Consider the following 144,179-nt stretch of genomic DNA (forward strand, 5'->3'; position numbering starts at 1 on the left):
AATGTGAAAAGTGTTTGATAATGTTGATGGAAGAACGAGGACAGGAAGTGAACCCGTAGGGGTTAGTGGTGAGTCCTCTTAAGGCCCCGTCACACATAGCGATTTACCAACGATCACGACCAGCGATACGACCTGGCCGTGATCGTTGGTAAGTCGCTGTGTGGTCGCTGGGGAGCTGTCACACAGTCAGCTCTCTCCAGCGACCAACGATCAGGGGAACGACTTCGGCATCGTTGAAACTGTCTTCAACGATGCCGAAGTCCCCCTGCAGCACCCGGGTAACCAGGGTAAACATCGGGTTACTAAGCGCAGGGCCGCGCTTAGTAACCCGATGTTTACCCTGGTTACCAGTAAAGACATCGCTGGATCGGTGTCACACACACCGATTCAGCGATGTCAGCGGGACCTCAACAACCAAAAAACGGCCCAGGCCATTCCGACACGACCAGCGATCTCGCAGCAGGGGCCTGGTTGCTGCTACGTGTCACACATAGCGAGATCGCTACTGAGGTCGCTGTTGCGTCACAAAACTTGTGACTCAGCAGCGATCTCGCTAGCGATCTCGCTATGTGAGACGGGGCCTTTAGGAGCCAGATAGAGATAGCTCAGTGATTTCAAACTGAAGGTAAATGTTATGTTCTATACTGTGTATAGTAGTTGAAAAGGCAGTAGGCCCGGGCTGAAAGGGGCGGTCCTGTAAAGAAAGGAGAGGCAGTAGGTCTGGAGCTGTTAGGACAGGCGGTCCTGCAGATTTAAAGAAGGGGAATGAAGTTAATTGCCTTATAGTGTGTTATAAGAAGGTCTTTAGTGGATTCAGAGTGTACATCCTTAAAGGCAACGTTGAATTAATGTCTAAAAATTTTTGCACTTAGTAGAATACCCGGTTGGGTAAAGAGAGTTATTTATAGAAAAGTTATTTAAAAGTATTTAACCATGTTTGTAACGTTCAAGTGTCCTCACCTCCCATAAAGGGAAGCTCTGTTCAAGTATACTTATTGTTATTGCACTCAACAAAATTGTATGTCTTTTTGCTAACCTGTATTGTTGTTTTCTTCCCAGTCCAGGAGTACTGGATTTAACCGGGGGGGAGTGCAGCGCCCCAGAGTCCTGGTCGTTGCAGTACTGTGGCTCCGCCACTAAGGGGAGCTATGGTACGTCCGATGGCACTGAAGGAGTTCATCTGACCAGGTATCACAGACACCAATACATTTCACAGTCGGGCCTCCAGGGGGAGCTAAGGGTTCTATTCATTAGGCCACTCCCCACCATTGTGGGTAAACTGGGGGTCAGGCAGGAAGTTAGAGCAGAAAGCTGACTGGGTTGGAACCAGGCAACACCTTGTGGCAGAGGGTGTTGTGGGAGAAGATTCGGTAGGGTCCCTGTCAGGGGTGGGATCCTGACAGAGGCCTGGCTACAAGAAGGAATGTAACGGGACCGTGCTGTCATGAATCCCCAATGGCTAGGGATAGCACAGGATGAGCAAAGTATAATAAATATCGGACGAGCTCTAGGGTGATGGAACCTGGGCTGACCGCTGCCCTACGCCTGACAAACGCAACTAGAGATAGCCAGGGAGCGTGCCTACGTTGGTTCTAGACGCCACGCACCAGTCTAAGAGCTAACTAGTACTGCAGAGAAAACAAAGACCTCACTTGCCTCCAGAGGAATTAACCCCAAAGATATAGTTGCCCCCCACATGTATTGACGGTGAAATGAGAGGAAGGCACACACATAGAGATGATGTATATAGCTTTAGCAAATAGAGGCCCGCTGAAAACTAGAAAGCAGAATGACACAAAAGGGGACTGAGCGGTCAGCAAAAAACCCTAATCAAAAAAACCATCCTGAGATTACAAGAACCCATGTGCCAACTCATGGCACATGGGGAGAACCTCAGTCCACTAGAGCAACCAGCTAACAAAGAGACATTCTAAGCAAGCTGGACAAAAAACCAAACAACTGAAAATCAGCACTTAGCTTATCCTGAAAGATCTGGGAGCAGGTAGGCAGGAACCAAACAGAGCACATCTGAACACATTGATAGCCGGCAAGGGAAATGACAGAGAGGCCAGGTAAAATAGGAAACTCCCAGCCTCTGATGGACAGATGGAAACCAAAGGCCGCAACCCACCAAAGTCACCCAGTACCAGCAGTAACCACCAGAGGGAGCCCGCAAACAGAATCCACAACAGTACCCCCCCCTTGAGGAGGGGTCACCGAACCCTCACGAGAACCCCCAGGGCGATCAGGGTGAGCTCTATGGAAGGCGCGGACCAAATCAGTCGCATGAACATCGGAGGCGACCACCCAGGAATTGTCCTCCTGACCATAACCCTTCCACTTAACCAAATACTGGAGTTTGTGTCTGGAAACACGAGAATCCAAGATCTTTTCAACAACATACTCCAATTCTCCCTCCACCAGCACCGGAGCAGGAGGCTCGACCGAAGGAACAACAGGCACCTCATACCTCCGCAACAACGACCGATGGAACACATTATGAATAGCGAACGATGCTGGAAGATCCAAACGGAAAGATACAGGGTTAAGAATCTCCGAGATCCTATAAGGACCGATGAACCGAGGCTTGAACTTAGGAGAAGAGACCTTCATAGGGACAAAACGAGAAGACAACCACACCAAGTCCCCAACAAGAAGTCGGGGACCCACGCGGCGACGGCGATTAGCAAACTGCTGAGTCTTCTCCTGAGATAACTTCAAATTGTCCACCACCTGATTCCAAATGTGATGTAGCCTGTCCACCACCACGTCCACTCCAGGACAATCCGAAGAGGAAAAACGAGGATGAAACCCCGAATTACAAAAAAAAGGAGAGACCAACGTGGCCGAACTAGCCCGATTATTAAGAGCAAATTCGGCCAGTGGCAAAAAAGCAACCCAGTCATCCTGATCAGCAGAAACAAAACACCTCAAATAAGTTTCCAAGGTCTGATTAGTTCGCTCCGTCTGGCCATTCGTCTGAGGATGGAATGCAGACGAGAAAGACAAATCAATGCCCATCTTGGCACAAAACGTCCGCCAAAATCTAGACACAAACTGGGATCCCCTGTCAGAAACGATATTCTCCGGAATCCCATGCAAACGAACCACGTTCTGAAAAAACAAAGGAACCAACTCAGAGGAGGAGGGCAACTTAGGCAAGGGCACCAAATGAACCATCTTAGAAAAGCGGTCACACACAACCCAGATAACGGATATTTTCTGTGAAACCGGGAGATCAGAAAATAAAATTCATGGAAATGTGCGTCCAAGGCCTCTTCGGGATGGGCAAGGATAACAACAACCCACTAGCCCGTGAACAGCAAGGCTTAGCTCGAGCACACACTTCACAAGACTGCACAAAGGTACGCACATCCCTAGACAAGGAAGGCCACCAAAAAGACCTGGCCACCAAGTCTCTTGTACCAAATATTCCAGGATGACCAGCCAACACAGAAGAATGGACCTCGGAGATGACTCTACTGGTCCAATCATCCGGAACAAACAGTCTTTCTGGTGGACATCGATCCGGTTTATCCACCTGAAACTCCTGCAATGCGCGTCGCAAGTCTGGGGATACGGCGGACAATATTACCCCATCCCTAAGGATACCAGCAGGCCCAGTGTCTCCAGGAGAGTCAGGCACAAAACTCCTGGAAAGAGCATCTGCCTTCACATTCTTTGAACCTGGCAGGTATGAAACCACGAAATTGAAACGAGAAAAAAATAACGACCAACGAGCCTGTCTAGGATTCAAACGCCTGGCAGACTCAAGGTAAGTGAGATTCTTGTGATCAGTCAAGACCACCACGCGATGTTTAGCACCCTCAAGCCAATGACGCCACTCCTCAAATGCCCACTTCATGGTCAAAAGCTCCCGATTACCCACATCATAATTGCGCTCGGCGGGCGAGAATTTTCTAGAGAAGAAAGCACATGGCTTCATCACCGAGCCATTAGAACTTCTCTGTGACAAAACCGCCCCCGCTCCAATCTCGGAAGCATCAACCTCCACCTGGAAAGGAAGTGAAACATCTGGTTGACACAACACAGGAGCAGAAGAAAACCGGCGCTTAAGTTCCCGAAAGGCCTCCACGGCCGCAGGAGACCAATCAGCAACATCAGCACCCTTTTTAGTCAAATCAGTCAAAGGTTTAACAATACTGGAAAAATTAGCAATGAACCGACGATAAAAATTAGCAAACCCCAAGAACTTCTGAAGGCTCTTAACAGATGTAGGTTGTGTCCAGTCACAAATAGCCTGAACCTTAACGGGATCCATCTCAATAGTAGAAGGAGAAAAAATGTACCCCAAAAAAGAAATCTTCTGGACTCCGAAGAGACACTTTGAGCCCTTCACAAACAGAGAATTGGCCCGCAAAACTTGAAACACCTTCCTGACCTGTAGAACATGAGACTCCCAGTCATCAGAAAACACCAAAATATCATCCAAATACACAATCATAAACTTATCCAGATATTTACAGATAATATTGTGCATAAAGGACTGAAAGACTGACGGAGCATTGGAGAGTCCAAAAGGCATTACCAAATACTCAAAATGGCCCTCAGGCGTTTTCCACTCATCACCCTGTTTTATCCGCACCAGATTATACGCACCACGAAGATCTATTTTAGTGAACCACCTAGCCCCCTTAATGCGAGCAAACAAATCAGTAAATAATGGCAATGGATACTGGTATTTGACTGTAATCTTATTCAGAAGGCGATAATCTATACAAGGCCTCAGGGAACCATCTTTTTTTGCCACGAAAAAAAAAACCTGCTCCCAGAGGGGACGAAGATGGACGAATATGTCCCTTTTCCAAGGACTCCTTAATATAATTCCGCATAGCAGTATGCTCTGGCAGTGACAGATTAAATAAACGACCCTTAGGGAACTTACTGCCAGGAATCAATTCTATAGCACAGTCACACTCTCTATGGGGAGGGAGCGAATTGAGCTTAGGCTCCTCAAAAACATCCCTATAATCCGACAAAAACGCGGGGATCTCCGAAGGAGTAGATGAAGCTATAGAAATCGGAGGTGCATCATCATGAACCCCGTGACATCCCCAGCTTAGCACAGACATTGTTTTCCAGTCCAGGACAGGATTATGAGTTTGTAACCATGGCAGACCAAGCACTAGTACATCATGTAAATTATACAGTACAAGGAAGCGAATCATCTCCTGATGAACGGGAGTCATGCGCATGGTCACTTGTGTCAAATACTGCGGTTTATTCATAGCCAATGGTGTAGAATCAATTCCTTTCAGAGGAATAGGAACTTCCAGAGGCTCTAGACTAAAACCGCAGCGTTTAGCAAATGACCAATCCATAAGACTCAGGGCAGCGCCTGAATCCACATAGGCATCGACGGAAATGGAAGACAGTGAAAAAATCAGAGTCACAGACAAAATGAACTTAGACTGCAGAGTGTTGTGAAATTGGATTCTGGGCTCCCCCGGTGGCCACTTGTGGAATTTAACTTGTGTGCATCATCCCCTCTGTTCACCTGCTCCTATCAGGATGTGGGAGTCGCTATATAACCTTGCTCCTCTGTCAGTTTCATGCCGGTTCAATGTAATCAGTAGCCTTTCTGTGCATGTTCCTGCTACTAGACAACTCCCAGCTAAGTTGGACTTTTGTCCTTGTGTGTTTTTGCATTTTGTTCCTGTTCACAGCTGCTGTTTCGTTACTGTGTCTGGAAAGCTCTTGTGAGCGGAAATTGCCACTCTGGTGTTATGAGTTAATGCTAGAGTCTTAAAGTAATTTCTGGATGGTGTTTTGATAGGTTTTTCTGCTGACCATGAAAGTGCCCTTTCTGTCTTCATGCTATCCAGTAAGCGGACCTCGATTTTGCTAAACCTATTTTCATACTACGTTTGTCATTTCATCTAAAATCACCGCCAATATATGTGGGGGCCTCTGTCTGCCTTTTGGGAAAATTTCTCTAGAGGTGAGCCAGGACTGTCTTTTCCTCTGCTAGGATTAGGTAGTTCTCCGGCTGGCGCTGGGCATCTAGGGATAAAAAAACGTAGGCATGCTACCCGGCCACTTCTAGTTGTGCGGCAGGTTTAGTTCATGGTCAGTATAGTTTCCATCTTCCAAGAGCTAGTTCTCATATATGCTGGGCTATGTTCTCTCGCCATTGAGAATCATGACAGTTTGACCGGCCCAAAAAAGGGTTAAATTACTGGCTGAGAAAGGAGAGAAAAAAGAAGTCTGCTACAATTTTTTTTTTTTTTTTTTCCCTCTAGTTCTGAGTGTGCTCTTTATTGAATCACTTGCTAGTCTGCCTATACTGCAGCCTTCCTCTCTTCCTCTCCTTCTAATCCTTGAATGGCTCTGTGTTCACCTGTTTCAAATGGATCTTCAGAGTGTAGCTACAGGTTTGAATAATCTCGCCACAAAGGTACAAAATTTGCAAGATTTTGTTGTTCATGCACCTATGTCTGAGCCTAGAATTCCTTTGCCTGAATTCTTCTCGGGGAATAGATCTCACTTTCAAAATTTTAAAAATAATTGCAAATTGTTTTTGTCCCTGAAGTCTCGCTCTGCCGGAGACCCTGCACAGCAGGTCAGGATTGTAATTTCCTTGCTCCGGGGCGACCCTCAAGACTGGGCTTTTGCATTGGCACCAGGGGATCCTGCGTTGCTCAATGTGGATGCGTTTTTTCTGGCCTTGGGGTTGCTTTATGAGGAACCTCATTTAGAGCTTCAGGCGGAAAAGGCCTTGATGTCCTTGTCTCAGGGGCAAGATGAAGCTGAAATATACTGCCAAAAATTCCGCAAATGGTCTGTGCTTACTCAGTGGAATGAGTGCGCCCTGGCGGCGATTTTCAGAGAAGGTCTCTCTGATGCCATTAAGGATGTTATGGTGGGGTTCCCTGTGCCTGCGAGTCTGAATGAGTCCATGACGATGGCTATTCAGATCGATAGGCGTCTGCGGGAGCGCAAACCTGTGCACCATTTGGCGGTGTCTACTGAGAAAACGCCAGAAAATATGCAATGTGATAGAATTCTGTCCAGAAGCGAGCGGCAGAATTTTAGACGAAAAAATGGGTTGTGCTTCTATTGTGGTGATTCAACTCATGTTATATCAGCATGCTTTAAGCGTACTAAGAAGCCTGACAAGTCTGTTTCAATTAGCACTTTACAGTCTAAGTTTATTCTATCTGTGACCCTGATTTGTTCTTTGTCATCTATTACCGCGGACGCCTATGTCGACTCTGGCGCTGCTTTGAGTCTTATGGATTGGTCCTTTGCCAAACGCTGTGGGTATGATTTGGAGCCATTGGAGGCTCCTATACCTCTGAAAGGGATTGACTCCACCCCATTGGCTAGTAATAAACCACAATACTGGACACAAGTGACTATGCGTGTTAATCCGGATCACCAGGAGGTTATTCGCTTTCTGGTGCTGTATAATCTACATGATGTTTTGGTGCTGGGATTGCCATGGCTGCAATCTCATAACCCAGTCCTCGACTGGAGAGCTATGTCTGTGTTAAGCTGGGGATGTAAAGGAACTCATGGGGACGTACCTTTGGTTTCCATTTCATCATCTATTCCCTATGAGATTCCTGAATTCTTGTCTGACTTTCGTGACGTTTTTGAAGAACCCAAGGTTGGTTCACTACCTCCGCACCGGGAGTGCGATTGTGCCATAGACTTGATCCCGGGTAGTAAATACCCTAAGGGTCGTTTATTTAATCTGTCTGTGCCTGAACACGCTGCTATGCGAGAATATATAAAGGAGTCCTTGGAAAAGGGACATATTCGTCCTTCGTCATCTCCCTTAGGAGCCGGTTTTTTCTTTGTGTCTAAGAAAGACGGCTCTTTGAGGCCGTGTATTGATTATCGACTTTTGAATAAAATCACGGTTAAATATCAATATCCGTTACCACTGCTTACTGATTTGTTTGCTCGTATAAAGGGGGCCAAGTGGTTCTCTAAGATTGATCTCCGTGGGGCGTATAATTTGGTGCGAATCAAGCAGGGGGATGAGTGGAAAACCGCATTTAATACGCCCGAGGGCCATTTTGAGTATTTGGTGATGCCTTTTGGTCTTTCAAACGCCCCTTCAGTCTTCCAGTCCTTTATGCATGACATTTTCCGCGATTATTTGGATAAATTTATGATTGTGTATCTGGATGATATTCTGATTTTTTCGGATGACTGGGACTCTCATGTCCAGCAGGTCAGGAGGGTTTTTCAGGTTTTGCGGTCTAATTCCTTGTGTGTGAAGGGTTCTAAGTGTGTTTTTGGGGTTCAGAAGATTTCCTTCTTGGGATACATTTTTTCCCCCTCTTCCATCGAGATGGATCCTGTCAAGGTTCAGGCTATTGGTGATTGGACGCAACCCTCTTCTCTTAAGAGTCTTCAGAAATTTTTGGGCTTTGCTAACTTTTATCGTCGATTTATTGCTGGTTTTTCTGATGTTGTAAAACCATTGACTGATTTGACTAAGAAGGGTGCTGATGTTGCTGATTGGTCCCCTGATGCTGTGGAGGCCTTTCGGGAGCTCAAGCGCCGCTTTTCTTCCGCCCCAGTGTTGCGTCAGCCTGATGTTGCTCTTCCTTTTCAGGTTGAGGTCGACGCTTCTGAAATCGGAGCTGGGGCAGTGTTGTCGCAGAGAAGTTCCGACTGCTCCGTGATGAGACCTTGTGCTTTTTTTTCCCGTAAATTTTCGCCCGCCGAGCGGAATTATGATATTGGGAATCGGGAGCTTTTGGCCATGAAGTGGGCTTTTGAGGAGTGGCGTCACTGGCTTGAGGGGGCCAGACATCAGGTGGTGGTATTGACTGACCACAAAAATTTAATTTACCTTGAGTCTGCCAGGCGCCTGAATCCTAGACAAGCGCGCTGGTCGTTGTTTTTCTCTCGGTTTGATTTTGTGGTGTCTTACCTACCGGGTTCTAAGAATGTTAAGGCGGATGCCCTTTCTAGGAGTTTTGAGCCTGACTCCCCTGGTAATTCTGAGCCCACAGGTATCCTTAAAGATGGAGTGATATTGTCTGCCGTTTCTCCAGACCTGCGGCGGGCCTTGCAGGAGTTTCAGGCGGATAGACCTGATCGTTGCCCACCTGGTAGACTGTTTGTTCCTGATGATTGGACCAGTAGAGTCATCTCTGAGGTTCATTCTTCTGCGTTGGCAGGTCATCCTGGAATCTTTGGTACCAGGGATTTGGTGGCAAGGTCCTTCTGGTGGCCTTCCCTGTCACGAGATGTGCGAGGCTTTGTGCAGTCTTGTGACGTTTGTGCTCGGGCCAAGCCTTGTTGTTCTCGGGCTAGTGGATTGTTGTTACCCTTGCCTATCCCGAAGAGGCCTTGGACGCACATCTCGATGGATTTTATTTCGGATCTGCCTGTTTCTCAGAAGATGTCTGTCATCTGGGTGGTGTGTGACCGTTTCTCTAAGATGGTCCATCTGGTTCCCTTGCCTAAGTTGCCTTCTTCTTCCGAGTTGGTTCCTCTGTTTTTTCAAAATGTTGTTCGTTTGCATGGTATTCCGGAGAATATCGTTTCTGACAGAGGGACCCAATTCGTGTCTAGATTTTGGCGGGCATTCTGTGCTAGGATGGGCATAGATTTGTCTTTCTCGTCTGCTTTCCATCCTCAGACTAATGGCCAGACCGAGCGGACTAATCAGACCTTGGAGACATATTTGAGGTGTTTTGTGTCTGCGGATCAGGATGATTGGGTTGCTTTTTTGCCTTTGGCGGAGTTCGCCCTCAATAATCGGGCCAGCTCTGCCACCTTGGTGTCCCCGTTTTTCTGTAATTCGGGGTTTCATCCTCGATTTTCCTCCGGTCAAGTGGAATCTTCGGATTGTCCTGGAGTGGATGCTGTGGTGGAGAGGTTGCATCAGATTTGGGGGCAGGTGGTGGACAATTTGAAGTTGTCCCAGGAGAAGACTCAGCTTTTTGCCAACCGCCGTCGTCGTGTTGGTCCTCGGCTTTGTGTTGGGGACTTGGTGTGGTTGTCTTCTCGTTTTGTCCCTATGAGGGTTTCTTCTCCTAAGTTTAAGCCTCGGTTCATCGGCCCGTACAAGATATTGGAGATTCTTAACCCTGTGTCCTTCCGTTTGGACCTCCCTGCATCCTTTTCTATTCATAATGTTTTTCATCGGTCATTGTTGCGCAGGTATGAGGTACCAGCTGTGCCTTCCGTTGAGCCTCCTGCTCCGGTGTTGGTTGAGGGTGAGTTGGAGTACGTTGTGGAAAAGATCTTGGACTCTCGTGTTTCCAGACGGAAACTCCAGTATCTGGTCAAATGGAAGGGATACGGTCAGGAGGATAATTCTTGGGTCACTGCCTCTGATGTTCATGCCTCCGATCTTGTCCGTGCCTTTCATAGGGCTCATCCTGATCGCCCTGGTGGTTCTGGTGAGGGTTCGGTGCCCCCTCCTTGAGGGGGGGGTACTGTTGTGAAATTGGATTCTGGGCTCCCCCGGTGGCCACTTGTGGAATTTAACTTGTGTGCATCATCCCCTCTGTTCACCTGCTCCTATCAGGATGTGGGAGTCGCTATATAACCTTGCTCCTCTGTCAGTTTCATGCCGGTTCAATGTAATCAGTAGCCTTTCTGTGCATGTTCCTGCTACTAGACAACTCCCAGCTAAGTTGGACTTTTGTCCTTGTGTGTTTTTGCATTTTGTTCCTGTTCACAGCTGCTGTTTCGTTACTGTGTCTGGAAAGCTCTTGTGAGCGGAAATTGCCACTCTGGTGTTATGAGTTAATGCTAGAGTCTTAAAGTAATTTCTGGATGGTGTTTTGATAGGTTTTTCTGCTGACCATGAAAGTGCCCTTTCTGTCTTCATGCTATCCAGTAAGCGGACCTCGATTTTGCTAAACCTATTTTCATACTACGTTTGTCATTTCATCTAAAATCACCGCCAATATATGTGGGGGCCTCTGTCTGCCTTTTGGGAAAATTTCTCTAGAGGTGAGCCAGGACTGTCTTTTCCTCTGCTAGGATTAGGTAGTTCTCCGGCTGGCGCTGGGCATCTAGGGATAAAAAAACGTAGGCATGCTACCCGGCCACTTCTAGTTGTGCGGCAGGTTTAGTTCATGGTCAGTATAGTTTCCATCTTCCAAGAGCTAGTTCTCATATATGCTGGGCTATGTTCTCTCGCCATTGAGAATCATGACAGCAGAGTATCAATGGCAAAAGATTTATCAACCCTTTTTGTGCGTTTAGAGCATGCTGATATAACATGAGCTGAATCACCACAATAAAAACACAAACCATTTTTCCGCCTATAATTTTGCCGTTCACTTCTGGACTGAATTCTATCACATTGCATAGTCTCAGGTGCCTGTTCAGAAGACACCGCCAACTGGTGCACGGGTTTGCGCTCCCGTAAACACCGATCAATCTGAATGGCCATAGCCATAGACTCATTCAGACCTGTAGGCGCAGGGAACCCCACCATAATATCCTTAATGGCCTCAGAAAGACCATTTCTGAAGTTTGCAGCCAGGGCGCACTCATTCCACTGAGTAAGCACCGACCATTTCCGAAATTTCTGACAATATATTTCCGCTTCATCATGCCCCTGAGAGAGGGCTAATAAAGCCTTTTCAGCCTGAATCTCTAGGTTAGGTTCCTCATAGAGCAATCCCAATGCCAGAAAAAACGCATCCACACTGAGCAATGCAGGATCCCCTGGTGCCAATGCAAATGCCCAATTCTGAGGGTCGCCCCGCAGGAAAGATATAACAATCTTGACCTGTTGAGCAGGGTCTCCAGAGGAGCGAGATTTCAAAGAGAGAAACAATTTACAATTGTTCCTGAAATTCAGGAAGGTAGATCTATCTCCAGAAAAGAACTCTGGAATAGGAATTCTAGGTTCAGACATGGGAGTGTGAACAACGAAATCCTGTATGTTTTGAACCTTTGCTGCGAGATTACTCAGGCTGGAAGCCAAACTCTGGACATCCATGATAAACAGCTAAGATCAGAGCCATTCAAGGGTTAAGAGGAGGTAAGAAGCAGCTAGACAGCAATTAAGGGCTAGGCAGCAAAACTCTGAAGGAAAAAAAAAAAAAAAAAATTTTCCTTGAACACTTCTTATTCTCCTGCTTCAGCCCAAACAATTAACACTTTGTGGGCCGGCTATACTGTCATGAATCCCCAATGGCTAGGGATAGCACAGGATGAGCAAAGTATAATAAATATCGGACGAGCTCTAGGGTGATGGAACCTGGGCTGACCGCTGCCCTACGCCTGACAAACGCAACTAGAGATAGCCAGGGAGCGTGCCTACGTTGGTTCTAGACGCCACGCACCAGCCTAAGAGCTAACTAGTACTGCAGAGAAAACAAAGACCTCACTTGCCTCCAGAGGAATTAACCCCAAAGATATAGTTGCCCCCCACATGTATTGACGGTGAAATGAGAGGAAGGCACACACATAGAGATGATGTATATAGCTTTAGCAAATAGAGGCCCGCTGAAAACTAGAAAGCAGAATGACACAAAAGGGGACTGAGCGGTCAGCAAAAAACCCTAATCAAAAAAACCATCCTGAGATTACAAGAACCCATGTGCCAACTCATGGCACATGGGGAGAACCTCAGTCCACTAGAGCAACCAGCTAACAAAGACATTCTAAGCAAGCTGGACCAAAAACCAAACAACTGAAAATCAGCACTTAGCTTATCCTGAAAGATCTGGGAGCAGGTAGGCAGGAACCAAACAGAGCACATCTGAACACATTGATAGCCGGCAAGGGAAATGACAGAGAGGCCAGGTAAAATAGGAAACACCCAGCCTCTGATGGACAGATGGAAACCAAAGGCCGCAACCCACCAAAGTCACCCAGTACCAGCAGTAACCACCAGAGGGAGCCCGCAAACAGAATCCACAACACCGTGCCTGCTCAGCATAGCGGCGGTGCCCAAGGAAGGATTAGAAGCGAGATAGATTGTGCTGAGTGAGAAACGAGATCAAAGCAAGAAGGAGAATACCAGTAGGAGTCGTGCTGTGAGACCGAGGCAACATCCTACTGAGGCGCACAACCGGCGGCCGGAACGCCGAGGGAGTATTACAATATTCAGCTTCAGGCAATACTCTAAACCATATATGTAAATATAACCATGAGCCACACAATACACTTGTCGCTGAGGGTAAAAAACCCTCCCTGGACACCTCAAGCGGGTCCAATGCAAAGGACAACTCCAAATAAATATAAAGCAAAAAACAAGGAGTAAATGAGTCCAAATCATAATTTAAAACCAAAATTTACCTTTATTGAACCATTATCAAATAACACAAAGTTAAAATACAGTTATCATTGTCATATCCAATATACAATAAAGCAAAGGAATTAGGGGGGAGACTCGAAGGTAGCCGGGTCAGGTGCACACCACAAAATGCATCCCAAACATGAGTACTGGTGCAACTAGTGAAAGTAATGCATAGATAAGCTGGGACACTATAATAGGCAGTGTATAATACACAGTATCCTCTGCTCCTATAAAGCGCTAGGTCCACAGCCCATAATCATGGCATATAAATGGTGGAATTTGCACACTTACCCATTATAGAATTCAGAGGGGAGTAGTCTGCACTTCACCCGGCGGCCCCGGACGCGCGTTTCGCGGAATGGCTTTCTCAACAGGGTTAACCCTTTACTCTGTCTCCTGTGCTTATAAATGCCACACACCGGAAGTGTGATCGGCAAACGGCGCATGCGCAGTGGCATCCCATATCAGCAGCACCTGTGGGCCGTCATTGCAGGGCGCACAGGGGGTGGAAATCCACCATATGACGTCATGTACTGTGCATCCCGCAAATACCAACGGCTGCCAGGGGAAGCCGATCATAAGGGTGTCCACCGCGCATGCGCACATACCAGCGGCCATTTTTAAGAAGCCCAATAAGTGCGGCCATGTTCATAAGGGCATAAAAGAAAAAGGAAAAATAGGGGAAAATAGAAGAAATGGAATGGAAGCCAAGGAAAACCTACTATAAAATAAAAAGGGGGCTGTGCAGTTAAGTGGCGGACAGTGTCAGTTAAAGTGACCTCTATCATAAACATAAAAAAATATACTTCAACGGTATAACGATACCAAAAAGTTAATAATTGCTACAAAGTGACATAGTGCTATGTTATAAATACTATAAACACATGTAAAAATACAGAGAGATTCTTTTTATATAAAAGGGAAATATAAGTGGGAATATAAAGGGCCATAAGGGCCACATACATCACACCTATTATTATATTATAATACATAATATTATAAGGTGCTATTAAGAAGGAAGCAGGCGATAGGTTATTCCAGAAATCTTCGAAGTTCCATATAAGACCATCCAACAACATGGCCGACATCTATTGTAAATTATAGGGCTCGTGGTCGTCGTATGTAGTGATAACAATAACACTAAAAAACACACAAAAGACAAAAGAACAAGTTAAAAAGAGAACGGGGACAAAAACATACATAAATCTGAAGTGGGAACCCATGCCCCACTGGAAACCGGAAGAAACCCCCGCACAGAACGGACGCACTAGTGGTGGAGGAGGGCGATCTCCCTAATAAACCTCATAGGAAGGGAGCAAAACTCAATTGTTCATTCAGTCCTTTCGGGGCCATGGTGTCAAGGGTGATGATCCACTTGCACTCACGTTGTGCCAGGATCTTAGCCATATTACCACCCCTGATGCCCCCATGGACCCTATCAATCCCTCTAACCCTAAGGCCAGTGGGATCCGATCCGTGATGTAAACGAAAATGTCTCGGAAGAGTTTTAAGGCCAGATATATCCAAGGCTTCCTTTCCCGCTGCTATGTCCCATACATGTTCGCGTGTCCTAACTTTCAATTCTCTAGACGTGAGACCAATGTAAATAAGGGAGCAGGGGCATGTCGCGTAATATATCACATAGGTGGTATTGCATGATATAAACTCACGTATCTTAAATTCCCTGCTCCCATTAGATGTTTTAAAGGTCCCACATCTCAAGATGTTAGGACACGCGACACATGAACCGCAGGGAAAACAGCCCTGTCTCGGGCCTCTTGTACCAAATGGACACCTGGTTTGAGCCACATAGTGACTGTTCACCAGGTTGTCTCTCAAATTTCTCCCCCTGCGTTGTGTCATCAAGGGACATTGAGTGAGCTGGGAAGCCAAGATGTTATCTGTAAGTAGAATAGGCCAATGTCTATTCAAACTATCACGGATCAGATTCCACCGGCAATTTGACGTTGAGATAAACCTGACCTCAGAATCTTGAATGGGCCTGTTAGATTTGGATTGGCACAGTAGGTCCTCCCTGCGCGCAGCCCTAGCTCTTCTATATCCTGCCCTGATGCAACGACGACTGTACCCCCGGGCTTGAAAACGTTCAGTGAGAATGGTAGACTGCCTCTCGAAGCGGGCCTCTGTCGAGCATACCCGCCTATTCCTCAAGAATTGCCCAACTGGGATGGCTTTAATAACTGAATAGTTGTGTGCCGAGGAGGCATGCAATAAAGCATTAACAGATGTCTCTTTTCTGTATAGATCTGTCTCAACAGAACCATCCTCGGCTACACACAAAGTGATATCCAAAAAATTAATTTTACTCCTGTGCCAAACATATGTGAATTTCAAATTAAAATTGTTGTCATTGAGTTCCTGCATAAATCTGGTTAGGCTGGCTTCGCCACCGTTCCAAATCATAAGAACGTCATCAATGTAGCGAAACCAGCCCACCACCGGGTCCGCGGCATGTGCCCCGTCGCCCTGAAAAATGTGTCGTTCCCAAAAACCCAAAAATAAATTTGCATAGGACGGGGCACATGCCGCGCCCATTGCAGTACCTTGTGTCTGCAAATAAAATTTATCCTTAAATACAAAAAAATTATGAGTTAAAACAAACTCCAACAATTCCAAAAGAAACTCCAAAAAGTGGCCATCCCAGTTGGTATTCTCAAGGAAGAAGCGGGCAGCCCTCAGGCCATCTTCATGTCTGATAGATGTATATAAAGACTCAATGTCAATGGTGACTAGAAGCATGCCCGCCTCCAGAGACAGTCCCTCCACCCTTCTCAATACGTCAGTAGTGTCTCTGACATAGGAGGGCAAAGTCTCTACCAGTGTCTTTAAGTAGAAATCTATAAATTTACATACGTTTTCACATAGCCCCCCTATGCCAGAGACAATAGGACGGCCCGGTGGATTAACAGCGTCCTTGTGTACCTTGGGCAGGACATAGAAAGTGGCAACCCTAGGGAATTTGGGCAACAGACCGTCAAGTATCTCCCTTATTTATATTGGTCTCACGTCTAGAGAATTGAAAGTTAGGACACGCGAACATGTACGGGACATAGCAGCGGGAAAGGAAGCCTTGGATATATCTGGCCTTAAAACTCTTCCGAGACATTTTCGTTTACATCACGGATCGGATCCCACTGGCCTTAGGGTTAGAGGGATTGATAGGGTCCATGGGGGCATCAGGGGTGGTAATATGGCTAAGATCCTGGCACAACGTGAGTGCGTGGATCATCACCCTTGACACCATGGCCCCGAAAGGACTGAATGAACAATTGAGTTTTGCTCCCTTCCTATGAGGTTTATTAGGGAGATCGCCCTCCTCCACCACTAGTGCGTCCGTTCTGTGCGGGGGTTTCTTCCTGTTTCCAGTGGGGCATGGGTTCCCACTTCAGATTTATGTATGTTTTTGTCCCCGTTCTCTTTTTAACTTGTTCTTTTGTCTTTTGTGTGTTTTTTAGTGTTATTGTTATCACTACATACGACGACCACGAGCCCTATAATTTACAATAGATGTCGGCCATGTTGTTGGATGGTCTTATATGGAACTTCGAAGATTTCTGGAATAACCTATCGCCTGCTTCCTTCTTAATAGCACCTTATAATATTATGTATTATAATATAATAATAGGTGTGATGTATGTGGCCCTTATGGCCCTTTATATTCCCACTTATATTTCCCTTTTATATAAAAAGAATCTCTCTGTATTTTTACATGTGTTTATAGTATTTATAACATAGCACTATGTCACTTTGTAGCAATTATTAACTTTTTGGTATCGTTATACCGTTGAAGTATATTTTTTTATGTTTATGATAGAGGTCACTTTAACTGACACTGTCCGCCACTTAACTGCACAGCCCCCTTTTTATTTTATAGTAGGTTTTCCTTGGCTTCCATTCCATTTCTTCTATTTTCCCCTATTTTTCCTTTTTCTTTTATGCCCTTATGAACATGGCCGCACTTATTGGGCTTCTTAAAAATGGCCGCTGGTATGTGCGCATGCGCGGTGGACACCCTTATGATCGGCTTCCCCTGGCAGCCGTCGGTATTTGCGGGATGCACAGTACATGACGTCATATGGCGGATTTCCGCCCCCTGTGCGCCCTGCAATGACGGCCCACAGGTGCTGCTGATATGGGATGCCACTGCGCATGCGCCGTTTGCCGATCACACTTCCGGTGTGTGGCATTTATAAGCACAGGAGACAGAGTAAAGGGTTAACCCTGTTGAGAAAGCCATTCCGCGAAACGCGCGTCCGGGGCCGCCGGGTGAAGTGCAGACTACTCCCCTCTGAATTCTATAATGGGTAAGTGTGCAAATTCCACCATTTATATGCCATGATTATGGGCTGTGGACCTAGCGCTTTATAGGAGCAGAGGATACTGTGTATTATACACTGCCTATTATAGTGTCCCAGCTTATCTATGCATTACTTTCACTAGTTGCACCAGTACTCATGTTTGGGATGCATTTTGTGGTGTGCACCTGACCCGGCTACCTTCGAGTCTCCCCCCTAATTCCTTTGCTTTATTGTATATTGGATATGACAATGATAACTGTATTTTAACTTTGTGTTATTTGATAATGGTTCAATAAAGGTAAATTTTGGTTTTAAATTATGATTTGGACTCATTTACTCCTTGTTTTTTGCTTAATACTCTAAACCAACGGCAGGACAGTCAGTCTAAGGCGGGCTGTCTCACCCATATCACCTATGTAGTCTTGGGGGGCAACTTGTGGAGAGGGGCGACTCTAGGGTCCCGGAAGAGCTCCGAGCCTACCCGTCATACGGGTGCCGTCCTAACCGTAACATCAGGGAGGGACGGAGGATTAGCAGAACATCATCTAATCGAGTTGTGAGGGAACTTAAGAAACAGACACAACAGTTGTGGGGACTTTCCGTAAGCATAGCAGGGAAGGACTACAACACATAGCACTAGAAGGAAGGCACAGATTTCCACCTGTTAAGAGAACTCTGGAAGTGCCATTGGACCGGCCGGACTTGCGCAGCCTGGTGAACCGTATTCCGGATTGAGGACCCAGAGATCTTCAGTAAAGAGGTAAAGAGACTGCAACCTGGTGTCCTCGTTATTTACTGCACCGCACCACCACCTCCACTACGACCATCCATATCTATTATTCACTGTACGCCCCTCGGCAGGGTCACGGACCGGGCCTAGCCACCGTGACAACCCCAGAGCAGAGACTCAGAGGCCCGGTACCGGGTACCCCTCGGCCCTGCGGCAGTGGGGGCGTTACATTAACAATGGTCTTTTTCCAGCACCGAACAATGTAAAGTGCTAACGAATATGTATGCCCTATCTAACTATTTGTGAACAGACATATATGCCGGCAATGGACAACTGAACGCTGAGCTGGGACAACGAACTGGACGTGGTGGCTGACTGTTGTGTCTGTGGAACTGCAGGTTGTGGACAGGAGGCCTCAGCGCCAGCAGAGTGGGAAGGACGTAACACAGGGGAAGAGCCAGTGGTTTCACCGTCAGATACAGATGTTGTACCCAGGTGTTCCGACCACCTACTGGGTGCTGCGTATATGAGCAGTATATGGTGTCTGCGAACAGAGGTATTATGTTGAATTTCCCTTTATAAAGGGATGTGTGGGTAATATTTTTGAACTAGCAGCATATATAGAGCATGTTTCATTACTCATATTACTATTCTGTGTAAGGCTGAAACCTGAAGAATTGTGTGGAGCAAATTAATGCTTTTATGTTCCAAAATGTCCAAGTCCACAACTAAAAATCAATATGAGGCTACCAGATAGATGCTTAAAGAGATTGTGAGAAGGACAACACAATAAAAAAAAATAGTAATAGAATATATAGAGACTAAGAGCAGAAATGTGACAATGTACAAAGGATTCCAAAAATTACCCCAAGGGGTCTGTATCATACAAGCTGAAAGACGCCATGATGAGGACCACACAATATATTTTGCAGTTATTACAAGACATAGAGATAGAGAGTACAAGTTTCACCATTGCACAATGTACAAAGGTTTCCAAAAATTAAAAAACATAACCCACATGCGGTATACATAGATGACCACTAAGTACTTGTGCAGAAGCAGGAGGAGTAGGAAGTGATTTCTTGAAGAAAATGGTTTTGGATAGTAAGGGATGGATGTTAAGACAACTTCCAAAAAAGAACATTTGGCCTGCATTTACATTACGTTGCTGTCATCCGCAGGGCTTACAAAGTTGGAGGAAATTCAGCCTTTCTTCAATTTTAGAAGAGTCAGCCTGTCTGCATTTTCTGTTGACAGCCGTGTGCGCCGAACAGTTATGATTGCACCTGCCGAACTAAAAACTCGCTCAGACAACACACTTGTGGCAATGCTTGGCAGCACCTCCAGGGCGTACAAGGAGAGGTCAGGCCAAGTGTGCAGCTTGGACAACCAATAGTTAAAGGGCACTGTGGAATCAGGAAGGATGCTGGTATGGTCACTTAAGTAGTCCTTCACCATCTTGCTCAACTTCTTCCTCTTCATCATACTTACACCCACAAATAGCCCTTGCTGATGTGACTGTTTCATGAAAATGGCCCAGTTGGTGGACATTTCCCTCCTAAGTTGCACCTGGTGTGCGTGGCTCTCCCCTGTAATTCTTGTGGGTGAAAAGAGCCGGTACCTCTACCAACAGCGTTGTCTGAGGGTAATCTTTTCAGCAAGTCTTCCTCAATGGCCCTCTGGCATGCATGCATAGAAATTAGCACATCTGCCTCTGACATGAGAGAGGGAAATTTCTCCTTGTACCATGGGTCAAGAAAGGTGCACAGCCAGTATTTCATGGTGGACAAAATGTGTTTCATGCAAGGGTCTTGGCCAAGGCATCTGGACGTGAACTCTGCCATGTGTGGCAGACTACAAAGAGTCAAACGTTCAGTGTCCCCACCAGGATGAACACTAACCATCCTCTTCTCCTCACGACACATCGCTTTCTCCTCCTCTTCAGCTTATCCATGCTGGACAGGCATGAAACTGGAATTGGAAGTCCCCTCTGTAGTGCAGACCAAAAACTCCTGTTCCTCCTCCTCTTTCTCCTCCTCCTGTTCCTCGTCATCACACAATGTGGCCGGAAAACATTGTGTGAGGATGGGCTGTGTGGTATCAGCCACTGTAAAATCTGCTCCATAGCCACCTGCTCAGCATTCAAAGTTTCCACAATTCTGCAGCAAATATTTTAATAGACAGAGTAGCGGGATGGTTATAGCATCATCAGCACTCACCATCTTGCTGCAGAACTCAAAGATTTGAAGAACCTCACATATGTCAGCAATCAACACCCACTTGGCAGTTGTTATGTGTGGGGGCTGAGTGTTACTTTGATGGGCATTGAGAAGCTGGAATTCAGACACTGTCCTCTGCTGCTCACTAAGCCTTGCCAACATATGAAAGGTCAAATTCCAGCATGTGGGCAGGTCACAAATCAGTCGGTGACGAGGCAAATTAAAGTGCTGCTGCAGCGCAGCCAGACTGACAAAAGCACGAGGTGACTTTTGGAAATGTGCGCAGACACGGCGTACCTTGGCAAGTACTGTAGGCCTGGCAAGTCAGGGTATGTTTTTAAAAACTGCTGTACTACCAAGTTCAGCACGAGGGCCATGCATGGAATGTCGCCACCAAGTCGCCACCAAGTTACCCCCATTATCGCACACAACCAGACCTTGTTGGAGGTTTGACGGGGAGAGCCACTGATTGGTCTGTTATTTTATCACTTTCAACAGCTTGGCTGCATTGTGAGCTTTATCACCTAAACACATGAGCCTCAGCATAGCGTGCTGCCACTTCACCAAGGCAGTACTGCAGACCTCCCAGTTGAGGCGTGATGGGGAGGCTAGTTCCATTGAGGATGAGGAGAAGGAGGAGAGACATGAACAGGAATACAATGAGATGGAAAAAACCCTGATGGAAGTTGGGCCCGCTCTTCTAGGTGTGGGTAAGATGTGTGATGTCCCAGTATCTGACTCTGTCCCAGACTCCACCAGGTTCACCCAGTGTGCCATCAGGGAAATGTAGCATCCCTGTCCACAAGAACTTGTCCACGTGTCTGTGGTTAGGTGGACCTTCCCTGTGACTGTGTTGGCCAGAGCACAGCTGATATTGGGTAACGTGCTTATGCAATGTGTGGATGGCACACCAGGAAAAATAGTGGCGACTGGGAAGTACCGTGGAGCTGCCACCGAAGACGCAGTTCCCACAAGCCGAAACGGCAAAATTTCCAGGGCTAGTAATCTGGCAATGTGGGTGTTTGGCATTTGGGCCTGTGGGTGGGTGGATATTTCTGCTTCCTATGAAACTTCTGGGGTACGGACAACTGAACGGTGCACTGGGACAACGAACTGGACGTGGTTGCTGACGGTTGTGTCTGTGCAACCGCAGGGTGTGGGCAGGAGGCCTCAGTGCCTGCTTCATGGACAGCAGACTGGGAAGGCCTTAACACATGGGAAGGAGCAGTGGTTTCACCCTCAGACACAGATTTTGTACCCAGGCATTCCACCCACCTACTGGGGTGCTTGACTGCCATGTGCTTCTGCATTCTGATTGTGCTCAGAGTGGCCGTGTTCTTGCCTCTTCTTAGCTTGGTTTGACAGATGCTGCGAATTACAGTTGTTTTGTGTAAAGGAATTTCAGAAAAAAACTGCCATAGAGGGGAACAAAGCACCTTTGGCCTATTATTTAGCTGAGTGGGGGGGCTGTGTGGAACAGTTGACTGATGTTGGATCATTGGCCTCATTATCGACCACGTTGTCTTCCAATTCATCAATCTAATCCTCCTTCTGAGTTGCGATTTTAGGCTGACCTAATGGCAACAGCGTGTCATGATTATCCTCCACCTCTTCAGACATGAATTGACCTTCCCCAATGTGGCTTTCTCCTGGCTGTGGGTACTCAAATGTTTGGACATTACTGCACTCTACCTCCTCATGACCCTCTTTAATTGTGCATGTTGAGAGGCCTGAATAATTACAAGGGAACATAAAGAATTCCTCAGAGTGGCCAGTGTTGGGGTCATATGTCTCCTGGGACTCTTGGTGGTGGGAGGAAGGAGGACCAGGTTGAGGATTCAGGGGCCCAGCTTCGTGGCTACTGAGACTGGACAGTGTAGAAGACTTCGTGGTGCTGCTTGTCAACACACTGGAGCCTTTGTCTGCCATCCAACCCACAACATCCTTAAACTTGTCTGGGCTCAACAGTGGTGTAGCGCAATGACCAAATTTTGACAGGAAGGTAGAATGAGATACAGTCACCTTCTGATCTGTCACATGGCATTGACGTGCACCTCCACATCCCTTAACGTCACCCTTTCTCATATTGAATGCGTTATGAAAAAAAAAAATTCCTGTTTTTTTTCCACAAGTAACCTCACAGAGGTGTTGTGCACAAATTCCCTGTATCTAGAAATGTGTGGCTATTTTTTTCAGATATAAGCTTTTTTTCACACACGGCAACAGCAGACTCATGCAAATTACAGGTAAATACTCATGTTTGAGTATATCAGCCAGTCGCACAACTGCTAGATAAAGATACGTTATTTATTAAACAATAGAAAATTTGTCTTTTTTTATATCGCCTTTCTGACACACAGTAACAGCAGACTCAGGAAAATTACAAGTAAATAGTCACGTTTGTGTATCTCAGCAGGGCTTGCGCCAGTCGCACAGCTGATAGATAAAGATACACTATTTATTAATCCAATAGAAAATTCTAATTTCTTTTAGATCGCTTTTATGACACACGTAGATTAAGGAAAATTATTACCAATGGTAAATTATGACATTTGTGTATCTCTGCAGGGTTTGCGATAGTCTCACAACTGCTAGATAAAGATATGCTATTTATTTAACTAATATAATTTTTTCATATATCGCCTTTATGAGGCACGCCAACAGCAGACTCAGGGAAATTACTGGTAAATAGTGATGTTTCCGTAGCACAGCAGGCTTTGTGTCAGTCGCACAACTGCTAGATAAATATTAGCTATTTCAGCAATAGGCGAGGAATATTATTTAGCAATTAGCTTTTAAAAAGGATTTTACTATGTGCTGGCACTGATGAATATTTAGCTGTAAAAAAATATATATATACATATGCTGCTATGCAGGAATATTATGTAGCTCCAAAAAAATTGGTTTAGTGTATGCTGGTACTACCTAATAGTATTTGCCTCTAAAAAGAGCTGCTTTGTATATTATAGTAGTGGATGGAAGCCTGCCTATCTCACCCTAATCCCACAGTCTGTTCCTAATCCTAAAATATACAACACAATGCAAAATAGCAGAGATCTCCAGCTTGTACTTGCAGTGATGATAACACCCAGGTGCCTGTCTTTCACTCTCCCTCGTATTAAATCTCTCCATATGCTTTCTCCACCTAACAGAGAACTAATATTCACTCTCATGAGTTCTTAAAAGAGCTTTTTTTGTAATCACAAACTCTCCCTATACGCTGCTTTCACTCTCCCTACGCTCACACTACACTCTCCCTACGCTGTTTCCGGCTGTAATGTGCGCAAGATGGCGCCGGCAGCCATTAAATATCCGCTGTGATGCTGTAAGGCCAGCCAATCACAGTAATGCCACACCAAAGATGGCGCCGGCAGCCATTAAATATCCCCTGTGATGCTGTAAGGCCAGCCAATCACAGTAATGCCACACCAAGATGGCGCCGGCAGCCATTAAATATCCCCTGTGATGCTGTAAGACCAGCCAATCACAGTAGTGCCACATCAAAGATGGTGCCGGCAGCCATTAAATATCCCCTGTGATGCTGTAAGGCCAGCCAATCACAGTAGTGCCACACCAAAGATGGCGCCGGCAGCCATTAAATATCCCCTATGATGCTGTAAGGCCAGCCAATCACAGTAATGCCACACCAAAGATGGCGCCGGCCGCCATTAAATATCCCCTGTGATGCTGTAAGACCAGCCAATCACAGTAGTGCCACACCAAAGATGGCGCCGGCAGCCATTAAATATCCCCTGTTATGCTGTAAGGCCAGCCAATCACAGTAATGCCGCACCAAAGATGGCGCCGGCAGCCATTAAATATCCCCTGTGATGCTGTAAGACCAGCCAATCACAGTAATGCCACACCAAAGATGGCGCCGGCAGCCATTAAATATCCCCTGTGATGCTGTAAGGCCAGCCAATCACAGTAGTGCCACACCAAAGATGGCGCCGGCAGCCATTAAATATCCCCTGTGATGCTGTAAGGCCAGCCAATCACAGTAATGCCACACCAAAGATGGCGCCGGCAGCCATTAAATATCCCCTGTGATGCTGTAAGGCCAGCCAATCACAGTAATGCCACACCAAAGATGGCACCGGCAGCCATTAAATATCCCCTGTGATGCTGTAAGGCCAGCCAATCACAGTAATGCCACACCAAAGATGGCGCCGGCAGCCATTAAATATCCCCTGTGATGCTGTAAGGCCAGCCAATCACAGTAATGCCACACCAAAGATGGCGCCGGCCGCCATTAAATATCCCCTGTGATGCTGTAAGACCAGCCAATCACAGTAGTGCCACACCAAAGATGGCGCCGGCAGCCATTAAATATCCCCTGTTATGCTGTAAGGCCAGCCAATCACAGTAATGCCGCACCAAAGATGGCGCCGGCAGCCATTAAATATCCCCTGTGATGCTGTAAGACCAGCCAATCACAGTAATGCCACACCAAAGATGGCGCCGGCAGCCATTAAATATCCCCTGTGATGCTGTAAGGCCAGCCAATCACAGTAGTGCCACACCAAAGATGGCGCCGGCAGCCATTAAATATCCCCTGTGATGCTGTAAGGCCAGCCAATCACAGTAATGCCACACCAAAGATGGCGCCGGCAGCCATTAAATATCCCCTGTGATGCTGTAAGGCCAGCCAATCACAGTAATGCCACACCAAAGATGGCACCGGCAGCCATTAAATATCCCCTGTGATGCTGTAAGGCCAGCCAATCACAGTAATGCCACACCAAAGATGGCGCCGGCAGCCATTAAATATCCCCTGTGAGGCTGTAAGGCCAGCCAATCACAGTAGTGCCACACCAAAGATGGCGCCAGCGTTACTGTGAATGGCAAGCAAGCCCAACATGTTCATTGGCTGCAAATAAAGCGCCAAACATGCTGGGTGGGTCAGTTGAATATACTGAGGCGAATACCTAATTACTCACCGAGTAACGAATAGCCAAAATACTCTACTGTTCGTGGGAGTAATGACTATTGCCGAATGTATTTGCTCATCACTAATGACTACATCAAGAATGATGTACAGCATTAGATTAACATCATATCACTTTAGACCACCACAGTTATTACAAGAATACCATTTACATTATTTTATATTATAATTAAAGGAAATGTGTCATCAAAACTTATTTTTCCCAACAATATAAAAAATGTAAAGTATTAGTATTGAATTATTAAAAAAACAAACAAACAACATTTTTAACTGGTCTAAAATATGAAAAATAATTTTAAAAGTTTTGATATTTTCCACTCTTAACCACTAGGGGGAGTAGGTGCAGAAATTTATCATGAAAACCTAGTGTAGTGCTAGATTGCTTTACCACTGCAGTAAATGTGGGCGGGGTCTGCTCACGTGTGTGACGTCACTTCTCTCATCCCCTTCGGGGCATTTGCATAAGGATAAGGGAGAATGAAGTTTAGGATGACAGTGCATAGACATTACTGGTGGGATTAGATACATGGAGCGCATGACACAGGATGGGATTATATAACTGGACTGTATCACGTGCTGGGATTAGATGCACAAATGATATAATTACCTGGGATTAGATACGCAGACTGTATCATGTGCTGAAAATAGAAATACAGATTAGCGGAGTGTATCATGCAATGTGAGTAGATTCATGGCTCAGCAAGGTGTATCAGACATGATGTGATTAGATGCAGGGCTCAGCAGAGCGTTTCATATAAAATGGGATTAGATACAAAGATCAGTGGAATGTATCACACATGATGGGATTAGATACAAATATCAGTGGAGTGTATCACACATGATGGGATTAGATACAGGGCTCAGCAGAGTGTGTCACATGATGGGATTAGATGCACAGTTCAGTGGAATGTATCACACACGATGGGATTAGATACAAAGATCAGTGGAGTGTATCACACATGATTGGATTAGATGCAGGGCTCAGCAGTGTATCACATGATGGGATTAGATACACAGTTCAGTGGAATGTATCACACACGATGGGATTAGATACAAAGATCAGTGGAGTGTATCACACATGATGGGATTAGATACAAAGATCAGTGGAGTGTATCACACATGATGGGATTAGATGCAGGGCTCAGCAGAGTGTATCACATAATGGGATTAGATACACAATGGAGTGTATCAGACATGATGTGATTAGATGCAGGGCTCAGCAGAGCGTATCACATAATGGGATTAGATACAAAGATCAGTGGAATGTATCACACATGATGGGATTAGATACAAAGATCAGTGGAGTGTATCACACATGATGGGATTAGATACAGGGCTCAGCAGAGTGTGTCACATGATGGGATTAGATGCACAGTTCAGTGGAATGTATCACACACGATGGGATTAGATACAAAGATCAGTGGAGTGTATCACACATGATGGGATTAGATACAAAGATCAGTGGAGTGTATCACATGATGGGATTAGATACACAGATCAGTGGAATGTATCACACATGATGGGATTAGATACAAAGATCAGTGGAGTGTATCACACATGATGGGATTAGATACAGGGCTCAGCAGAGTGTATCACATGATGGGATTAGATACACAGATCAGTGGAATGTATCACACACAATGGGATTAGATACAAAGATCAGTGGAGTGTATCACACATGATAGGATTCGATGCAAAGATCAGTGGAGTGTATCACATGATGGGATTAGATACACAGATCAGTGGAATGTATCACACATGATGGGATTAGATACAAAGATCAGTGGAGTGTATCACACATGATGGGATTAGATACAGGGCTCAGCAGAGTGTATCACATGATGGGATTAGATACACAGTTCAGTGGAATGTGATACACAGTTCAGTGGAATGTATCACACATGATGGGATTAGATGCAAAGATCAGTGGAGTGAATCACACATGATGGGATTAGATACAGGGCTCAACAGAGTGTATCACATGATGGGATTGGATACACAGTTCAGTGGAATGTATCATACATGATGGGATTAGATACAAAGATCAGTGGAGTGTATCACACATGATGGGATTAGATACAAAGATCAGTGGAGTGTATCACATGATAGGATTAGATGCAGGGCTCAGCAGAGTGTATCACATGATGGGATTAGATACACAGATCAGTGGAGTGTATCACACATGGTGAGATTAGATTCTGACATGGAAATATGTATTCCAAGCAAAACATGATCTGGAATAAAAGTAAATTTCCTTAGAATAAAAGTAACAATTAAAGAGATAAAGATATAAAAGTGTTACACGGGACCCCTAGGAATATGCGAGAGGGGTCTACACTGTTACAGAAGGCAGAATTCTAGTTTACAGACGTTGGTTTTCTGCGCTTGATCTAAGCTAAGAACGTTGCACATCAGCAATAATTAAATATTGTAAATATAAACAATACGAAGATTTCAAGGATCTTTGTCTCCAAAGACTCGGAGGCGGCTGAGAAAACATCTTATCTATGAAACAATAACAGAAGATTCTCACAACATCTCTGCCACCAAAGGCAAAGCCGCCTGATGTAAAGCTGCTACATAGCGTCATCTCACCGGGAGTATCACCGACACATGGGCAAATCATGGATTCATTGTTTTCTTTATCAATGCGCAAAGTGTATCCCTCAGGTCGGGATTAGATACAGGCACAGTTTAGCGTATCCATTAGGATGGGATTAGATACAGAACTCCGAGGAGTGGAACAGGCTGCTACAGAGGTGGTGACTGAGTTCTCCTTCAATGGAAGTCTTCAAACAGAGGCTGGACAGACATCTGCATGAGATGGTTGACACGAGGACCCTGGAGGTTCCATCCAAATCTAACATTCTAGGATTCTAAGATTCTATGAGAGTGACACAATTTATTTTGTATAATACAAATTATTGATTATATCATTCATGGATTATAATTAATAAAACAAAAATAATAATCCCCACACATTCCCTATAACAGGAGCAGTGTATAAAATATAAAGTGTTGATTTTTAATGATCCTTAGTTTTATTCCTAAATCTCCAGGAATAATAGATATGATCCTATAACCGCCCAGGACCAGCATAGATATCATTATCAGCCTTCTCTCTTCCAGAAGCAGCGCCACACTGATCCACAGGTTGCCGGTGATATTACAGCTCAACCACATTCACTTCAATGTACCTGAACAGTAGTACCTGACTCTCCCTGAGGACAGGGGTGGCGCTGTTTCAGGGATAAAGCTAGCCTCGTTTATCTAATCCTATTCATATTTCTAATTCTACCTTCCAATATGTTGTATATTTTGTACACTAAACTAGGCAGGATAATTGTATCCAAATGGCAATTTTTAAATGTATTTTTTTTCTACTAATTTAATGCACTGAGTCGGGGAAGGGTGGTGGGGACCCAAGACGTCTTTGTGCCCAGTAATCTGCAAATGTGTTAAGAACTGTGTGAAACAAAAGGACAACTATAGGGGGCAGTTACCATATCCATTTATTGTCTTTGTTCTTTTGTTGTTTATAGTAAATTGTATTCTGATACTAAAGAGAAAACACAACAAATAGTGAATAATAAGCAGATTCTACTGATAATGTCATTAATGTAGCAGTACCCCCATAGTGAACTAACAACAGAAACAACCATGTATAGTACATAACCTCCAGGAGGCAAATGTATTAACAAGAGGTGAATTATAGTAGTTATATTCATGTACATAGGGGCAGTATTATAGTAGTTATATTCTTGTACCTAGGGGGCAGTATTATAGTAGTTATATTCTTGTACATAGGGGAAGTATTATAGTAGTTATATTCTTGTACCTAGGGGCAGTATTATAGTAGTTATATTCTTGTACATAGGGGAAGTATTATAGTAGTTATATTCTTGTACATAGGAGGCAGTATTATAGTAGTTATATTCTTGTACATAGGAGCAGTATTATAGTAGTTATATTCTTGTACATAGGGGCAGTATTATAGTAGTTATATTATTGTATATAGGGGCAGTATTATAGTAGTTATATTCTTGTACCTAGGGGCAGTATTATAGTAGTTATATTCTTGTACATAGGGGAAGTATTATAGTAGTTATATTCTTGTACATAGGAGCAGTATTATAGTAGTTATATTCTTGTACATAGGGGCAGTATTATAGTAGTTATATTCTTGTACATAGGAGCAGTATTATAGTAGTTATATTCTTGTACATTGGGGCAGTATTATAGTAGTTATATTCTTGTACATAGGAGCAGTATTATAGTAGTTATATTCTTGTACATTGGGGCAGTATTATAGTAGTTATATTCTTGTACATAGGGTAAGTATTATAGTAGTTATATTCTTGTACATAGGAGCAGTATTATAGTAGTTATATTCTTGTACATAGGGGCAGTATTATAGTAGTTATATTATTGTACATAGGAGCAGTATTATAGTAGTTATATTCTTGTACATAGGAGCAGTATTATAGTAGTTACATTCTTGTACATAGGAGCAGTATTATAGTAGTTATATTCTTGTACATAGGAGCAGTATTATAGTAGTTATATTCTTGTACATAGGGGCAGTATTATAGTAGATATATTCTTGTACATAGGAGCAGTATTATAGTAGTTATATTCTAGTATATAGGAGCAGTATTATAGTAGTTATATTCTTGTATATAGGGGCAGTATTATAGTAGTTATATTCCTCTACATAGGAGTTAAGCCCCCGTCTCACATAGCGAGATCGCTAGCGAGATCGCTGCTGAGTCACTAGTTTTGTGACGCAACAGCGACCTCAGTAGCGATCTCGCTATGTGTGACACGTACCAGCGATCAGGCCCCTGCTGCGAGATCGCTGGTCGTGTCGGAATGGCCTGGACCTTTTTTTGGTCGTTGAGGCCCCGCTGACATCGCTGAATCGGTGTGTGTGACACCGATCCAGCGATGTCTTCACTGGTAACCAGGGTAAACATCGGGTTACTAAGCGCAGGGCCGCGCTTAGTAACCCGATGTTTACCCTGGTTACCAAAAAAACAAACAGTACATACTCGCCTTCTGATGTCCGTCAGGTCCCTTGCCGTCTGCTTCCTGCTCTGAGTGCCGGCCGTACAGTGAGAAGTGAGAGCACAGCAGTGACGTCACCGCTGCGCTCTGCTCTCACTGTACGGCGGCTCAGTCAGAGCAGGAAGCAGACGGCAAGGGACCTGACGGACATCAGAAGGCGAGTATGTACTGTTTGTTTTTTTGGTAACCAGGGTAAACATCGGGTTACTAAGCGCGGCCCTGCGCTTAGTAACCCGATGTTTACCCTGGTTACCCGGGTGCTGCAGGGGGACTTCGGCATCGTTGAAGACAGTTTCAACGATGCCGAAGTCGTTCCCCTGATCGTTGGTCGCTGGGGAGAGCTGTCTGTGTGACAGCTCCCCAGCGACCACACAGCGACTTACCAACGATCACGGCCAGGTCGTATCGCTGGTCGTGATCGTTGGTAAATCGCTATGTGAGACGGGGCCTTTAGGATTAGTTCCATTTACTCCTGTGCTTTTGTCCCATCCTGTAGTCAAATACTTTATCTGAGATCTTTGATTTACTTTGCCTTGCTATCTTGTTGCCCCTATCTTGTCCCTTGCCCCCTGCTGACTATGTAGAGAGCTGTCATTGTGCTGTATGTTTGCTGCATGCCTGCAGTCTCACCCAGTCACTCCCAGCTTCTCTTCCTCCCACCCACAGTCTTTTACTAGGTATTCATTCTGGTGAGAGGAGGAGGACGAGCCTGGGGCAGCAGCGAGCGTCAGTCAGTCCATGCTTCTCCTCTAGACTTTGTATCCAGGGTTCAGGGACACTTTCCTGGGAAGACATGTAGTCTGCTGAAGTTTCAGAAGAGAGTTAAGAACCCTGACGTGGATCTTTCTTGGGTAAGTCTGTGGCTTGTGTGTATGTGAGGGTCTCTGATACGATTTGGTTGGCGGTGGTGGCTCTCGTTACGGAATGTATTGGATTTTTCTCAGCTCCTTTAAGAATGCACAGAGTTTAGGTGTGTATTAGATGTGTAATTGTTGTGGGACTACAAGTCCCATCGTGTTATTCTACTTCTCGGTGAGGTGTTAATGTTACATTTCTGACTTACAAGAAATGCAGAACATATCCGGCTCTCGACACATCTTGTCTCATTAATATTTCATATTTCAGAAATCCTTAAAAGCAGAAAAAATTACCTTTAAAGACAAGTAAAATCCATTAAAATTCAGTAATGAAGCAAAATAAATGGCGCCTCACTGTCCACTTTAAACCGCTATCCTGATGTATCTAAGATGAATAATATATATATATATATATATATATATATATATATATATATATATATATATATATATACTGTATATATATATATATATCTGTGAAGTGGACGTTCCCATAATTATAGCTTGTAATTTGATGTGGACGGTATTTTTTAATGTGCCAACCCCACTCTCATCCTGTACAAAGCAAATAATACGGCACATACCGATATACAAACTGCAAAAGGCTAAATCCTCCCATAGGAAAAGGTTATAAATCAGCAGAGGGACAAGTGTAAGCTAGACGTGCCCCCCAGACTGGGGCTATCCTGTCCTAAAAAGTCCAAATCAGAAATGTAATAAAAAAAGAAAAGGCGAATAAACACCGCTGTCAACAATACACATCAGCAATTTCTGTGATTGCTGAGGGGGTCCGACCACTGGAAGCTTTACCGATCACATGAACGAAAGTCCTAATTCCCCTTTGTGAAATGGTGCAGTAGTGAGCATGCACGACCATAGCTCCATTTACTACCTATAGTAGTGGTGGTTACACGTGCTCAATACAGCTCCATTCACACAGAGTCTTGGGTGTGCTGTCCTCAGGGCAAGTGCGAGTCAAACATTTATCAGCTTTTTTGTAGATAGGTGACATACAGTATATACACCTCTGATTCCAATGCATTATTTTTATATATATTCTGGAACAGTTACTGCCAGCTTTGCAATAACTAAAGGAACTACTAGCTCCCAGCACAAATCATTTATACAGGGAAAATTGGGTGCCCATTACAGGTAACATATGGCTTCAGGGGTGCGGTTTACAGAGCAAGAGGAGCAGAGCTATTAAATTTTAGATATTTAATCCAGAAAGATAGGCAGTGCTTTTTTTTTTTTAAATAAGGAAAGATGATTCAAAATGGGAAAAAAACAATGCAGCATATACAATCACATAGAGTAAAAGGGATGGCAAAAGAAAACTACTAAACCTGATGTCACAAAAATGACTCCGAGCTTAGCTGAGGGAGGTACTCCTTAGGAAAATGGTTGGAAATACAGCAAGTTATAGCTTCCAGGACTGGCAAAATTTTAGAGATTTATGACATCCCTAACTTTCAGTATTTCTTTGCCCCTGGAGGTACCAGGCAGTAGATATTGTCATCATGTTTCTTTTGCTATTTTACCTTTCTATAGAGATGAAACATGGCCTGGATAGCATCATCTATCAGAATGATGTTAAGTTGGAGGGGTTAGAATGGTCTTTCAGTGATGTGAGTGAATATGTTATGTTCGTCCCTTCACTATGATGCTGAAAATATTTTTCCACTAAATATCGGATTGATGCGAATCCCAATTTTCTTTACTGTTCACTAGGTATAAAAGGTCTTCAAAAAATCATTGGAACACAGGAAGCCCCTGTACTACTCCACATCGAATAAACAAATCCCAGTCTGGGTGGCTGGTTACCAGAGTAGATCTCTAGTTTTAATTACTTGGCCTCTGCAGGAAATCCCCACTTCAATGAAGGTTTATGTGTAAACTTTCTCACTTCCCCAGTTATAATTAGCTTCCTACTTCCACTGTTATAATTAATCCCATATGTTTAATGTGAAGTCCTACTTCAATGGAGGTTGAAGTGTAAGCTTCTTCTCACTTCCCCAGCTATAATTAATCCCATATGTTTAATGTGATTGCGATATGTCACCTCTCTGGAGATCTCTTCATGGATTTTAATTTTTCCCTATCACAGCATGCATTCGCAGAAGTTTAAAATGTGTATTATCCAGCTTAGTTGCCAGAACTTTATCAGTCAGTTTTTGTATTGATCCTTTTAATCAATGATCACAGTTGCCGCTTCCCGTCACAGTACAAAAGTATAGCTTCCTGCTGGTTCAGTTATTTCCCGCAATTTTGTAGCTGCGTGACAGCTAATAGATATAAGAAAAATTCAGAAATTTTAGAAAATGTAAAAATGAAAAGCTTTTGGGTCTGGGTGACTTTGGATGTACGCCTTCATAAACCTTAAAATAAAATGGAATGCAAGCTGAAAGGTGATGTGTAGAACCAGTTGCAGACAGAACAGACTGACTTTTTCCTAGAAGTAAAAAAAAATATATTGACACGCAATAATTTTTTTTTTTTAGTACACTTTTTTTTAGCAGCATTAGGGTACCGCTATGGGTACGATGTACATGCCTAGTCAGGCTAATTTATTAATTGAGAACATTTTCCATTCTTCCACAGCTGGAAGCAGGCATGGTGCGCTGGAGAAATTACAATGATGATATACAATTATTGTAAGAGATGTTGGCACCCAAATTGAAGGAATTTACATATAAGATGTATATATTCAATCTTCACACTTTTAACAGGTTCAAACATGTGACCCTAAAATCCGGTCTCTCTGGTAATCCTCTGCATAATTTTGCCATTTTACAAACAGTCACGTGATTACGTCAACTCCTTAATTTCTTTAGTCATCAGTGGTAAAGACTACCAGCCCCTTACAGAATACATGGCCAGTGGATGGAATAATAATGAATCATGTAACTAAAGTACCACCTTTTCCTGGCTCTTTAGATGGAGTGGTTTTGGCTTTTCCCATGATCACGTGACAGTCGGATGAAACGGAAGAATGGTTCAGTAGATTACCATAGTGACCCTCTATAAGTGGTAGACTGAAATTGTACTTTTTAAACTGGAAAATAAAAGTTGTGAGATAATTTTTAACGTGAATGGTAAGGTGCCATTTATTTTGCATCTCGGTTGTGTATTATTCGGCTTTGTTGCCAGTGTTGTTTTTTAATTATTGTTTTTATGCTTTTCTAGACTATTGAGATATTAATAATGTGGACATCTCAAAAGCCGGAGATTTTACTTTTGCATGTACTGATAATTAGTATCCAGATACATTTTCATTAATGCACAATGTACTTTATAACAAACAGCTTCTAAAAGGGAGCTATTATTCTCTTAGGCTATGTGCCCACGTTCAGGAAAGTGTGCAGAATTTTCCTGAGCAAATCCGGACTACTTTCACAGGAAATCCGCACGTGTGTTTTTCTCGTTTTTTTCGCGTTTTTTTTTTTGGCAGATTTTTTGCGTTTTTCCCGGAGCTTCCCAATGCAATATTATACAGGGAAATCCGTGAAAAATCTGCAAAATTAATGAACATGCTGCATTCTTTTCCACGATGCGGTTTTATAGTGCAAAAAAACACATCATGTGCACAAAAATTGCGGAATGCATTAAAAATATTAGGATGCTTAATGTAAGTGTTTTTTAAAAGCGTTTTCTGCAAAATAAAGCGCGAACAATCCGCAACGTGTGCACATAGCCTTAAGGTAGGCTGTATCTGACTGATGTGGCTTGCCGAGACTTGTAGTCGCTTTGCAAATGTATATCCTTTTCCTATGTGTTGGTAGAACAGAGGATCTAGCCATTTGCTTTCCGTAAATTGGTATGTGCTGTTTTGTTTGCAATGGATGAAGAGATCAGCATGGGTTCGGCACATTAAGGAGAAATTGTACTGAAGACTCTTCGCACAATCTTTGCTGAACTATATTATGAGCCAAGATGGAAGTTGCCTGGGAATTTGCATTCTTTTTGGACCTACTTTTAGTCTACTGTGACTTGTCTCCAGGGTATGAGAATATATGGACACTATGTATCAGTAATATTGGGGCACTCTGTAGGACATTGTTCTGAGTTTAGTGTGTGGCAGCATCATGCACTCCACCAAATGGCAGTATTTCCTGGGCATTGTATAGTGGTATAATTCATCTATAAAATGTATTTATTTTACTCTCTCATATAACGTCATTAATTCCACAGTACTTCAGAGACATCATCATCACTGTCCCCATTGGAGCTCACAATCTAGATTCCCTATCATGTCTATCGAGTATTAGAGGAACCCGGAGGAAACCCACTGGGAGAACATACAAACTCCTGGCAGATGTCATCCTTGGTGGGATTTGAATCCCAGAGATGCAAGGCTGCAGTGCTAATCGCATGTGTTATGTGGAGATTGTATAGCAGTGTATAGTTGTACTATATTTACACAGTATCACAGTATTATATTGGCATTGTATAACGGTATTATGTACAGTATCACAGTGTATTGTGAAAATTGTACAGTGGCAATAACTTTTAGTATACAAAATTGCAGTTTTTCTTGTGGGCAATATATAGTGTCATTATTTATGTATATTATGGCAGTATTTCAGTAGACACTGTATTATTTATCCAGTATAGGCCAGGACAGAGCCTTGGGGTACCCCACTTGAAACACTTTTCCAACTGGATGTACAGCCATTTATTACCAATCTTTGAGTACAATCACTGAGCCAGTTATTAATCCTCCTAACCGTAGCCTTGTCAATCCCATACTTAGTAATTTTTTCAATAAGGATAGTATGAGATACTTTGTCAAATGCTTTGCTTAAGTCAAGATCAACTATGTCTACTGCATTTCCCTGATCCACCCAGTCAGTGATTCCATCATAGAAGGAAATTAGTTTAATCTGGCATGACTTGTTTGCTACAAACCCATGCTAGTTCTGGTTAATTACTCTATTCTTATCCAAGTACTTACATACAGGCTGTTTAACCCCTTCATGACCTTGGGATTTTCTTTTTTCCGTGTTCGTTTTTCACTCCCCTCCTTCCCAGAGCCATAACTTTTTTATTTTTCCGTCAATATGGCCATGTGAGGGCTTATTTTTTGCGGGACGAGTTCTACTTTTCAACGACATCATTGGTTTTAGCATGTCGTGTACTAGAAAACGTTTGGCTTTTTTGCTAGGTTCACTAAATGCTATAACAGACCTGCCATTATGATTCTCCAGGTTATTACGAGTTCATAGACACCTAACATGACTAGGTTATTTTTTATCTAAGTGGTGGAAAAAAATTCCAAACTTTGCTAAAAAAAAAAAAATTGCGCCATTTTCCGATACCCATAGCGTCTCCATTTTTCGTGATCTCGGGTCAGTTGAGGGCTTATTTTTTGCGTGCCGAGCTGGCGTTTTTAATGATGCCACTTTGGTGCAGATACGTTCTTTTGATCGCCCGTTATTGAATTTTAATGCAATGTCGTGGCGACCAAAAAAAAGTAATTCTGGCGTTTCGAATTTTTTTCTCGCTACGCTGTTTAGTGATCAGGTTAATGCTTTTTTTTTATTGATAGATCGGGCGATTCTGAACGCGGCAATACCAAATATGTGTAAGTTTCACTTTTTTCTAATTGATTTATTTTGAATGGGGCGAAAGGGGGGTGATTTAAACTTTTAGATTTTTTTTTATTTTTTTTCACATTTTTTGTAACTTTTTTTTAAACTTTTGCCATGCTTTAATAGCCTCCATGGGAGGCTAGAAGCAGGCACAACACGATCGTCTCTGCTACATAGCAGCGATCATCAGATTGCTGTTATGCAGCAGAAATGCAGGTGTGCTATGAGCGCCGACCACAGGGTGGCGGTCACAGCTACCGGGGATCAGTAACCATAGAGGTCTCAAGGACCTCTATGGTTACTATTCTGAAGCATCGCTGACCCCCGATCATGTGACGGGGGTCAGCGATGCGCTCATTTACGGCAGCCCGGCCGGAAGCGCCGGTTAAATGCCGCTGTGAGCGTTTGACAGCGGCATTTAACTAGTTAATAGCGGCGGGTGAATCGCGATTTCACCCTCCGCTATTGCGGGCACATGTCAGCTGTTCAAAACAGCTGACATGTCCCGGCTTTAATGCGGGCTCACCGCGGAGCCCTGCATCAAAGCAGGGGAGCTGACATCGGACGTACTATCCCGTCCGAGGTCAGAAAGGGGTTAATAATTTGTTCAAAGATCTTTCCTGGTATAGAAGTAAGGCTCACTGGTCTGTAATTTGCTGGCTCCATCTTCTTTCCTTTTTTGAAGATAGGGATAATATTTGTCCTTCTCGAATCTTCTGGGACTTCTCCTGTTCTCCATGAATTTTCAAAGATTCTGGCTAGTGGTTCTGCAATTTCCTCTGCTAACTCTTTCAGCACCCTATGATGTAATTCATATGTATCAAGAGATTTACATTTATGTAAATTAGCTAAGTGTTCCCTCACCATCTTTCTTGTCCTGCCCGGAGTTATTGTAGTGTCCTCCTTATTACAGCTGCAGGACACGTCACAGATCCGGTGCCCTGTATGTAACCTTTATACATAGAAACCTAATATTGTGCAACCAGCACCTGACATCAGACTGGTGGTCGGCTTCCATCTCTGTACACCCTGACTGAAAAAGAAAGGAAAATAGATGTTACTATGACCAGTGACCTACCCTGGGATGCGCTGTATGGGGGAGGGCACCGCTATTGTTTTCATTGAGGAACATGAACAAATAGATACCAGTAAAATCCCATTACTTGTGATTCTGATGAGGTGGAAAACATAACAGGGACTTGTCCTGGGGCTCCTGTTTGGGACAATATGGGATGAATGGTGGGAGATTAGCATGGTGGCTGTGCAAACCTGCAAGACAAGGACCAGACACAAAGGGGGCAGTGTACAAAATAAATGCACCTGTGTCTACAGTATTGAACTGTCACCCTGCTATTGTAAGTGCGGCAAGGGCTGGGATCCAAGGAAGCCGGACATTACATACATGGGCATCTATTTATTATCTATCTATCTATTATCTATGTATCATTTATCTATCTAGCTACAGTGGCATGTAAAAGTTTAGGCACCCCTGGTCAAAATTACTATTAGATAAGACAGTTGAAAGTTGAAGATGAAATAATCTCTAAAAGGCCTAACACTAAAATGTAAAGATTACACATCTCCTTTGTATTTTAGGCAAAAAAAAGTAAGGTGTGTGTGTATATATATATATATATATATACCGGTATATGTATATATATATATATATATATATATATATATATATATATATATATATATATATATATATATATACACAGTAGAGACCAAAAGTTTGGACACACCTTCCCATTTAAAGATTTTTCTGTACTTTCATGGCTATGAAAACTGTACATTCACACTGAAGGCATCAAAACTATGAATTAACACATGTGGAATTATATACTTAACAAAAGTGTGAAACAACTGAAAATATGTCTTATATTCTAGGTTCTTCACAGTAGCCACCTTTTGCTTTGATGACTGCTTTGCACACTCTTGGCATTCTCTTGATGAGCTTCAAGAGGTAGTCACCGGGAATGGTCTTCCAACAATCTTGAAGGAGTTCCCAGAGATGCTTAGCACTTGTTGGGCCTTTTGCCTTCACTCTGCGGTCCAGCTCACCCCAAACCATCTCGATTGGGTTCAGGTCTGGTGACTGTGGAGGCCAGGTCATCTGGCGTAGCACCCCATCACTCTCCTTCTTGGTCAAATAGCCCTAACACAGCCTGGAGGTGTGCTTGGGGTCACTGTCCTGTTGAAAAATAAATGATGGTCCAACTAAACGCAAACCGGATGGAATAGCATGCCGCTGCAAGATGCTGTAGTAGCCATGCTGATTCAATATGCCTTCAATTTTGAATAAATCCCCAACAGTGTCACCAGCAAAGCCCCCCCACACCATCACACCTCCTCCTCCATGCTTCACGGTGGGAACCAGGCATGTAGAGTCCATCCGTTCACCTTTTCTGCGTCGCACAAAGACACGGTGGTTGGAACCAAAGATCTCAAATTTGGACTCATCAGACCACAGCACAGATTTCCACTGGTCTAATGTCCATTCCTTGTGTTCTTTAGCCCAAACAAGTCTCTTCTGCTTGTTGCCTGTCCTTAGCAGTGGTTTTCTAGCAGCTATTTTACCATGAAGGCCTGCTGCACAAAGTCTCCTCTTAACAGTTGTTGTAGAGATGTGTCTGCTGCTAGAACTCTATGTAGCATTGACCTGGTCTATAATCTGAGCTGCTGTTAACCTGCGATTTCTGAGGCTGGTGACTCGGATAAACTTATCCTCAGAAGCAGAGGTGACTCTTGGTCTTCCTTTCCTGGGGCGGTCCTCATGTGAGCCAGTTTCTTTGTAGCGCTTGATGGTTTTTGCCACTGCACTTGGGGACACTTTCAAAGTTTTCCCAATTTTTCGGACTGACTGACCTTCATTTCTTAAAGTAATGATGGCCACTCGTTTTTCTTTACTTAGCTGCTTTCTTCTCGCCATAATACAAATTCTAACAGTCTATTCAGTAGGACTATCAGCTGTGTATCCACCAGACTTCTGCTCAACACAACTAATGGTCCAACACCATTTATAAGGCAAGAAATCCCACTTACTAAACCTGACAGGGCACACCTGTGAAGTGAAAACCATTCCCGGTGACTACCTCTTGAAGCTGATCAAGAGAATGCCAAGAGTGTGCAAAGCAGTCATCAAAGCAAAAGGTGGCTACTTTGAAGAATCTAGAATATAAGACATATTTTCAGTTGTTTCACACTTTTTTGTTAAGTATATAATTCCACATGTGTTAATTCATAGTTTTGATGCCTTCAGTGTGAATGTACAATTTTCATAGTCATGAAAATACAGAAAAATCTTTAACTGAGAAGGTGTGTACAAACTTTTGGTCTGTACTGTACTGTATATATAATTATTATTATACTAGATGGTGGCCCGATTCTAACGCATCAGGTATTATAGAATATGTATGTATATAGCAGCCACATAGTATATAGCACAGGCCACGTAGTATATAGGAGCCATGTAGTATATAGCAGACAAATACTATGTGGCCTGTGCTATATACTATGTGGCTGCTATATACATACATACATACATATTGCAGAATACTCGATGCGTTAATATAGGCCACGCAGTATATAACAGTGGCCACGCAGTTTATAACACAGCCCAAACAGTATATAACACAGCCCACGTACTATATAACACAGCCCACGCAGTATATAGCAGCCACGCAGTATATAACACAGGCGACGTAGTATATAACACAGGCCACGCAGTATATAACACAAAGCACATGGTATATAGCACAGCCCACGCAGTATAACACTGCCCATGTAGTATATAGCACAGCCCACGCAGTATATAACACTGCCCATGTAGTATATAGCAGCCATGTAGTATATAACACTGCCCATGCAGTATATAGCAGCCATGTAGAATATAACACTGCCCATGTAGTATATAGCAGCCATGTAGTATATAACATTGCCCATGTAGTATATAGCAGCCACGCAGTATATAACGCAGCCCACGCAGTATGTAGCAGTGTGGGCATCATATCCCTGTAAAAAAAAAGTAATTAAAATAAAAAATTGTTATATACTCACCCCTTTGATCCAGCGAAGCTCCGACAATGCACTCGCGTCTGCCGCCATCTTCCATTCCCAGGATGCATTGCGAAATTACCTAGATGACTTAGCGGTCTCGCGAGACCGCTAAGTCTTCTGGGTAATTTCACAATGCATCTCTGGGAACGGAAGATGGCGGCAGGCGCGAGCGCATCGTCGGACGACGGAGGGTGAGAATAGCAGGTTTTTTGTTTTTTTATTATTTTTAACATGACATATTTTTACTATTGATGCTGCATAGGCAGCATCAATAGTAAATAGTTGGGGACACACAGGGTTAATAGCAGCGGTAACGGAGTGCATTACACCGCGGCCTGTTACCGCTGCCATTAACCCTGTGTGAGCGGTGACTGGAGGGGAGTATGGAGCGGGCGGCGGGCACTGACTGTAGGGGAGGGAGTAATCAGACTGTGCCCATCACTGATTGGTCGCGGCAGCCATGACAGGCAGCTGCCGAGACCAATCAGCAACGCGTGATTTCCATTACGGAAGTTGAGGACAGAAGGAAGGAAGTACCCATTAGACAATTATATATATATATAGATATATTATAAATGTATATTATATATATTATTACATATATACTGCTCCAAAAATAAAGGGAACACTTAAACAACAGAATATAACTCCAAGTAAACCAAACTGTCCACTTAGGAAGCAACACTGACAATCAATTTCACATGCTGTTGTGCAAATGGAATAGACAACAGATGGAAATTATTGGCAATTATCAAGACACCCTCAATAAAGGAGTGGTTCTGCAGGTGGGGACCACAGACCACATCTCAGTACCAATGCTTTCTGGCTGATGTTTTGGTCACTTTTGAATGTTGGTTGTGCTTTCACACTCGTGGTAGCATAATACGGACTCTACAACCCACACAAGTGGCTCAGGTAGTGCAGCTCATCCAGGATGGCACATCAATGCGAGCTGTGGCAAGAAGGTTTGCTGTGTCTGTCAGCATAGTGTCAAGAGGCTGGAGGCGCTACCAGGAGACAGGCCAGTACACCAGGAGACATGGAGGGGGCCGTAGGAGGGCAACAACCCAGCAGCAGGACCGCTACCTCAGTCTTTGTGCAAGGAAGAACAGGAGGAGCACTGCCAGAGCCCTGCAAAATGATAAGAATAGAACTACTATAATGCTGCTCCTATATACAAGAATATAACTACTATAATACTGCTCATATATACAAGAATATAGCTACTATAATACTGCTCATATATACAAGAATATAACTACTATAATACTGCCCCTATGTACAAGAATATAACTACTATAATACTGCTCCTATGTACAAGAATATAACTACTATAATACCGCTCCTATATACAAGAATATAACTACTATAATACTGCCCCTATGTACAAGAATATAACTACTATAATACCGCCCCTATGTACAAGAATATATCTACTATAATACTGCCCCTATGTACAAGAATATAACTACTATAATACTGCCCCTACGTACAAGAATATAACTACTATAATACTGTCCCCTATGTACAAGAATATAACTACTATAATACTGCTCCTATGTACAAGAATATAACTACTATAATACTGCTCCTATGTACAAGAATATAACTACTATAATACTGCCCCCTATGTACAAGAATATAACTACTATAATACTGCTCCTATGTACAAGAATATAACTACTATAATACTGCCCCTATGTACAAGAATATAACTACTATAATACTGCCCCTATGTACAAGAATATAACTACTATAATACTGCCCCCTATGTACAAGAATATAACTACTATAATACTGCTCCTATGTACAAGAATATAACTACTATAATACTGCCCCCTATATACAAGAATATAACTAGTATAATACTGCCCCCTATGTACAAGAATATAACTACTATAATACTGCTCCTATGTACAAGAATATAACTACTATAATACTGCCCCCTATGTACAAGAATATAACTACTATAATACTGCTCCTATGTACAAGAATATAACTATTATAATACTGCCCCATGTACAAGAATATAACTACTATAATACTGCCCCTATGTACAAGAATATAACTACTATAATACTGCCCCCTATGTACAAGAATATAACTACTATAATACTGCTCCTATGTACAAGAATATAACTACTATAATACTGCCCCTATGTACAAGAATATAACTACTATAATACTGCCCCTATGTACAAGAATATAACTACTATAATACTGCTCCTATGTACAAGAATATAACTACTATAATACTGCCCCTATGTACAAGAATATAACTACTATAATACTGCCCCCTATGTATAAGAATATAACTACTAAAATACTGCTCCTATGTACAAGAATATAACTACTATAATACTGCCCCTATGTACAAGAATATAACTACTATAATACTGCTCCTATGTACAAGAATATAACTACTATAATACTGCCCCTATGTACAAGAATATAACTACTATAATACTGCTCCTATGTACAAGAATATAACTACTATAATACTGCCCCTATGTACAAGAATATAACTACTATAATACTGCTCCTATGTACAAGAATATAACTAGTATAATACTGCACTGAACTATGTTGACCTGAATGTATGGACAATTCTTGTAGCTAATCATTTTTCTCTGTGTATAATTGGTAAATCCAGTGTATTATATATATATTTTGTTAGTTATTACAGTTGGGATCTTTTTCCTCCTGCTGTATATAGTGACAGTGGAGGGAGTATTTGTGTATTTGCAGTGAGGTCCTTTGTGTTGGTGGCAGACATTTGCCTTTGATGTATTTCTTTTTTGGATCTATAGTTCAGTGTGTAATAGGGTGACATACTGTGAATTCCTCAATAATGTGATGTAACCTTATCTGCTGTTTCCGGTTATACACAGGTATTTAGGGAGAGATTGGACAGTGAATCTCCAAGTTCTGAACTTTAGTTATTTTCTACTCGTGCAAACAAACAACATAATAAAAAGAAATTCCTTTTGGGCCTCTGCATAGTCTTATTATACCTACCCTTCTAAATAGGGAAGAAGGTTTTACTTAGTTTTTGTACAAATCATGAAATGTCTATTACTGCTTCCTGCCTCCTCTCTCACAGCATACAGCCACACAGACACAGAGTGAGATACTGCAGCATCATCCCCCTCCTCCCCCTACACGGCATGCAGCTGCACAGACACAGAGTGAGATACTGCAGCATCATCCCCCTCCTCCCCCTACATGGCATGCAGCTGCATAGACACAGAGTGAGATACTGCAGCAGCATCCCCCCTCCCACAACATGCAGCTGCACAGACACTGAGTGAGATACTGCAGCAGCATCCCCCCTCTCACAACATGCAGCTGCACAGACACAGAGTGAGATACTGCAGCAGCATCCCCCCTCCACAACATGCAGCTGCACAGACACACAGTGAGATACTGCAACAGCATCCCCCCTCCCACAACATGCAGTTGCACAGAAACACAGTAAGATACTGCAACAGCATCCCCCCCTCCCACAACATGGTGCACAGACACCCAGTAAGTTACTGCAGCAGCATCCCCCTTCCACAACATGCAGCTGCACAGACAAAGAGTGAGATACTGCAGCATCATCCCCCTCCCACAACATGCAGCTGCACAGACACAGAGTGAGAAACTGCAGCAGCATCCCCCTTCCACAACATGCAGCTGCACAGACACAGAGTGAGATACTGCAGCAGCATCCCCCTCCCACAACATGCAGTTGCACAGAAACACAGTAAGATACTGCAACAGCATCCCCCCTCCCACAACATGGTGCACAGACACCCAGTAAGTTACTGCAGCAGCATCCCCCTTCCACAACATGCAGCTGCACAAAGAGTGAGATACTGCAGCATCATCCCCCTCCCACAACATGCAGCTGCACAGACACAGAGTGAGATACTGCGGCAGCATCCCCCCTCCCACAACATGCAGCTGCACAGACACACAGTAAGATACTGCAGCAGCAGCATCCCCCATCCCACAACATGCAGTTGCACAGACACACAGTAAGATACTGCAGCAGCATCCCCCCTCTCTCACAAGATGCAGCTGCACAGACACACAGTAAGATACTGCAGCAGCATTCCCCTCCAACAACATGCAGCTGCACAGACACACAGTAAGATACTGCAGGAGCATCCCCCCTCTCTCACAACATGCAGCTGCACAGACACACAGTAAGATACTGCAGCAGCATTCCCCTCCAACATGCAGCTGCACAGACACACAGTAAGACACTGCAGCAGCATCCCCCCTCTCTCACAACATGCAGCTGCACAGACACACAGTATGATACTGCAGCAGCATTCCCCCACAACATGCAGCTGCACAGACACACAGTAAGATACTGCAGCAGCATTCCCCCTCCCACAACATGCAGTTGCACAGACACACAGTAAGATACTGCAGCAGCACCCCCCCTCTCTCACAACATGCAGCTGCACAGACACACAGTAAGACACTGCAGCAGCATTCCCCTCCAACAACATGCAGCTGCACAGACACACAGTAAGATACTGCAGCAGCATCCCCCATCCCACAACATGCAGCTGCACAGACACACAGTAAGATACTGCAGCAGCATCCCCCCCACAACATGCAGCTGCACAGACACACAGTGAGATACTGCAGCAGCATTCCCCCTCCCACAACATGCAGCTGCACAGACACATACATTAAGATACTGCAGCAGCATCCCCCCCACAACATGCAGCTGCACAGACACACAGTGAGATACTGCAGCAGCATCCCCCCCACAACATGCAGCTGCACAGACACATACATTAAGATACTGCAGCAGCATCCCCCCCTCCCACATGTAGCTGCACAGACACACAGTGAGATACTGCAGCAGCACCCCCCCACAACATGCAGCTGCACAGACACATATAGTAAGATACTGCAGCAGCACCCCCCTCCTCCCTCTTTATTGTCTAATATTTACTGATGCATTCTTGATGGATTTTTTTTGGTGGCTGAGGACATTTTAGGAGATTGCAGAGAACTTTTTGGCAGGGAAAATGGAGCAATAAGGAAGTGGAGGAAGACGTCCCTATTCTTTCTGGAGATACATCACCATGGTTCATACATTATATTTACACCTGTTTCTATAGGGAGCCCCCCTTGTCCTTGAACATTATAAAGTAGGGGCTTATTTTGGGCTCTGGTATGCAGACACCTGCTTTTGCAGTCGTACATTTTGGGTCTCTGGGAGCGATCCACAACGTTCTTCATTCACTTGGGTCGGTGCCACGTATCCCGCAGACCATGATACACCCAGCTCTGTATCTAATGAGTGAGATGAGTGGTTGTGATCTGTGATTCACCCTCCCGGAATGTGCAGCCGAAATAATCAAGGCCGCTTGTGTGGGAATCTGACTTTCTGCTCGGATTAGCTGGAATTAGTGTCTTTGGAGTATTGTGTACATGTTGCTACTTTTCTGTATATTTTATTTTGCGCCGTCACTCGCCCAATAATATCTGGACACATCTGTGGTCTGGAGGAATTCTTGTACTGCACCGACCTACAAATAATGACTAATATTGGCAAATATTCCAGTGACATTGTGTTTTATACTTCATTTCCATCCAGAGCTGCATTCAAACTTCTGCTGTTTTCCTGTTAACACCCAGGTTGTTTCTCCCTGATGGCTTTGAATACTAGTGTAGGAGATATAAGGATTTAAGGAAGCAATTAAGGGTATAGAAAAAAATGGGGGAGGGGAACAAGCAAATTCTGGAGACGTTATTTCTCCATCATGACCCGTGTGATGCAACATGGTCGATGTCCCAACCAACCCCCCACGTGTGTTTTATAGATCAGGCGCCCAGCGGTGGGAGTAGTAGTCAGGATGTTCTGCGCTCTTACAAAGTGGAAACAGATTTAACATGATATAAAAGGAAATTACAGGAGGTCACTACATTCACGCAGCTTCTTACCATTGATTTACTGGGGTCTTCTGAGAAACAAATAAAAGGGGCGCTGTTATACACGAGTCACTACTCCGGGCTGTGCTCCCTTCACTGATCCATTAAACTCCTTCCTAGGCCTATATGGAGCGCCCCCACACCGCCGCAGGGCCTAGGGGTACCCGGAGCCGGGCCTCTGAGTCTCAGTCCTGGGGTTGTCACGGTGGCTAGACCCGGTCCGTGGCCCTGTCTGTCAGTGGGGGATGTCCGGTGCAATAAGTGGTGTTGTAACGGTGCAGTTGTGGGGTGCAGGTTGCGATAAATAACGAGGACACCAGGTTGCAGTCTCTTTACCTCTTTACTGAAGATCTCTGGGTCCTCAATCCAGAATACGGCTCACCAGGCTGCGCAAGTCCGGCCGGTCCAATGGCACTTCCAGAGTTCTCTTCACAGGTGGAAATCTGTGCCTTCCCCCTAGCGCTATGTGTTGTAGTCCTTCCCTGCTATGCTTACGGAAAGTACCCCACAACTGTTGTGTCTGTTTCTGATGTTCCCTCACAAGTCGACTAGATGATGTTCTGCTAATCCTCCGTCCCTCCCTGAGGTTCGGGTAGGAACGGCACCCATTTGACGGGTAGGCCTGGAGTTCTTCCGGGACCCTAGAGTCGCCCCTCTCCCACAATTGCCTCCCAAGACTTCATAGGTGATTTGAGTTAGACAGCCCGCCTGAGACTGACTGTCCTGCCGCTGTTTGGAGTATTGCTTGAAGCTGAATGTTATTCTACTCCCTCGGCGTTCCGGCCACCGGTAGTGCGCCTCAGTAGGATGTTGCTTCGGTCTTACAGCACGACTCCTACTGGTATTTCTCCTTTGCGTGATCTCGTTCCTCACTCAGCACAATCTATCTCTCTTCTAATCCTTTCTTGGGCACCGCCGCTACCCGGAGCAGGCACGGTCCCGTTACGTTCGTTCTCGTTGCCAAGCCTCTGCCAGGATCCCACCCCTGCCTATCTGTGGTCTCAAGGACCTCTGCTACCTATCTATGATCACCAGGGCCTCTGCAACCTGTGGTCTCCAGGGCCTCTGCTACCTTTCTGCAGTTTCCAGGACCTCTGCTACGTATCTATGATCTTCAGGATCTCTGCTCCATTTGTGGTCTCCAGGACCTCTGCTGCAACTGTAGTCTCCAGGACCTCTGCTCCATGTCAGTGGTTTCCAGGACCTCTGCTCCCTGTCTGTGGTCTCCAGGACATCTGCTCCCTGTCTGTTGTCTCCAGGACCTCTGCTCCCTGTCTGTGGTCTCCAGGACCTCTGCTCCCTGTCTGTGGTCTCAGGACCTCTGCTACCTATCTGTTATCTCCAGGACCTCTGCTATCTGTTTGTGGTCTCTAGGACCTCTGCTACCTATCTGTGGTCTCTAGGATCTCTGCTACCTCTCTACAGTCTCCAGGATATCTGCTACCTATCTGTGGTCTCCAGGACCTCTGCTACCTATTTAGGGTCTCCAGGACCTCTGCTACCTATCTGTGATCTCCAGGACCTCTACCCTGTTTGTGATCTCCAGGACCTCTGCTCTGTTTGAGGTTTCCAGGACTTCTGCTCCATCTGTAGTATCCAGGACCTCTGCTCCCTTCTGCGGTCTCCAGGACCTCTGTTCCCTGTCAGTGGTTTCCATCACCTTTGCTACCTGTCTGCTGTCTCCAGGACCTCGGCTACCTATCTGCGGTCTCCAGGACCTCTGCTACTTTTCTGCAGTCTACAGGGCTTCTGCTATCTGTCTGCAGTTTCCAGAACCACTGCTATCTGTCTGTGGTCTCTAGGGCCTCTGCTATCTGTCTGCTGTCTCCAGGACCTCTGCTCTTTGTTTGTTTTCTCCAGGACCTCTGCTCCCTATCTGTGGTCTCCAGGACTTCTGCTCACTGTCTGTGGTCTCCAGGACCTCTGTTACCTATCTGTGGTCTCCAGGACATCTGCTACCTGTCTGCGGTCTCCAGGACCTCTGCTACCTATTTGTGGTCTCCAGGATCTCTGTTCCCTGTCAGTGGTTTCCAGGACCTCTGCTATCTGTCTGCAGTCTCCAGGACCTCTGCTCCCTGTCTATGGTCTCCAGGACATCTGCTACCTGTCTGCGGTCTCCAGGACCTCTGCTACCTATTTGTGGTCTCCAGGATCTCTGTTCCCTGTCAGTGGTTTCCAGGACCTCTGCCACCTGTCTGCTGTCTCCAGGACCTCTGCTCTTTGTCTGTATTCTCCAGGGTCTCTGTTACCTGTCTGTGATCTCCAGTGCCTCTGCTACCTATTTGCGATCTCCAGGACCTCTGCTCCCTAACTGCAGTCTCCAGGACCTCTGCTCCCTGTCTGTGGGCTCCAGGACATCTGCTCCCTGTCTGTGGTCTCCAGGACCTCTGCTCCCTATCTGTGGTCTCCTGGACATCTGCTATCTGTGGTCTCCAGGACCTCTGCTACCTATCTGTGGTCTCTAGGACCTCTGCTACCTGTCCACAGTCTCCAGGACCTCTGCTCCCGGTCTGTGGTCTCCAGGACCTCGGCTACTTATCTGTAGTCCTCAGGACCTCTTCTACCTATCTGCGGTCTCCAGGACCTCTGCTACCTATCTGTGGTATCCAGGACCTCTGCTTCCTGTCTGTGGTCTCCAGGACCTCTGCTACCTATCTGTGGTCTCCCTCCAGGACCTCTGCTCCCTATCTGTGGTCTCCATGACCTCTGCTACCTGTCTGAAGTCTCCAGGACCTCTGCTCCCTGTCTGTGGTCTCCACGACATCTGCTCCCTGTCTGTGGTCTCCAGGACATCTGCTCCCTGTCTGTGGTCTCCAGGACCTCTGCTCCCTGTCTGTGGTCTCCAGAACCTCTGCTACCTATCTGTGATCTCCAGGACCTCTGCCCCGTTTGTGGTCTCCAGGACCTCTGCTCCCTGTCTGTGGTCTTGAGGACCTCTGCTACCTATCTGTGGTCTCTAGGACATCTGCTACCTGTCTACAGTCTCCAGGACATCTGCTACCTATCTGTGGTTTTCAGGACCTCTGCTACCTATCTGTGATCTCCAGGACCTCTGCCCCGTTTGTGATCTCCAAGACCTCTGCTCTGTTTGAGGTCTCTGCTCCATCTGTAGTCTCCAGGACCTCTGTTCCCTGTCAGTGGTTTCCAGGACCTTTGCTACCTGTCTGCTGTCTCCAAGACCTCTGCTACCTATCTGCGGTCTCCAGGACCTCTGCTACTTTTCTGCAGTCTACAGGGCATCTGCTATCTGTCTGCAGTTTCCAGAACCACTGCTACCTGTCTGTGGTCTCTAGAGCCTCTACCACCTGTCTGCTGTCTCCAGGACCTCTGCTCTTTGTCTGTTTTCTCCAGGGTCTCTGTTACCTGTCTGTGATCTCCAGTGCCTCTGCTACCTATTTGCGATCTCCAGGACCTCTGCTCCCTAACTGCAATCTCCAAGACCTCTGCTCCCTGTCTGTGGGCTCCAGGACATCTGCTCCCTGTCTGTAGTCTCCAGGACATCTGCTCCCTGTCTGTGGACTCCAGGACCTCTGCTCCCTATCTGTGGTCTCCAGGACCTCTGCTAACTATCTGTGGACTCCAGGACCTCTGCTCCCTGTCTGTGGTCTCCAGGACCTCTGCTCCCTGTCTGTGGTCTCCAGGACATCTGCTCCCTGTCTGTTGTCTCCAGGACCTTTGCTCCCTGTCTGCTGTCTTCAGTACCTCTGCTACCTATCTGCGGTCTCCAGGACCTCTGCTACCTCTCAGCTGTCTTCAGTACCTCTGCTACCTATCTGCGGTCTCCAGGACCTCCTCTACCTGTTTCCCACATGCCTAAACTGCCTGCTGCACCCACTGACCCCCGTGGCCCGTGTGCCCACCCGAACCTTTGGCTTTGAGGATCCACCTTACCTAGTAAGCCTAACAGGCCCTCCAAAGATTGATCAGTGCCCTATGCTTTTTTACTCCTTATATTCACTTGGCAAACTAAGGCTGGGCCCCCTCTGCCAAGGGCCCTATAGAAACCACATGAGCTGATTCAATGATTCTCTATATTTTCCAAGAGTCCTAGTTTTACAGGACTGACGCTAACAAAGAGTGGGATTAATGCAAAGTAATTCTATGAATCCTCATGGGCATGCCTGAGAAGAGCAGGGGCGGGGTTTAAAATGTGTCCCATTTTGGAGTAGAAATGCTCGTTTGTGACCAACCTCTTTGTAGTTCTTAGTTATCATAATTAATTAATTTGTTTTATTGCTACTAATGAGCTAATAACGATGTAGATATGAGTGTGTGGCCCTTTAATAGTCAACGACCCATAAAAGTATAGCAACTCCGATCCCTGCAAATCTCTTATCCTTCATCTCAGTGACATCAGGGAGCTGTATCCTGATCGCCCACAGCTGCGTTTCTCCCATCTCCCGCCCACATCTCAGCCTCAGTCGTATCGATAAGAGCCCCATTTACGTACCGCACCCACCCGTCTCCGCACCGCACACCTGTCATCCCGCAGGATAATGGACCTGTGAGAACATCAGCCGGTGATCACCTCCAGCGCACATGGGAAATTGGACTAATTATATCATTATCACCCTGCAGCTGTGATATAATGGGTTTATGAAAGGTAATTTGGAAATTGAGGACAATTTAAAGGAAAATTCCTCTTTAAAATAACGTAACATTTCCACTTTAAATAAAGAAACAATGTGACCTGTAATTCAGGGTCGTCCTGGTCACCTAATATAGGGGGCAGCTGCTAATTTGGAATTTCATGTCACTTTTGTAAGGCACAAAGTTAAAATTAGCCCCCTGGACTCAACTGCAGCACTTCTTAAAGTCCCTTTAAGGCATCATTCAACTTTTCCCAGCCCCTGAATGGAAAGGCCAGATACTGAGCTACCACTGGCTCCTCTACGGCTGCATTACCGTGCAATTCATAAGTCTCTTTTCTCTCCTAATAGTTTGTTACAATGTATCGGTGCAGGTAAAATGTATCAGTCTGGAGTCTAAACTGTTCACATTACTGGGGATCATCTGCACTGGATACAATTGTAACAATCCCTCAGTTCTGGGAAATGGAGGCTGCCAGCCTCTGAATGGACACAAGAATATTCCCACTCACTGACCACAACATTTTCGATATGCAATAACACATTCCCTTTAAGAAGCGGCTCTGTCCCCGTAGATCCCTGATCTCATGGCGCTTTACTCCGGCTGTGTGTTCAGGATATTATTACTCTTCATACATTCCTGAGTACAAGTAACGGCATGTAAAATGCTGCGATAACATCTCCTGCTGACGGCCTCCAAAACTCTTCTGTCTAATCCAAACTCGTTTTGTGTATACAGCTCTTATGCAGAGCTATGTGTCTCCATGGTAACAGACTAAAAAGAAACCTGCTGTGTGTAGTCAGACCCTGAAGTCAGGTCACATTCTACTTCTTCTCTCATACCTTCTTCCTTCCTAAATATTACATTTACAAGATCTCTGCTTGCCGACAGGCAATAGAAACTTCCACAGGCTAAAAACCCTTCCAGATCTTGTCCATCTGACTTTCGTTACAGTGTATCAGCGCTGTCTCATGTGATGGGTCGTGCTGCTGGGTCAGCTCAGGACGTGATCAGGGCCGGTGTCTCTATGTGCACATGTCAGGATTTTGTCAGGATTTTGTCAGGCTTTTTCCTCAGGTTTTGTAGCCAAAACCAGGAGAGGAACAATTAGAGGAAAAGTATAATAGAAACATATGCACCAATTCTGCATTTATCACCCACTCCTGGTTTTGACTACAAAACCTGAGGAAAAAGCCTGACAAAATCCTGACAAAATCCTGACGTGTGCACATCATGTGCAGTGATACAATGTAACAATGAATGAATGCTGATTGTTGCTGGATTACAGGGATTCTGTACTGATGTTATAGGCTGAGAAGGATCAAGTTCTGTAGGTAATTTTCCAGTTCTGGTAAAGAAATGTCAGTGACCGGAGGAGCAAACACGCGTCAGAGTCTGTCAGTGAGGGGTGTGGATGAGGCCGCGGGGACGACTATGGGCCACTGACGGATCACTGTCTCCATAAGAAACGGAATTTACTAGAAAACCAACTGAGCGAATGTTCTATGTATATCCATCTGTCTATCTAAGTATCTGTCTATTATGCATTAGTGATGAGCGAATATACTCGTTACTTGAGATTTCTCGAGCATGTTCGGGGGTCCTCCGAGTATTTTTTAGTGCTCGGAGATTTACTTTTTCTTGCCGCAGCTGAATGATTTACATCTGTTAGCCAGCATAAGTACATGTGGGGGTTGCCTGGTTTCTAAATGATTATGAACTTGGTTTTTTTTTTGCATTATTTGAGGTCTGCAAGCAATTCAGTTTTTTGTTATTTTGACTATTTCTCATTTTCAGAAAATAAATACAAATTTTATTACTTGGAACTTTCAGAGATGTTGTCAGAAGTTTATAGAATAAAAGAACAATTTACATTGTACTCAAAAATATAAAGAGAGAAATCAGACAAACTGAACATTTTGCAGTGGCCTCTTAATTTTTGCCAGAGCTGTCCATCTATCTCTCTATCTATTATCTATTGTCTATTATCTGTCTATCTATCAATCTATCTAAGATAGCCACGCCGTTCAGGCATTAAAGTCCACTTTTTCTTCAGTTTTTTGTGCTGTTTTCCTTTTTTTGATTCTATCTATCTATCTATCTATCTATCTATCTATCTATCTATCATCTATCTAATATCTCTCTCTATCTATTATCTATCTACTGTCTATTATCTATCTATCTATCTATCTATCTACCTTCTATCTATCTATCTATCTATTATCTATCTATTATCTATCTCTATCTATGTATCTATCTATTTATTATTTATCTATTATCTGTCTATCTATCTATCTCTCTATCTATTATCTATCTATCTATCTATCTATCTATCTATCTATCTACCTTCTATCTATCTATCTATCTATTATCTATCTATCTATCTATTATCTATCTATTATCTATCTATCTATCTATCATCTATCTATTATCTATCTATCTCTCTATCTCTATCTATCTATCTATCTATCTATTATCTATCTCTCTATCTATGTATCTATCTATTTATTATTTATCTATTATCTGTCTATCTATCTATCTATCTCTCTATCTATCTATCTATCTATCTATCTATCTATCTATCTATCTATCTATCTATCATCTATCTATTATCTATCTCTCTCTATCTCTATCTATCTATCTATCTATCTATCTATCTATCTATCTATCTATCTATTATCTATCTCTCTATCTATGTATCTATCTATCTATTTATTATTTATCTATTATCTGTCTATCTATCTAGCTATCTGTCTATCTATCTATCTATCTATCTATCTATCTTGCATGGCGCTTGCTGTTTGCAGTGACTCTTTGGGGAATATTGGGGCAGTTCCCCAGACCTTTGTGCTTCTTATGTTCCTCCTTTCCTGGGTGTTCCTGGATACTTCTCGCCATTCTGTTCTATTCTTCTAGTAGTGTTCTATGCTCCTCCTGAATGAACAGATCAGTAGCAGCGGTGGTGAATGGTGAGAAGTCAGAACATGGCCGCGCTGTTTCCCACTAGTAATACTATAGTTATATATCAGGTGTCTCTTCCTCTTCTCTGTTGGGATCTCATTATGAGAACGTAGTCCTTTTGGTCAGAGCAGACAGGTGACCATAGAAAGATAATAAATAGGAAATAATAACCTAATACTAACAAACGTAAGAGCAATAATAATATTAATAATAATGATATAAGTGCTGGAGTGACTAAGATCACAAGGGTCTCAGCTCCTGGCCATGGGGAGTGACACGACAGATCCACAGGACTATATTGGTGGAAGAATATAACAAGAAGCATGAACCTGACACCGGCCTGTAACTGAGAAAACATATAAAATGGAGAAAGCGCATTGTAGGGAGCACGTGGAGTGCAAAGTGGAGTAAAGATATCCAGATCAGGTTCTGTCCTTAAAAAACACTGCAGAAAAAAGCAAGTTTTTCTGGTTTGAGGAAGTAAATTCCACAGAATGGGTGCAACATGAGAGAAGTCCTGAACCCATATAGTAAGAGGGGATGATGCTGAGAGTTGTAGGTCAATGGCAGAGAGAAGAGCATGAGCGGCATGGTGGATGGAGAGAAGAGCACAGATGTGTGATAGTGCAGCGTTGTGGAGGCTGTAGAATATGACAGTAGATATGTAAGAAATTGCTGTCCAGTGAAATGAGCGAGTGAGATCGGAGGTGTAAGTGAGAGACCTTGTCATCCCCGAGTCTCCAGCAGAAGGGAAAAGTCTATTAAAGTAACAAGTAACAAGTAAGTAACATGTAAAGTAACAAGAATTGCTGAACATGAGTGTCACATGTGTAACTCGCCCGCATTCTCCACCACGTGTAATGGAAAACATGACTGAAGACGTCTCTGGTTTTGCCACCAGATCATTGCTGCCGTTCTATTGAAATTGTACATGGCTGTGTGTCTTTTATTCTTTTCGGTAGTGTGGGTCGCTAGTCGGTCTATGGTTCTGTGGTGCTCTGTATGGCGCCACATTACAGAGGTTTGATTCCCCGTATGGCGGCATCTATCTATATCTCAAGACCGTGAATCATTTTATTTCCAGTGTCCACGTGTTCTTTCTTAATATTTGCACCATATGTCGTCTGACATCTCATATATCACTCACAGTCAAATGGAAATAAGTAGATTTCTCTGTTCCGGTCACAAAAGAAAACATGTAGCGCAGAATGGAGTTATCTCTGGTAAATTTGCTCTGCGCGCAGCAGTCAGTCTTTATGTATCGTACCTGGGTGTAGTGTGAGCCAACGCCGCTCCTGTATACTCTGCTCTATATAATGTTTACTTTCTCATTGATCGTGAAGGAGATACAAGCGGAGATGAGAACCTGGGAATGAGCATAAAGCCGCACTATAGGGCCACAATACAGAACCCAGGCACCTCTGTGAGCCGACATTGTACTGACACTTTTACAAAAATCAGGACATGGCACGCTGCTCCTGAGCATGACTATAGAAGAATCATAAAGCTGCACACAGAGTGTCTACAGGTCACTAACACCAGAATGAAAGGGCGTTGGGTACTACACGAGAAGCACAAGTGTATCAACACCCAGATACTCCAACATCAAGAGCCTCTCTACTACATAAACAGTCAAACTGCGACTGCACCAGCAGAATAGTGAGTGCAGCTCTGGAGTATAATACAGGATGTAACTCAGGATCAGTAATGTAATGTATGTACACAGTGACTGCACCAGTAGAATAGTGAGTGCAGCTCTGGAGTATAATACAGGAGGTAACTCAGGATCAGTAATGTAATGTATGTACACAGTGACTGCACCAGCAGAATAGTGAGTGCAGCTCTGGAATATAATACAGTATGTAACTCAGGATCAGTAATGTAATCTATGTACACAGTGACTGCGCCAGCAGAATAGTGAGTGCAGCTCTGGAGTATAATACAGGATGTAACTCAGGATCAGTAATGTAATGTATGTACACAGTGACTGCACCAGCAGAATAGTGAGTGCAGCTCTGGGGTATAATACAGTATGTAACTCAGGATCAGTAATGTAATATATGTACACAGTGACTGCACCAGCAGAATAGTGAGTGCAGCTCTGGGGTATAATACAGGAGGTAACTCAGGATCAGTAATGTAATGTATGTACACAGTGACTGCACCAGCAGAATAGTGAGTGCAGGTCTGGGGTATAATACAGGATGTAACTCAGGATCAGTAATGTAATGTATGTACACAGTGACTGCACCAGCAGAATAGTGAGTGCAGCTCTGGGGTATAATACAGGATGTAACTCAGGATCAGTAATGTAATGTATGTACACAGTGACTGCACCAGCAGAATAGTGAGTGCAGCTCTGGGGTATAATACAGGAGGTAACTCAGGATCAGTAATGTAATGTATGTACACAGTGACTGCACCAGCAGAATAGTGAGTGCAGCTCTGGGGTATAATACAGGATGTAACTCAGGATCAGTAATGTATGTACACAGTGACTGCACCAGCAGAATAGTGAGTGCAGCTCTGGAGTATAATACAGGATGTAACTCAGGATCAGTAATGTAATCTATGTACACAGTGACTGCGCCAGCAGAATAGTGAGTGCAGCTCTGGAGTATAATACAGGAGGTAACTCAGGATCAGTAATGTAATGTATGTACACAGTGACTGCACCAGCAGAATAGTGAGTGCAGCTCTGGACTATAATACAGGATGTAACTCAGGATCAGTAATGTAATGTATGTACACAGTGACTACACCAGCAGAATAGTGAGTGCAGCTCTGGACTATAATACAGGATGTAACTCAGGATCAGTAATGTAATGTATGTACACAGTGACTGCACCAGCATACATACTGTATTAGATCAAAGTTATACAAAATGGACGATTTTGACCAAAATGATGGTTTATTAATGGGTTTTTAAATGACAAATAATCAAGTGTTGATTGACTTTAGAAAGATGAACATTTGAAGTCATAAAAAAATTGATTTGACGCGTTTGAAGTTTTTGTATGACTATTGTCAGTAGTATAATGTGTGTTGTGATTATTCCAGCACATCTTTTCATTCCTGTACGCTGTGAGCGCTGAGTCGCCCTACCTTCCTATATTGTCAGTTATACATAGATCTCCATACACATTTCTATCCATTGACTATAAAGTTGTTTTCCTTTATTTAGCATCACAGTCACTGTATCAATGAGAATAAAAAAAGTGTAACCATTATTCTTAATGTGTTGTATACTGGACTTTCCATAGACTATTTGTATTTTTGTTGTTCTGAACCCGATGATTACACTTTTTGTTTGCTGTACATAAAATATGTGAGGCTTCATCTCTAGATACATTGTTCAGTTTCATCGGATCTGTGTACGGTGAGGTCGGGCAAACCAATATTCGTACAAATGACCAATGACTGTTCCTTGTTCTGTCTCATGTCGTGTGTATTGGGGACATAAATCAGGATCAGCGCTGGATATGAGACGAAATATATCTACAATACGAAGCCTCGGTTGTGTATGATGGTGACACGGACTTCATGTATCTATTCTTGGAATGACCACAATAACTCTATGCTCTTACTTATGTAACAAAGCCTATATTTAACGTGTTTGTTACTTTTGTGTCCTCCTCGTGGCGCTGGCGCCGCTCTGTTTGTTGTTCCGTCGCTCGATCGTTGAGTCTTCTGTCAATGGAACAATGATGAATTCTCTGAGGACAAGACCCCGGGCATTGAGGTGACAATATTCAGGTTGCTCCGGACAAGTGACCTCATTATATTTTTAGATTTTTATCTCTTAACCGCCTTGTCCTGTTTTTTTAGCTATGAGCCTTGGACATTAGCCAACTATTGGAAACTAGTAAAGTTGGTCCAAGACCTTTTCGTTTAACCCTTTAGATGCCATGGTCTAACCCAACCATTGCACCTAAGGGTATGCTTACACTACAAGTATTTTTTGAGTGGTCCCTGCTCTGAAAAACGGCTGAAAAAATGTTCAGAAAATGCTGCAAAGAATCTTCCTATTCATTTCTGTGTAATATCGACTCGCTGTTCACATGCCCCGTCCTTAGAGACTCTTTTAACCATGTGAGTTTTCCAAAGATGTGAAGCAGATCAAAGAACTGACGTGACCATTCTTCAGAACTTTTCCACTATGGAGCCTCTCCATGCTTTAGGCTACTTTCCCACGATGATATTTTGGTGAGTTTTTGATGTTGCAGTTTTTATGCACTGATTAAGTAAAATAGATTACTTGCGTTTACAGAGTGTAAAAAAAAACTCACCAGAAACTAATTGTGGGAACATAGCCTTACAATAGAAGTCAATGGGGAGGCAAATAATGACTTCCAGAAGTGGCCACAAAATAGCACTCATGTTTTATCTGTTGCTTAAAAGACTTTAAAAAATGCTATCACACTATGATAGAGGTGTGTGCAGCTGATGATGAGTGCAGCTCACAGAGCATTACGGCAGGACTATCTATGTGCAGGGTTACTACCACCGAATAGAAACCACGGTGTTCTCATTCACTGAGAGCAATCATGTAACTCGATCGATAATGATGAAGAACTGAAATGTAAACTTTTTATGTAGAATTTAATTCTGTCTAAATAAATTGAGAAAATCCCTTCAAGTGTAATTAAGGGGACAGTTACTTACTGCACACTTAATATATGGGAAGGATAACTTTAGGTAGAGATCATTTAACGCTATTATGTGCTAGGGCGTGAATACTTTTTCATTGGCTATATAACTATTCTGAATATAATAAATGAGGTGTTTCCTTGTACTGGGGACAGTTTGCAGGTCGGTGACCGCTGGAGACCCCGTGGGAACAGACTCATTTTTCTCCTCCCGGACAATATTTGTGTTTGCTGCTCTTATCGTGAGTCATGAGCACTCAGCCGTACCGTAAAATGGCGATGTAAAGAATCTCCCGCCTTATCAGCCAACCTAATCCTCACCAGAAATAGATGGCGTGTTAAAATGTCCGCCCGCCCAATCCGCTGCGTCCTTTGTATGGTTTTCTGCGCTGATTGATAGTGAAGTCCATTTGCTTTAAGCTGATCGATCGCTTGTCAGCAATGCAAACACCCGGACAATGTGCAAGAAAAAAGCCTTAATGAGGGCGGCACAGCGACAGCGAGAGTCAATATTCCGGCACGTAAACCGCTAGCTCCGTCTGGTGTCAAGAGGCATACAGAACAGGCAATGGTCCCTGGGAAAAAAAGTATGCAAATTAGCTCTTGTCCATTATTAAACTGTCTTTAGCGCCACCTATTGGATGTAGCTATCTACAATTTAATGTCTGTTTTCCCAAAATAGTGGTCCCATTAAAAAAGCACTCCTCCCCACTCCTTGTCCTCCTTCCTCTCCTCCTTGCTCTCCTCCTTGTACTCCTTCCTCTCTTCCTTGTCCTCCTTCCTCTCCTCCTTATCCTCATTCCTCTCCTCCTTTTCCTATTTCCCCTCCTCCTTCCCCTCCTCCTTTTCCTCCTTCCTCTCCACCTTGTCCTCATTCCTCTCCTCCTATTCCTTTTTCCCCTCCTCCTTCCTCTCCTCCTTTTCCTTTTTCCCCTCCTCCTTGTCCTTCTTCCCTCCTATTTTTCCTCCTTCCTCTCCTCCTTGTCCTCCTTCCTCTCCTTCTTTTCCTCCTTCCTCTCCTCTTTGTCCTCCTTCCTCTCCTCCTTTTCCTCCTTCCTCTTCTCCTTGTCCTCCTCCCTTTCCTCCTTCCTCTCCTCCTTGTCCTCCTTCCTCTCCTCCTTTTCCTCCTTCCTCTCCTCCTTTTCCTACTTCCCCTCCTCCTTGTCCTCCTTCTTCTCCTACTTTTCCTTTTCCCCCTCCTCCTTCCCCTCCTCCTTTTCCTCCTTCCTCTCCTCTTTGACCTCCTTCCTCTCCTCCTTTTCCTCCTTACTCTCCTTGTCCTCTTTCCTCTCCTCCTTTTCTTTTTCCCCTCCTCCTTGTCCTCCTTCCCCTCCTACTTTTCCTCCTTCCTCTCCTCCTTGTCCTCCTTCCTCTCCTCCCTTTCCTCCTTCCTCTCCTCCTTGTCCTCCTTCCTCTCCTCCTTGTCCTCCTTCCCCTCCTCCTTCCTCTCCTCCTTGTCCTCCTTCTTCTCCTACTTTTCCTTTTTCCCCTCCTCCTTCCCCTCCTCCTTTTCCTCCTTCCTCTCCTCCTTGTCCTCTTTCCTCTCCTCCTTTTCCTCCTTCCTCTCCTCCTTGTCCTCTTTCCTCTCCTTCTTTTACTTTTTCCCCTCCTCCTTGTCCTCCTTCCCCTCCTACTTTTCCTCATTCCTATCCTCCTTCTCCTCTTTACTCTCCTCCTATTCCTCCTTCCTCTCCTCCTTGTCCTCCTTCCTCTCCTCCTTTTTCTTCTTCCTCTCCTCCTTGTCCTCCTTCCTCTCCTCCTTTTCCTCCTTCCTCTCCTCCTTGCCCTTCCTCTCCTCCTTTTTCTCCTTCCTCTCCTCCTTGTCCTCCGTCCTCTCCTCCTTGTCCTCTTTCCCCTCCTACGTTTCCTCCTTCCTCTCCTCCTTTTCCTTCTTCCTCTCCTCCTTGTCCTACTTCCTCTCCTCCTTTTCCTCCTTCCTCTCCTCCTTGTCCTTCGTCCTCTCCTCCTTGTCCTCCTTCCCCTCCTACTTTTCCTCCTTGTCCTCCTTGTCCTCCTTCCTCTCCTCCTTTTCCTCCTTCCTCTCTTCCTTGTCCTCCTTCCTCTCCTCCTTGTCCTCCTTCCCCTCCTACTTTTCCTCCTTCCTATCCTCCTTGTCCTCCTTCCTCTCCTCCTTGTCCTTCATCCTCTCCTCCTTGTCCTCCTTCCCCTCCTACTTTTCCTCCTTGTCCTCCTTCCTCTCCTCCTTTTCCTCCTTCCTCTCTTCCTTGTCCTCCTTCCTCTCCTCCTTGTCCTCCTTCCCCTCCTACTTTTCCTCCTTCCTATCCTCCTTGTCCTCCTTCCTCTCCTCCTTTTCCTCCTTCCTCTCCTCCTTGTCCTCCTTCCTCTCCTCCTTTTCCTCCTCATCCTCCTCCTCTCATCAAAATGTTTTCCCTCTTAATACATTGCAGCCATCATATTATACAGCACTATGTACTTACAATTGCTCATTTTGTCTTTCTGCCCAGCTAAATTCTCTCTGTTATCTGCTGTATGTAGAAACAGGAAGTCTCTTTTCCCTGCATTTATCATCCCCTTCTTTAACTTCTGACCCAGCTCCTCCTCTACTAGGGACTTTTGCATTGACTCATGACTCATACAGGGAAAATCGACCTCCTGTTTCTCAAAAGGGTTCAGCTTGTCAGTTTTTAATCACGTGATGTCATAGACCTAATGGAAAAGAGAATAATTATCTGGGTAGAAAGGCAAAATGAGCAATTGTAAGTGCACAGTGCTGTATAATATGATGGCTGCAATATATTAAGTGAGCAAAAATTTTGGTGAGACGTTGGGACGTTAAAAAGTACTCCAAACGGTGTGCCGCATGAAGTGTGCCACCACAGTGAGCCCAATAACTAGCACTGCTAACAGGGTGCCATATAAATCAATGATTACATTCTAGCTGCCTGCAGCCACCACTAGAGGGAGCTCTTTATGCACAGTCAATAGAAGGAATTTAGATACATTTGTTGGAAATTCCTAGAGATAAGCGAATCGATTCCTCTCAAACTTTAGGAAATTCACTTGGACAATTTGCAAATATAAAAAAAAGCCCACCGTCACTTTTACAAAGCAGAAGATTGCATCAACCAGAGAAGGCGCACCCATGTTTCCCCATAATGCCCTGCAGCTATTACATGAGCTGGTGTAGCACAGCCAATCAGGAGGAACTATCATAGCCTGTATAAAAGCTGAGGTAGGGAATGCAGCAGCCGCTTTGTAGTGAATCTGGATAGTGAGAAGATGTCACAGCTTTGCAATAGGGATAGCCATAAAACACTGAATAAACATTATGGTTGGTGTGGAACAGTAAAGCAGTGATAAACAGCTTCTATCTAATTACGTCTAGCCATTTATGGTGAGATTACTTTGACATTACTAAGAGTGTGTTTGCATTAATGCGCATGAAAGGCGTTGGATACAGTCCTAGGAGACCTCAGAGTGTTACACACGTCTTTTCCAGGTAATTAAAGGCTTTGCTGTATTTGCAACTCTCTGCAAAAATTGTCAATATTGTAAATTTTGACTTTCAAAATATTCACTCAGACCTACTAATTGATCCAAGCAGTAACTCAAAGACCTTAGACCAAAATCTGTGAAGCCTAGAGAGGCAGTCTACTGTACAGCATAAAAAACATCCACAATTGAGTATGTATCTACATAAACTAAAAATGGTCCAACCCCAAATAACCTGCACACAGATTACACTGAGCGGGATCGATGAGAAGACAAACTTCTTGGCAAACTATATGAGGTCATTGATAGCCGTGATCCATATCAGGTCACGTAGGAGCTGCCTGGGACATGCAGAATTCCGCTGAATCCAAACGTTTTTTGGGTTCCTTTCTACTGATATTTTAAGGAAGTTTTTGGCCGGCTCCCAAAAGCCAATAAAATGAACAATGAAAGCTCTAAGCCCATCCACCCAGTCACATTTCCTGCACCCAAGTGGCTTGTGATGTCTCCGCCGTCACTGTGTCCTGCGGGAACATTTGGCGTCTCACAGAACTCTGGATCTAGGCCTTACAGTCCTGTGTGGGGTCACTCGGACCCTCAGCTCCTGGCAGTCAACTATGACTCTGCCGACCGCTACATTTCCTCTATACTCTCAATTGTTTAACTTTTGTTCTCCAGACACCTACATTTTCTTTAAATATTCAGTTCTCAGGATGATCATCATCACTGGTCTTGTAAGCACCAGACAGAAAAATGAGGCATCCAGAGATGTAATGTTTCCTTGCACCATAAAGATCCTTGGTGAGTCCAATGGTCTTGTCCCTTGGTCGGTGGTCGCTACATTGACGATGTTCTTAGTGTTTTGCTATTAATATTTCTGCACATTTCTGTACATTTTGTTTATTTTTATTTGCTTTGTTGTTTTATTAGTTTGGATTTTGCATTTTTGCATTTTGTTATGTTTGGATCAGATTGATGATTTTTTAATGCTGTTTTTTATTTGGTTTGGTAGTTAAATATTGAAATTTGTACATTTCTTGTTGGCTTTAAATAGTGAAAGTTTTTATTTGTTGCATTTTCTGTTTACTTTTTTTCCACGGTTGTTTGGGGTTATACAGGGTAAGATCTGGATTTGGTGTTGGGTCTTTTCCTATCTTTAATATTAGTTGAGGTGGATGATTAGCAAATGAGAATTATTGCAGTTTGTTTTTTCGCTGTTTTTATTAGTTTATAATGGTTAAAGATTTTTGCTATTGCAGTTATATCAGGCTGGTATGGGTATGGATGGTTCTTTATTGATCCTCTTTGCTTTTCATGGGGTCGGGTCGATGTTGATTGGCATTTGTATGGTTTTATTGTTTTTTTTTCTTGGCCGGAAGAGCTCGAAGAGAAGACATTTTTGGGGGGCAATCAGTAAAGATTATTTTTGTATATTTTTGTTTGCTGTTTTTCTTTTTTTCATTTATGAGGTTGTAGTAAAAACGCCCACACACTTTCAATCTCAACTCAATCATGCTTGCTTGATCGAGTTTGCCTTTTTCTTGGGAGACAAGACTCTTGACGCAGCTGTGTGCCTTCTGAAAAAAACTAAAAATTAAGGCGTATTATGTACTTACTGCCCCATACAAAGTAGATAGTCAGACAATCCTGACAAATCACGTTCTCATGACCTTTATCTATTGTGTGTGACCCCCATAAGATCTGACTGCGTGTTTTATGGCTCCTTTTTATTATACTTTTATGTTTTTCTCTGACTTTAGCCATGTGATTCCCACCACTCCCATTGAAGATACTTCCTGAAACATCATGCTATTGGTAAGGGGTCTTTCGTGTCTGGGGGGGGGTTTTGGAGATCCACCTGCACCTGATCCGCACTGGAGGACCGGTGGCCGCTCCGCATGGCGTTTACAAGCCAAATAACTCACATAACTCCAGAGTCCGTCGGCAGCTCGGATCAAGGACTCTCTTGTCTGATAGCGATCTCGCTTTACCAAGAATCCGTGACACGTGATATTTTATGGGGCTCACACTGTCACCCCGGACACATTCTAGATATTACAGCACAGCGAACAAGCAGATTCCAGCAGTGTACGAGCAAATACGCCAATCGGATTGGTTAAAAAAATTTCGGCACCGTTTTCTTTTAATCCATGTCCAGCAGGCTTATTACCCCAAGATCTTTCCTCCCAGTTACAAAGTAAAAAGCTTCCAAAACGTGCTAGGCTGGTTTCACATTTGCGTCCTTGTGCGTCATGCCTATGTACATTTAACATGGTGTACGTATGCGCCGTTTTGCGGTGTGCGGCAGGGCGCGGCAAACGCAATATGTTGTATTTTTAGAAGCATCAAAAACCCATCAAATATGCGCATGCAGATGAGTGTGTTAAAAAAATGCATAAAGGTACCTTCACACTAAACGATATCGCTAACGATCCGTGACGTTGCAGCGTCCTGGATAGCGATATCGTTGTGTTTGACAGGCAGCAGCGATCAGGATCCTGCTGTGATATCGCTGGTCGTTGATTAAAGTTCAGAACTTTATTTGGTCGTCAGATCGCCGTGTATCGTTGTGTTTGACAGCAAAAGCAACGATACCAGCGATGTTTTACAATGGTAACCAGGGTAAATATCGGGTTACTAAGCGCAGGGCCGCGCTTAGTAACCCGATGTTTACCCTGGTTACCAGTGTAAAATGTAAAAAAACAAACAGTACATACTCACCTTCGCGTCCCCCGGCGTCCGCTTCCTGCACTGACTGAGCGCCGTAAAGTGAAAGTAAAAGCACAGCGGTGACGTCACCGCTCTGCTGTTAGGGCCGGCACTCAGTCAGTGCAGGAAGCGGACGCTGGGGGACGCGCAGGTGAGTATGTACTGTTTGTTTTTTTACATTTTACACTGGTAACCAGGGTAAACATCGGGTTACTAAGCGCGGCCCTGCGCTTAGCAACCCGATGTTTACCCTGGCTACTCTGGGACCTCGGCATCGTTGGTCGCTGGAGAGCGGTCTGTATGACAGCTCTCCAGCGATCAAACAGCGACGCTGCAGCGATCGGCATCATTGTCTGTATCGCTGCATCATCGCTTAGTGTGACGGGGCCTTTACTGTCTATGGGAACGTGTGTGTACGCATGTTCTTGCGTACGAATGCGTTTGATGCGCTTGCGTATTTCGGAACTGCGCATGTCAAGGACACGCCCATTGAGACACGCCCTCCTGGAAATATCGAACGAATGTGCATAATCAACACAAACGCAGGCAAAAAACGCATACAAATGCGTTTTTTTGCCATCATGCTTAACCCCTTCGTGCCATGCGCCGTACTAGTACGGCGCTGCCGGCACTGCATTAGTGCCAGCCGCAGTACTAGTACGGCGCCCCGATCACCGCGGTCTCGCGCTGAGCGCCGCGGTGATCGGGTGCGGGTGTCAGCTGTATATGACAGCTGACACCCCGCAGCAATGCCCACGATCGGCGCTGTCGCCGATCGCGGGCATTTAACCCCTCTGATGCCGCTGTCAATAGTGACAGCGGCATAGAGGGGGATCGCGCAGGGACGGGGGCTCCCTGCGCTCTCCCACCGGAGCAACGCGATGAGAGCGCGCTGCTCCGGTGACCTGGAAGGAGTCTCCGGATCCAAGATGGCCGCGGGACTCCTTCCGGGTCATGAGATGACCCTGCTTGCCGGCGTCTGCTGAGAATTCCTCATAGCAGGCGCCGGCAAGCCTCTGCAATGTGCCTGTCAGATCGATGATCTGACAGAGTGCTGTGCACACTGTCAGATCACCGATCTGTGATGTCCCCCCCTGGGACAAAGTAAAAAAGTTAATTAAAAAATTTTCCACATGTGTAAAAAAAAAATAAAAAAAAAATCCTAAATAAAGAAAAAAATATATATATATTCCCATAAATACATTTCATTATCTAAATAAAAAAAAATCACACAATAAAAGTACACATATTTAGTATCGCCGCGTCCGTAACGACCCCACCTATAAAACTATATCACTAGTTAACCCCTTCAGTGAACACCGTAAAAAAAAAAAAAAAAAAAACGAGGCAAAAAACAACGCTTTATTCTCATACCACCAAACAAAAAGTGGAATAACACGCGATCAAAAAGACGGATATAAATATCCATGGTACCGCTGAAAACGTCATCTTGTCCCGCAAAAAAAAGCCGCCATACAGCATCATCAGCAGAAAAATAAAAAAGTTATAGTCCTCAGAATAAAGCGATGCAAAAACAATTATTTTTTTATATAAAATAGTTTTTATTGTGTAAAATCGCCAAAACATAAAAAAATTACATAAATGAGGTATCACTGTAATCGTACTGATCCGAAGAATAAAACTGCTTTATCCTTTTTACCAAACGCGGAACGGTATAAACGCCCCCCTAAAAGAATTTCAGGAATTGCTGGTTTTTGTTCATTCCGCCTCCCAAAAATCGGAATAAAAAGCGATCAAAAAATGTCATGTACCCGAAAATTGTACCAGTAAAAACGTCAACTCGTCCCGCAAAAAACAAGATCTCACATGACTCTGTGGACCAAAATATGGAAAAATTATAGCTCTCAAAATGTGGTGATGCAAAAACTATTTTTTGCAATAAAAAGCGTCTTTTAGTGTGTGATGGCTGCCAACCATAAAAATCCGCCCAAAAAATGCTATAAAAGTAAATCAAACCCCCCTTCATCACCCCCTTAGTTAGGGAAAAATAATAAAATTTAAAAAAATATATTTATTTCCATTTTCCCGTTAGGCTACTTTCACACTAGTGTCGGTACGGGGCCGTCGCGCTGCGTCGGCCCGACATACCGACGCATACTGTGCAAGCGCCGCACAACGGGGGCAGCGGATGCTGTTTTTCCATGCATCCGCTGCCCTATTGTGAGGTGCGGGGAGGTGGGGGCGGAGTTCCAGCCGCGCATGCGCGGTCGGAAATGGTGGACCGTCGGCACAAAAAAAGTTACATGTAACGTTTTTTGCTGCCGGCGGTCCGCCACAACACGACGCAACCGTCGCACGACGCTTGTGACGTGTGTCAATACGTCGCTAATGTTAGTCTATGGGGAAAAAACGCATCCTGCAGATGACTTTGCAGGATGCGTTTTTTCACCAAAACGACGCATTGCGACGTATGCAAAAAAACGCTAGTGTGAAAGTAGCGCTAGGGTTAGGACTAGGGTTAGGGCTAGGGTTAGGGTTGGGGTTAGGGTTAGGGCTGGGGTTAGGGTTGGGGTTAGGGTTTCAGTTAGAATTGGGGAGTTTTCACTGTTTAGGCACATCAGGGGCTCTCCAAACGCGACATGGCGTCCGATCTCAACGCGTTTGTTTGCGTTAAAAACGCATGCGTTTTTATAGAAAAAAAACAGAACACACACTGAAAAGTCACCCACCACCATCAAGGTGATAAAGGGATCCAAAACCCAACCCTACCCCTAAACTCACCCCTAACCGTTTAATGAACATTTTCTGACAGACATAGTGCCACGTATTTCAGTGCCACGTATTTCAGTGCCACGATATTTCAGTGCCACGTCTTTCAGTGCCACGTCTTTCAGTGCCACGATATTTCAGTGCCACGTCTTTCAGTGCCACGTCTTTCAGTGCCACATCTTTCAGTGCCACGATATTTCAGTGCCACGTCTTTCAGTGCCACGATATTTCAGTGCCACGTCTTTCAGTGCCAAGATATTTCATTGCCACGTATTTCAGTGCCACGTATTTAAGTGCCACGATATTTCAGTGAAATACGTGGCACTGAAATATCGTGGCATTTATGTGAAATACGTGGCACTTATATACGTGGCACTTATATACGTGGTACTTATATACGTGGCACTTATATACGTGGCACTTAAATACATGGCCACTGAAATATCGTGGCATTTATGTGAAATACGTGGCACTTAAATACGTGGCACTTATATATGTGGCACTTATATACGTGGCACTTATATACGTGGCACTTATATACGTGGCACTTATATACGTGGCCACTGAAATATCGTGGCACTTATATACGTATATAAACATATTTCAGTGCCACGTATTTCAGTGCCACGTATTTCAGTGCCACGTATTTCAGGTTAGGTGTAGGGTTAGGGGTAGGGTTAGGGTTTTTTTGTTTTTTCTTGTTTTCTTGTGTTTTTCTATAAAAACGCATGCGTCTAAAAAACGCATGCGTTTTACCGCGTTTACATACGTTTTTTCACACATGCGTTTTTTTAAAAAACGCATGCAGATAAAAACGCAAGTGTGAAACCAGCCTTACCCTTGGGAAAATAAAAACATGGGGGCTAAAATATAATTTTCGTGGAAAAAAATATATTTTTTATTTTCGCGGCTCTGCGTTATAAACTCTAGTGAAGCACTTGGGGGTTCAAAGTTCTCACAACACATCTAGATAAGTTCCGTGGGGGGTCTAGTTTCGAATATGGAGTCACTTGTGGGCGGTTTCTACTGTTTAGGTACATCAGGGGCTCTGCAAATGCAACATGACACCTGCAGACCAATCCATCTAAGTCTGCATTTCAAACGGCGCTCCTTCCCTTCCGAGCTCTGCCGTGCGCACAAACAGTGGTTCCCCCCATATATGGGGTATCAGCGTACTCAGGACAAATTGGACAACAACTTTTGTTGTCCAATTTCTCCTGTTACCCTTGGGAAAATAAAAACGTGGGGGCTAAAATATAATTTTCGTGGAAAAAAATATATTTTTTATTTTCACGGCTCTGCGTGATAAACTGTAGTGAAACACTTGTTGGTTCAAAGTTCTCACAACACATCTAGATAAGTTCCCTGGGGGGTCTAGTTTCCAATATGGGGTCACTTGTGGGGGGTTTCTACTGTTTAGGTACATCAGGGGCTCTCCAAATGCAACATGACACCTGCAGACCAATCCATCTAAGTCTGCATTTCAAACGGCGCTCCTTCCCTTCCGAGCTCTGCCGTGCGCCCAAACAGTGGTTCCCCCCAATATATGGGGTATCAGCGTACTCAGGACAAATTGGACAATAACTTTTGTGGTCCAATTTCTCTTGTTACCCTTGGGGAAAAAAAAACTGCGGACTAAAACATCATTTTGTGGAAAGAAAAAATGATTTTTTAATTTTCACAGCGCTACATTCTAAACTTTAGTGAAACAACTGGGGGTTAAAAGTGCTCACCACACATCTAGATAAGTTCCTTAGGGGGTCTTCTTTCCAAAAGGGTGTCACTTGTGGGGGTTTCCACTGTTTAGGCACGTCAGGGGTTCTCCAAACACGACATGGGTTCCGATCTCAATTCCAGCCAATTTTGCATTGAAAAGTCAAATGGCGCTCCTTCCCTTCCGAGCTCTGCCATGCGCCCAAACAGTGGTTTATCCCCATATATGAAGTATCAGCGTACTCAGGACAAATTGCACAACAACTTTTGGGGTCCAATTTATCCTGCTACCCTTGGGAAAATAAAAAATTTGGGGCAAAAAGATCATTTTTTGTGAAAATTAATATTAATTTTTTTTACGGCTCTACATTATAAACTTCTGTGAAGCACTTGGAGGTTCAAAGTGCTCACCACACATCTAGATTAGTTCCTTAGAGGGTCTACTTTCCAAAATGGTGTCACTTGTGGGGGTTTCCACTGTTTAGGCACATCAGGGGCTCTCCAAACATGACATGGGTTCCGATCTCAATTCCAGCCAATTTTGCATTGAAGAGTCAAATGGCGCTCCTTCCCTTCCGAGCTCTGCCATGTGCCCAATCAATGGTTTACCCCAACATGTGGGGTATCGGCGTACTTAGGACAAATTGTACAACGACTTTCGTGGTCCAATTTCTCCTGTTACCCTTGGTAAAATAAAACAAATTGGATCTGAAGTAAAATTTTGTGAAAAAAAAGTTAAATGTTCAATTTTTTTTAAACATTCCAAAAATTCCTGTGAAGCACCTGAAGGGTTAATAAACTTTTTGAATGTGGTTTTGAGTACCTTGAGGGGTGCAGTTTTTAGAATGGTGTCACTTTTGGGCATTTTCTGTCATATAGACCCCTCAAAGTCACTTCAAGTGTGAGGTGGTCCGTTAAAAAAAATGGTTTTGCAAATTTTGTTGCAAAAATGAGAAATCGCTGGTCAACTTTTAACCCTTATAACTCCCTAACAAAAAAAAATTATGTTTCCAAAATTGTGCTGATGTAAAGCAGACATGTGGGAAATGTTGTTTATTAACTATATTATGTGATATAACTCTCTAATTTAAGGGCATAAAAACGAAAAATTTGAAAATTGCTAAATTTTCATAATTTTCGACAAATTTCTGTTTTTTTCACCAATAAATGCAAGTCATATCGAAGAAGTTTTACCACTATCATAAAGTACAATATGTCACGAGAAAACAATCTCAGAATCACCAGGATCCGTTGAAGCGTTTCAGAGTTATGACCTCATAAAGTGACAGTGGTCAGAATTGTAAAAATTGGCCGTGTCACTTAGGTGAAAACAGGCTTTGGGGTGAAGGGGTTAAGCTGATGCGGATAAAAAACGCTGCATAAACATAGACGCAAATGTGAACCTAGCCTTAATGCTTGTATCAATTACCAACATGCAAAGTGAATGAAGAAAAGAGAAATGTAAATCTCATCAGTATCTGATGTCCGCCCGTCACCTCCAATAGCCTGTGCTACACCTAGCAGAGCTCAAGCCCAGCGGCGTCGCAGAACTGATCATCTGCTATGAGCATCGGCCACATGGCCGTCCCCAGATACTGATGATGGAGGTGACGGGCGGTCACCAGATACTGATAATGGAGGTGACAGGACATCACCAGATACTGATTATGGAGGCGATGGGCCGTCACCAGATACTGATGAATTTTAGATTTTTCTTCATTCACTTTGCATTTTGTTAATTGAGCAAAATAATCAATGAACATTTCTAGTTTTGAAAGCTTTTTACTTTGCTGCATTTTCCCACCTGTATAAACCTTGTGCCCAGCACTGTACATGCAGGAGAGACACTGACAACATAAGCCATACACGCCGCCCATAGCACTAAAAGCTGTTTCACCGCCACATTTGTTTTGCCGCCCGAGGTACGTGTACACATACATACTATACTATGACAAACCAGATACAGCCGACCACTTTGCTGCCTGATTTTGCCTCCTGTCAGGGTCTGTCGATTGTTGGCATAGTTCAGTACTGTCAGTACATCGTTGCCGTCGGTGTCTATCAGCAGGGCTGGGAATCATACAGAAATGGTTCTGGATCATCATTTTACTATTCACATTCACAGGATACAACTCTAGCGGGTTCTGGTCAGTTAGTACATGGAATCCGTCAGCAGGCAGGCTAGATGCTGCTGCTTATTTAGACTCCTCAGTGGCCCGGCTCTCTGACTCAGGATGTTACTGTTGTACTTTTCGTGTAATCGGGGGGGGGATATAGATGGGTTAGTGGGAGACACGGACTGTGGATACATTGCTGATGGTTTCCACATAAGGAAAAGGGACAAATAAAATACAAACTATGTTCTTGGTGAGACAGTTGACCCCACTTTCGCCCCGGAGTGATTGCAGGCTGTGTAGGTGTCTGAAGCGCTGCAGCTATTAGTTTTCTCAAGATAAGCGCCATAAAGCGGGGCGCGCCCGGGTCACACTGCGGTGTATCGCACAAGTCGCTCTCCTTTGTACACACAGGTGAAGTAGATGGCAGCTTTATCATTTGTGTGCGGAGGAGCAGATGTGAGCCAGGGCCATCAACCGGCTGTAAAGTGTCGTGCAAATGTCAGAGGCTCAGTGGGTAAAAGCGTCAAAGCATCATGTACCAGGAGGTCGCCGTCTGCGCACAATCACACAGGTGTTCTCTGCATTCCCCCTCCGATGCCGGGCAGCACACGTGTGGTCAGACATGGAGATGGTCATATCAGCAACAGTGCTGCGACTTTTTAATAATCCTTGTAATCAAATCCCTCCACATTGCAGGATCTCTGTGAGGAGCATTGGGGTCACCAGGAAGATCTGCCCTGATCAACTACCATATATACAGTGGGTGACGCACTGTTATGGGGGATCTGTGGAGGATGCACTGTTATGGGGATCTGTGGAGGACGCACTGTTATGGGTGATCTGTGGGTGATGCACTGTTATGGGGGATCTGTGGATGATGCACTGTTATGGGGTATCTGTGGATGACGCACTGTTATGGGGGATCTGTGGATGACGCACTGTTATGGGGATCTGTGGAGGACGCACTGTTATGGGGATCTGTGGATGACGCACTGTTATGGGGATCTGTGGAGGATGCACTGTTATGGGGATCTGTGGAGGACGCACTGTTATGGGTGATCTGTGGGTGATGCACTGTTATGGGGGATCTGTGGATGACGCACTGTTATGGGGTATCTGTGGATGACGCACTGTTATGGGGGATCTGTGGATGACGCACTGTTATGGGGATCTGTGGAGGACGCACTGTTATGGGGATCTGTGGATGACGCACTGTTATGGGGGATCTGTGGAGGACACACTGTTATGGGGGGTCTGTGGGTGACGCTCTGTTATGGGTGTTAGGGGTCAAGTTCCTGCCTCTGCACAGGTGGAATCTCAGTCCATCTCCGCTGCGGTCTCCCATTCTCCTCCTGCCGCAGTGGAGTCTGCTCAGCGAAGACGTCGGTCCCAGCGTCTCGCTCAGTCACACTCTGTACAAAGAGTTACTGCTGCTTTTCCTGCTTCTGCCATTGAAGTCATTGCTGTGCAGCAGCGAGCAGACGCTTCTGGGACTAAGTCCTGCTTTTCTCGTTCTGAGCATGCCCTGAGTGAGATCTCTCAGTGGAGATCGAGGGTCACATGGTCAGATACTGCAGCTAAGTCCATTGGTCCTTTCAGGAAGGTCCTGTAGGTGCTAGGACTAAGTCCTGCTCTGCACACACTGAGCATGCCCAGGGCAAGATCTCTCAGTGGAGATCTAGGGTCACATGCTCAGGTATGGCAGTCTCTCATTGGTCCTTCTAGGAAGGTCTTTTACTTGCTGCAGCTATATAAGGCTCGCACGGCCATGCGCTAGTGTCAAATCTGTTATGTGCATGCGCCAGTGTGGTCACATTTATGTGTGTTCAGGGACTCGGCTGAAATAAGCCCCTAGAATACCGGCTCCTACGGGGAGGAGATTGTATGTTTGCGTGACCACAGACTGCCTTCAGCTCGGCAGTTAGCTGTGTACTCCTGTGGGGTTAACAGGGCACAGCGTCTTGTTTCCGTGCGACTCTGTGAAGTAACAGAGTTCGCTTAAACCGCCATATAGTGCCGTCATTTGCTAGCAGCAGGTTCCTCCTGCTCGGTGGACCCCGGGCTGCAAACGCACCAATAAAAACATCTATATTTAATCAGTGCGTTCCGCTAGCCCTAACAATGGGGATCTGTGGATGGTGCACTGTTATGGGGGATCTGTGGATGACGCACTGTTATGGGGATCTGTGGATGACGCACTGTTATGGGGGGTCTGTGGATGACGCACTGTTATGGGGGATCAGTGGAGGACGCACTGTTATGGGGGATCTGTGGATGACACACTGTTATGGGGATCTGTGGATGACGCACTGTTATGGGGATCTGTGGATGACGCACTGTTATGGGGGGTCTGTGGATGACGCACTGTTATGGGGGGTCTGTGGATGACGCACTGTTATGGGGGATCTGTGGAGGACGCACTGTTATGGGGATCTGTGGATGACGCACTTATGGGGATCTTTGAAGACACAAAAGAGCACAGTGAGGTCAAAAATACTCTGTTGTAAAAAAAAATCACAGTAATCAGCAAGTGCTAGTCAAAAGATGTAAAGAAAACGGTATTTAGTTGATACGTTTTTTTGCAAAAAAATGTATACTAAGCTGCTCCACCAAATCGCCAAGGTATACCCTTATAGAGCAGTCCTAACTAATGTATGCAATCCCTATCTGATGTATTTAAAACCTGATTATCTGTATAGTACCTGTATAAGCAGGGTTCAGAGAAGGACTATCCATGTGGACATGCAGGATGGAACAGCTTAAATGCAAATGACCCACAGAGGAGTGGTGGACTCCCCAGTCTTGTAGAAACAAGAGAACAATTATAGAACCAGAAACACATGGGCCACTTGCACATTGAACAAGTCTGTAGGAACCTGTTCACACCACCAGAAAACTTGAAGACACAAAAAAGCACAGTGAGGTCAAAAATACTCTGTTGTAAAAAAAAAATCACAGTAATCAGCAAGTGCTAGTCAAAAGATGTAAAGAAAACAGGGTATTGTGCAAGTGGCCCATGTGTTTCTGGTTCTATAATTGTTCTCTTGTTTCTACAAGACTGGGGAGTCCACCACTCCTCTGTGGGTCATTTGCATTTAAGCTGTTCCATCCTGCATGTCCACATGGATAGTCCTTCTCTGAACCCTGCTTATACAGGTATTATACAGATGATCAGGTTTTAAATACATCAGATAGGGATTCTATACATTAGTTAGGACTGCTCTATAGGGGTATACCTTGACGATTTGGTGGAGCAGCTTAGTATACATTTTTTTGCAAAAAACGTATCAACTAAATACCCTGTTTTCTTTACATCTTTTGACTAGCACTTGCTGATTACTGTGATTTTTTTTTTTACAACAGTATTTTTGACCTCACTGTGCTCTTTTGTGTCTTCCAAGTATTCTGGTGGTGTGAACAGGTTCCTACAGACTTGTTCAATGTGCAAGTGGCCCATGTGTTTCTGGTTCTGTTATGGGGATCTGTGGATGACGCACTGTTATGGGGATCTGTGGGTGACGCACTGTTATGTAGGATCTGTGGATGACGCACTTATGGGGGATCTGTGGGTGATGCACTGTTATGGGGGATCTGTGGATGACGCACTGTTATGGGGATCTGTGGATGACGCACTGTTATGGGGATCTGTGGATGACGCACTGTTATGGGGGATCTGTGGATGACGCACTGTTATGGGGGATCTGTGGATGACGCACTGTTATGGGGGATCTGTGGAGGACGCACTGTTATGGGGGATCTGTGGATGACGCACTGTTATGGGGGGTCTGTGGTTGACGCACTGTTATGGGGGATCTGTGGATGACACACTGTTATGGGGGGTCTGTAGATGATGCACTGTTATGGGGGGTCTGTGGATGATGCACTGTTATGGGGGTCTGTGGATGATGCACTGTTATGGGGGATCTGTGGATGACGCACTGTTATGGGGGGTCTGTGGATGACGCACTGTTATGGGGATCTGTGGATGACACACTGTTATGGGGGGTCTGTGGATGACGCACTGTTATGGGGGGTCTGTAGATGATGCACTGTTATGGGGGGTCTGTAGATGATGCACTGTTATGGGGGGTCTGTAGATGATGCACTGTTATGGGGGGGTCTGTGGATGATGCACTGTTATGGGGGTCTGCGGAGTATGCACTGTTATGGGGGATCTGTGGAGGACACGTTGTTATGGGGGGTCTGTGGATGACGCACTGTTATGGGGATCTGTGGATGACGCACTGTTAATGGGGATCTGTGGATGACGCACTGTTATGGGGGATCTGTGGATGATGCACTGTTATGGGGGATCTGTGGATGACGCACTGCTATGGGGGTCTGCGGAGTATGCACTGTTATGGGGGATCTGTGGAGGACACGTTGTTATGGGGGGGTCTGTGGATGACGCACTGTTATGGGGGATCTGTGGATGACGCACTGTTAATGAGGATCTGTGGATGACGCACTGTTATGGGGGATCTGTGGATGACGCACTGTTATGGGGATCTGTGGATGACGCACTGTTATGGGGGGTCTGTGTATGATGCACTGTTATGGGGGGTCTGTGGATGACGCACTGTTATGGGGGATCTGTGGATGACACACTGTTATGGGGGGTCTGTGGATGACGCACTGTTATGGGGGGTCTGTAGATGATGCACTGTTATGGGGGTCTGTAGATGATGCACTGTTATGGGGGGGGTCTGTGGATGATGCACTGCTATGGGGGTCTGTGGCGTATGCACTGTTATGGGGGATCTGTGGAGGACACGTTGTTATGGGGGGTCTGTGGATGACACACTGTTATGGGGGATCTGTGGATGACGCACTGTTATGGGGGATATGTAGAGGACACACTGTTATGGGGGGATCTGTGGCTAGTTTTCCCTGCTGCTGTATAGTTCCAGGACATTGCTTCCCTCTGACCGATGACATCAGGTTTATTTGCAGACAGATGGCAGGTAGTGACTGTAACAATGTAACATGTAACAATGTATAAATAACGAGAGATTTATTGTAACTTTAACCTACAAACAGGAAGCGGCGACAATTATAAAATAGAAACAGCGAGGAAGTTGTGACGCTGGAGACACCTCGAGAATCCATTTATATCTGACGTTTCCTGGGATTGACTTTATATTTGGAGATTGGCGAATTTAGACAGTAAACATCTTACATATGTGGAGAGGTTACTACTCAGCATATGTTTTACCGTAATCCCATCTGACGCTGATCCAGGAAATGACCGTCCTTCTGGAGGAGATCTGGGGAGAGATTTTATATTCATTCACATTTAAAATATAATTGATAATAAAAAAAAGCTACTGGCCCTTTAATAGTTAAAGGGACAGCACCCTATGTTTTTCTTTTATTATTTGCTTATTAGTTTAGAATAGCAAACGTGCCTTCTAATTCTATAAACAAAAAGTATTCTGCATATTTTTTTATTAATTCTTTAATTATCAAGAAAGAAGGTCTCTCAATCTGATAATCAACATACACAGGATGACACTTATTAAAGAACATGTGCTATAAAATATCATTGATATTGCCATTATTGGTTGCACATACATGATCATGTAGCACAGAGTCACAAAGTTCATCTCTTATCTCTGCTACACCATGTGAGATCTGATAGCGAGGTCCTTGTGTCACCGGGTATTCTGCAGAAATATCGGTGGGAACATATCTGCGCAGTAACAGCTCTCTTATCTACAGAGAGTTTTTGACTTTGGGTTGTAAAGTTGTGAAACACAGTTGTTTTTTCTGATACATTGTTCCAAATCCCCTGAATAGACACAGAGTAGTGTAGTGGTGCAGACGGAGGTCCCAGCTGTGTAGGTGGAGGTCCCAGGAGTTTGCATGGAGTCCCAGCTGAGTAGGTGTAGGTCTCAGCTGTGTAGATGAAGGTCCCGGAAGTGTAAATGGAGGTCCCCGAAGTGTAGATGGAGGTCCCAGCCATGTATGTGAAGGTCCCAGGAGTGTGGTTCGAAGTCTCAGCGAGGTAAGTGGAGCTCCAAGCTCTGTAGGCGTAGGTCCCAGCTGTGTAAGTGGAGGTCTCAGCTATGTAGATGGAGGTCCCAGAAATGAAATTAAATGAAGGTCCTTGGAGATTGGGAGGATGTCCCAGCTGTGTAGGTGGAGGTCCCAGCAGTGTAGGTGGAGGACTCAGCAGTGTAGATGGAGGTCCCAGATGTGTAGGGTGAGGTCCCACATTTTGCTTTGTAGGTGGAAGTCCCAGTAATGTAGATGGAGGTCCCACCCTTGAATGTAGAGATTCCAGCTTTGCAGGTTGAGCTCTCACCTGTATAGCTGGATGTACCAGCAGGTAGGTAGAGGTCCCAGCTTTGTAGGTGGAAATCCCAGTAATGTAGATGGGGGTCCCAGCTTTGAAGGCTGAGATCCCAGCTGTGTATATCTGGACATTGTCTGAGAATTACATGCACTATTTATCTTTGCACTGTGTGACAACTGTATGAACTATTATCTGGGCACTGTCTGAGAACTGTATGCACAATTTATCTTGGCACTGTCTGGGAACTGTATGCACTATTTGTGTACTGTATGGCAACATCTAAAAATTGCATACAGTATTTATCTGGGCAGTGTCTGAGAATTATATATATATAGTTTATTTTTACCATTGCCTAATAATTTTATGCACTAAAAATCTTGGCACTGTCTGAGAACTGTATACACTACTTATCTTGGCACTGTCTGAGAACTATATACATTATTTATGTGTGTAGTTTATGGCAATGTCTGAGAACTGTAAAAAGTATTTATCTGGACAGTATCTGAGAACTGTATATATATATATATATATATATATATATATATATATATTTCATCTTACCATTGCAAGATAATTTTATGCACAAAATATCTTGGCATTGTCTGAGAACTGTATATACTACTTATCTTGTCATTGTCTAAGAACTACATACACTATTTATCTTGCCACTGTTTGAGAACTGTATACATTTCTTATCTTGGCATTGTCTATATACACTATTTATCTTGGCACTGACTGAGAACTGGATGCACTATTTATCTGGACATTGTCTGAAAACTGTATATACTTTATCTTGGCACTAAGAACTGTATACATTTCATCTGGGCACTGTCTGAGAACTGTATACATTTCTTATCTTGGCATTGTCTCTATACACTATGTATCTTGGCACTGACGGGAAACTGGATTCACTATTTATCTGGGCACTGTCTGAGAACTATATACATTATTTATCTGGGCACTGTCTGAGAACTATATACATTATTTATCTGGGCACTGTCTGAGAACTATATACATTATTTATCTGGGCACTGTCTGAGAACTGTATACACTTTATCTTTGCACTTAGAACTGTATACATTTCATCTGGGCACTGTCTGAAGGCCCCGTCTTACATAGCGAGATCGCTAGCGAGATCGCTGCTGAGTCACAAGTTTTGTGACGCAACAGTGACCTCAGTAGCGATCTCACTATGTGTGACACGTACCAGCGATCAGGCCCCTGCTGTGAGATCGCTGGTCGTGTCGGAATGGCCTGGACCTTTTTTTGGTCGTTGAGGTCCCGCTGACATCGCTGAATCGGTGTGTGTGACACCGATCCAGCGATGTCTTCACTGGTAACCAGGGTAAACATCGGGTTACTAAGCGCAGGGCCGCGCTTAGTAACCTGATGTTTACCCTGGTTACCAAAAAAAACAAACAGTACATACTCACCATCTGATGTCCGTCAGGTCCCTTGCCGTCTGCTTCCCACACTGACTGAGCGCCGCAAAGTGAAAGTGAAAGTACAGCACAGCGGTGACATCACCGCTGCGCTCTGCTCTCACTGTACGGCGGCACTCAGTCAGAGCAGGAAGCAGACGGCAAGGGACCTGACGGACATCAGATGGTGAGTATGTACTGTTTGTTTTTTTTGGTAACCAGGGTAAACATCGGGTTACTAAGCGCGGCCCTGCGCTTAGTAACCCGATGTTTACCCTGGTTACCCGGGTGCTGCAGGGGGACTTCGGCATCGTTGAAGACAGTTTCAACGATGCCGAAGTCGTTCCCCTGATCGTTGGTCGCTGGAGAGAGCTGTCTGTGTGACAGCTCCCCAGCGACCACACAGCGACTTACCAACGATCACGGCCAGGTCGTATCGCTGGTCGTGATCGTTGGTAAATCGCTATGTGTGCCGGGGCCTTGAGAACTATATACATTATTTATCTGGGCACTGTTTGAGAACTGTATACACTTTATCTTTGCACTAAGAACTGTATACATTTCATCTGGGCACTGTCTGAGAACTATATACATTATTTATCTGGGCACTGTCTGAGAACTATATACATTATTTATCTGGGCACTGTCAGAACTATATACATTATTTATCTGGGCACTGTCTGAGAACTGTATACACTTTATCTTTGCACTAAGAACTGTATACATTTCATCTGGGTACTGTCTGAGAACTACATGGACTTTATCTGGATACTATCTGAGAATTGTATACGCAGTTTATCTGCTCACTGTCTGAGAACTGTATGCACTTTATCTGGGCATTGTCTGGAGAACTGTAAGCACTATTTATCTGGGCACTGTATGAGAACTGTATACACTTTATCTTGGCATTGCCTTGAGGACTGTATGCACCATTTATCTGGGCAATGTCTGAGAATGATGTATACTATTTGTCTAGGCACTGAACGGTCATATCTTGGGTCCATCTGGTGTTATCTGGGCACTGGATGCAATGATTTATGGTCTGCAGATAACTGATAAGTTCTGCTTGTACTTTAGTCACTAAATGTAATAATTATATAATTGATGTACTTCATTCTTCCTTATGTAAAAAGTAGTAAAGGTTCTACATAATGGTTGTAGTAAATGTTATCGTAGAAATCGTTTTATTAACGTTGGAAATCATACTTATCTACTTCTTGGTGTCTGTAATCTTTTTTTGACAATCCAGCCTGATGACGTAGTGTTTCCTTCTTTGTATTACATTACATGTTAATATAAACCGATTCTTTTTTTTTCTATTTCAGAAGAGCGACCACCAAAGTGAACCATGAATAATTCGGATAATTCTACGTACAGGTGTAAATTTGATGAGGATTTCAAGTATGTTCTCCTGCCGGTGTCCTATGGGATTGTGTTCTGTGTGGGTCTCGTCCTCAACGTTTCTGCTCTTTACATCTTTCTGTTCCGGATCAAACCTTGGAATGCATCCACAACCTACATGTTCAACTTGGCCATCTCAGACATGATGTACGTCATCTCGCTACCCCTCCTGGTCTACTACTATTCTCAAGGGGACAACTGGCCATTTGGAGTGGCTTTGTGCAAGATTGTTAAATTTTTATTCTACACCAACTTGTACTGTAGCATCTTCTTTCTTCTTTGCATCAGTGTTCATCGTTTTCTTGGCATCTGTTACCCAATGAAGTCAATGGGTTGGCTCAAGGTTCGGAATGCCCGGATTATATCTGTCATTGTCTGGGTAGTCGTAGCCACCTTCCAGTCCCCTATATTATACTTTGTGACCACCAGCGTCAATGGGGAAAACACAATTTGCCATGACACGTCTAGTGCAGATTTATTTGATACATTTGTGGTGTACAGCTCGGTGAACTTGGCCTTGCTCTTCTGTGTCCCCTTCGTTGTCATTCTTGTGTGCTACGTCTTGATGACCCGAACACTACTGAGGCCATCAGCAGCTACTTCGCAAACCTCCAAATCCAAGAGGAAGTCCATCAAAATGATCATTATAGTATTATTTGTCTTTATAATTTGCTTTTTACCCTTTCACGTCAACCGGACTCTTTATTATTACTTTCGGAAGATGGACCTTGAATGCTACATCCTCAATGCCATCAACATGGCCTACAAAGTCACGAGGCCACTGGCCAGTGCCAACAGCTGCTTTGACCCAATCTTGTACTTTCTTGCTGGTCAAAATATTCGAAGGACTCTTATTTCAAGAAGCGGAATCTCAAAAGTCAAAAACAAATTCACGAGTTATGTACAAGAAAATAATTGGAGTTCCGTTACGAATGGAAATGTCGGTGACAATAATGCAACCCCTAGCCCGTCTTCTACAATAATCACGAGGATGTGAATCCATAGAAAAAAATGATGAAGACCTTTCAAGTGAATGGTTCAAGAAGGTGACCTTGACTTAATTCCATCAGTAATTCATGAAAGTTCCTTCTCCTGTGACACCATTTTAGGTGTCAACGTTCAGGAAGAACTTGATGGACTTGTGTCTTTAAGGTCCTAAGTAAAAGATCTTGACCGCAGTGTGTCTTTGGAAAGAGTAGATGAACTAAAAGTTTAGTTTATAGGCAAGGGAAAAAAATTACCCTCTACCTATAGGCGACTACTATTTAAGTCAAAGTCTGACCCTCAAAGGAGCCTGAAACATGATTTTGGTTATCAGCCAAATCTTGTCCATAAAGTTGTTGATCCTTGCAACACAGAGTAGGTTTGAGGTTGAATTTGTGAGATGCCGCATATATTGTATCTCCAGTCTTGACTTTCCTTATGGCCGTCCAGCTTGTTGGAATTATTTAGGGGTCGTCTTGAAGAAATAACCTTTAACCTTATAAGGTTTATCAGGCTATGAGTGATTGAGGTTGTCAGGGTTGAGTCTTTGGAAAGTTGATCAGTTGAGCCAGATAACGATAAGACTGAATTATTAACATTATTGTAACTGTTGATGGTTGTCCTAAAGGAAGACCCGATAATCCTTTCACTTTCTGGACAATTTTCACTTTTTTGAGGCACACACGAAAGAGCTAAATTATAAACAAATTATAATTTTCTTCCTACATGTCCATCAATTTCTACACTCATAATTACATAGATACAGTCCATACCGTACACAGAAACAGAACCAGGAAGTAAATATTTTGGTGCCTCTCCGCAACATTGAGCAAGTGCCGAGCTTGAGGCAATTGTTCCAAAACATGACATATGATGTATGCACTTTGCGGTAACAGAGTAAAACACTTTTATGTCTGAGCTACTAAAACACAAGTAATTGAAAGTTGTCGATCATGAGTATTTGGACAGTATTGGTTGAAAACTGTATTAAGTGACAAATTTACGTCTGATGACTGATTTACTGCATGTCTGAAAGACATGAAGAATGGATATTTTGTTTTTTTATATATATATTAAATGCTCCAAAGTTGGGGCTTTGTTTCAGACCACAAAACCGACTCCAAGGGTTTTATATAAGGAATTTGTATAGTCCAAGCAACCGTGTATATAATGTGTAATATAAAGCTATTCTATTTAGCATGAAAATAAAGTGGATTTTTCTAGAACTTGTTTTGTTTCTTTTTCTGTTTTGCTGATGTATTTTCTTATCTGATTTTGGAGAAATTACACAAATTACTTACAAAAGTCATCTCTAGATAAAGTGCAGATAACAGCCAGATACCGCCAGAAACCATCAGCACTGCCCCAAATTTGCAATTGTTCGAAATTTCTCCAAGCAAATGAAAAAGTTAACTGCTGATTGGAGAATCTTGAGAAACTACTCAGGGTAGGAGATGCTAGAATAGTCCATGGTTGGCTACCGGTTCAGGGCTATGAAATAGTATTTAGGGTTTTAGTTCATTGAGATATATACAACATCATTTTAAATTTAGAACACATGACGGCCGTGGGGTCGATGGAGGCCCAAAGTTTCATTGAAAGATACCAGAGGGTAGGCTTTCTTGTTAGCAAACATTGCATCTGGATTTTTTGGGGACATTGGTAATGAGACATAGACTCTTCTGAGATATGACAATTTCCAAGTGAAAAGTCGAAGAGAAAGAGTGACCAAAGGAGGCCCCTTAATTTCAGTTCTTGGTGGAGGTTCCAGTCTACGAAACTGATAAAAAAAACCCCAACTTCTGGTTAGCCCAATGTGGCCCAACAAGACGTTAACCAGCTAAGATGACCCAAACCGTCTCCTCCAAGAGAGCTATGAACCTCCATTTTTTAGCCTTTGCAATGAAACCACTTCCTCCCATAATTGTTAGAAAGAAACTGCCCTGATTTGGGTCAGGGACCCTACTTGTCCATCTACAAACAGTTTTGAGATAAATATCTATAGAATATGGACTGTTCTAAAATGTGGTTAAACAAAAACAGTGTTTGGTTTGGTGGAGGTCCTGGTCTGTGGATCTCACCAATGGAACGTCTAACTTGAACTGCGTATTGTTATAATACTTAAAGGGGATGTCCCATTGGTGACATTTATGGCACATGAACTGGATATGCCACCCCTAAGATCCCATCTATCGGAAAATGGAGAGGTGATTGCGCATGAGATGCTCTCTCCGTTCAGTTCTATAGGAGCTTTAAGTAAAAACTCAGGCCTTATCCTACATGCCTCTTGCCTTGCATAGGCAGAAATAGTCTATGGTCCTCTCTACAACTGCTATGTGGTACTAGACGAGGCTAACAAGGTCCATTGGCCCAAAGCTCCTCCATGAGTGGTATGGGAAGAAAATAAGTAGGACATATAATTTTCTTCTTCTTTGCTATGGGACCACCACTTCAGTCCAAAATATTTCTAAACTGAATATTGATGACATATTGAGACGTGGACATCTCTAAAGTAATTGTCAGTCACAGTTTGTTCTTGGTGGTTGTCCTAGGACCATAGAGACGTTAACAGTTGGCACAATTCTTCTCCAATCCAAGGGTGAACATTATAGTGTTGAGCGATACCGTCCGATACTTGAAAGTATTGGTATCGGATAGTATCGGCCGATACCCGAAAAGTATCGGATATCGCCGATACCGATACCCGATACCAATACAAGTCAATGGGACACCAAGTATCGGAAGGTATCCTGTATGGTTCCCAGGGTCTGAAGGAGAGGAAACTCTCCTTCAGGCCCTGGGATCCATATTAATGTGTAAAATAAAGAATAAAAATAAAAAATATTGATATACTCACCTCTCCGACGCAGCCTGGACCTTACCGATGTAACCGGCAGCTTCCATTCCTAAGAATGAGCGCTTGAAAGACCTTAGATGACGTCGCGGCCTGTGATTGGTCGCGTGAGCGGTCACGTGACCGCCACACGACCAATCACAAGCCGCGACATCATCTAAGGTCTTTCAAGCGCTCATTCTTAGGAACGGAAGCTGCCGGTTACATTGGTAAGGTCCAGGCTGCGTCGGAGAGGTGAGTATATCAATATTTTTTATTTTTATTCTTTATTTTACACATTAATATCGATCCCGATACCGATTCCCGATATCACAAAAGTATCGGATCTCGGTATCAGAATTCCGATACAGCAAATATCGGCCGATACCCGATACTTGCGGTATCGGAATGCTCAACACTAGACTGAACAATCCTTCATCAGGCTCTGGTTTCCACGAGGCCACCATGAGAAGGTTCTCCCTCTATATGAGGTCTTCTGTTATAAGGATATGGATTCTAAAACCTCAGTAGTATTTTGGCCAGGAAACTAAATCTAGAAGATCCTCCGTTGTTTAAAAGTAGAATTCAGAGGCTCCTAATGAAAGCCTAGGTTGCCAAATAACCGGTAATACAGGTCTAAGAAGCTCCTTGAGCGGAGCTGTGTACACTGCGGTGATTGATGATGAGCGCTTTCACTCTCGCCAAGCCATCAGTCCTTATGATGTCAGTACGTCAATACGATGAGTAAGATCCTCATTTATTCAGAAGAAGCTGGCATCATGAGGAAATCAGTCAATGTGTGACCAAATATTAGTTCTGACACCTAAGTTATGCAAACACATTTCTGTAGAAACTCAAGAGTTGTGGTACCACTTACATGCACTATTTTTTTTGCAAAAACTTTTTTTTACAGTTTGTGATGGAAAAAAGATTGTGTTTGTCTTTTCATTTTTTATATAGTTTTTAACCAATTCTATTGAACTCTTTAAACTTTTTTCTTAGATCCATGCAGTGAATTGTTCTTTAATATTACTGTGTGTATATATATAATTGCAACACTAGTTTACTTTGCTGGACAGTTTAAAATGACCCTTGGGGCCAGGGGTGGATTAAGGGTAGCCAGGGCCCTGGGCTGTTCAGGCACTGTGGGCCCCCCACTCATGTGACGGGGTCATGTGATGGGGTCATGCGACAGGGTCATGCGACCGGGTCATGTGACGGGGTCATCATATACCTGAACCAGATTATTCCAGAAAAATAGTTGCTGTGTGAAAGTATAACCTGTTAAACATCCATTGATCTAGTCAATTTACCCTTCAGTTTGGAAGAAAAAAAACCCACAATACTATCACCATAAGTGCCAGTATTCACAGGAGATCTGTACTTAGTATGCAGTGTCTGTGTAGAGGTAATACAGCGATCACTGGTGACATTGTACACAGGAGCTCTGTATATAGTGTATAGGTAATACAGTGATCACTGGTGGCATTGTACACAGGACCTCTGTATATAGTATACAGTGTATAGTGTCAGTGTATAGGTAACATTGACTCACCAGTGACGTCTCTAGGTGAAGTCCTTCATCTTTCATCCAGCACAGACCGCCATCATTTCTTCCAGCCAGGACTAATTTCTGCAGGAAAAACACAGTTATCTCGAGCTCCGCTTGCAGAACACATTACTTAATTTTTCCCAACTTCTACATTACACCACATGAAGAAAAAGAGGCAACATAGTATCACTCTGCACAGTAACAGGACCGCCTCCCCCCCATTTATAACAGTGTCCTCAAAATATAAAATAAATACATCACTGTAGTAATAATATCCCTTAATTAGCCCCTATGGTAATAATAATATCCCCCATCCTGGCCCCGTGTATCTCATTCCTGGCTCCAGCCATATGTTCTCCCATCCTGCCCCATATGATCTCCCCATCCTGCCCCATCAGTCTCCATCGTATCCATCCTGCCCATGATCCTGCATGATCTGTTTCCAATCCTGCCCCATGTCTTTCATTCTGCCCCGTGTCTCCAATTATGCCCCATCTGTCTCCAGTCCTGCCCCCAATGTCCAGCATCTCTGCCCCAAGTGTTTCCAGCATATTGCCCCCAGTGTGTCCAGCATCCTGCCCCCAATGTGTCCAGCATATTGCCCCAAGTGTTTCCAGCATATTGCCCCCAGTGTGTCCAGCATATTGCCCCCAGTGTCTCCAGCATATTGCCCCCAGTGTGTCCAGCATTCTGCCCCAGTGTGTCCAGCATCCTGCCCCCAGTGTGTCCAGCATCCTGCCCCCCGTGTGTCCAGCATATTGCCCCCAGTGTCTCCAGCATATTGCCCCCAGTGTCTCCAGCATATTGCCCCCAGTGTGTCCAGCATATTGCCCCCAGTGTCTCCAGCATATTGCCCCCAGTGTGTCCAGCATATTGCCCCGTGTTTCCAGCATATTGCCCCCATTGTGTCCAGCATCCTGCCCCAGTGTGTCCAGCATATAGCCCCAAGTGTTTCCAGCATATTGCCCCCAGTGTGTCCAGCATATTGCCCCCAGTGTCTCCAGCATATTGCCCCCAGTGTGTCCAACATTCTGCCCCAGTGTGTCCAGCATCCTGCCCCCAGTGTGTCCAGCATCCTGCCCCCAGTGTGTCCAGCATTTTGCCCCAGTGTCTCCAGCATATTGCCCCCAGTGTGTCCAGCATATTGCCCCCAGTGTCTCCAGCATATTGCCCCCAGTGTCTCCAGCATATTGCCCCCAGTGTGTCCAGCATATTGCCCCCAGTGTCTCCAGCATATTGCCCCCAGTGTGTCCAGCATATTGCCCCCAGTGTCTCCAGCATATTGCCCCCAGTGTGTCCAGCATATTGCCCCCAGTGTGTCCAGCATATTGCCCCCAGTGTGTCCAGCATATTGCCCCCAGTGTCTCCAGCATATTGCCCCCAGTGTGTCCAGCATATTGCCCCCAGTGTCTCCAGCATATTGCCCCCAGTCTGTCTCCAGCATATTACCCCCAGTCTGTCTCCAGCATATTGCCCCCAGTGTGTCCAGCATATTGCCCCCAGTGTGTCCAGCATATTGCCCCCAGTGTGTCCAGCATATTGCCCCCAGTGTGTCCAGCATATTGCCCCCAGTGTGTCCAGCATTTTGCCCCAGTGTCTCCAGCATATTGCCCCCAGTGTGTCCAGCATATTGCCCCCAGTGTCTCCAGCGTATTGCCCCCAGTGTCTCCAGCGTATTGCCCCCAGTGTGTCCAGCATATTGCCCCCAGTGTGTCCAGTATCTCTGCCCCCAGTGTCCAGCACTCCGGCCCAGGCCCAGGCCTCACCTGTCCGCGCTCCTTCGGCGAAGCTCCCTCCAGCAGCGCGCACTCGCCAGTGACTGACAATGACATCAGACGTCGATGCGTGCTGCGGCTGACTTCAGCTACCACCCTCTAATTGGCTGGCGGCTGTTAACTATTAACGTCAATAGCGTTAAACTGCCGCAGTGCCGGTAGGGGCCCGGTGAGCAGATGAGACGCCCCCTCTGCCCACCGGGCCCATACACCAATTAGGGCAGTAATGCCCTGATGGTGGCGGTCAATCTGAGTGGTTGCCTAGGGCCCCCCACACCACTGGGCCCTGGGCTACCGCCCAGATTGACCTCAGTATAATCTGCCACTGCTTGGGCTACCATAGACCCTTTGCTACCACAAAAAACTCATTCATACCCCATAATCATGTATTCATGACTCTGTTGTTGGGTGTCTCGGGACCAGGGGCTCCTTCCCTGTGCCTAATGCTAGGGGCGCCCTAGCTCGCCCTGCACCCTGGATTACTTCTGATGGTGAAGACGCCGGGGCCACGTACCTTGCCTTAGCTCCTGAATCTACCCTCAGTCTGTACCCCTCCACCACCCAGAAATGAGGGGAATAGAAGTTTACCGTAATACACCAACCAGACTAACAAGGTAATACGAACAGGGATAAAGGAAAATAACAAAAACATACAAATATACACACACAAATAACAGAGGGATGCACCGGAGAGTGGAGGATGGGGTAAAACCAGCGTAGGAGAAGAAATGGAATTAGCACACACCCAAGCAAAGGAAGCCCGTCTCCAAAGGATAAGCGGCTGCCTAACCCCTCTGGCAGTTGGTTATCTGCAGTATAAGCAAGGGATCAGACATGTGGAAATCGAACATGTTCATTCCGAGAAGGACCATCAGACCCAATGCACAGATACTTGGCTGATCCAACCTAGATAAGTGCGTTCAGGTCACTTGGACCTGGTTGGTTGCCCACCTATAGAAAAACGATTCGATGATTTGGTGCCTTCAAATTCTTCTCCACTGCGCCTCAATAGTGACCTTTTGGGTGGGAGATGGCATGACGCATTTTGGACTGCCACGTACTTTCTCCACAGTCTTATACATGAGCCTCATTGTCTCAGTGACCTAAACACAAATCTCTGGAGGAAGAGAAAAATCCCCCTTGTTATGAAGAGCAAAGGTCCTGTGTACACAGAACGAGACCATTGTATCCCAGGGAAGAAGTGACTCAGAACAGCACAAATAATTCCACTATGGTCCAATCATCGCATTCCAGACCGACTCTGCAGGAAATGAACCCTCCACTCATGGGTGACTTTTGGGGAAACTTTATTATCTAACGTAAAATTTCACAACTTGTAAAATATTTGGACCAAATCACAAACTATACTAAAGGATTACTTAAAGGGAAAATTACTTACAGTTTAAACCAGGTTTCTGTGTTTCATTAATTTTTTAAACATTTTTTTCATGATCATTATTGGAAATCAAAAGTAGTAATTTTGTGATTTTCACACTGGTCATTGGGTTCTTTTTTTTTAGACTCCTACTACTTGTCCTTTCAGGAAGAGTTTTCAGAAGCCTCATTATCACCACAGACAAGATTAGAAAGATGGATTACACCTTTATACACAGCTGATAAGTGATAACACAATATCCACCAATCACAATACGTGATGTCACAGCTCGCAGCCTCCTACTCCCTTTACAAAGAATGTTGCACACACTCATTAGATGTTTCAATAAAAAACATAGAGTCTGTTCATTGCTGCTAATGTACATGTGCATTTCTGGAAACAGGAAGTTAAAGTCTAAAACTGCCCCAGTGGCCGGAGTGAGAACTGCGACATTTCTAATTTTTCTTTTTTTAACAAATATCGTGATCTGAAAAAAGTAACATTGCCCAAAAATGCAAAAAAAAAATATATATATATATATACATTTAAGGCAACATCCTGATATAAACAATAGGTAATTTTATGATGACACCTTCCCTTTAAAAAATAAAAGGGTTCCTAGAGGACACTTGCAAATATTTCACCAATGCACAATCGGTCAGGGCTTGTTCACTGCAAGTAGTTTATCTACTAAAAAAAGCGTGTATTTTGATGTATGAGGGCCCTAGACCACCAGGGATGTGATTATTGGAGTCCCTTCAATGCCCAAGACCACCAGGGATGTAATTATTAATCCCTTCAATGCCCAAGACCACCAGGGATGTAATTATTAATCCCTTTAATGCCCAAGACCACCAGGGATGTATTAATCTCTTCAATGCCCAAGACCACCAGTGATGTAATTGGCGCGCCCCCACTGCCGCAGGGCCGAGGGGTACCCGGTACCGGGCCTCTGAGCCTCTGTTCTGGGGTTGTCACGGTGGCTAGACCCGGTCCGTGACCCTGCTGAGGGGCGTCCAGTGAAAGGTGGTGGTAAATGGTGGTGATATTGCGGTGCAGTGTAGGTCGTAGTAAATAACGAGGACACCAGGTTGCAGTCTCTTTACTGAAGGTTTTAGAGTCCTCAGTCCAGAGCGCTGTCAACAGGGCTGTTTGAGACCGACCGGTCCAAAGACACATCTGGAGTTCTCTTTACAGGTGGGAAACAGTGTCTACCTTCTAGCGCTGTGTGTTGTAGTCCTTCCCTGCTGAGCTCCCGGGATAGTCCTCACAACTGCTGTGTCTGTCTCTGATGTTCGTTCTCTCCGTCCCCCAGATGATATGGTAGGACGCACCCGTATGACGGGGTAGGCCTGGAGTTCTTCCGGGACCCTAGAGTCGCCCCTCTCCCACAGCTGCCTCCGTTGTCTGCTTAGGTGTTAAGTGAGACAGCCAGCCTTTAATTGGCTGTCCGGCCGTGGTTTGCAGTAGTACTTAGAGTCTCTTACTTGCTCGGTGTTCCGGCCACCGACTGTTTGCGCCTCAGAAGGATGTTGCCTCGGTCTAACAGCACGACTCCTTCTGGTCCCAATACTTCTTTACTGTATTCCCGTTGTGCACTGGTTAGTTCTGCTCTGAGGAGTCTGCCAGGATCCCATCCCTGACAGGTCCTCTCACTAGCTCTTCCCAGTTACTTCTCTCCCTGTCTTCCTGTCCAACCCCCAGTTTTACCACAGTGTGAGGAGTGGCCTACTAGATAGAACCACCCCCCCTGGTGGCCGGAGTGTGAAGTGTAGTGTGAGTGTTACCTGGTCAGAGAAACTCCTTTAGTGCAATCAGACGTAACATCACTCCCCTTAGTGGCAGAGCGACATTACTGCAACGACCAGGACTCTGGGGCGCTGCACTCCCCCCTGGTTAAATCCAGTACTCCCGGACTGGGAAAACAAGAACAACAATACATGTTAACAGAAAACACACAAAATTTTGAAATAGCATAAACAATTAAACATAACAGTGCTTCCCTTTATGGGAGGTGAGGACTCTTGAACGTTGCAAAAGTTAGGTCATGCACAGTTTATGACTCTCAGTTCAATGGTTGAAACAGCGGGGACCCCGGGTAAACAAAGGGGTCCCCCTTTTGAAAGTTTTTGAGCAATTCACCGTCCATTACTCTATTGTCCATTTTAAAACCTGTAACAAAAGATATGCACACAAACATTTTCAACTAAATAGCAGCCCTCGCTAATACCTCCAAGTTTTGTAACGGAGGGGAGTTTGGTTCTGAGTGCTGCGTGTGGACCTTCGCAGCGCAGGGGTTATTGGCCTAACAGGGCCCGCTATGCTTGCTACCGCTGGTGTAGTGCACTGCCTTCTAGCTACACTTCTAGTGAGTCTGGGTAGCACTGGCAGGTTGGGGCTCTCAGAGCTGCTGCTATCAACAGTGGGTACAGCAGATTCACCGATAGCAGAGGGAGGATTTGCCGGTTCAACGGTTGGCATGGCATCTTCAGGTAGGGCTTGTTGAGGTTGCGGGGCCGGATGATCTGGTACCACCATTGCTTCTGGTGGGTCCGGCTGTTGAAACGTTAGAACAGGTACCACGATGGCCTGATTTTTCTGAGTCCAGGACTGGGGAAAGTCACCAAGGATGGTATGGATCATCTTCTCCTTTTCCACCGGCGGGGAGATTCTTGGGGCCGTGTCCCTCTCTCTCAACTTATCAGGGCAGACCTTAAGGTGATCCCTGGATACCGCTGTCGAGGTCTCCCCTCTGTCCTTGCTGATGAGACAGACCTTTGTGTTGTCGAAATCGGATGGCAGGATGGTATACGGTTCCGCTTCCCATTGGTCATCGAGCTTGTGTAGTCTCCTCTTTCGTTTAAGTACTTGCTCACCAGGTGACAGGGGAATCGCAGGAGCGTGCTGATTGTAGTCCCTTTCTTGTTTTTGCCTAGCCTGGGCGAGACTTCTTTCCACGCACTCCTGTACTTTGCGGTACCTTCGCTGCCTTTCTGCATCCCAATCTGCATCCGGCGAGGTATCTTCGGGGACTAGGACCCCCATGTCCAGATCAACGGGTAATTGGCTAGGCCTTCCCCTCATTAGGTACGCTGGAGTACAGTTGGTGGAATTTACTGGGATGTGATTGTAGATATCCACCAAGTCAGGCAACTTTGTCGGCCACAGGTTCCGTTCCTCTACGGGCAAGGTCTTCAATAAGTCGATCACCACCTGGTTCATCTTTTCGCACATCCCATTGGTTTGAGGATGGTACGGCGTGGTTCGGATCTTCTTACACCCGTACAGTTGGCAGAACTCTTGGAACACTTCTGCTTCGAATGCGGGTCCCTGATCGGTCAGTACCTTCTCCGGGTAGCCATGGGGCCTACAAAAGTACTGCTGGAAGGCCTTGGCGGCATTCCTGGCCATTAGATCCTTGACAGGTACAACCACCAAAAATCTGGAGTAGTGATCTACGATGGTAAGAGCGTAGATATAGCCTGACCGGCTAGGTGTCAACTTCACATGATCCAGCATGACCAGTTCGAGCGGCCGTTTGGTGATGATAGGCTGCAGGGGAGCCCGTTGGAGTAGCCTCTCTAGCTTCCTCCATCCGAAGTGTCCGGCTCCATCGTGGTAGGCTCCCAGAACCATGGGCGCATTGTTATGATCCCAAAGGCAGAGGATCTCTGATATTCCGGCAAGATAGCAAAAATATAAATACTGCTCTAGGGAGGTGGAAACTGGGCTAACCGCATACCTGATCCTGACACAAACAACTAAAAGTAGCCGGTGAACGTGCCTACGTTGGTTCTAGACATCTTGAGCCAGCCGGAGAACTGACTACCCTTAGAGGGAAAAAATAAGACCTCGCTTGCCTCCAGAGAAATTGAACCCCAAAGATATAGAAAGCCCCCAACAAATAATAACGGTGAGGCAAGAGGAAAACACAAACGTAGAGATGAACTAGATTCAGCAAAGTGAGGCCCAATAGTCTAGATAGCAGAAAACAGATAGTGGACTATGCGGTTAGCAGAAAACCCTACAAAACATCCATGCTGAACATTCAAGAACCCCCACACCGACTGACGGTGTGGAGGGAGAATATCAGCCCCCTAGAGCTTCCAGCGAGTCAAAAATCAAATGTAAAGCAAGCTGGACAAAAACACTGAATAATGCAAACGATCCAAATTGTACAAAACAGACTTAGCTTTTCTTGCATGAGGCAGACTGAAAGGAATCCGGAGGAGACCAAATAGGTCTGGATACAACGATGCCAGGCAAGAGACTGAGTCCAGAGGAGACTCAAATAGGAAACACCCGCTGCTTAACGACACAGCTGGAGCTCAGGCCTGCAACAAGACATACCTAACACAATACCGTTAGTGACCACCAGAGGGAGCCCAGAAACACAGTTCACAACAGTACCCCCCCCTTGAGGAGGGGTCACCGAACCCTCACCAAGACCCCCAGGGCTATCAGGATGAGCAGCGTGAAAGGCATGAACCAAATCAGCCGCATGAACATCAGAGGCGACAACCCAGGAATTATCCTCCTGACCATAGCCTTTCCACTTAACTAAATACTGGAGTTTCCGTCTAGAGATACGAGAATCCAGAATCTTCTCCACCACGTACTCCAACTCGCCCTCAACCAAAACCGGGGCAGGAGGCTCAACAGCAGGAACCATAGGCACCACGTACCGCTGCAACAAGGACCTATGGAACACATTATGAATAGCAAAAGACGCTGGAAGGTCCAAGCGAGAAGACACCGGGTTAAGGATTTCCAAAATCTTATAAGGACCGATAAAGCGAGGCTTGAACTTAGGAGAGGAGACTTTCAAAGGAACATGCCGAGAAGACAACCAAACCAAATCCCCAACACGAAGTCGGGGACCCACACCGCGGCGGCGGTCTTGTGACAATTTCAAATTGTCCACCACATGGTTCCAAATCCGCTGCAACCTATCCACCACAGAATCAACCCCAGGACAGTCAGAAGGTTCAACCTGACCCGAGGAGAAACGAGGATGAAAACCAGAGTTGCAGAAAAAGGGTGAAACCAAGGTGGCAGAACTAGCCCGATTATTAAGGGCAAACTCGGCCAGTGGCAAAAAGGTAACCCAATCGTCCTGATCAGCAGAAACAAAACATCTCAAATAAGTCTCTAACGTCTGATTAGTTCGCTCGGTCTGGCCATTAGTCTGAGGATGAAAAGCCGACGAAAAAGACAAATCAATACCCATCTTAGCACAAAAGGATCGCCAGAATCTGGACACAAACTGGGATCCTCTGTCAGATACAATATTCTCAGGGATGCCATGCAAACGAACCACATTCTGAAAGAACAAAGGAACCAAATCAGAGGAGGAAGGCAACTTAGGCAAGGGCACCAAATGGACCATTTTAGAAAAACGATCGCACACCACCCAGATGACAGACATCTTCCGAGATACCGGAAGATCCGAAATGAAATCCATGGAAATGTGCGTCCAAGGCCTCTTCGGGATAGGCAAGGGCAAAAGCAACCCGCTGGCACGAGAACAGCAAGGCTTAGCCCGAGCACAAATCCCACAGGACTGCACAAAAGAACGCACATCCCGCGACAAGGAAGGCCACCAAAAGGACCTGGCCACCAAATCTCTGGTACCGAAAATCCCAGGATGTCCCGCCAACACCGAAGAATGAACCTCAGAAATAACTCTGTTGGTCCATCCATCAGGGACAAACAATCTCTCTGGTGGACAACGATCAGGCCTATCAGCCTCGTCGCAAATCTGGGGAAATGGCAGACAAAATTACTCCCTCTCTGAGAATACCAGCCGGCTCAGAGACTCCCGGAGAATCAGGCACAAAACTCCTAGAAAGTGCATCAGCCTTCACGTTCTTCGAACCAGGCAGGTACGAGACCACAAAGTCAAAACGGGAGAAAAACAACGACCAACGGGCCTGTCTAGGATTCAGGCGCTTGGCAGACTCGAGGTAAATCAGATTTTTATGATCAGTCAAGACCACTACACGATGTCTAGCTCCCTCGAGCCAATGTCGCCACTCCTCAAATGCCCACTTCATGGCCAACAACTCCCGATTACCAACATCGTAGTTCCGCTCAGCAGGCGAAAATTTCCTTGAAAAGAAGGCGCATGGCTTCATCACGGAGCCATCAGAACTTTTTTGCGACAAAACAGCCCCTGCACCAATTTCAGAAGCATCAACTTCAACCTGGAAGGGAAGAGAGACATCCGGCTGGCACAAGACTGGCGCTGAAGTAAACCGACACTTCAGCTCCCGAAAGGCCTCCACGGCCGCAGGAGACCAATTCGCAACATCAGAACCCTTCTTGGTCATATCCGTCAAAGGTTTAACCACGCTGGAGAAATTAGCGATAAAACGACGGTAAAAATTAGCAAAGCCCAAGAACTTCTGCAGGCTCTTAACAGACGTGGGCTGAGTCCAGTCATGAATGGCACGGACCTTAACTGGGTCCATCTCCACAGTAGAAGGGGAAAAAATAAAACCCAAAAAAGAAACCTTCTGTACCCCAAAGATACATTTTGAGCCCTTCACAAATAGAGCATTCTCCCGCAAAACCTGAAACACCATCCTGACCTGGTTCACATGGGACTCCCAATCATCAGAAAAAAACAAAATATCATCCAGATAAATAATCATAAATTTATCCAGATATTTCCGGAAGATGTCATGCATGAAGGACTGAAACACAGAAGGAGCATTAGATAATCCGAAAGACATCACCAGGTACTCAAAATGACCCTCAGGCGTATTAAATGCCGTTTTCCATTCATCTCCCTGCTTTATGCGCACAAGGTTATACGCACCACGAAGATCTATCTTGGTGAACCAACTGGATCCCTTAATCCGAGCAAACAAATCAGACAACAATGGCAAAGGATACTGAAATTTAACAGTGATCTTATTCAGAAGACGATAATCAATACAAGGTCTCAGAGACCCGTCTTTCTTGCCCACAAAAAAGAATCCTGCACCAAGAGGGGACGAGGATGGGCGAATATGTCCCTTCTCCAAAGACTCCTTTATATAACTCCGCATCGCGGCATGTTCTGGCACAGATAAATTAAAGAGTCGTCCCTTAGGAAACTTACTACCAGGAATCAAATCTATAGCACAATCACAGTCCCTATGAGGAGGAAGGGCACTGGACCTGGCCTCATTAAATACATCCTGAAAGTCTGACAAAAACTCAGGGATCTCAGAAGGAGTAGAAGAAGCAATAGACACCAATGGAGAATCGCCATGAATCCCCTGACACCCCCAACTAGACACAGTCATAGCTTTCCAATCTAAAACTGGATTATGGGCCTGTAACCATGGCAGACCCAAAACGACAACATCATGCATTTTATGCAGTACCAAAAAACGAATCACCTCCTGATGTACAGGAGTCATGCACATGGTCACCTGCGTCCAATACTGAGGTTTATTCTCTGCCAATGGCGTAAAATCAATTCCTCTAAGAGGAATAGGATTTTCCAAAGGCTCCAGGACAAAACCGCAGCGCTTGGCAAACGACAAATCCATCAGACTTAAAGCAGCACCAGAATCCACAAAAGCCATAACTGAGTAAGAAGATAATGAACAAATTAAAGTCACAGACAAAATAAACTTAGGCTGAAAAGTACCAATGGCGACAGGATTAACTTTTTTCTTTAAACGTTTAGAGCATGCTGAGATAACATGTGTTGAATCACCACAGTAGAAACACAACCCATTTTGACGTCTATGATTTTGTCGCTCGGCTCTGGTCAGAATTCTGTCACATTGCATAGAATCAGGTGACCGTTCAGACAGCACCGCCAAAGGATTATCAGTTTTGCGCTCCCGCAAACGTCGATCAATTTGAATGGCTAGAGCCATTGAATCATTTAGACCTGTAGGGATAGGAAACCCCACCATCACATCATTAATGGCTTCAGAAAGACCATTTCTGAAATTTGCGGCCAGTGCACACTCATTCCATTGAGTAAGCACGGACCATTTCCGAAATTTTTGGCAATATACCTCAGCTTCGTCCTGACCCTGAGAGATAACCAGCAACATTTTTTCAGCCTGATTTTCAAGATTAGGCTCCTCATAAAGCAAACCAAGTGCCAGAAAAAACGCATCAAGATTCACCAATGCAGGATCTCCTGGCGCCAGAGAGAAGGCCCAATCCTGAGGGTCGCCGCGCAAGAAGGAAATAACAATCTTAACTTGCTGAGCGGAATCACCAGAGGAACGAGGTCTCAGAGACAGAAACAATTTACAATTATTCCTAAAATTCAGGAATTTAGATCTATCTCCAAAAAACGGCTCAGGAATAGGTATTTTTGGTTCAGACATAGGGCTATGGATAACAAAATCCTGAATACTTTGCACCCTAGAAGCAAGCTGATCCACACTAGAAATCAGAGTCTGGACATTCATATCTGCAGCAGAGTTTCAGCCACTCAGAGAAAAAGGGGATGGAAGAAGCTAGGCAAACTGCAGCAAAAAAAAAAAACAACAAAACAAAAAAAAACTCAGAACTTCTTTTTAATCCCGCTTCTGCGATGCATTAAACATTTTCTTTTGGCCTGGCATTCTGTTATGATCCCAATGGCAGAGGATCTCTGATATTCCGGCAAGATAGCAAAAATATAAATACTGCTCTAGGGAGGTGGAAACTGGGCTAACCGCATACCTGATCCTGACACAAACAACTAAAAGTAGCCGGTGAACGTGCCTACGTTGGTTCTAGACGTCTCGAGCCAGCCGGAGAACTGACTACCCCTAAAGGGAAAAAATAAGACCTCGCTTGCCTCCAGAGAAATTGAACCCCAAAGATAAAGAAAGCCCCCAACAAATAATAACGGTGAGGCAAGAGGAAAACACAAACGTAGAGATGAACTAGATTCAGCAAAGTGAGGCCCAATAGTCTAGATAGCAGAAAATAGATAGTGGACTATGCGGTTAGCAGAAAACCCTACAAAACATCCACGCTGAACATTCAAGAACCCCCACATCGACTGACGGTGTGGAGGGAGAATATCAGCCCCCTAGAGCTTCCAGCGAGTCAAAAATCAAATGTAAAGCAAGCTGGACAAAAACACTGAATAATGCAAACGATCCAAATTGTACAAAACAGACTTAGCTTTTCTTGCATGAGGCAGACTGAAAGGAATCCGGAGGAGACCAAATAGGTCTGGATACAACGATGCCAGGCAAGAGACTGAGTCCAGAGGAGACTCAAATAGGAAACACCCGCTGCTTAACGACACAGCTGGAGCTCAGGCCTGCAACAAGACATGCCTAACACAATACCGTTAGTGACCACCAGAGGGAGCCCAGAAACACAGTTCACAACAGCGCATCTCGCCTTGGCACCACTGTCTGCCACACCAATTCATGAGTACGTGGGTCGATGCTCCTCCTGCACAGCTTGCCATCATGTTATGACCCCAATGGCGAGGGTCTCAGAGGAACGTGGAAGTCTGCAGAATACAAAAATCCAGCTCATAGGGCAGTGGTAACTGGGTTGACCATATATCTACTCCTAACGCCAACACTAGAAGTAGCCGGGGATCATTCCTACGTTGATTCTAGATGACACGCGCCAGCCGGAGAATCTAGCTACCCCTAGTAGAGGAAAACAAAGACCTTTCTTGCCTCCAGAGAAGGGGACCCCAAAGCTGGATAGAAGCCCCCCACAAATAATGACGGTGAGGTAAGAGGAAATGATAAACACAGAAATGAACCAGGTTTAGCACAGAGAGGCCCGCTTACTGATAGCAGAATAAAGAAAGGTAACTTATATGGTCAACAAAAACCCTATCAAAATCCACACTGGAAATTCAAGAACCCCCGAACCGTCTAACGGTCCGGGGGGAGAACACCAGCCCCCTAGAGCTTCCAGCAAAGGTCAGGATATAGATTTGGAACAAGCTGGACAAAAATACAAAACCAAAACAAATAGCAAAAAGCAAAAGGCAGACTTAGCTGATATAACTGGAACCAGGATCAGTAGACAAGAGCACAGCAGACTAGCTCTGATAACTACGTTGCCAGGCATTGAACTGAAGGTCCAGGGAGCTTATATAGCAACACCCCTAACTAACGACCCAGGTGCGGATAAAAGGAATGACAGAAAAACCAGAGTCAAAAAACTAGTAACCACTAGAGGGAGCAAAAAGCAAATTCACAACAGTACCCCCCCCTTAGTGAGGGGTCACCGAACCCTCACCACGACCACCAGGGCGATCAGGATGAGCGGCATGAAAGGCACGAACTAAATCGGCCGCATGAACATCAGAGGCGACCACCCAGGAATTATCCTCCTGACCATAGCCCTTCCACTTGACCAGGTACTGAAGCCTCCGCCTGGAGAGGCGAGAATCCAAGATCTTCTCCACCACGTACTCCAACTCGCCCTCAACCAACACCGGAGCAGGAGGCTCAGCAGAAGGAACTACAGGCACAATGTACCGCCGCAACAAGGACCTATGAAATACATTGTGAATAGCAAACGACACAGGAAGATCCAGACGAAAAGATACAGGATTAAGGATTTCCAATATCTTGTAAGGCCCAATAAAACGAGGTTTAAATTTGGGAGAGGAGACCTTCATAGGAACAAAGCGGGAAGAAAGCCACACCAAATCCCCAACGCGTAGTCGGGGACCCACACCGCGGCGGCGGTTGGCAAAGCGCTGAGCCTTCTCCTGTGACAACTTCAAGTTGTCCACCACATGATTCCAGATCTGCTGCAACCTATCCACCACAGAATCCACCCCAGGACAGTCAGAAGGCTCCACATGACCCGAAGAAAAGCGAGGATGGAAACCAGAGTTGCAGAAAAAAGGCGAAACCAAGGTGGCTGAACTAGCCCGATTATTAAGGGCAAACTCAGCCAACGGCAAGAATGTCACCCAATCGTCCTGATCAGCAGAGACAAAACACCTCAAATAAGCCTCCAAAGTCTGATTGGTTCGCTCCGTCTGTCCATTAGTCTGAGGATGGAAAGCAGACGAAAACGACAAATCAATGCCCATCCTACTACAAAAGGATCGCCAGAACCTGGAAACGAACTGGGATCCTCTGTCTGACACAATATTCTCAGGGATGCCGTGCAAACGAACCACGTTCTGGAAAAACACAGGAACCAGATCGGAAGAGGAAGGCAGCTTAGGCAAAGGAACCAAATGGACCATCTTGGAGAAGCGATCACATATCACCCAGATAACGGACATGCCCTGAGATAGCGGAAGATCAGAAATGAAATCCATGGAGATATGTGTCCAAGGTCTCTTCGGGACAGGCAAGGGCAAGAGCAAACCGCTGGCACGAGAACAGCAAGGCTTAGCTCGAGCACAAGTCCCACAGGACTGCACAAATGACCGCACATCCCTTGACAAGGAAGGCCACCAAAAGGACCTGGCCACCAGATCTCTGGTGCCAAAAATTCCCGGGTGACCTGCCAACACCGAGGAATGAACCTCGGAAATGACTCTGCTGGTCCACTTATCCGGGACAAACAGTCTATCAGGTGGACAAGACTCAGGCCTATCAGCCTGAAATCTCTGCAACACACGTCGCAGATCCGGAGAAATAGCTGACAAGATAACTCCATCTTTAAGAATACCAACAGGATCAGCGACTCCAGGAGCATCAGGCACAAAGCTCCTAGAAAGAGCATCGGCCTTCACATTCTTTGAACCTGGTAAATACGAGACAACAAAATCAAAGCGGGAGAAAAACAATGACCAGCGGGCCTGTCTCGGATTAAGGCGTTTAGCAGACTCGAGATACATCAGATTTTTGTGATCAGTCAAGACCACCACACGATGCTTAGCACCCTCGAGCCAATGACGCCACTCCTCAAATGCCCATTTCATGGCCAACAACTCCCGATTGCCCACATCATAATTTCGCTCGGCAGGCGAAAACTTCCTGGAGAAAAAGGCACAAGGTTTCATAACAGAGCAACCAGGGCCTCTCTGCGACAAAACGGCCCCTGCCCCAATCTCCGAAGCATCCACCTCAACCTGAAAGGGAAGTGAGACGTCAGGCTGGCACAAAACAGGCGCCGAAGTAAACCGGCGTTTCAACTCCTGGAAAGCCTCCACGGCAGCAGGAGCCCAGTTAGCTACATCGGAGCCCTTCTTGGTCATATCCGTCAAAGGTTTCACAATGCTAGAAAAATTAGCGATAAAACGACGGTAGAAGTTAGCGAAGCCCAAGAACTTCTGAAGACTCTTAACTGACGAGGGCTGAGTCCAATCCAGAATAGCTCGGACCTTGACTGGGTCCATCTCCACAGCAGAAGGGGAAAAAATGAACCCCAAAAAGGGAACCTTCTGTACACCAAAGAGACACTTTGAGCCCTTGACAAACAAAGAATTTTCACGCAAAATTTTAAAGACCAACCTGACCTGCTCCACATGCGAATCCCAATTATCAGAAAAAAACAAAATATCATCCAGATAAACAATCAAAAATTTATCCAGATACTTCCGGAAAATGTCATGCATAAAGGACTGAAAAACTGAAGGCGCATTGGAGAGCCCAAAAGGCATCACCAAGTACTCAAAATGACCTTCGGGCGTATTGAATGCGGTTTTCCATTCATCACCTTGCTTAATGCGCACAAGGTTGTACGCACCACGAAGGTCTATCTTGGTGAACCACTTGGCACCCTTAATCCGGGCAAACAAGTCAGACAACAGCGGTAAAGGATACTGAAATTTGACAGTGATCTTATTTAAAAGCCGATAATCAATACAAGGTCTCAAAGATCCGTCCTTTTTTGCCACAAAAAAGAATCCCGCACCAAGAGGGGAAGAAGACGGACGAATATGTCCTTTTTCCAGAGACTCCTTGATATATGAACGCATAGCGGTATGTTCAGGTACCGACAGATTAAACAGTCTTCCCTTAGGAAATTTACTGCCTGGGATCAAATCTATAGCACAGTCACAGTCCCTATGAGGAGGCAGTGCACTGGACTCAGACTCACTGAAGACATCCTGATAATCAGACAAATACTCCGGAACTTCCGAAGGCGTAGAAGAAGCAATAGACACAGGCAGGGAATCCCCATGAATACCACGACAGCCCCAACTTGAGACTGACATAGCCTTCCAGTCCAGGACTGGATTATGGGTCTGTAACCATGGCAGCCCTAAAACGACCAAATCATGCATTTTATGTAAAACCAGGAAACGTATCACCTCGCGGTGTTCAGGAGTCATGCACATGGTAACCTGAGTCCAATACTGCGGTTTATTTGCTGCCAATGGTGTAGCATCAATACCCCTAAGAGGAATAGGATTTTCTAATGGTTCAAGAGTAAATCCACAGCGCTTAGCAAATGAGAGATCCATGAGACTCAGGGCAGCACCTGAATCTACAAACGCCATGACAGGATAAGATGACAGTGAGCAAATCAAAGTTACAGACAGAATAAATTTAGGTTGCAAATTACCAACGGTGACAGGACTAACAACCTTAGCTATACGTTTAGAGCATGCTGAGATAACATGTGTAGAATCACCACAGTAGTAGCACAAGCCATTCTGGCGTCTATGAATTTTCCGCTCATTTCTAGTCAGGATTCTATCACATTGCATTAAATCAGGTGTCTGTTCAGACAACACCATGAGGGAATTTGCGGTTTTTCTATCACATTGCACCGAATTAGGTGTCTGTTCAGACAACACCATGAGGGAATTTGCGGTTTTGCGCTCCCGCAACCGCCGGTCAATTTGAATAGCCAGTGCCATAGTATCATTCAGACCTGTGGGAATGGGAAAACCCACCATAACATTCTTAATGGCTTCAGAAAGGCCATTTCTAAAATTAGCGGCCAGTGCACACTCGTTCCAATGTGTCAGCACGGACCATTTCCGAAATTTTTGGCAATACACTTCAGCCTCATCCTGCCCCTGAGACATAGACAGCAAGGCCTTTTCTGCCTGAATCTCAAGATTGGGTTCCTCATAAAGTAAACCGAGCGCCAGAAAAAACGCATCAAGATCAGCCAATGCCGGATCTCCTGGCGCCAGCGAAAAAGCCCAATCCTGAGGGTCGCCCCGTAAGAACGAAATAACAATTTTTACTTGCTGAGCAGAATCTCCTGATGAACAGGGTCTCAGGGACAAAAACAATTTACAATTATTCACGAAATTCCTAAACTTAAACCTGTCTCCGGAAAACAGTTCAGGAATCGGTATTTTAGGTTCTGACCTAGGATTTCTGATAACATAGTCTTGTATGCCCTGCACACGAGTAGCCAGCTGGTCCACACTTGTAATCAAGGTCTGGACATTCATGTCTGCAGCAAGCATAGCCACTCTGAGGTAAAGGGGAAGGAGAAAAAAAAAACTCAGAATCTTCTTTCTTATAATCCCTCTTCTGCAATGCATTAAACATTTAATACTGGCCTGGCAAACTGTTATGACCCCAATGGCGAGGGTCTCAGAGGAACGTGGAAGTCTGCAGAATACAAAAATCCAGCTCATAGGGCAGTGGTAACTGGGTTGACCATATATCTACTCCTAACGCCAACACTAGAAGTAGCCGGGGATCATTCCTACGTTGATTCTAGATGACACGCGCCAGCCGGAGAATCTAGCTACCCCTAGTAGAGGAAAACAAAGACCTTTCTTGCCTCCAGAGAAGGGGACCCCAAAGCTGGATAGAAGCCCCCCACAAATAATGACGGTGAGGTAAGAGGAAATGATAAACACAGAAATGAACCAGGTTTAGCACAGAGAGGCCCGCTTACTGATAGCAGAATAAAGAAAGGTAACTTATATGGTCAACAAAAACCCTATCAAAATCCACACTGGAAATTCAAGAACCCCCGAACCGTCTAACGGTCCGGGGGGAGAACACCAGCCCCCTAGAGCTTCCAGCAAAGGTCAGGATATAGATTTGGAACAAGCTGGACAAAAATACAAAACCAAAACAAATAGCAAAAAGCAAAAGGCAGACTTAGCTGATATAACTGGAACCAGGATCAGTAGACAAGAGCACAGCAGACTAGCTCTGATAACTACGTTGCCAGGCATTGAACTGAAGGTCCAGGGAGCTTATATAGCAACACCCCTAACTAACGACCCAGGTGCGGATAAAAGGAATGACAGAAAAACCAGAGTCAAAAAACTAGTAACCACTAGAGGGAGCAAAAAGCAAATTCACAACACATCATGGATAAACAGTTTGCTTCTCCCCTTCCACAGCTGTTGGGTTTCCTGTGGATCATCTGGGCCGGGATGCAACCCTGCCTGCGTCAAGAGCTCTTTCACCCGACGGACCGCGGGGTCACCATCCTGGGTCTCCGCCCACCCGTGATGGGGCAGGGGATTCAGCGTGGCATCCGGTTGGTTCCTGTGCCTGTTCTTCACATGATGAGAGTTCTGAGTGGCTTTGGGGCGATGGAATGCAGGCAGCTCCACCTCTTCAAGTGCCTCCGGGTCTTCTCCCGTTTCTGGCAAATTGGGCATTCGGGACAAGGCATCGGCATTGGCATTCTTGTGTCCCGCCCGGTACTTGATGGTGAAATCGTAGTTGGACAGCCGGGCCATCCACCGCTGTTCCAAGGCCCCGAGTTTGGCAGTATCCAGATGCGTTAGCGGATTGTTATCCGTGAAGACGGTGAATTTCGCGGAGGCCAGGTAGTGTTTGAACCTCTCTGTCACTGCCCAGACGATGGCAAGGAATTCCAGCTTAAAGGAACTGTAGTTGTCAGGGTTTCTTTCCGTGGGACGGAGTTTCCTGCTGGCGTAAGCGATCACCCTTTCTTTGCCTTTCTGGACCTGGGACAGCACGGCTCCTAATCCCACATTGCTGGCATCTGTGTACAGCACAAACGGTTGGTCGTATTCGGGGTAAGCCAGTACCTCTTCTCCCGTCAGTGCCGACTTCAAACAAGCGAAGGATCCCTCCAGCTCCTCGTTCCAATCAAAGGGGGTGTTCCTCCCCTTGGTCTTCTTTGGTTGGCCCACCAACAGGTTTTGCAAGGGTGCGGCCTTCTTGGTAAAGTCCTTAATGAACCTCCGGTAATAGCCTACCAGCCCGAGGAACTGCCGGACTTCGTGAAGGTCACTGGGCCTTGGCCAGTCCTTGATCACCGTGACCTTGTCGGGGTCTGGGGCCACTCCTTCAGCGCTCACCACATGGCCCAGGTACTGCACTTTAGGTTTCAGCAGATGACACTTGGACGGTTTCACCTTTAAGCCAAAGTTGGACAGGGCTTCAAACACCTCGGCCAGGTGCTTCAGATGGTCTTCGTAGGTCTTAGAGAAGACAATGACATCATCCAAATACAGCAGCACGGTTTCGAAGTTCATGTGTCCCAGGCAGCACTCCATCATCCTCTGGAACGTCCCGGGAGCATTGCACAATCCGAAGGGCATGTAATTGAACTCGCAGAGACCCATTGGTGTCTTGAAGGCCGTCTTCTCTTTGTCCGCCTCCGCTACAGGAACCTGCCAGTACCCACTGGTGAGATCTAAGGTAGAGAAGTAGATAGCAGATTTTAAGGCAGCCAGAGACTCCTCTATCCTGGGCAGTGGGTATGCGTCCTTATGTGTAATGCGATTCAACTGCCTGTAATCAACACACATCCTCATTGTACCATCTTTCTTTTTAACAAGGACTAACGGAGCTGCCCAGGGGCTACAGCTGTCTCTCACCACCCCAGCCTCCTTCATTTCCCGCAACATGTCCTTGGCACACTGGTAATGAGCTGGGGGTACAGGGCGATATCTCTCTTTTATGGGTCGTGATCTCCCGTGGGGATATGATGTTGGATCCCTTTCACCTGCCCAAAATCTAAGGGGTGTTTGCTGAATACCTGCTCGTACTCGTGTACCACCCTGTAGGCCCCCTGTTTTTGATGGGATGGGGTAGAGTCAGTGCCCACATGCAATTCCTGACACCAATCTTTCGAGTGCTCTGCAGAACCGTTGTCCTCCGCCACGTTTGACGGGACCAAGGGTTCAGGTGTCTGTATCACACAATTATTAACAGTGAACAATTTGGCGAGCGTGGCATACTTGGTGAGGTGAACCTCTTCCTCCCCACAATTGAGGACACGTACGGGCACTCTCCCCTGGCGAACGTCGACCACCCCCCGGGCTGTCAGAATAGTAGGCCTATTGTCTGAATATACGGGTTCTACCAAGGCCTGGTAGTCCTTTCCCCTGAGGCCTATGGCTGCCCGACACCATATTAACATTTCACTCCTGGGGGGTATCGCGATGGGGTTTGAATCACTCACAGTGACACGACCAATCTCACCACCAGTCAGCTCTACCTGCTGTCTCTGCATCAGAGCTCTGATTTCTTTTTGCAGGGCGCGTTGTTCACTGTGGCCAGCGGTTTCTGCCACCTGTTGCAACAAAACAATAACTTCTGCAAGACAATTTTCTATAACATTAGTACCAAGAGTCATCATGGGATTACATTCTCGACGATCAATATCAACAATCACAATCCCTTGGGTTTTCAATTCCACCCGCCCCACCTTGATGGTGACCTCCTTATACCCCACTTGTGGCAACGGCTGACCATTACTGGCTATTATGGTGAAATCATCGCCAGGGCCACGAGTAATATCGGTGTCCTCCCAATACCGTTTATAGAGTACATAAGGCATAGTCGTCACCTGAGAACCGGTGTCCAGCAAAGCGTTCAAGGGGATTCCATCAACCACTACAGGGAGAACTGGTCGTCCTCCAATGTACTTGATTCTCCAATGCTGCGGGCCTGACCGTCCTACTCCTGGGGGTTGGCCCTTTGCCCCAGGGGTTGCTTGTTTAAAGGACAGTACCTTGCAAGGTGGCCCACCTGGTGACAGCGGCGGCAGATGGGTCGTCCGTCCCGGTGGAAGCGATCGTCGTTCCAGCCTCTGGTCGGCGGAGTCCTCCTCTGTCGCATCCAAGGGACATCCTCTGGTCTGGAGGCCAACTGGATCTTTTCCTTGGGGGCCTCCTGTAGGGACTGCACCGTCCGGGCCAGGGCAGCAACGCTCTTGGTTAGCTCCTGCATCTAGAGGCGAAGTCCTGCAGGGGAGTCGTCCTCTAGGCTCTGGGCATCGGCCTCGGCGGCGACTGGGGCATCCGACGCCACCTCCTGGTGGTATGTGAGAGCGGGACGCCGGGGAGGTGCTGCACGGCTGGGCTGTCGCTCCTGCAACGCCTGGATAGCTTTATCTTTGAATTGCGCAAAAGTCAAGTCTGGATTTTGCATGGCCAGGAAGTGCAATTGGCCCCGCTGGTGACTGCACAGGAGCCCCTCAATGAACCGCTCCTTCAGGAGTTTATCCTCATCCTGCATGCTGCCGGGGTCACTCTGCTTAATGGCCCGCATCGCCTCCTGGAGATTAAGGGCATAGTCCCGTAAGCTATCCTGCGGTCTCTGTTTGCATCCATAGAAAGTCAATTTAATTTCTGTAGCAGTGCGAGTATCGAAGGTAGCTTTAAGCTTTGCAAAAATCTGCTGTGCAGTTCCCTTATCCTCGGCGGGCCAGGACTTCAATTCTCTCAGAGCCGCCCCAAAGAGTTGGCCGGTTATCATATGAACCTTCTGAGGCTCTGTCAGGGGATAGAACTCGAGCAGGCTGCAGAGCCCTTCCTTAAAGTCAGTGAATGTATGCGACTCCCCAGAGTATCGTGGGAGCCAGGCCGCTCCGGGCAGGTACGGCATAGAGAAGGGCATTATGGCTTTTGTGTTAGCGGCAGCGTCCGACTGGCTGAGGGGAACAGCGGGTTCTGCGGCAACCGGTGGTGGTATTAGGGCCGCGGCTTCGCCCGCTGCGGGGCCCGGAGGTGCCCCTGCGTCCCCGGCTGCGGCCTCTTCCTCTGCTCCTCCCGACTCGGACATGGCTGGCCCTTCCTCCACTAACCTGCTGGAGATCGGAGTTCCTCTTCCGGGATCGGCACGTTACCACGCTTTCTCGTTCCGCGCTTCTTTTTGGCTGGTCCCGCCCACGAAGCTGAGGCTCCTCCCTCCGCACACTGCGATGGCGAATCGTGGCGGGAACTCCTGGCGGCAATTGTCAACGCACAGTCTTTGCAATAAGTTACAGTCCAAGCACAATAAATCACAGTTCCAAGGCACACATGACCTGATTCTTCAGGCTTAAGTAGTCCTGTTCGTGACGCCAAAATGGAGCGCCCCCACTGCCGCAGGGCCGAGGAGCACCCGGTACCGGGCCTCAGAGTCTCTGTTCTGGGGTTGTCACGGTGGCTAGACCCGGTCCGTGACCCTGCTGAGGGGCGTACAGTAATAGATGTGGATGGTAAATGGTGGTGATGTTGCGGTGCCGCGTAGGTCGTAGTAAATAACGAGGACACCAGGTTGCAGTCTCTTTACCTCTTTACTGAAGGTTTTAGAGTCCTCAGTCCAGAGCGCTGTCAACAGGGCTGTTTGAGACCGGCCGGTCCAAAGGCACATCAGGAGTTCTCTTTACAGGTGGGAATCAGTGTCTACCTTCTAGCGCTGGGTGTTGTAGTTCTTCCCTGCTGAGCTCCCGGGATAGTCCTCACAACTGATTCTGCCTGTCTCTGATGTTCGTTCTCTCCGTCCCCCAGGTGATATGGTAGGACGCACCCGTATGACGGAGTAGGCTTGGAGTTCTTCCGGGACCCTAGAGTCGCCCCTCTCCCACAGCTGCCTCCGTTGTCTGCTTAGGTGTTAAGTGAGACAGCCAACCTGTAATTAGCTGTCCGGCCGTGGTTTGCAGTAGTACTTAGAGTCTCTTACTTGCTCGGCGTTCCGGCCACCGACTGCTTGCGCCTCAGAAGGATGTTGCCTCGGTCTAACAGCACGACTCCTTCTGGTCCTAATTCCTCTTTACTGTATTCCCGTTGTTCACTGGTTAGTTCTGCTCTTAGGAGTCTGCCAGGATCCCATCCCTGGCAGGTCCTCTCACTAGCTCTTCCCAGTTACTTCTCTCTGTCTTCCTGTCCAACCCCCAGTTTTACCAGAGTGTGAGGAGTGGCCTACTAGATAGAACCACCCCCCCTGGTGGCCGGAGTGTGAAGTGTAGTGTGAGTGTTACCTGGTCAGAGAAACTCCTTTAGTGCAATCAGACGTAACATCACTCCCCTTAGTGGCAGAGCGACATTACTGCAACGACCAGGACTCTGGGGCGCTGCATAATTATTAATCTCCTCAATGCCCAAAACCACCAGGGATGTAATTATTAATCCCTTCAATGACCAAGACCACCAGGGATGTAATTATTAATCTCTTCAATGCCCAAGACCACCAGGGATGTATTAATCTCTTCAATGCCCAAGACCACCAGGGATGTAATTATTAATCCCTTCAATGCCCAAGACCACCAGGGATGTAATTATTAATCCCTTCAATACCCAAGACCACCAGGGATGTAATTATTAATCCCCTCAATGCCCAAGACCACCAGGGATGTAATTATTAATCCCTTCAATGCCCAAGACCACCAGGGATGTAATTATTAATCCCCTCAATGCCCAAGACCACCAGGGATGTAATTATTAATCTCTTCAATGCCCAAGACCACCAGGGATGTAATTATTAATCCCTTCAATGCCCAAGACCACCAGGGATGTAATTATTAATCCCCTCAATGCCCAAGACCACCAGGGATGTAATTATTAATCTCTTCAATGCCCAAGACCACCAGGGATGTAATTATTAATCCCTTCAATGCCCAAGACCACCAGGGATGTAATTATTAATCCCTTCAATGCCCAAGACCACCAGGGATGTAATTATTAATCTCTTCAATGCCCAAGACCACCAGGGATGTAATTATTAATCCCTTCAATGCCCAAGACCACCAGGGATGTAATTATTAATCCCTTCAATGCCCAAGACCACCAGGGATGTAATTATTAATCCCTTCAATGCCCAAGACCACCAGGGATGTAATTATTAATCCCTTCAATGCCCAAGACCACCAGGGATGTAATTATTAATCCCTTCAATACCCAAGACCACCAGGGATGTAATTATTAATCCCTTCAATGCCCAAGACCACCAGGGATGTAATTATTAATCCCTTCAATGCCCAAGACCACCAGGGATGTAATTATTAATCCTTTCAATGCCCAAAACCACCAGGGATGTAATTATTAATCTCCCTGCACCAGACCACCAGGGGTGTACCTATTAATGCCTTCAATTCCCGTCAACATATTTTTTTTGAATAACCAAAGAGGAGACAAACAATTTTCAGACCATGTTCATTCTTCACGAGAACTTTATTCTTCCTGCATCTACGTCACTCGTTCATTCAGAGAGACATCCTTAGAGAAATGTTATTCTTTCCTTATCATTCCAGTCACTATTATAGAACTATAGATAGAACTCTATCGCCTGCAGGTTTAGCTCTATGGCCTTCCTCTACAGCATGGGCTTCTGTATGATGCTTCTTTGATGACACTATGTACATATGTAGAGCCTTTGATGTTATACACGGCCACCTGTTCATCTATTCTGCAGTCCTTTATATGTAGATGACCTTGAGAAAGATCTCTGGCCCAGTTCTGAAGTGTCCTTTCATATACTATAATAAAACATTTAGGAAAAACAAACCCTGATAGTTAAGACCCTTATTCTATGTTCCCAAGATAAGTTTTTGATGTTGCAGATTTTTGAAAAAATGCAAGTAACCAAATCTGCAACATCAAAAACTCACCAAATAGGCATCATGGGAACCGAGTCTTATGGACATTTTCCCTAAACATTCTGAAAGTTCTAATAACTCTGGAAATAAATATCAGAATCTCAAGTTTGAGTATAAAACAGCACAAGTGTCAGAAACTAGAGAGACAAGTGATACGTGACAGGCAGTCGATTAGTTTGATTGATTTTTTTTTCTTTGCTGGGATTTTCTGCTGAGAGGGGGAGAGGAAGGGCTGCATCATCCAGTATTTGCACATAGAGCTGCTGGAGAAACTCTACATTAGAACATTTTCTAGTAAAAACCCATAAAATTAGTGGACCAGAATATGTTTGGAATAACCAGTCAGTCAGCAAGGAACCAAATCCTACATAAGCAACTTTCAGACATCAAATTATTTTGTCTCAAGAAAGGAAATATCTCCACATTTCCTCGGACAGCTGTGCTGCAATCCACTGGAGACGTCCCGGCCTATCACCTGCAAAAAGGAGCAAATATGAGCCGGAAATATCAGCAGATCATAAACAAGAGTGTCAAACCGGGTAAAGTCCAAAACTCCAGAGCGGGAGTTCAGTTCAGAAAGAAATCAATAGAGAATTCCACACAAAAGAAGTGGAGTAATATACACTGCTCAAAAAAATACAAGGAACACTAAAATCCCACATCCTAGATATCTCTGAATGAAATATTCCAGTTGTGAATCATTATTCATTACATAGTGGAATGTGTTGAGAACAATAAACCTAAAAATGATCAGTATAAATCACAACTAATATCCCGCGGAGGTCTGGAGTTGGAATGATGCTCAAAATCAAAGTGGAAAATGAAGTTACAGGCTGATCCAACTTCAGTGGAAATGCCTCAAGACAAGGAAATGATGCTCAGTATTGTGTGTGGCCTCCATGTATGATCTCCCTACAATGCCTGGACATGCTCCTGATGAGGCGGCGGATGGTCTCCTGACGGATCTCCTCCCAGACCTGGACTAAAGCATCCGCCAACTCCTGGACAGTCTGTGGTGCAACGTGACATTGGTGGATGGTGCGAGACATGATGTCCCAGATGTGTTCAATAAGATTTAGGTCTGGGGAACGGGCGGGCCAGTCCGTAGCTTCAATGCCTTCATCTTGCAGGAACTGCTGACACACTCCAGCCACATGAGGTCTGGCATTGTCCTGCATTAGGAGGAACCCAGGTCCAACCGCACCAGAAAATGGTCTCACAAGGGGTCTGAGGATCTCATCTCGGTACCTAATGGCAGTCAGGCTACCTCTGGCGAGCACATGGAGGGCTGTGCGGTCCTCCAAAGAAACGCCTCCCCACACCATTACTGACCCACTCCCAAACCGGTCATGCTGAAGGATGTTGCAGGCAGATCGCTCTCCACGGCGTCTCCAGACTCTGTCACGTCTGTCACATGTGCTCAGTGTCAACCTGCTTTCATCTGTGAAGAGCACAGGGCGCCAGGGGCGAATTTAACAGTCCTGGTGTTCTGTGGCAAATGCCAAGCGTCCTGCACGGTGTTGGGCTGTGAGCACAACCCCCATCTGTGGACGTCGGGCACTCAGATTATCCTCATGGAGTTGGTTTCTAACCGTTTGTGCAGACTCATGCACATTTGTGGTCTGCTGAAGGTCATTTTACAGGGCTCTGGCAGTGTTCCTCCTGATCCTCCTTGCACAAAGGCTGAGGTAGCGGTCCTGCTGCTGAGTTGTTGCCCTCCTACGGCCCCCTCCACGTCTCCTGGTGTACTGGCCTGTCTCCTGGTAGCACCTCCAGCCTCTGGACACTACACTGACAGACACAGCAAACCTTCTTGCCACAGCTCGCATTGGTGTGCCATCCTGGATGAGCTGCACTACCTGAGCCACATGTGTGGGTTGTAGAGTCCGTATTATGCTACCACGAGTGTGAAAGCACAACCAACATTCAAAAGTGACCAAAACATCAGCCAGAAAGCATTGGTACTGAGATGTGGTCTGTGGTCCCCACCTGCAGAACCACTCCTTTATTGAGGGTGTCTTGATAATTACCAATAATTTCCATCTGTTGTCTATTCCATTTGCACAACAGCATGTGAAATTGATTGTCAGTCAGTGTTGCTTCCTAAGTGGACAGTTTGATTTCACAGAAGTTTGATTTACTTGGAGTTAGATTCTGTTGTTTAAGTGTTCCCTTTATAAAAAAATAGCAGTGTGTAAAAATTAGAATGGAAAGGATTTTTTTCCTTCTTTAAGTCTTTAATGTATTTACTTGCTGTCTTGATTGCATTTACAGAAAACAGATCTGTATATATCTGGTCCTGCTTCCAGCCGAGAGGTGGATACAATTATATCCAGTCCAGGCAATGCTCTGTGAGCTAAGCTCATCAACAGATGCTACACAAATATCTAGTTTGTGACAATGTATCACAAAGCATTGTTTACACTGGAAACAGTTGTATCCATTTTTCATCTGAAAGCAGGGTGAGCTGTGTAGGCGTTTGCTGAGAGTTCACATACAGTTTGGACAATGCTCTGTAAGGCTACGTTCACATTAGCGGCGCCCGCCGCAGCGGCGGGCGCCGCAGCGGCGCCGCATGCATCATGCGCCCCTATGGGGGCGCATGGACATGCGGTGCACTTGCTTTTTGCGCCGCATGCGTCCCTGCGGCGCCCGCGTCGGGTCGCGGAGGACGCAGCAAGTTGCATTTTTGCTGCGTCCAAAATCAATGAAAAAAAGGACGCATGCGGCGCAAAAAGCTGCGTTGTGCATGTGTTCACATTTGCGCTGTGCGTTGCGGCGGCGACGCTGCGGCGCACACCGCAAATGTGAACGTAGCCTAAGAGAAACCCATCAGCAGCACAGAAGCTCCATCTTCCCTTCATAGTTTGCATCAATGTTTAAGTGCAGAGAAAATATATCTGTCTGGAGTCCGAAATTCCTAGCACACAGAGGATAATCCTGGCTGGATATAAATGTAGTAAATAGAGATGAGCGAACCTTTCGGTTCGATTCGCCGAATATTTAGACATTCACCGAACACGTTCAATAAACGTAACCGAATCCCATTGGATTCAATAGAAAACCAAATGTATACACAACACCTTAAGGGGGGACAAAAAGCTTCCCAAACAGCTAAAATTATAGGCAGAGACCAGGAAAAGTGGCATCAATTGACCTGCAGTAGAAATTTGCAAATGGCACAGCAGCAGTCAGCCATGGGCCATGCATGAGGTATCAGGGTCCGGCCCAGCATTTACACCTTGGAACTGAAGTTTCAATGAGGACCTGGTGGCTGGAGGAGCGGTGTAAACCTTCTTATCTGGGAGACCTGATACCTCATGCAACACCTCCAATTTTTTTTTACAGCCACACTCAGATGGCACAAAAATCAATTTCATGCAGTAGTATTGGTAGAAAAATGTAAGGAAAGTAACACAGGTAGTTGACTGAAAGTGAGTGCAGTCCTGACTGTTTGGGAGTCCTACTTACACGGGTAACCCACCAGATGGAGACCCAACTTGGAGTCTCCACATCTCAAAAAAATATTGTCACACAGCACTAAAGTGTCAACAATCTCCACAGAGAAGAAACAGTATAATAGGCCTCTGACATACCTTCTACTACAGGCAACGCTCCAGATGGAGACACAACTTGGAGTCTCCACAATTCAAAAACTTTTTTGTAATAGTAGCAATAGGTGCAGCAGGCACAGAAGACACCACAAAGATGGCATAGACTACAATAGCGCAAGCTCAATACATGACACTAAAAATGACACCATCGCCTAGTCTGCCCAATCTGCAACTGGGGTTCAAAAGTCATTGAAGATCCATGACTTGATCATTTTGATGAAAGTTAGGTGGTCTACACTTCCAAGGAACAGCTGAATGCCTTTATCCGTCAGGACACCACCAGCAGTGCTGAAGACACGTTCTGAGAGAACGCTGGCTGCCGGGCACGATGAAACCTCCAAAGTATAACAGGTGAGCCTAGGCCACCCTCCCATTTCTGAACGCCATAATGCAAAAGGGTCCAAACCCCCCTGAGACATTGATATTGAGCTCCAGATACTCCTGCACCATCCTCTCCAGTCATTGACAATGTGTCAGACTTGTACTGTGTTCTGCTGGTGCACGGGCTAGTCTGAAAAATGTGTGAAACGACTCACAGAAATTGCTTATGCCAGTTACACTGCTGCTGCTATTGTTTTTGTGATGACGCCTTGACGTTCTTGGAGTTGGATGTCTAGAACTGGGATGCACATTGTGTGCCCCACTGCTGTCTTGGGGAAAATCACTCTTAAGATTGTCAAGTGTGTTTCAATATTTCCGCTTTCCAGGAGGGGGAGCATCTGGTTAAATTTACTCTTGTACCATGGATCTAACAGAGTGGCAATCCAGTAGTCAGCAGTATTTCTAACCCTAAGAATTCGGGCATCGGGTTAAAGTTAGTGCAGCAAGAAGGCGCTCATGTATTGGGCGCATCCATGAGGTCCAAGTCCATGGTGTGTTGGTTGTGGGGTAACCCTCAAGCTTGCTTTTTCCGTCCCATTCAGCCAACCACGGAGATCAGAGAGGGGATCATTATCCTCTTAATTTCCTGACTGTTATGCGTCCATCACCCTGTCATCCTCCATTTGTTCCTCGGCTCCTGCACCTTCACTAACAGTTTGTCTGGTACCATGAGCCTCCCTCTATCATTTTTTGGCCACCCGCCTGTGCGATGACAGTTAAGAAATTTGAGATATTGTTATCCCTTAGGCATCCTCCTCTGCTTTCACCTCTTCCTCTGGGACCACCACCTTCACACGCACACTATTCAAAGTCTGCTCCAGCATATAGATAACCAGAATAGTGATGCTGATGATGGCATCGTCAGCGCTAACCATCTTAGTAGCCATTGCAAAACTGTGCAGAAGGGTGCAGAGGTCCTTCATCTGTGCCCACTCGTGATTTGCAGCACGTCCATACTGCATTGGCCCAGGATATGCAAAAGGACATACTGCACCAGGGCCCGTTGCTGCTGCCACAGTCGCTGCTGCAACATGTGCAGAGTGGAATTCCACTGTATCGGAACATCGCAAATCAAACAGATAATGGGTAGGCCGAAAGACTTCTATAGCGATACACGTTGATGACCAGTGGAAATGTGCACACAGCGAGCATGTTTAACCTATAAAGGTGTCCACTCGGCCAAGTGGAGAACTCCTCTTAACCAAAACATTAAACCAACCAAAGATAGGATCTCTAGATAACTGATCCCGACTTGATAACCAATAGGTTCTAGAAAATGACGCATCACACAAGATCCATCAAAAAGGGGTTTGAGCAAAAAAAGTACTCAATTTTATTAGGCATAAATAACAGACAAAAATGGGTAATAAGGTGAGGAAGTAGTGCAGCGCCCCAGAGTCCTGGTCGTTGCAGTACTGTGGCTCCGCCACTATGGGGAGCTATGGTGCGTCTGATGGCACTGAAGGAGCTCATCTGATCAGGTATCACAGACACCAATACATTTCACAGTTGGGCCTCCGGGGGGAGCTAAGGGTTCTATTCACTAGGCCACTCCCCACCATAGTGGGTAAACTGGGGGTCAGGCAGGAAGTTAGATCAGAAAGCTGACTGGGTTGGAACCAGGCAACACCTTGTGGCAGAGGGTGTTGTGGGGGAAGATACAGTAGGGTCTCTGTCAGGGGTGGGATCCTGACAGAGGCCTAGCAACTAGAGTGAACGTAACGGGACCGCGCCTGCTCAGCATAGCGGCGGTGCCCAAGGAGGGACCAGAAGCGAGATAGATTGTGCTGAGTGAGAAACGAGATCACGCAAAAGGAGAAATACCAGTAGGAGTCGGGCTGTAAGACCGAAGCAACACCCTACTGAGGCGCACAACCGGTGGCCGGAACGCCGAGGGAGTATCATAACATTCAGCTTCAAGCAATACTCCAAACAGCGGCAGGACAGTCAGTCTAAGGCGGGCTGTCTAACTTAAATCACCTATGCAGTCTTGGGGGCAACTTGTGGAGAGGGGCGACTCTAGGGTCCCGGAAGAGCTCCGAGCCTACCCGTCAAACGGGTGCCGTCCCAACCAGAACATCAGGGAGGGACGGAGGATTAGCAGAACATCATCTAATCGAGTTGTGAGGGAACTTAGGAAACAGACACAACAGTTGTGGGGACTTTCTGTAAGCACAGCAGGGAAGGACCACAACACATAGCGCTAGTAGGAAGGCACAGATTTCCACCTGCTAGGAGAACTCTGGAGGTGCCATTGGGTCGGCCGGACTTGCGCAGCCTGGTTATCCGGATTCCGGACTGAGGACCCAGAGATCTTCAGTAAAGAGGTAAAGAGACTGCAACCTGGTGTCCTCGTTATTTACCGCACCGCACCACCACAGCCTCATCACTACCATCATCCATCATATCTATCCACATCATTCACTGTGCGCCCCTCGGCAGGGTCACGGACCGGGGCCTAGCCACCGTGACAACCCCAGAGCAGAGACTCAGAGGCCCGGTACCGGGTACCCCTCGGCCCTGCGGCAGTGGGGGCGCTACAGTAACAACAGTTAAAAAAGACCAATGTGAGAAGATAGGCAGCAACCGCATGTGTGTATGGAGTTATGCTGGTCAGGGCCGCCATCAGGGCACTACTGCCCTGACTGGCGTATGGAGCCTGGTGGGCAGAGGGGGCCTGCATCGGGCCCCGTCTCATCTGCTCACCGGGCCCCTACAAGCAAGCTAAACCGGGCCCTTAGCGGCGCTGCGGCAACACTATTGACGTGCGGGTGTGGACCTGCGCCCGCACGTCAATAGTTAACAGCCGCCAGCCAATCGGAGGCTGGCAGCTGACGTCAGTGTCAGTTGCCGGCAAGTGCGCACTTCATCTGAGTGGAGGGAGCAGGAGCGCGGTCAGGTAAGAAGAACTTTTTTTTATTATTGAGAGCGGCGATCCAGGGAGCCAGGGGCTGAATACTGGACACACTGGGGCAGAATGCTGGAGCACTGGGGGTAGAATGCTGGAGCACTGGGGGTAGAATGCTGGACACACTGGGGCAGAATGATGGAGCACTGGGGCAGAATGCTGGAGCACTGGGGGGCAGAATGCTGGACACACTGAGGGCAGAATGATGGAGCACTGAGGCAGAATGCTGGACACACTGGGGCAGAATGATGGAGCACTGGGGCAGAATGCTGGAGCACTGGGGGCAGAATGCTGGACACACTGGGGCAGAATGCTGGAGCACTGGGGCAGAATGCTGGACACCCTGGGGGAAGAATGCTGGACACACTGGGGCAGAATGCTGGAGCACTGGGCAGAATGCTGGAGCAGTGGGGCAGAATGCTGGACACACTGGGGATAGAATGCTGGACACACTGGGGCAGAATGCTGGAGCACTGGGGGTAGAATGCTGGAGCACTGGGGCAGAATGCTGGAGCACTGGGGCAGAATGCTGGAGCACTGGGGCAGAATGCTGGAGCACTGGGGGCAGAATGCTGGACACACTGGGGGCAGAATGCTGGACACACTGGGGCAGAATGCCGGAGCACTGGGCAGAATGCTGGAGCAGTGGGGCAGAATGCTGGACACACTGGGGATAGAATGCTGGACACACTGGGGCAGAATGCTGGAGCACTGGGGGTAGAATGCTGGAGCACTGGGGCAGAATGCTGGAGCACTGGGGCAGAATGCTGGAGCACTGGGGCAGAATGCTGGACACACTGGGGGCAGAATGCAGGAGACACTGGGGCAGAATGCTGGATACACTGGGGCAGAATGCTGGAGCACTGGAGCAGAATGCTGGACACACTGGGGGCAGAATGCTGGAGCCCTGGGGGCAGGACTGGAGACACTGGGGGCAGAATGCAGGAGACACTGGGGCAGAATGCTGGAGCACTGGGGCAGAATGCTGGAGACACTGGGGCAGAATGCTGCAGCACTGGGGGCAGAATGCAGGAGACACTGGAGGCAGAATGCTGGAGACACTGGGGGCAGAATGCTGGAGACACTGGGGGCAGAATGCGGAGACACTGGGGCAGAATGCTGGAGCACTAGGGGCAGAATGCTGGACACACTGGGGCAGAATGCTGGACACACTGGGGCAGAATGCTGGAGCACTGGGGGCAGGACTGGAGACACTGGGGCAGAATGCTGGACACACTGGGGCAGAATGCTGGACACACTGGGGCAGAATGCTGGAGCACTGGGGGCAGGACTGGGGACACTGGGGCAGAATGCTGGAGCACTGGGGGCAGAATGCTGAAGACACTGCGGGCAGATTGCTGGACACACTAAGGCAGAATGCTGGAGCACTGGGGGCAGGACTGAAGACACTGGGGGCAGAATGCTGGAACACTGGGGCAGAATGCTGGAGCACTGGGGCAGAATGTTGGAGACACTGGGGCAGAATGCTGGAGCACTGGGGCAGAATGCTGGAGCACTGGGGCAGAATGTTGGAGACACTGGGGCAGAATGCTGGAGCACTGGGGGCAGAATGCTGGAGCACTGGGGCAGAATGTTGGAGACACTGGGGCAGAATGCTGGAGCACTGGGGGCAGAATGCTGGAGCACTGGGGCAGAATGTTGGAGACACTGGGGCAGAATGCTGGAGCACTGGGGGCAGAATGCTGGAGCACTGGGGCAGAATGTTGGAGACACTGGGGCAGAATGCTGGAGCACTGGGGGCAGAATGCTGGAGACACTGGGGCAGAATTCTGGAGCACTGGGGGCAGAATGCTGGAGACACTGGGGCAGAATGCTGGAGACACTGGGGCAGAATGCTGGAGCACTGGGGGCAGAATGATGGAGACACTGAGGTACAATGCTGGAGCACTGGGGGCAGAATGCTGGACACACTGAGGCAGAATGCTGGAGCACTGGGAGCAGAATGCTGGAGACACTGGGGGCAGAATGCTGGAGACATTGGGGGTAGTATGCTGGACACACTAAGGCAGACTGCTGGAGCACTGGGGGCAGAATGCTGGACACACTGGGGGCAGAATGCAGGAGACACTGGGGGCAGAATGCTGGATACACTGGGGCAGAATGCTGGAGCACTGGAGCAGAATGCTGGACACACTGGGGGCAGAATGCTGGAGCCCTGGGGGCAGGACTGGAGACACTGGGGGCAGAATTCAGGAGACACTGGGGCAGAATGCTGGAGCACTGGGGCAGAATGCTGGAGACACTGGGGCAGAATGCTGGAGCACTGGGGGCAGAATGCTGGAGCACTGGGGCAGAATGCTGGAGACACTGGGGCAGAATGCTGCAGCACTGGGGGCAGAATGCAGGAGACACTGGAGGCAGAATGCTGGAGACACTGGGGGCAGAATGCTGGAGCACTAGGGGCAGAATGCTGGAGACATTGGGGGCAGAATGCTGGAGACACTGGGGGTAGAATGCTGGAGACACTGGGGGTAGTATGCTGGACACACTAAGGCAGACTGCTGGAGCACTGGGGGCAGGACTGGAGACACTGGGGCAGAATGCTGGAGACACTGGGGCAGAATGCTGGAGACAGTTGGGGCAGAATGCTGGACACACTGGGGCAGAATGCTGGAGCACTGGGGGCAGGACTGGAGACAGGTGGGGCAAGAATGGATATACGGGGCATGATTGGAGACACGGGGCAGAATGGATACGATGGAGATAGATGGGGCAGAATGAGGAGATCATATGGAGGCATGATGGGGAGATCATATGGGGTAGAATGGATACTCATGAGGGCAGGATGGGAGAACATATGGCTGGAGCCAGGAATGAGACACGCGGGGGCAGGATGGGGAATATTATTACCATAGGGGCTAATTCAGGGATATTATTACTGCAGTGATGTATTTATTTTATTTTTTGAGTATACTGTTTTAAATGGGGGCGGTCCTGTTACTGTGTAGAGTGACACTATGTTGCCTTTTTTCTTCATGTGGTCTAATGTAGAAGTTGTGAAAAATTAAGTAATGTGTTCTGCAAGCGGAGCTCGAGATAACTGTGTTATTTGCAGAGACAAGTCCTGGCTGGAAGAAGTGACGGCGGTCAGCGCTGAATGAAAGATGAAAAACAAAGATGAAGGACTTCACCTAGAGACGTCACTGGTGAGTCAGTGTTACCTATACACTGACACTATACACTGTATACTATATACAGAGGTCCTGTGTATAATGTCACCAGTGATCACTGTATTACCTATACATTATATACAGAGCTCCTGTGTATAATACCACCAGTGATCTCTGTATTACCTCTACATAGACACTGCATACTAAGTACAGATGTCATGTGTATAATGGCACTGATGGTGATGGCATTGTGTTTTTTTATTACTGATCAGTATTGTAGTATTCAGTCACTATGTGGTGGTAATATGTGATCTGGATTTGGTGTTGCGGTATTTGTCCCTTGTATGTGCTATTTGGTCACTTTGTGGTGGTAATATGTGGTCTGGTCATTGTGTTGTAGTATTTGTTCCCTGTATTTGATATTATTCGATCACTGTGGTGGTAATATGGTGTCTGATCATGGTGTAGCTGTATTTGTTCTTTGTACGTGATATTATTTAATCACTGTGGTTGTAATGTGTGGTCTGGTCATGGTGCAGTGGTATTTGTTCCTTGTACGTGATATTATTCGATCACTGTGGTGGTAATATGTCATCTGGTCATGGTGTAGCGGAATTTGTTCCTTGTATGTGATATTATTGGTCATTTTAAAAATTGAAAAATAAATAAAAATATACCTAAATTGTACTGCATATTTTAACAAATATTTAGTAGGTTACAGTAGAGTAGGGCCCGGCCAAAAGTGTCTACCGTGTTATGGTGGTGGCTTAAAAAATCTTTTGGCCAAATCAAAAGCTGCCGGCTATATGTGTGATCTGGTGATGGGAACTGTTAATGTGTGATAGGTGAGAAGTGGAGTTTTTCCAAGAGAGAACGGGGGTACTGTGGACAGTTCGAGGGGTGGAGGCGGGGCTGGGGTGGAGCCTGGGCGGAGTCTCAAGGGGGCCCCGAAAATTTTGCCAGTATGGGGCCCCAAAATTTCTAGTGGCAGCCCTGATGCCGGTATACACAAGTGCAAAAATGGTTAATTAGCCAGTGAGCCAACAAGTGTTATTAGCATCTGGGCAATGAGTTCAGGCATGATAGCCTGATGTTCCCCTTGGACAGAGCGTATAAGTAAAGTGCTGTATGTGCATATGTCTGCTACGGGCTAAATGTCAGAATACCAGCATGAATGTCATAGGGTAAGAAAATTATTTACTAGGTATAGAGATAATGTAAAGTAACATTACCTTGAGACATGTCGTATCTGAAGTGCGGGAGTGCAGGTGGGACACGCAGGAGCTTTCTGCAGCAGTGCATTCAGGCCAAGATAATGGCGGATAAATTGCTGTACCACCAGGTTGAAGACATGAGCCTTGCAAGGCACGTGGGTGAGGTTGCCCTGGTGTAGAGCCGCCACCAGGTTTGCACCGTTATCACACACGGCCTTTCCATGCTCTAAGTTCAATGGAGACAGCCATTGCTCTAGCTCAGCCTGGAGAGCTGTCCACAACTCTTCAGCTGTATGACTGTGTGAAGAAACCAGATTGTATCTTAATTTCCCAGACAACCATGTTTTGCAAAAACAAAAGAACTGACTTTTTATCTGTATATTGGCTTGTGAATTTAAGTGTTTATGTCTGGTGGGTCAAGAAGACAGACTTGCCCACTGATATACTATCTAACATACTGTGTAAAGGTACCGTTACACTCAGCAACTTTACAACGAGAACGACAACAATCTGTGATGTTGCAGCGTCCTGGATAGCGATCTCGTTGTGTTTGACATGCAGCGGCGATCTGGATCCCGCTGTGATATCGCTGGTCGGAGCTAGAACTTTATTTTGTGGCTAGGTCGGTGTGTATCGTCATGTTTGACATCAAAAGCAACGATGTCAGCAATGTTTTACATGGAGCTAACAACCAGCGAGAACGAGAAGTGAGTCGCCGTTACGTCACTGGATCGCTCCTGCATCGTTCTGGAGTTGCTGTGTTTGACGTCTCTACAGCGACCTAAACAGCGACGCTCCAGCGATCTAGTTTAGGTCGGCTCGTTGTCTATATCGCCGCAGCGTCGCTGAGTGTGATGGTACCTTAAGGGTACCGTCACATTAAGCGATGCTGCAGCGATATAGACAACGATGCCGATCGCTGCAGCGTCGCTGTTTAGTCGCTGTTTGATCGCTGGGGAGCTGTCACACAGACCGCTCTCCAGCGACCAACGATGCCGAGGCCCCCGGGTAACCAGGGTAAACATCGGGTTGCTAAGCGCAGGGCCGCGCTTAGTAACCCGATGTTTACCCTGGTTACCAGCGTAAAAGTAAAAAAAAACAAACAGTACATGCTCACCTGCGCGTCCCCCAGCGTCTGCTTCCTGACACTGACTGAGCTCCGGCCCGAACAGCAGAGCGGTGACGTCACCGCTGTGCTTTCACTTTCACTTTAGGGCCGGATCTCAGTCAGAGCAGGAAGCAGACGCTGGGGGACGCGCAGGTGAGTATGTGCTGTTTTTTTTTTTACTTTTACGCTGGTAACCAGGGTAAACATCGGGTTACTAAGCGCGGCCCTGCGCTTGGTAACCCGATGTTTACCCTGGTTACCAGTGTAAAATATCGCTGGTATCGTTGCTTTTGCTTTCAAACGCAACGATACACGGCGATCGGACGACCAAATAAAGTTCTGGACTTTATTCAGCGACCAGCGACATCACAGCAGGATCCTGATCGCTGCTGCGTGTCAAACACAACGATATCGCTAGCGAGGACGCTGCAACGTCATGGATCGCTAGCGATATCGTTTCGTGTGAAGGTACCTTTAGTCTGTAATAGTGACTGTACATTGAGTGGGTTAAGCTTTGTTTATTGATGTGTGCTTATATGCTAATAGTGCTACTTAATCCCATCACCATTGTTTACCTTATCTTGATGTTGGACTGAAAGGCCATGTGCACACGTTCAGGATTTTTCGCGTTTTTTTCGCTTTTTTTTCGCTATAAAAACGCGAAATAAAAACGCTAACATATGCCTCCCATTATTTACAGTGTATTCCGCATTTTTTGTGCAAATGTTGCGATTTTTTCCGCGAAAAAATCGCATCGCGGAAAAAAAAGCAACATGTTCATTAAAAATGCGAAATTGCAGGGGATTCCGCACACCTAGGAGTCCATTGATCTGCTTACTTCCCGCACGGGGCTGTGCACACCATGCGGGAAGTAAGCAGATTATGTGCGGTTGGTACCCAGGGTGGAGGAGAGGAGACTCTCCTCCACGCACTGGGCACCATATAATTGGTCAAAAATAAAAGAATTAAAATAAACAATAGTCCTATACTCACCCTCGATGTCTTCCCACCTCAACGCTGCATGCTGCCGCTTCGATTCCTATAGCTGCTGTGCGGTGAAGGACCTGTGATGACGTCACTGTCTTGTGATTGGTCGTGAGCGGTCATGTGACCGCTCACGTGACCGCTCACATGACCGCGACGTCATGGAAGGTCCTGCGCGCACAGCAGCTATAGGAAGCGGAACGGACGCCGGTGAGGAGATGTCTGGGTGAGTATAACCATTTTTTTTATTTTTTTTATTATTTTTAAACATTCTATCTTTTACTATAGATGCTGCATAAGCTGCATCTATAGTAAAAAGTTGGTCACACTTGTCAAACACTATGTTTGACAAGTGTGACCAACCTGTCAGTCAGTTTTCCAAGCGATGCTACAGATCGCTTGGAAAACTTTAGCATTCTGCAAGCTAATTACGCTTGCAGAATGCTAAAAAAAACACGAAAAAAACGGGAAAAAAATGCGGATTTCTTGCAGAAAATTTCCGGTTTTCTTCAGGAAATTTCTGCAAGAAATCCGGACGTGTGCACATACCCAAAGACCCTGGGTAATTCTAAAAATAGCTTACATGCCTTGGGTATAAAATGACTCAGAGATCAAATCCTGGGAGTCTGAAGTAACACAGAGCTACCAGCCAGACATTCTGCAAACCACCCAACAGACAAGAGAAAGGACTGCAGCCAATTCATCATGGCCCCATCACGAGGGACACTGATCTAGGATTCTATAGGATACAACCTAGGGGTTTTCGGCTCCGGTTGGAAGGACGCAGATCCGATCCAGTGACCATCTCTGAACCATGGATCTGTTTGGAGAAAGCCAGGGTTGGGACCCGCTGGTCGCCTGGTTCCATGGAGATGGTCAGATAAGCCAGGTGGTGACTCTCGTGTCAACTGACTTTGGACCTTGTATGGACTCTATGGACAGTTCTTGGTCATCTCCCTATGCTTGTCCTTACCCCTTCTCTGTGCGTTCATCCACAGATGGAGTAGCGACCCTGGGAGCTCTGACATCGTGTCATACTGGAAACACGTGGAGACGCAGTGATATTTTATATGCGCCCATGTTACCAAACAATTCCAGTCATGGTGCGATTGTTCTGTTTGCTATTGTGTGTTGTGGTTCAATAAAGTATTGCCACACTGTTTTACCTTAACCATGTGTTGTCTGTGTAGTGTATTGCCCATGGGGAGATAGAGCGGGCATTCAGTGGTATGAGCCGTCGTCCATGCAGTCTTGCTAAAGACAGCCGGGCCAGCGGACGAGAGCACCCACTGACCCTGTTTCTCCACAGACTGCGATCTCCATGGCATATCAATTTTAATACTGCCTGATTGTGGTGAGCCCTGGCTGTGCAGTACGGAGGTGGGAGATTCACTTTGCACTGTTGGAATGCGTGTCTGATTAAGGAAGAGGTTGAGGGCGCAGGTGGAGGCCCTAGAGGAAGTGGAGGAGCCAAAAGCTGTGGAGGAAGTGTTACATACAGAGGATTGTCCCACAAGTCTTGGGGATTCAAAGACTTGTGGAGCAGCGCCTGTCACCACAGCCACCAGAGTCACTCAGTGCCCAGTCAGCGAGATGTAATACCCCGGCCCATATTTGGTCGTCTAGGTGTCATTGGTGAAATGCACCCTGGCAGACATAGATTTTTTCAGAGAACGGGTGATGTTGTCTGCCACATGCTGGTGTATTAAAGAAGTAATGGCGACTGAGCAACTGGTACTGGACTGCGACAGCCATCAACTTTCTGAAACCATTTGTATCCACCAGAAGGAAAGACAGCATTTCTGTGGCCAACAGATTGGAGATGGAGGCGTTCAAGCTCTTAGCTTTGGCATGTGTAGGAGGAAACATTCTTTTATGTGACCACAACTGTGGGTCAGAGGGCTGCCTGCAGTACTGAGAGAGGGTGAATTAGGGTGAGCACGACAAACTGATGGACTGTGAGTGAGGTGCAGGTGGAGATGTTATGATGGATTGAGAAAGATGTGTTGTGCTAGATGACACAAAAGCAGCAGTCATGTCTAGTTCCGTAACACTGACTGTAGGGGGTAAACAAGTGGAGTTTCTGCAGCCAGACACCTCTGTGAGAAGACTTGGCATGGTGACGGAGGAGGAAGAAGCAGCAGATGCGGTTGATAGGATGGCCAGTGGTTGGCAAGGCCCGCTAGTCGGCAATTTAGCACAGTGAGATTCCCACATGTTGATCACAAGTGTGCCGGATCATGCATATAGTTGTCAAATTATTGTAATTTTTGTCTCTACTACTTTTTTGGGGGCAAATTTGAGTTGGATCATCCTTTACAATCTCAAGAAAGTCCCAGGCTAGGCAACCCTTTCCGCCCCTATGAACTTCAGCCTCGCAACTGGTGCTGGCCACAGCCAGAGTTGGGGCTAAGGATGCAGTGCTTGTTGTGATTGTATCACCTTGTGTCTGTGCAGCAAGCTGCAACGTAACCTCCTTGTCTTCCTCCTCCACCTCCTCTGCTGAGCTGCTAAGCTGCGTGCCTCTGGGTTCACACCTAGTGGGATCTACAACCTCATCGTCCTCCTCTATGTTCTCACATTCCTCACCCTGAGAGTCACCCTCCTCCTCTTTCTTCCCTGACATCACGGTCCATGTGCGCTTCAAGTATCTGAATCTCATCAGGATCACCTCCGCCCCGGTGGATAATGTCTGGTGACGAGGGTCTGGATTCTGCTCGGGCCCTACTTCATCCGGTTTGGTTCCGGAGCCAACATGAAAAGATTTTGGGCATCAGTCTAGATGTTTTCCTCATCTGGAATCTGTGAATCTTCGGAGCAGACTTCTTGTGCCTATGGAATAGAATGTGTGAACAGCTTTGCAGAATGGCCCATCTGTGGTTCTCCACAGTCAGTTGGGCATTTGGAAATTTGTGACAAGGGGGGATACAAGGATGATTGAGGTGTCACCTCTGAGGATTGTACTGTGTGTGATGTTAAAATTGAGGAAGAGGAGGAGAGGCCACTTGATGCAGTGCTTGCAATCCACTGGAGCACATGCTCTTTCTGACCCTCATTTACAAGGCGTACTGCTGTGTGGCTACCAAAGAAGGAGAGTGGAGTGGCCCGTCCAGTAACAGATGTTGCCTGTGGTCTTTGGATAGGATGAGACGGTGTTTGTTCAGTTGAGCTTTTATTCACATTAACACCTAACCCACATACATGTCAAACACCAAACCTTCCACCAAGACCTCTCTTTTTCCCACTCATGTTGTATGTACCCTTTCCCTCTAGTACCCTGCTGTTTCACAACCTTAGGCCCACAGCTGTCAGTCACCTGTCACTAAATGAGTAATTATTATTTATTTTCTTAGATAGTGTGCCTGAACAACACTGTTGTACCTAACGATTTTTAAGTGGAAATCTGATTTGTCGCTGAAACACAGTTTTATCACAAACTATTTGGAGTAGCAAATGGGGCCTCCGGAGACTGCCACATAGTCTAGTTAGATGGTGGAAGGTCGATTTCACACAGGGCAGGATCCTATCTAGCTAACTGAGAAGTTCCCTTGCAGCGCTATCAGGAGCAGTTTCTCTGCAGTGTGACATTGTGAAAATGGCGCCAGCAAAACAAAATGTCTGATTTACATATGGCCAAGGACATGTGACTTTGGCAGCCAATCACAGAAGACCTTGGGTCATGACGATTGTGAATGGTTTCTGTGCTCTGATTTGTTGCCGGAATCAACACACATAAAGTTAAGTGGGAAAAAAAAATGAGTGTGCCGCTCCTCTAACCTTTCCACACCCCCTCTCCTCATCAAACATGTCCCCATGTACCCCCTGCTCATCATACAGCACCACTATCCTAGACAAGGTAATAACAAAAGCATTAGTGGAAACGCAGCACGGTGGCACAGTGGATAGCACAGCAGCCTTGCAGCGCTGGAGTCCTGGGTTCAAACCCCACCAAGGACAACATCTGCAAAGAGTTTGTATATTCTCTCCGTGTTTCTGTGGGTTTCCTCCCACATTCCAAATACATACTGATAGGGAATTTAGATTGTGAGCCCCAAAGGGGACAGCGATGATAATGTGTGCAACCTGTAAAGCGCTGCGGAATATGTTAGTGCTATATAAAAAATAAAATAAAACGCGATGATTTACTAAACTGTGACTGAATTTTGCTGACTTTGAGTAAAAATGCTTGTGAATCCGAATGTGCTATGTTCATGCCGAACTTGAGATTGGCAAACGTTTTCCAAACAAGTTCACTCATCTCTACCTCTGGATGTCGGGGTCTGGCGGGTCCAGCAGAAGAGTTAAAAAAATATTTGTTTCGGATACCAGAACAGTACCCGAACCCAGACCCCATTCATCTCATTCAGATGAATGGGGGGCGCAAAAATCCATTGTTTGCCATGCTGTAATCTACCGCAGGTAATGACAGCGTGAGCCAACAACTGTGACGGGCGGCAAAAAGTTTACCTACGGTCACAGGCTTACAGGTGAGCCATATGGTTGTTTTTTATTTTTATTTTTTTTACAGGGGATCGGGGCTTCAATGGAATGAGTGTAAGGTGAGTATAACTGTTTTCTATTTTTAAATAAAAAAGTAAAATGATGCGTTTTTGTATTTCAAATAAAAGACTTTATTCTGGCCATGTCTTTATTTACCATATAACTATAGGATTAGTAATGGGGGTGTCTTATAGACACTTCTCCATTACTAAGCCGTGGGCTTGATGTCACTGGACAATATAAAGGTGACATCAACCCCACAAATATTAACCCATTTGCCACTGCTACAGGGCAAGTGGTAAGAGCCAAGCAGAGCGCCAGAATTGGTGCATCTAATAGATGTGTCTTTTCTGGGCGGCTGCGGGCTGCTATGTTTAGGCTGGGGGAAGGGGCAATATCCATGGCCCCTTATCAGCCTGAGAATACCAGCTCCCAGCTGTCTGCTTTAGCTTGGTTGGTTGTCAAAAATGGGACACAGAAGGAAAGGCGCAGTATTTGACTTTGACACAGATTTTCCAGTAATAGCCTCTAATTGAAGAGCCACACAGTACCAAAATAGCAGAAATCCCCCTTCAGTGACCCCATTATCGAAATTACACCCTTCTGGGAATTCAGCTACTAGTGTAGTGATTATTATGACTCCATTTTTTTTTTTTAGATAAGCAGCAATGGATGTTGCAGAGTGAAAATTGAAAATCTGCCATTGCAGTGTCCCTACATTGTAGTACCCATACATTGTAGTGTCTGTATATTGTAGTACCCGTTCATTGCAGTGCTCAGTGTGTTGTAGAGCCTAGTACATTGTAGTGCCCACACATTGTGCCCATCTCATGCTTCTGGAGACATGGACCCTCGTAAATTAAGTGGGCTCTCCTCACTACAAAAATGCCAAACATGTGGACGCTAATTGTGGTTTAGACACACTGGGGCTCAAAAGGGAGGGGGGCATTTGGATTTTGGAGCAGATAATTTGCTGACTTTGTTTTGAGGGTCGAGGACCCATTTAGCTTTTCCAGAGCCTTTGTGCTACCAGTAACATGGAAGCCCCCTATATTTCCGTTAATAGATGAAAGACCTGAGTGGGGACTTATTTTTTCATGCACTGAGTGCATTGCCTTAGTGCACAAAATTGTGACCGTTGTTGCTTTTATGCACGCCTTAAAAGACGGACACCCCCAGATCACAGGTCCTATGACATCCACAGTGCCTCCATCTGCCTCATTATAAGGAATCTTCCGCCAGAGGTTCCGTCTTAACCACATATTTCAGAGATTTACACAGAAATCCCGGTGTAAGCGCTCAACGCAGTGCGCAGGATAAATGTGTGCCGAGCCTTACTGTGATCTTTGGAAGGCAGAATGGAAAAATGAACAGTAGGTGAAGAATTGGTTTTATTTATTTTTTGCAACATTCCTCATGAGGTATAAGTGATTAGGTGACTTTATTCTTCGGGTTGGTGTGATTACAGCGATACCAGATTTATTTCAGGTTTTTATGTTTGGCTGTTGTCGCACACTAAAAGACGCTTTATTAAAAAAAAAAAAAAAGGTTTTTGCATCACCATATTCTCATGGTTAGAATTTTTCTATTTTTCTGCTGACATATGAGAGTTTGTTTTTTGAGGGACGAGTTGAAGTTTTTATTGGTACTATTTTGGAGTGCATAATGTTTTTGGATCACTATATTTTCCAATTTTTGGGAAGTAAAATGAACAAATCAACAGAAGTTCAAGAATGTCTTCTTTTTATTTTTTGCTGCATTCACCATTTTTAAAATCGATAAAATGGCTTTATTTGTCGGATCAGTACGGTTACAGCAATATCACACCCTCTCCTTCAATGATGGCGATGCCCTAAAATGATAACAAAGATGACTGTGATAATGATGACTTCTAATGTTACTATTATCATATAATAATGAGGCACTTCGACATTTAATAATAACCAAGTTACATTGTGAGATGGCTCTGCTCACTTTGTCAAAGTCTACACAGCAAAACCGAAAAATGCAGAAAATAGGTAACGACAACTTACTGGGTCTGCTCCAGTGGGAAGTGTGAAAATTGCAACAAGATTTATCTAATACATGACACAAAACATAAAAAAATTGCTTCTAATAGAAGCACGATTCCTTGTTGTGTCATATTCCAGTGATTATTTTATATTCCCTTTAAGTGATATTTATCCTTCCTGGCGCGGTCATATCTATAAATCTCCATCTTCCTCATACTCGCGGTACCTGGGCAGCAGGTTGATGACCGTTTTGCCTTGATATCGGGAGCCGTCTCGTCTGTGACACTTTCAGCGCCTCACGGATTAGTTGTCACAGAAACTTTGAGAGGTAATTAGTTTCCCTGTGTACCTAACTCACTGCTGCAAATATTGACTCACGAGGATCACACGCAGTAATGTGTAATTACAGTAATTTGTAACCAACCAAACAAGATGGCCCCGAGAATCCGGAATATTGAGAATAAAAGAATATCCTTGGGAAATTCCAAGTCAACACCTGCCCGCGCCGGCTAACCGGACCCACGAGGCGGCAAAACAGGAGCGGAGGCTTGTAAACGGTGAAGAGTGTTTATTTATTACGCAGAGGGAAAGTCACTGTGTGCGGCGCCCCCTAGTGATCCATCTGTTATCAAACGCCACAAAGAGGCGAAATAATTGAAACATCGTCGTACAGTAATAAAGTTTATTTCTGTGTTAATTGTAGCTACAAGAGAAGCAAAATTATAGATTAAGGCTATGTTCACAAAGTGCATTTTTGCTGCTTTTTTTTCCTGCAGGCAAAATCTGCTCTCGGTAGTAAAAAAAGTTGCAGGTTTTGCTGCGTCTTTGGCTACTTTCACACTAGCGTCGGGAACAACCCGTCGCTGTGCGTCAGGCCGAGGTTCCCGACGCTAGCGTGGTCTCCGCCGCACAACGGGGGCAGCGGATGCATTTTTCCCACGCATCCGCTGCCCCATTGTGAGGTGCGGGGAAGTGCGGGGAGGTGGGGGCGGAGTTCCGGCCGCGCATGCGCGGTCGGAAAAAGCGGACCGTCGGGAGCAAAAAACGTTACATGTAACGTTTTTTTCTCCCGACGGTCCGCTACCACACGCCCAAGCGTAGCAAAACGGACGCGACGTTTGGCAATGCGTCGCAAATGCGTCGCTAATGTTAGTCTATGACGAAAAAACGTATCCAGCAAGAACTTTTGCTGGATGCGTATTTTCGGCAAAACGACGCATTTGCGACGTATTGCAGTTAACGCTAGTGTGAAAGTAGCCTTTGTTGCCTCTTGAGCATGCTGATAAAATTTAGTGCCCCCCCCCCCATAAAAAAAAAATAATTTATGATTTCACTTCTTTAAGGTTTTTGCACCAAAACCTGATAGCTGCTTTTATTTTTCCTCATTTTTTTCACTTACCCATTACTTTCTATGTGTGAAAAAACACTGAAAGAAGCGGCATGCTGCAGTTTGCAAAAAGTGCAGCAGTTTTCCAAATCAGTCAGCAAAAACCCAACAATGTGTGCAGGAGATTTCTGATATCTCATAGTTTTTGCTGGTACTGTAAAATGCAGCTTTAAATTTGCATTAAAAAAATGCCGCAAAAAAAAACCCCACAACGTATGAACACACTTTCTATTTGTGGCACAAAAGCTGTTCTATTTGTTCAGTTATGCCTAGCACATCATTTTTTTTAACCTCAATCCACCTAGTACAATTCTGGGGGGATGAAATGATGGAGGGATGCTTCAAATAAGAATATTTATATAAATGATTAGCAGCACGTAATTCATGGTCACAGCAGGCAATAAAGTGAATAATATACATATAACTTTATAGAGTCACTCGAAACATTCTGTGGGAAAAATGTATAGTCAGTACTAAAGATATGCAGAGATAGTCAATACTAAAGATATACAGAGATAGTCAATACTAAAGATATGCAGAGATAGTCAATACTAAAGATATGCAGAGATAGTCAATACTAAAGATATGCAGAGATAGTCAATACTAAAGATATGCAGGGATAGTCAATACTAAAGATATGGAGAGATAGTCAATACTAAAGATATACAGAGATAGTCAATACTAAAGATATGCAGAGATAGTCAATACTAAGGATATGGAGAGATAGTCAATACAAAGGATATGGAGAGATAGTCAATACTAAAGATATACAGAAATAGTCAATACTAAGGATATGCAGAGGTAGTCAATACTAAAGATATGGAGAGATAGTCAATACTAAAGACATGGAGAGATAGTCAACACTAAAGATATGGAGATATAGTCAATACTAAAGATATGGAGAGATAGTCAATACTAAAGATATGGAGAGATAGTCAATACTAAAGATATGCAGAGATAGTCAATACTAAAGATATGGAGAGATAGTCAATACTAAAGACATGGAGATATAGTCAATACTAAAGATATTCAGAGATAGTCAATACTAAGGATATGCAGAGATAGTCAATACTAAAGATATACAGAGATAGTCAATACTAAAGATATGCAGAGATAGTCGATACTAAGGATATGGAGAGATAGTCAATACTAAAGATATACAGAAATAGTGAATACTAAGGATATGCAGAGATAGTCAATACTAAAGATATGCAGAGATAGTCAATACTAAAGATATGCAGAGATAGTCAATACTAAAGATATTCAGAGATAGTCAATACTAAAGATATTCAGAGATAGTCAATACTAAAGATATGCAGAGATAGTCAATACTAAAGATATGGAGAGATAGTCAATACTAAAGATATGGAGAGATAGTCAATACTAAAGATATGCAGAGATAGTCAATACTAAAGATATGGAGAGATAGTCAATACTAAGGATATGCAGAGATAGTCAATACTAAAGATATGCAGAGATAGTCAATACTAAAGATATTCAGAGATAGTCAATACTAAAGATATACAGAGATAGTCAATACTAAAGATATGGAGAGATAGTCAATACTAAAGATATGCAGAGATAGTCAATACTAAAGATATGGAGAGATAGTCAATACTAAAGATATGCAGAGATAGTCAATACTAAAGATATGGAGAGATAGTCAATACTAAAGATATACAGAGATAGTCAATACTAAAGATATGGAGAGATAGTCAATACTAAGGATATGCAGAGATAGTCAATACTAAAGATATGCAGAGATAGTCAATACTAAAGATATTCAGAGATAGTCAATACTAAAGATATACAGAGATAGTCAATACTAAAGATATGGAGAGATAGTCAATACTAAAGATATGCAGAGATAGTCAATACTAAAGATATGGAGAGATAGTCAATACTAAAGACATGGAGAGATAGTCAACACTAAAGATATGGAGATATAGTCAATACTAAAGATATGGAGAGATAGTCAATACTAAAGATATGGAGAGATAGTCAATACTAAAGATATGCAGAGATAGTCAATACTAAAGATATGGAGAGATAGTCAATACTAAAGACATGGAGATATAGTCAATACTAAAGATATTCAGAGATAGTCAATACTAAGGATATGCAGAGATAGTCAATACTAAAGATATACAGAGATAGTCAATACTAAAGATATGCAGAGATAGTCGATACTAAGGATATGGAGAGATAGTCAATACTAAAGATATACAGAAATAGTGAATACTAAGGATATGCAGAGATAGTCAATACTAAAGATATGCAGAGATAGTCAATACTAAAGATATGCAGAGATAGTCAATACTAAAGATATTCAGAGATAGTCAATACTAAAGATATTCAGAGATAGTCAATACTAAAGATATGCAGAGATAGTCAATACTAAAGATATGGAGAGATAGTCAATACTAAAGATATGGAGAGATAGTCAATACTAAAGATATGCAGAGATAGTCAATACTAAAGATATGGAGAGATAGTCAATACTAAGGATATGCAGAGATAGTCAATACTAAAGATATGCAGAGATAGTCAATACTAAAGATATTCAGAGATAGTCAATACTAAAGATATACAGAGATAGTCAATACTAAAGATATGGAGAGATAGTCAATACTAAAGATATGCAGAGATAGTCAATACTAAAGATATGGAGAGATAGTCAATACTAAAGATATACAGAGATAGTCAATACTAAAGATATGGAGAGATAGTCAATACTAAGGATATGCAGAGATAGTCAATACTAAAGATATGCAGAGATAGTCAATACTAAAGATATTCAGAGATAGTCAATACTAAAGATATACAGAGATAGTCAATACTAAAGATATGGAGAGATAGTCAATACTAAAGATATGCAGAGATAGTCAATACTAAAGATATGGAGAGATAGTCAATACTAAAGATATGCAGAGATAGTCAATACTAAGGATATGGAGAGATAGTCAATACTAAAGATATACAGAAATAGTCAATACTAAGGATATGCAGAGATAGTCAATACTAAAGATATGCAGAGATAGTCAATACTAAAGATATTCAGAGATAGTCAATACTAAAGATATTCAGAGATAGTCAATACTAAAGATATACAGAAATAGTCAATACTAAGGATATGCAGAGATAGTCAATACTAAAGATATGCAGAGATAGTCAATACTAAAGATATTCAGAGATAGTCAATACTAAGGATATGCAGAGATAGTCAATACTAAAGATATGCAGAGATAGTCAATACTAAAGATATTCAGAGATAGTCAATACTAAAGATATTCAGAGATAGTCAATACTAAGGATAGTCAGAGATAGTCAATACTAAGGATATGCAGAGATAGTCAATACTAAAGATATGCAGAGAAAACCTAAATACACTTTACACCTACCTGTATACCCAGTCCTCAAAATGAAATGTATGTCATATTATCAATTCATTGCCTGTGTGCATGGAGCCATCTCCGAAACTGCTTAAGTGCTTAAAGTGCAATTTTATCAGGGAATAAATGCGTCAACGCCTTATTTACCTGCAAGAATACCACTGGTGAAGAGTGTGTGCGGAGAGCTGTGTCCCTCTGCCCCAACGTGCGTTTTGCCCGGCTTCTTGGCCCCCCTGGAAGAAATGCGCGTCGGGGCAGAGGGACACAACTCTGTGCGCTGTGCCCACAGTCCTCACCAGTGCTATTCTTGCAGGTCCCTCCACAATTCAATCCCTCAAAATTTTCCTAGGCTTACTGATGATATAGAAAAAGATGTGTTAGGCGAACCTAAACAAATTGTAACAGCTCTTGTGACACAAATAGAGAGTTTTAGGCCACATTCACATCTTCAGTATTTGGTCAGTATTTTCCATCAGTATTTGTAAGAGAAAACCAGGACAGGAACAATCAGCAGAAAAGTCTAATAGAAACCTGTCACCACTTCTGCATTTATCACCCACTCCTGGTTTTGGTTTATAAATACTGATGTAAAATACTGACCAAATACTGACCGTGTGAACGTGCCCTCAATCTACAGCTTTACTTCTTGGTATAAATCTGTAACCACGATGAGTACAGATTGGCATTTCTCTTTCTGTATACAATATATTCAGAATTCGTGGCCCTCATATGTCAGCATTTTTCTGCTTTAAGTGGCTATTTTTAAATATTTAGCAAAAAATTACATTTTAGATTTTCACTTCCTTTTACTTTATAGATAAGCGAAGCTGGTTTGGTGGTATATTCTATTTCTATGGGTCATACTGTCAATTGAGCTGATATAGTTCAGCCTTTCCTATAAATGTCTTATTTTAAAGGTAAATGTTTCATAATGAGGAATATTCTTACATCTGATTGTATTAATATAAGATTAGTAACTTGCTAAATCTGCCCACTAGAGGGAGACATCAACTAAGCAGAAGAGAACATGATACATCCACAATTGATACCTATAAGACCGCCATGTGAAAACAGGTCTGCTTACCTAATGTATCTAAGCCTATCATGTGTGTGTGTACAGTGGGAAAGTATGTAGTCAGCCACCAATTGTGCAAGTTCTCCCACTTATAAAGATGAGCGGCCTGTAATTGGCATCATAGGTAGACCACAACTATGAGAGTCAAAATGAGAAAACAAACCCAGAAAATCACCGCGTCTGATTTGGAAAGATTTATTTTGCAAATTATGGTGGAAAATAAGTGTTTGGTCATTAATAAAAGTTAATCTCAATACTTTGTAATATTTCCTTTGTTGGCAATGACAGAGGTCAAACGTTTTCTGTAAGTCTTCACCAGGTTGCCACACACTGTTGTTGGTATGTTGGCCCATTCCTCCATGCAGATCTCCTCTAGAGCAGTGATGTTTTGGGCCTGTCACTGGGCACCACGGACTTTCAACTCTCTCCAAAGGATTTCTATGGGGTTGAGATCTGGAGACTGGCCAGGCCACTCCAGGACCTTCATATGTTTCTTACAAAGCCACTGCTTCATTGCCCTGGTGGTGTCCTTGCTGATGGAAGGAGGTTTGCTCTCAAAATCTCACGATACATGACCCCATTCATTCTTTCATGTACACGGATCAGTCATCCTGGTCCCGGTCCCTTTGCAGAGAAAGAGGCCCTAAGCATGTAGCAGTGATGTTGCTACCGCCATGCTTCACAGTAGGTATGGTGTTCTTTGGATGTAACTCAGGCCATGTTCACACTTTGCGGGTGACCTCTGCGGGTTCTCCTGCAGCGGATTTGATAAATCTGCAGGGCAAAACCGCTGCGGTTATCCCTGCAGATTTATCGCGGTTTGTTCCGCGGTTTTCTCTGCGGGTTTCCGCCTATACTATTGATGCTGCATATGCAGCAATATGCAGCATCAATAGTAATGTTAAAATAAAAAAAAAGTTTATATACTCACCCTCTGACGTCCCGATCTCCTCGGCGCTGCACCCGGCGGTCCGGTTCCAAAGATGATGTCCGCGACGTCACCGCAGGTCCTGTTCGCACAGCAACTCTGACCGGCCGGCCGCGTGCAGCGCTGAGAGGTGAGTATAACATGATTTTTTATTTTAATTCTTTTTTTTTACACACAAAAATGGTTCCCAGGGCCTGGAGGAGAGTCTCCTCTCCTCCACCCCGGGTACCACCCGCACATTATCCGCTTACTTCCCGCAACGTGGGCACAGCCCCATGCGGGAAGTAAGCGGTTCAATGCATTCCTATGGGTGCAGAATCGCAGCGATTCTGCACAAAGAAGTGACATGCTGCGGGTTGTAAACCGCTGCGTTTCTGAGCGGTTTTTCCCGCAGCATGTGCACAGCGGTTTGCGGTTTCCATAGGGTTTACATGTAAATGTAAACACAATGGAAACTGCTGCGGACCCGCAGCATCAAAATCGCCGCGGATCCGCGGTAAAAACCGCAAAGTGTGAACACGGCCTCAGCATTCTGTCTCCTTCAAACACGACGAGTTTTGTTTCTACCAAACATTTCTACTTTGGTTTCATTAGACCATAGGACATTCTCCCAATCCTCTTCTGGATAATCCAAATGCTCTCTAGCAAACTTCAGATGGGCCCGGACATGTACTGGCTTAAGCAGGGGGACACGTTTGGCAGTGCAGGATCAGAGTCTCTTGTGGCGTAGTGTGTTACTGATGGTAGCGTTTGTTACGGTGGTCCCAGCTCTGTGCAGGTCATTCTCTAGTTCCCCCCTGTGTGGTTCTGGGATTTTTGCTCACAATCCTTGTGATAATCTTGACCCAACGGGGTGAGATCTCGCATGGAGCCCCAGATCGAGGGAGATTATCAGTGGTCTTGTATGTCTTCCATTTTCTTATTATTGCTCCCACAGTTGATCAAACCAAGCTGCTTGCTTATTACAGATTCAGTCTTCCCAGCCTGGTGCAGGGCTACAATTTTGTTTCTGGTGTCCTTCAACAGCTCTTTGGTCTTCACCATAGTGGAGTTTGGAGTCAGACTGTTTGAGGGTGTGCACAGGTGTCTTTTTATACTGATAACAAGTTTAAACAGGTGCCATTACTACAGGTAATGAGTGGAGGAAAGAGGAGACTCTTAAAGAAGAAGTTACAGGTCTGTGAGAGCCAGAAATCTTGCATGACTTTAGGTGACCAAATACTTATTTTCCACCATATTTTGCAAAATAAATCTTACCAAATCAGACAAGGTGATTTTCTAGATTTGTTTTCTCATTTTGACTCTCATAGTTGTGGTCTACCTATGATGTCAATTACAGGCCTCGCTCATCTTTTTAAGTGGGAGAACTTGCACAATTGGTCACTGACTAAATACTTTTTTTCCCCACTGTATATTAATAGGAACATGGCTCCTATGTACAAGAATATAACTACTATAATACTGCTGCCTATGTACAAGAATATAACTACTATAATACTGCTCCTATGTACAAGAATATAACTACTATAATACTGCTCCCATGTACAAGAATATAACTACTATAATACTGCCCCTATGTACAAGAATATAACTACTATAATACTGCTCCTATGTACAAGAATATAACTACTATAATACTGCCCCCTTGTCCAAGAATATAACTACTATAATACTGCCCCCTTGTCCAAGAATTTAACTACTATAATACTGCCCCTATGTACAAGAATATAACTACTATAATACTGCCCTCTAAGTACAAGAATATAACTACTATAATACTGCCCCTATGTACAAGAATATAACTACTATAATACTGCCCCTATGTACAAGAATATAACTACTATAATACTGCCCCTATGTACAAGAATATAACTACTATAATACTGCCCCTATGTACAAGAATATAACTACTATAATACTGCCCCTATGTACAAGAATATAACTACTATAATACTGCCCCTATGTACAAGAATATAACTACTATAATACTGCCCCTATGTACAAGAATATAACTACTATAATACTGCCACTATGTACAAGAATATAACTACTATAATACTGCCCCTATGTACAAGAATATAACTACTATAATACTGCTCCTATATACAAGAATATACCTACTATAATACTGCTCCCTATGTACAAGAATATAACTACTATAATACTGCCCCTATGTACAAGAATATAACTACTATAATACTGCTCCCTATGTACAAGAATATAACTACTATAATACTGCCCCTGTGTACAAGAATATAACTACTCTAATACTGCTCCTATGTACAAGAATATAACTACTATAATACTGCCCCTATGTACAAGAATATAACTACTATAATACTGCCCCTATGTACAAGAATATAACTACTATAATACTGCCCCTATGTACAAGAATATAACTACTATAATACTGCCACTATGTACAAGAATATAACTACTATAATACTGCCCCTATGTACAAGAATATAACTACTATAATACTGCTCCTATATACAAGAATATACCTACTATAATACTGCTCCCTATGTACAAGAATATAACTACTATAATACTGCCCCTATGTACAAGAATATAACTACTATAATACTGCTCCCTATGTACAAGAATATAACTACTATAATACTGCCCCTGTGTACAAGAATATAACTACTCTAATACTGCTCCTATGTACAAGAATATAACTACTATAATACTGCTCCTATGTACAAAAATATACCTACTATAATACTGCCCCATGTACAAGAATATAACTACTATAATACTGCCCCTATGTACAAGAATATAGCTACTATAATACTACCCCTATGTACAAGAATATAACTACTATAATACTGCCCCTATGTACAAGAATATAACTACTATAATACTGCCCCTATGTACAAGAATATAACTACTATAATACAGCTCCTATGTACTAGAATATACCTACTATAATACTGCTCCTCTGCACAAGAATATAACTACTATAATACATAATACTTCCCCCATGTACATGAATATAACTATTATAATACTGCCCCCTTGTCCAAGAATTTAACTACTATAATACTGCCTCCTATTTACAAGAATATAACTACTATATACTGCCCCTATGTATAAGAATATAACTACTATAATACTGCCCCTATGTACAAGAATATAACTACTCTAATACTGCCCCTATATACAAGAATATAACTACTATAATACTGCTCCTATATACAAGAATATACCTACTATAATACTGCTCCCTATGTACAAGAATATAACTACTATAATACTGCCCCTATGTACAAGAATATAACTACTATAATACTGCTCTCTATGTACAAGAATATAACTACTATAATACTGCCCCTATATACAAGAATATAACTACTATAATACTGCTCCTATATACAAGAATATACCTACTATAATACTGCTCCCTATGTACAAGAATATAACTACTATAATACTGCCCCTATGTACAAGAATATAACTACTCTAATACTGCTCCTATGTACAAGAATATAACTACTATAATACTGCTCCTATGTACAAAAATATAACTACTATAATACTGCCCCTATGTACAAGAATATAACTACTATAATACTGCCCCTATGTACAAGAATATAGCTGCTATAATACTGCCCATATGTACAAGAATATAACTACTATAATACTGCCCCTATGTACAAGAATATAACTACTATAATACTGCTCCTATGCACAAGAATATAACTAGTATAATACTGCTACTATGCACAAGAATATAACTACTATAATACATAATACTTCCCCCTTGTACAAGAATATAACTACTATAATACTGCCCCCTTGTCCAAGAATTTAACTACTATAATACTGCCTCCTATTTACAAGAATATAACTACTATATACTGCCCCTATGTATAAGAATATAACTACTATAATACTGCCCCTATGTACAAGAATATAACTACTATAATACTGCCCCTATGTACAAGAATATAACTACTATAATACTGCCCCCTATGTACAAGAATATAACTACTATTATACTGCTCCTATGTACAAGAATATAACTACTATAATACTACCCCCTATGTACAAGAATATAACTACTATAATACTGCTCCTATGTAGAAGAATATAACTACTATAATACTGCTCCTATATACAAGAATATAACTACTAAAATACTGCCCCTATGTACAAGAATATAACTACTATAATACAGCTCCTATGTACAAGAATATAACTACTATAATACTGCTCCTATGTACAAGAATATAACTACGATAATACTACCCCTTATGTACAAGAATATAACTACTAAAATACTGCCCCTATGTACAAGAATATAACTACTATAATACAGCTCCTATGTACAAGAATATAACTACTATAATCATGCTCCTATATACAAGAATATAACTACTATAATACTGCTCCTATGTACAAGAATATAACTACTATAATACTGCCCCTATGTACAAGAATATAACTACTATAATACTGCTCCTATGTACAAGAATATAACTACTATAATACTGCTCCCTATGTACAAGAGTATAACTACTATAATACTGCTCCTATGTACAAGAATATAACTACTATAATACTGCCCCTATGTACAAGAGTATAACTACTATAATACTGCTCCTATGTACAAGAATATAACTACTATAATACTGCCCCTATGTACAAGAGTATAACTACTATAATACTGCTCCTATGTACAGTAATATAACTACTATAATACTGCCCCTATGTACAAGAATATAACTACTATAATACTGCTCCTATGTACAAGAATATAACTACTATAATACTGCTCCTATATACAAGAATATAACTACTATAATACTGCTCCTATGTACAAGAATATAACTACTATAATACTGCCCCCTATGTACAGGAATATAACTACTATAATACTGCTCCTATGTACAAGAATATAACCACTATAATACTGCCCCTATGTACAAGAATATAACTACTATAATACTGCTCCTATGAACAAGAATATAACCACTATAATACTGCCCCCTATGTACAGGAATATAACTACTATAATACTGCCCCTATGTACAAGAATATAACTACTATAATAGTGCTCCTATGTCCAAGAATATAACTACTATAATACTGCCCCTATGTACAAGAATATAACTGCTATAATACTGCCCCTATGTACAAGAATATAACTGCTATAATACTGCCCCTATGTACAAGAATATAACTACTGTAATACTGCCCCTATGTACAAGAATATAACTACTATAATACTGCTCCTATGTACAAGAATATAACTACTATAATACTGCTCCTATGTACAAGAATATAACTACTATAATACTGCCCCCATGTACAAGAATATAACTACTATAATACTGCTCCTATGTACAAGAATATAACTACTATAATACTGCTCCTATGTACAAGAATATAACTACTATAATACTGCCCCCATGTACAAGAATATAACTAGTATAATACTGCTACTATGCACAAGAATATAACTACTATAATACATAATACTTCCCCCTTGTACAAGAATATAACTACTATAATACTGCCCCCTTGTCCAAGAATTTAACTACTATAATACTGCCTCCTATTTACAAGAATATAACTACTATATACTGCCCCTATGTATAAGAATATAACTACTATAATACTGCCCCTATGTACAAGAATATAACTACTATAATACTGCCCCTATGTACAAGAATATAACTACTATAATACTGCCCCCTATGTACAAGAATATAACTACTATTATACTGCTCCTATGTACAAGAATATAACTACTATAATACTACCCCCTATGTACAAGAATATAACTACTATAATACTGCTCCTATGTAGAAGAATATAACTACTATAATACTGCTCCTATATACAAGAATATAACTACTAAAATACTGCCCCTATGTACAAGAATATAACTACTATAATACAGCTCCTATGTACAAGAATATAACTACTATAATACTGCTCCTATGTACAAGAATATAACTACTATAATACTACCCCTTATGTACAAGAATATAACTACTAAAATACTGCCCCTATGTACAAGAATATAACTACTATAATACAGCTCCTATGTACAAGAATATAACTACTATAATCATGCTCCTATATACAAGAATATAACTACTATAATACTGCTCCTATGTACAAGAATATAACTACTATAATACTGCCCCTATGTACAAGAATATAACTACTATAATACTGCTCCTATGTACAAGAATATAACTACTATAATACTGCTCCCTATGTACAAGAGTATAACTACTATAATACTGCTCCTATGTACAAGAATATAACTACTATAATACTGCCCCTATGTACAAGAGTATAACTACTATAATA

The 144,179-nt window shown here is 44.7% G+C and overlaps 1 protein-coding gene across 2 annotated transcripts; it reads left to right on the plus strand.

Annotated features, from left to right (window-relative positions):
- Window positions 1-31,239: 31,239 nt before the first annotated feature.
- LOC143817374 (P2Y purinoceptor 2-like) lies at window positions 31,240-83,243 on the plus strand. 2 transcript variants are annotated; one of them, XM_077298753.1, is made up of 2 exons: window positions 31,240-31,392; window positions 80,958-83,243. In XM_077298753.1, the coding sequence occupies exon 2, from the start codon at window positions 80,981-80,983 to the stop codon at window positions 82,028-82,030; it is 1,050 nt and encodes a 349-aa protein (XP_077154868.1). In that variant the 5' UTR covers window positions 31,240-31,392; window positions 80,958-80,980; the 3' UTR covers window positions 82,031-83,243. The 2 variants fall into 2 exon arrangements, with proteins under 2 accessions (XP_077154868.1, XP_077154869.1); XM_077298754.1 differs by lacking the exon at window positions 31,240-31,392 and adding an exon at window positions 77,715-77,920.
- Window positions 83,244-144,179: the final 60,936 nt, after the last annotated feature.

This window comes from Ranitomeya variabilis, chromosome 3 (genome assembly GCF_051348905.1).
Source record: "Ranitomeya variabilis isolate aRanVar5 chromosome 3, aRanVar5.hap1, whole genome shotgun sequence".
In the NCBI taxonomy this organism is placed as follows: domain Eukaryota; kingdom Metazoa; phylum Chordata; class Amphibia; order Anura; family Dendrobatidae; genus Ranitomeya; species Ranitomeya variabilis.

Coding starts and splice junctions, on each gene's coding strand:
- LOC143817374 (XM_077298753.1), top strand. CDS start 80,981: ATGAATAATTCGGATAATTCTACGTACAGGTGTAAATTTGATGAGGAT.